This window comes from Narcine bancroftii, chromosome 4, assembly GCF_036971445.1.
Source record: "Narcine bancroftii isolate sNarBan1 chromosome 4, sNarBan1.hap1, whole genome shotgun sequence".
NCBI classification, from domain to species: Eukaryota; Metazoa; Chordata; class Chondrichthyes; order Torpediniformes; family Narcinidae; genus Narcine; species Narcine bancroftii.
This window is the reverse complement of record NC_091472.1, coordinates 85,252,196-85,374,091: the sequence shown is the minus strand read 5'-3', so window position 1 is coordinate 85,374,091 and position 121,896 is coordinate 85,252,196. Positions and strand designations below refer to the sequence as shown.

Below are 121,896 nucleotides of genomic sequence, written 5' to 3'. Positions count from 1 at the left end.
GCAATCCCAAAATAAATCTTTTGAGGTTAAATCCAGGAGGTTATTATTGTATTGTATTTACAAATATTCAAAAGAAATTTACAGTCAAATATGGTTACATTTAGTGAGTTACATAAATAATAAGGCAGTGAGTTTCCTGTATCCAGTCAGGCCTAAGTTAATAGAGTTATAAACATGGCTAGGTAAATTGACCTGGTCAGATTGGTCCCTTGAATAGAGTTCAACTTAAAGTTCCTGGATCAGGGTGATTGAGTAGCTTCCCATCTGTCCACAGATATCTAAATGTTTCTGTATTTGTTCACCTGCTAGCACAAATCTGTCAGCCCTGGCTCAATCTTGTAGCATTTCTGTCTCTGGGTCAGAAGGTTATGGGTTCAAGGCTTTGTTTGGGAAGTCAAACGCAGATAAGATGTATACAGTAAGGTATTGGGCAATAAGGAATGTTGTTGAATGGAGAGACACAGGTTTCTGTCCACAGTTCATTGAAAGTGGTCACACAGGTGGAGAGGGTATTGAAGAAGATACATGGGATGATTTCCTTCATGGGTCAGGGCATTGAAGCGAAGAGTTGGGATGAAAAGTTGCAACTTTATAAAACACTGGTTAGACTGCTGTTGGGAGTAATGCTGGCTGTCACAATGTAGGCATGATGTGATTGTGCTGGAGAGACTGCAGAGTAGATTCAGTAAGATGTTGCTTAGTTTGGAGGACTTTCATCATGAGGAATTATTAGATAAACTCGTCTTGTTTTCCCAAGAACAAAGGAGGCAGACGAGGAGCATGACAGAAGTATATAAGATTTTGAGAAGCATAGATAATATAGATAATCAAAATCTCTTTTCCATAGCCAGAGTATCAAACATAAAGAGGGCATAGGGTTATGAGGAGAGGAAGAGATCCAAGGTGTACATTTCTTTACACAGTATTTGAAGAGGATATCTGAAGTAGTGGTGGTGAAATCAGTTACAATCACTATGTTTAAGAGGCTCTTAGATGGATTATTAAATGTGTACGGTTCTCAACTTTTTTCTTTCCACTCACATACCACTTTAAGTGTTCCCTATGCCATCGGTGCTCTATGATTAGTAAGGGATTGCTTAAGGTGGTATGTGGATGGAAAGAAAAAGTTTGAAAGCCACTGTTTTAATCATAACTAATTGACTTGTTATGTGCCCACCAAGTCCACAGCAACATCAAGATTACTAACACACTAGCCCCATTTTATTCTTCCCACATTCCTTTTAATACCTTCAGTCCCCTGACCACACACCAGAGGCAATTTACAGTAGCCAATTAGCCTATGAATCCACATGTCTTTGAGATGTGGGAGGAAACTGGTGATCCCAGAGGAGACTTATACAGGTTGAAGGAGGAGGAGCAAACCCCACATAGATAGCATCCAACCACAGGACTAAACCTGGGTCACTGGAGTGGTGAGGCAACAGCTCTACTCTCTGCTCTGTTGTAGCCAGCAATTATCGCAAACATCACGTGAACAAATTATCCGCTCATTGTCACCTGTGTACAAATGAGCTGCCCCATTTCCTTCAACCAACACTTCAAATTTACACTTCAAATTTATTTCAATTACTAAAAAATTCTTTTGTGATGCTATAAAAGGTGCTGTATAGATGCAGGTCCACATCAAAATTTTCTTCTGCTCTTTAACTGTATTTTCATTGCCAGCTCTATAGCTTTGAATTGTTGATTGTTGACCCTGCTTTTCACGGGCTAAGGATGGAGCATTGGCGAAGGTACAGCAGAGATCTACCAGAGTAAGATCCGTTGTCTAATGTCTCTGGAGAAATAGGGGCTATTCTGATGAAGGATTAAGGGGTTATTTAATAAACTTGATTAAGTAAATAAGGAGTAACAAATTCCTCCACCAGGGAGGTGGTTGACCAGAGGGCACAGATTAACACTAATTGAGGAAATCCAGGAGGTATTTTTTGTACAGTGAGTTCTTGTGATTTTGAATGCACTGCATGAAACAGTGGTGGACGCAAATTTAACAGTGGCCCCAAAAGGGAATTGGATTTGCAGTTGAAAAGAAACAAAAATACTGCGAGTCCACGGGGAAAGAGCAAGGGAGTGGAAATAATTCAATTGCTCTATCAAAGAGCCAGCACAGGGACAAATGGGCAAATGGCTGGATGATGTCATGGGCCCACAGGAATGTGAGTAAAGTTTGAAAACCACTGAGGGAGGTACTTAATGGAGCTGGCTGACTTTTTTTCCCCCTTGCATGCAGGATACAGATGGAAGTAGCAAGAGATTTCAGTTTTTAAACGCGTTGACTGCATCTGGAGAGAGGAAGCATTTGTGGCGCACGGAACAGGGAAAGGAATTCAGAATCGTTTACTCTAGCATCCACTGTCCTCCAGGGAAGGCTAGTTTACACCAGCCCTGTTTCTCTGGCCAAGACACAATGTTTCAGAGAATGGATTGCATGAGTAATAGAAATATGAGCCTGCTTTTACATTTAGATATCAGGCTGGTTCTGCTCAATTAGTCATCACATTTCTTTGTTGTTTCCACTCCACTTCCATCCAGTTCCCCAGCACTCCTTTGTTTGCACAAAGTGGTGGTGGGAATATGGAATTCTCTCCCCAAGTGGATGTAGTCACTAATTTAATTTGAATCTTCATCACTAGGGATCACAGAATCTTTTTTTATTTAGGAATGAGTATCAAGACATGTAGATCACTGAAGGACAAGTTAAGTTGAGGTCCAGATCAGCCATGATCTAATCGAAGAAAATGGCCTCCTTTTATTCTCAAGAGTTTCCACCCTTAGTTCCATTTGGTCCAATTGGAGCTCTGTCCAGTGACAGACAGTTGGGTGTGTGTTGGACAGAAACAGGACTCCATTCAACAGAAGTTTAATGCAGAACAATGTGAGATGTATTTTGGTTGCAAGAAAGAGAAGCAACAATAAAGATAAAGGTTACTGTCCCGAAAAGGATGCAGAGGTAAAAGAGCCTGGGTATATGCACAAATCATTGAGGGTGCTGGGACAGATGGAGAAATCTGTAAACAAAGCATTGTAGCGGGCGCACAGCACGGTATTGCGAACTGCCACTTCACAGACTTACCTGACACTTAGCAGGCTAGCAGTGCTGGGTGCCAAAGTACAGCGAGTGGATCAGATGAAGGCCCTGTCTAAAGGTGCGGGGCGCTAATGGCTCATAGCTTTAACCTGCTGGTCCACGCTGTTCACTAACGGGCTCATTAACAGGCAGGGAATAAAAGGTCTGTGTATGTCTGCAATAAACCAATCTTGAGTTGACTACTTTGTGTGTTTGCCTTTATTTAGTAGCATCTACTGTAGTAGCAGCTACAACATAGACAATTCAATGGGCTTTTATCAGTAGAGCCAAAGAGTTTAAAAGGATCAAAGTTACATGAAATCTTTGTAAAATATTGATCTGGTCTACACATCCTTCCTATAAAGTTGCACTTTTTTATGAAACTTTGAGTGAGTGTAGAGCAGAGTTGTTTTGCCTTAGCACCCACAATAGATTCCACACTTTATATTGATTATGTGTATGATTAGTTCAAAGCTTGCTTATTCAAGCAGAGTAGCCAAGTGGTCCTTGAAATGAAGAATGTGTGTGCTCGTGCATGTGTTTTTGCTCAGCTAAACTTTCTGCATGGATTGCTTGCCTGAGCTTTGTCGCCCAACCCTAAGCTCCACAATGGACCACAGCTCCCACAAGTTTTCAGATGACTGTCAAACTACAACTTTAATGAGCTTCAGTGCTTCAACATTGAAAAATCAAGGGATTTCAATGAAGGCCCTGTCCTTCATCTGCCTGCGGATGCTCATCCCACCCTGATCCACATTTGCGGGTCTAGCTTGGTGCAGCTCCAACTTTTGACAGCACTGAGTGTTGAAACATCAGCGCACTGCCAAAACCATCAAGAAAACCATTGTTCAGGTTGTGCAATTCCCAAGGGATAAGAGCACAGGAGGATGGAGATGTGGGATGAGGCATAGGTCCATACTGCTTACCATACAATGAATTGTTCTAAACATCTCACATATGTAATTTAGCTGAATCAAACTATATTTGTGCACAACATGCCATGTTTAAATGTAATGTTGCAAGAACCACAGTGTTAGGGTTAATATGGAGGCAAGAGTCAGCTCAATAAGATAACTTTTAGTAAAAGTCAACTAACTAAAGGGAGGTCAAAAGCTCCTGGAGAGTATGAGTGGGTCGAGCAGCACCAGTGGGAGGAAAAGAATGGTCAATGTTTCGGGCCGGAACCCTTCATTGAGATTGATTCCAGCATCAACCGTTTCTTCTATCCCAGATTCCAGCATCTTGTGTCACTGATGTTGCTTAACCCAATGAATTCCTCCAGATTCTAGCATCTGCAGCCTCTGATATATCTGCAGGTCCATAGCTACTCACCAAATAAAGGTGATGGACAACCAAGCAACTAATCCAGGACCACCCTTAAGTACTCCACCTTCAATCTGGTTGGAAGATTTGGATATTTTAAATCAAGTTCTAGGTTTCCTCTGTCTGAAGTACTCTCTATGATAGGTACTGCAAATTGGAGGAACAATATCTTATATACACCATCTCAGCAGTCACCAAATAGAAGACGTCTATATCGACCTCCAATTTCCAGTAACTCCCTCCCCATTCTCTTTTTTCTCTTCCCCTCCCCTTTCCTTCATCCCTCTGATGCCTTTCCCTTCCTTTTTTCCCCTGCCCATCACCCACATCTTCCTTCCTCCAGCTCTACCCTTGTTTCTTTCCTATCAGAGGGCCTTTCTCAGCCCCCTCCCCATCACCTCTCAGCTCCTTTATCTTCTTCCCCATTCCACCCGTATCCACCTTTCACCTGCACGTCTGTGAACCTCCCTGTTTTCCATCACCTCCCCCCCCCCCCCCCACCCTGACCTTTGTATTTGGGCATTTGCCCAATCCTGGCATCCTTCATGAGGGACTCAGGCCTGAATCATCAACTGCCAATTGCTTTCCATGGATGCTGTAGATCTGCTGAGTTCTTCAAGCACTTTTGTGCTTTGTGATAGGTCTGTCTCAATTAATTCAATCCACATGCCATTAAGGAGTAGCTGCATTATGCACAGGATACAGAAAGACTACATGCTCAAAAGACAAGGCTGTATAATGTTAAAGTCCTGCCACTTCTCCAGCCGATCTGCTCAGCTGTTTGAACTTGTACAACACTTTTCAGAGCCCTAATATATCATTAGTAAAAACACAAAGCTGGAGAAATTCAGAAGGTCCTTTATATAGCAATGATAAAAATACATAACCGACGTTTCGGGCTTGAGCCCTTCATCAAGGTATGGAAAAATGTCAGCAGGTGTCCGACAAAGGCAGGAGGTAATAGGTGAAGGGAGGGAGGGGACAGCAGCAATCAAATGGAGAAGGACATCAGTCCTTGAATTTCTCAGGAAGTCTTTATTCATTTTAACATTTTATTAATTTAGAAAGTCAACTCATCCGGTAACAGGCCCATCCGGCCCATGAGCATGCACTGCCCAAATACAATTAACTTGCTCACCCCGTATGTCTTTGCGATGAGGAAGGAAACCAGATCACCCAGAGGAAATCCACGCAGTCAGGGGGAGAAAAAAAAAACTCCTTTTAGAAAGCACCAGATTCAATCCTGGGTCACTGATACTGTAATAGCATTGCACTAACTAGTTTTAACACAAAACTCATTACAGAAAGCACCAGATTCAATCCTGGGTCACTGATACTGTAATAGCACTAACTGTTAAACTAGTTTTAAAGAACAGTACCTCACATTCAACCTGGGTAGTTTGCAACCCGTGGCATGGACATTGAGTTCCCATTTTCAAGTAGCCTGCTTCCCCTTTGCCTCTCCCTTCTTATCCACCTGGGTCCTTTCTCTCTCTCTCGCGCTCTCTCTCTCTCTCTCTCACGCACACACACACACACACACACACTTCTTTCCAAAACCCACACCCAGCCCCCGTTGCCCAGTTCCTTTCCCCTTCACCACATCTTCACATACCCACCACCCACACATCCTTCTTCCCACTGTATCCCCTCCCCACCACTCCCATCTGCCCATGATTGCTCCCTCCCTTGGCTCTACCTATTTCCCTTTGTGGTAATAGAGCCTGTCCCGCATCGGACTTGTCAGCCACAAACGAGCCTGCAGCTGACGTGGACATTTACCCCTCCATAAATCTTCGTCCGCGAAGCCAAGCCAAAGAAGAAGAAGAATAGAGCCACTACACTGGCCATACTTCTACAGGCCTACTGCAGGTAGGTGTCAAATCCTGAAATCAAATAAATTCAACACTCTGAGGTGGAGTTCAAATATGCTCAGTCTTTATTCCACCATTAATGCTTCTTACTCCCTTGTGATCCTGTGCAACATGCCAGCCATTACAATTGATAACAATCTGTGTCATCCTGCAAGGTATTATAGTTGATAACCAAACTATATTATTTATCACTACTGCAGTAGGCACCTGGGAGGCTGGTCCCACCTCCCTGCTGTCAATCACCAGCCCGTATAAAGACTCAAGCCGCCCCTTTGGGAGCAATTGGGAACGTGGAGCCAGGAGTGTAGTAAGACCTGTTGTGTACAAGTTTAAGCTGATTAAAACCTGTTGAACAGTCTGTGGACTTTGTGTCCGAATTCTTAACACAGCAGTGCTCACACCTTTCTCAGCAGGTCAGCTCCACCCTCACCCACATAACCGCTCCTGAAGAGATGGTTTACTGTCTTGACAATGGGACCCATATCCTGTTGAAGAAATTTAAATTTCTGTGGAAAAACAGCCAGAATGTCTGCACATTGCAATTAGTAATAACACCACATCATTTTCTAAGACAAAATCACAGTGCAATGATAATTTTACAGAGGATGTTCCATAATTTCACAAAAGTTGACTAATGTGAAAATGCAGGTTTGTTGAAACCTTTTTATTTAATGTGGTGTCTAATTAGAATCCTGAACTTGTTGTCCTCCCAAACACCCAAAGGTTCTTGCCATTGACTGATGTTTAAATGATGATACATCACAGGAGAAGTACGCAAGGTCTCAGTTCATCCCCAGCAGCAGTGTGACAGAGGACTCTGTAATTAGTAGACTTCCAAATCTGCTGGAAGACCATCCTCTCTGTGAAAGATGCATTTTGGACAGCCTGAAACCTGTTGCTTTTTCAGTGGTTGCAGGAATGCTGCAGACTGGGGCCTGGTGCAGCCAACATCAGGGTGTCGTAGGAAAGGACTGCATTTTAGAGTCCTTCTATTAGCAGGCATTGAAGGGCTGAAACCAAGGGGAAGCCCTCAAACAACAGAGGGGGGAGAGTAGTGACAAAATGCCACAGTGGTGGTAATGGTGTAAATATAAATTAATGTAACAATATACAGTGATAGAAATGCCTGGATACTAAACTAAGAGTGGGAAGAGACCATTTGTAAATAATTTCTTGTGAATAAAGTCCATTTTTAGTTTAAAAAAATCACAAATCTTCACACGTCTGTCAGAACAGAGTGACATTTGAAGCAGAAATGAGTCGAGACTTCCAGTTTTAATGCCAGTGAAGAAATTCATAAATATGATCAAGTTTATATCTTTCAATTGTTTATTACAAAGGACAAAAGAAGCACAAGAACTGCAGGTATTGGAAGAGACTCAGTGGAAAAGGTTGCCTCTGGCAGCATCAGGAAAGCCATCTCGGAAACATTGTCTCGAAAAACACCTCAATGCAAAACGTTGACTGTTTAGTTCTCTCCATGGATGCTACCTGATTTGCTGAGTCCCTTCAGCTTCTCACTCTTTCCCAATTAATCTCCTTCATATGGAGAGGGATAAGGCAATTCTTGCCCAGACCCAGCGAGGATGGTCCCCAACTCCAGCCGCGTCTGTGTGTCCGGGAGCCGGGCGGGCTGAGTGCGGCACTCCGATCCCTGGGATTCGGGACTCTGAGATCCCTCCACACCTCCGGCGTCTTCATTTTCACCTTCAGTGTGCATGCGCTATACTGGCGCGGCGGCCAGCGGGCCAACTCTAATATATATTTAATATGATCTTGCGGGCCAAATATAATTATATCGCGGGCCAAATTTGGCCCGCAGGCCAGAGTTTGACATGTGTGCTCTATATTCTGCCTTTATAAACTGTCCTTTATCTATAATTTCTGGAACATTGTCAATAACCTGACACTGCAATACAAATATACTGGTTGAAAAGTCTCCTTCAGAAATGGAATATTTCAGGGTCATTGTCATTTTATTCAAAAATAACTTTTAAAATTCTCAACCTACTATGATACTAAATCATAGAATCATTATGGTGTTGAAAGAGATCAGTCAACTGATTAAGTCCATGTTGGGTTCTTGCGCAGGGATTGACAGAATAGGTGCAACAAGTACATTTCTTTGCTCTGCAACTTTTACCCTAATTTATCATTCCATTCTCATCCTTTCTTTGAGGTTGTTCCCAATCAGGTTGGTTGTTATCATGTCTCTAACTGCATTGGGAACCCAAGATAAGATGTTTATTTTTCAAACCCCAAAAGATAGAGAATACACTGGTTTGTTGCAGTCACATACAATCTGCCAGAGGTATTCAACATGACAAGCAGCACCAGTAGGAGAAACTGAACAGTCGGTGCTTTGAGCCAAAACCCTTCACCAGGATGAAGAGCTCTGATGAAGAATTTCAACTCAAAATGTCAGCCGTTTCTTTTCTCCCACTTATTCTGCTCGACCTACTGAGTTCCACCTGCAGATTTTGTTTGGCTTCAGATTACAGTGTCTCCTGTCTCTGGTTTCTTTATTGAGCATTTGCAAAGCACAGCTATAATATTGGGCATGTAGAAAAATTTAAGTCTTTTTATGTCTTGTGAAGTAGGTGATGATTGTAGCATATTCGTGTTTATTTCTCTCTCAAGCCATTGATCTCCATCGTCCTGTGTCCTCCATCTCACTGCCTTGACCATCACCTAAAGATTGTTTTCCTGCTTATTACCTCATTGTCATTGGTGGAAGCTTATGGTGCACAAAAGGGGGCGCTCCATCTGCCATATCAGAGCAGTAACGTCACCTTAATCTATCGCAATAACTTTAAAATGTTTTCAGACATCCTCGGGTTTTCAACATTATATAAATGCAAATTCTTTCTTCCTCATCTTTAACCCTTGGACCACGCTACATGTTATTTAATACCATGAAAAGATTAGTTGTTACTCAGTATTGGAAGGTGGTTAGCACATTGACCTAAACTCTAATACTTTCTTCTGGTCACAGCACAGTTTTTCTACTTCAGCAACTAGCTTAGAAAAGGAAACTATGATCTAATATGTTTTGTTTACATTGTTTTAACCACTTCTAACTTCGTTCTGCACCAGAAACAATGATCCAAATCAAAATCTTTCCCAAATTGTCCATTAGGATATCGACAGTGCCAAGGACATGAGAACAGAGTTTTTTTATATTTTAAATTTAATTGAAATGCATTTCAATTTAGAGATATATCACAGTAATAGGCCCTTCCTTCCACAAGACCGCTGTCCAATTGCATTCACGTGATCAATTAACCTGCTAACCCATACATCTTTGAAGCATGGGAGGAAACCAGAGCACTCAGAGGAAACCCATGTGAAACTGGGGGGAACGGGCAACTCCTTACAAACAGCAGCAGATTTCAACCAGGTCTCTGGTGCTATAACAGGGTTGTGTTAACCACTACACTATCCATACCACCCTAATGATGAAGTGGAAGTTTTATTTTTTTATATTTGGTTCCATTTAGGGCTTTCTTTTTAGACACATGGGCAAAATCAAGTAATTTCAGAAATTTTTTTTAAATCCAATCAAGCGAAGCATTGACTTTTTGACTCTGGAGAGTTTGACTAAATTGAAATTGATGATAATTACTGCAGCCTTATTCTTTTGGATAATTTAACCTTGTTTAATGGTCACTGAACACCACAGATGAATATAATTTCTCAATTGTCATTGAGCATTTATTGCTGATGTCAGTTTTATCAATGGAAGAAGTAAATCACAAAATTCTGTAGATACCGAGTTGAAGTAAAAACACAAAATGCTGGAGAAGCTCGGCATGTTAAACAGTGTCCTTTATGGAGCAAAGGCAAAGATACAAAGGCTCCCTCCAGCCACATGGCATGTCAGCTGAGCACCCTCAAGCCACATGGCATGAACATTGACTTTGCTGCTTTCCACTAAACCTGCTTGCCTTTTCTTTCCCTTCCCCTCTTTACCTGACTTTCTAGTTCTTTCACTCACACGGCCCTGCCATCCCCTCTCCCCGTCACTGTTGCTATCTCCTCCCTCCTGCCTTGCCACCCTCCCTCCCCTCCCCTCCCCCCCCCCACTCTTTTGTTCAGATGCATTCTCTCATACTTTGATGAAGGGCTCAAGCCCGAAACATCAGTTATGTATCTTGTCCTTTGCTACATAAAGGACACTTTAACCTGCTGAGCTTTTCCACCATTTTGTGTTTTTATGAGTGGAAGAAATTATTTTTAAAAATCCAAAAAGACTTTATGTTGTACCTCCTAGAGAATATTAAGGGCATCAGTTATGATTGTGGGTCACTGAAGCCAGCTGGCACAGTCCTTCTTTCAAAAAAGCAATAGCCTACCTGGAAATTTATGTACTGTAGCAAATTATACTATTACCATACATCAATGTCCATGAACAATGTCCTGTGCTAGGGTTGTGTGAAAAGGATTTGTGTTTAGTAGGATGGAAAATAATGTGCACCTGCTCCTTTTTATTAATGTAGATTGAGAAATTGGAGCACAAGGCCACTCAGTTCTTGATTCATCATCTATCGTTCAAGGAGATCATGGCTGATCTGGGCTCATCATTGGATTTTTAAGAGTTAAAAGGAAAGGAGTTATATCCTTCTTTGATCATATATGCATTTATTTTTCTTAACATCTTTATTAACAAAAACATCATCAGTCTCCGATTTTAGTAAGGTCAGCACCAGAATGAGTGTTAGAAGGGGGCATTAGGGTAACAGGTGGGATACAGTCCGATGGACATAAACTCGCTCAGCGGTGGTGGAGTGGGGTGCTGGTGGTGGCAGCCGAGATTCAATAACGTGCGTCAAGCTAGACACTAGTGACACTTGACTCACACTAGTGGTGGGGTGGGGGTGGGTCTGAAAGCAAGTGATGGCCACGAGTGTATGGGGCACAGCACCTCACAAGGGGGGGTGGGACTAGAAAGGGGTGTTTGGTTCGGTGCGGACTAGAAGGGCCTAATGGCCTGTTTCCGTGCTGTAATTGTTATGTTATGTTATATGTTATGTTATGTTATAATCCCCCCCCTTGGCTCCGACCATAAACATTTGGCTAAGCCCCCAACCTCAACTGTCCTTTGTGAAGAGATTTCCAACTTCTTCAACCTTTTGTGTGTAGTATTTTTCCTGCCATACACTTTGAAAGCCCTGGTTCTAATGTTTAGACTAAATGAAACACGCCTTGAGTACCCAATCAAACTAATCCCATTTTATTCTCCCCATATTCCAAGTTTACTCTCCCAAGATTCCAGCACTTGGCTCAATTTACAGGGACTGATTTAGGCTCTGATCAATGAGGTGTTGGAAGAACCTGGAGAAGGGAGGGGAATCCCATGCTGTCACAGGGAGACAATTCAAAGTCCACAGACAGCACTGGGCAGCAGGATTAAATCCATTTTGTGAGGTTTCCGATTCAGTAGAAATCCAGGCTGCTTCCCCTCTCTATTCTTTGATATCACCACTGCACATCAAACTCCCAAAAAGATACTCATCTTAACAATCACTTTAAATTTCTATTGCCCTGCCACATTGGCACAGTAAACTGAAAAGCATTTCTTAATTGGCAGTTTAGAAGAGCTCTGAAGCAGGAAAGGTTTTTGCTGAAAGTGGTTGGAATACTGATAAAATTTATCTATAACCTGGCTCAAGAAGGAAAATAAGACATGAAATATTATGAAGATTTTTGCAATTCCTTTTTGAAATACATTGACAAGAATTGCAGAATAATATTCTGGCGAAGATCTTTCCACTCAGCACTGAAAGGTTCTCACCTACAAGAACTTATTTAATTTCCATTTGACAGTTATTATTGCATCCAAAACAGGTCATGTTTTTCAGCTCCATTTACTGGGATGGGAAAGCACCTATGTTGTTTAACTGTCAGTCTGCTGTGATCTGGATAATTGTGAGCAAGAGGTTATGTGAGGGGGGAGAGGATGCAGAAGGTATAGACTTTTAGTTTGTAGGTGTTGGGGTTAGGTATGTAGGATAGATGTATGGGGTCAAACATGTGGGTTGATTGGGAGTGGGTATGTGCACTGAGGGTACGGGGAAGAGTATAGAGAAGAACATGGGAATGGGATTAGTCTAATCGGTGGTTCTCAACGTTTTTCTTTCCACTCACATACCACTTTAAGTATTCCCTATACCATAGGTGCTCTGTAAGGGATTGCTTAAGGTGGTATGTGAGTGGAAAGAAAAGGTTGAGAGCATTGGTCTAATTTGTTTGTGAATGGATATAGATCAATCAGTTGCAATCAATGTGGCTTTGGGCCTGCTATTTGGGGTGGATGGGTGTCCATGTGTATTGATGGAATGGGTGCATGATATGGGGTGTATGTGGCAATGACGTGATTGGGGTGGGTGTGACATTTGTATGTAGAGGTGTGTGTAATGGAATATTTGCATGATATGTCTATGGGGCTGCTTGTGTGAGGAGTTCATGTGAAGATTTGGTCATGTATATGAGTGGGTTTTTTCACTGGCGTCACGAGGGGAGTGGAGGGGCGTGGACCGCACCGGTTGACACCATCAGAGGGGGTGACCCCAAAATGACCACCTTTAAATTTTTTGTGCTTTTATTGTGTGGAGAATCAATAATGTGCATCAAGCTAAAATTTAATTATATTCTATAAAAAATATCCCTGTAGTTAGCTATATCAACAAAATCATTTTTTATAAGCCCAGCTTACATGTATCAAAATACTTTCAAGACTAAAACTCTACACTAGTTTACTTTTTGAACCTTCTAATGCACTTTGGTCAGAGTTATTACCCAATTACAATCATATGTTTTTGTCTGCATGCACTATAAGCACCTACTGTTGTTTTTGTTGCTGCCCTGCACATGATATTGTAAGTTAAAGGTGTAATTTTAATTTTGCGAGTTGTTTAGCTCACTACCATTGCCATTACATTCAGTGATATATGAGAATTATGGTTTACAAGTAACTTTAGTTACTAAAGATTCTGTATGGTATGGTATGGGAGGAGTCCATGGGAGGGGGAGAGGGAGGGTGACACCATGAGTTATTATGGGTGACACCAAACCTAATAGGTTTTTTTGTGTGGGAATGGGTGTGTAGGATGAGTGTACAATGTGTGTTTGTGGAGTGACAAAATGATGTATAGGATGTCTGGGTGTGGGTGTGTGCGTGTGCAGATGCTGTGTGGATAGGTGTGTGTGTGGGAGGGGTGCTTGGATAGATATGTGAAGTGGATTTGGTGAATGTGTGTATAGTGTGTGGTGTGCCTGAACAAGGTGTGTGTGTGTGTGTGTGTGTGTGTGTGTGTGTGTGTGTGTGTGTGTGTGTGTGTGTGTGTGTGCAGATGAGTGTGTCAGGCAGCAGTGCTGTGGGTAGGGAAGATGGGGAAGGTGCACATGGTAGTGACAGGTACTGAGATGGATGCTGTGCTCTGTGAGTCAGAGGAGGAAGACCTGACCAGGAGACAAGGCATCCCATTGGAAAAGGACACGAGGACGGGAAGTGGAGCTCTCTGAGGAAAGCTGGAACTGTCAGCACCCTACTGAAAGAGCTGGAATGCCCCAGTAACCAGTGTGAGCACCCATTGGGGTGGGCAAGCTGTACTGCGCCCCACAGGAGCGTGAAGGAAGACCACACCAGGGAAGTAAGTGAAGCCTCACCATGGGATGGAAGGGTCCACAGAAGAAAGGTTTAGGAAATACAAGTTGAAAATAGGCAACACCAACTCAGAACAAACTCCCAGAGAAAGCCCCCAGGGAAAGACTGGGAGCAGCTGGGGTGTGAACATCAAAGAGAAAACACCAAGGGACTGTACGGAAGCACCCATGGGTGACCAGCAGGGAGAGAGGCTGCACCCAAGAGTGGGCAGTAAGGGAGCCAGGGCTCACCCAGGGAAGAATATGGAAGTACCCAGTGTTGAGCAGCAAAAGGAGAGGGGCACCACCCAAGGGAGATAGGGATGCAGCAAAGAACAGCAGGTGCAGTCTGTTATCAGAGAGAAAGAGAGAACGAACAGAACAGACACGGCAAGAGGACGAACCCGCCTCCCGAGTGACAGCAGGGGGCAGAAAGGGCAGGCTGAACCGGGTCTGGGGGCGGGGGGCTCGGCCGGGCAAGCAGTGTGTCAGCTCCACAACTGGGCAGGAGGCTGGTGCTGCGGGAATCCTGGGGAGAGAGGGGATGTGAGTGGCAGCCGAGGAACCCAGGAGGGAGGGGGGGGGGGGGGGGGGAAGATCTGGCTGCAACATTTTAACCAGAGTGAGTGATAAACGAGGGCGAGAATAAATGAGCATGAAATAGCCGGAGGAAGAGGTTGCGACTACACGGCTGCGCTCAGACATCTCGCCGTCTCAGCCCACGAGTCTCAACTTTTTATTTTGCAGAAGAGGATCAAATCCTTTTTTGTAACCTGATGTTGAAGGCAGAGAATGAGTTGCTTTGATGCAGTAGTTGTCTGTTAACCTCTTTCTCTCTGCTTTATTATCTTTAAGATATTATTCCCCCCCCCACCCCCCCCCCCCCCTTCTCCGGAACGGTGCAGTTTTCTCATTTGCAAACCTCCCACCTTGTTCTTCAAAAATTTACGAAGTGGAGACGCGACCGAGTCCCGACCCCTCGAGCCCGGCTGAGCCCGACAGCAGCTCAACTCGGCCGGGTGCGAGCGAGAGCCGCGGGCGCCTCTCGTCGCCCAAGGGGCGGCGGGTCTGGAGAATGGCTCGCCTGGCCGCCGAGCTGCTTCTCCTACTGGGGCTCCTCGTCCTCACCATCCACATCACGGTGCTCAGGAGCATGCCCCTGGGGCCACAGGGAGGCAACAGCACGGCCGAAGACGGCATCGGGCAGGTAAGGAGGGGCGAGAAGGGAGCCTGATGAAGAGGGACGAAATCGACGCGGAGAAAGATCAAGGATTGGGGAGGGACTCGGGGACAGGGCGAGGAAGGAGCAGTGAGCTGGAATGAGGATATTTTCAACAAGAACTTCAGTCATCCTAAATTTAAAGCATGTTATGTCAATATTCATAGATGAACGGATCAGTATCATTTAATCTGTCCATTCAGTTCTGCGGATGGTCGGTCGTGCCCCCACTTCCCTTTGGTACATCGTGGTCACTCACGGAGCTTCCTCGCTGTGACTTGAGTTGACACTTCACCGGGCTCGGACCCGCACTGTTCAGTAGCAGAACGATCCGAGACTCCGGACAGGGGGGAGGGAAATGAGAAGCAGACACAGAGAGAGAGAGCTGGAATGAGAAGGGCAATGAAGATTGATTCAAGATTCCTTTATGGTCATTGTAATGGTGCAGGACCATCAGGTGGAGAGAAAGGAGACAAATAGAAAAGGTCGAGGGGCGTGTGGAGAGAGATGGACAAAGAGGGAAAAGACGGGAGAGAGAAACTGTTCAGACAAGAGTGGTGAGTGGCATAGAGAGGAGACGATGCAACCACGGACAGGGATTATTAGGAAATGATTCTGAGAGGGAAGAGGATAAATTAAGAAGGGGGAAAGACAGAATGATATAGACCAAATTTGAGGAATGGTGAGACTTGCGCACCAGAAGAGTCTGGAGAGAAGTATTGAGTAAATCTGTCAGTGCTTTGAAGAGGAATAGGATGTCATTTATGGTAATCCGAGCTCAATATTGAAATAGATATGCAGAACCTTCCTCAAACAAATCAACTCAAACTAACCCATGCTTGAAAGTGGCTGTGATCAGGATGAAAGTGTATGGAAACATGGTGGTGGCGAATATGCTTTAAGGGAGTTCTCAGATACTTGAAGAGCATTAATCATAAGGTAAAAATGATTCCATTTGGTAGTTATTAGCTAGTTATATTCACAGTTACATCATAGTGGGGTGAATATCAGAGTATTCTTCTCAGCTTTGAGTGAAATAAATTTATTTCAACACCCCTCCCCCTCTTCCATGCCACACTCAAATTCAAGCTTTGTGCTACCCAAACCTAAACTGGAACAGTCTGGGTATTGCCATGTCTAAGATTGTCATTCCACTGAAGATCCAACAGAATCCAAACGTTGAACTTGGCACTTGTTTGCTCCCAAGATCTGTCCACACATTTTGTACTGATGCAGTGAAAATACAATCAGGCTATGAGTTTGGAAGATGAGTGCTCATGAGGTTATTTACCCGTATAAGGCATCTAGTTTCATTGTAAATGTCATCCAATACAATTCAGAAAAAGGAATTTGACAACTGGTAAAATATCTCACTTAGCACAGTAGCAAATTTCCTACAAGCATGGGATAATGATACCTGAAACAACTAGCAGATCACATCAGATTTTGATCATTCAAGGTATAATTATAACAACAAACAAACTGGAACAGTGAAAAAATAGAATTGCCCTGCAGCAATCATTAAAAACACTGGGTATTTCAGAACAGTGCTTGGATTTCAAAAGTAATAAATATGCATGTAAGTATTTCAATCAAATAGTATAGGGACTAACGGTCATGCTCTTTTGTGGATGTTCTTAATTTTAGGTTTTAATTTAAATTCTGCATGGTGAATAAGGCCAAAAATCACAGTAATTGGAGCAGAAGATGTAGGAGTCACACAAACATCACGATAACATATATTGCCAAGAGGATTTCTATACGTTCAAGTAGAATATTTTATCATTGTGTGTTAATATTTGAAAGATTATGACTTGCATTTACCCCAAGGAAGTAAATGAAACAAAAACAGAACAAAGAAGTTTTACTTTCTCAATAACTTTATGCATTAAAAGTGGATTTTGTAGTGTGGCATTGTGCTGTTTAGAACCAGAAAGTGGCCAGGTTTATTTCCTGGGCTTTAAAATATTTGCCATTTGGAATACAAATAGGATCTCATGGATCTTAGATGGAGAATCTAACCACCTCCCTCTGCAAATGGATTCTCAACATCCTGACAGGGAGATTTCAGGCAGTCCAGATTGGAAACATCACCTCCAAGACCATTACACTGATAATGGGGGACTCCTCCAGGGCTGAATGCTCAGTTCAGTGCTATTCACTCTGCTGAACCACATTATGCAGCCAAACACAGCTCGAACCACATCATCAAGTTTGCTGACAACACAAAGTGGTGGGCTTATCAGTAAGAACAAGGAGGCAGCATACAGAGACCAAGTGCAGATACTAATGAACTTCTTTTCTTTGGCTTGGCTTCGCGGACGAAGATTTATGGAGGGGGTAAAAGTCCACGTCAGCTGCAGGCTCGTTTGTGGCTGACAAGTCCGATGCGGGACAGGCAGACACGGTTGCAGCGGCTGCAGGGGAAAATTGGTTGGTTGGGGTTGGGTGTTGGGTTTTTCCTCCTTTGCCTTTTGTCAGTGAGGCTAATGCAGAGCAAACAAACTGTATCTGAACATTAAAAAACAAAAGAGATGGATGTTGACTTCAGGAGGGCCCAGCGAGATCATGCTCCCCTGACCATTGACGGCTCCACTATTGAGGTCATCAAGAATATCAAGTTCCTCAGCATGCACCTGGCAGTGAATCCCACCTGGTCCCTTAACACCAGCTCCATAGCCAAGAAAGCCCAGCAGTGCCTCTATTTCCTGCAAAGGCTGAGGAAAGTCCATCTCCCATCCTTCCCCCGCCCCCCCCCCCCCCCCATCCTCAATACATTCTACAGAGGATGTATTGAGAGCATCCTGTGCAACTGTATCACTGCCTGGTTTGGAAGCTGTACCACCTCGGACCGCAAGACCCTGCAGAGGATAGTGAAGTCAATGGAAAAGACCTTTGGGGAACCTCTTCCTAGCATGAAGAACATATATAACATTCAATGCAGGTGGAAAGCAATGAACATTGTGAAAGACTCCACACATCCTGCATGTAAACTGTTCTCCCTTCTGCCATCTGGCAGGGGATACCACTCAGGCCCTTGCGTCCAGAGTAGGAAACAGATCTTCCTCCCAAACCATCAGGCACCTGAACTCCCAGCACAGATGTTGATAGTGTTCCGTGGACTTTCATTGAATATGTCTTAGTACTTTAATATGTAAAGTGTTAACAACTTTCCTAACTTATCTATGTAACTATGCGCATGGTCCTGGAGAAACACGATCTCATTCTACCATGCGAGCATGGTATGAACGATAATAAAGTTGACTTGACTTGACTTTATGGATGGTGGCAGTAATGAGGGGTGCAGAAAAAAAATTATTATCTTCTCACTCCTGAGTTCTGTCCAGTGACCTCTGCTGGTAAATGCATGTGTGAGTACTTCAGTGAAAGTATACAATGTTCTGCCCTCCATATTCCAACGAGTAATAAAAAGTCTGTTGGGCTTGCACATGAAGAATGCTCTGTGTAGCAAGATCTATGAAAATGTGTATTGGTTATACAGTACAGGGAAAAAATAAAGTGATGTTCTAGGATAAATGCAGTACTGAACCTTTATTTTAGATAAAAATGTTGCAATAGGACATCAATTCCAAGGGCATAATTCATATAGTATGATAATATCCTTGGTAAATCCCTACCAACATTCTTTGCATGCTATTGGGTGAGTTGTGTTGCGCTGCACACTTCAAGGGCACCCATAAATAATTGTGGGAAAGAAATCAAAAACACATAATTTAAAACAGAATTTTCTGTACTTTTATGAAAAGTATCTGATAGCAGACAATTCATTTGAAAAAGCAAATAACATTTCTATTTCTGTTTGTAAACTGATCTTAAAAATAAGGCAGGGTGAGCTTATCTTACTTATTCCGTATTCTTAACTTTCCCTTATGAAGTACGTCAGTGGTTTTATGCATGCATCTTATGGAGGTCCAAATACTTACTTGTGAAAATAACAGCAACATGCTCTTATTATTTTGTTCTTTTGTTTTCCTTTGTCACTATCTAATATCTGCGATCACGTTTTTAATTAAAACCATAGTTTTTAAGCATACAAATGATATTTAAAACAAGATGTAGCCTTAATTAACTGGTAAAAGAATCAGACTTTTCTTTGAGAATAAATACAACGTGGTTTATGAAAAAGGCTGATTTCTTCTGTTTGGTGTTCTTTTTACAAAAACTTGGAAAATTAGATAATAACATTTTCCATTTTGACACATTATATGCCCATTCAACTAGAGACAGCCCATTTAAGAGCATAAGATTTGAAATGCTTTAAATACTTCCTTTTAAATACTGTTTTTTAAAAGAAAAGCATGTCAGTATATTATGTATATAATGATCAGATGCATATTTTCGGCGAGGGATGCAAAAACCCAAATTAAAGTGACTGTGATTAATAGTTTTACACTGGCATTATCTCACGAATGCTTGTGGGAGTTTGATGATCAATTTGTGCACAGCATGTTTCCTGCAGTACAACGGAAACTACACCACAGAATGCTTCATTGGCTCTGGAGGACGTTGAGGTGGCCTCGGGACATGAATGTCGCCACAGAACTACCCTGTTTATTTTAACCTTAAGACATATATCTACTTTTTTCACTCTTCTCATCTATTTTTTTTTTCTCAATGTGTTTTGCTAAAGTTAGGTTACATTTTTGAACCATGAACATTTCTTCCTCACCTCCGCCCTCCCCCCGCCACCTCCTAACCCATCCACATTAATTTACCCACATTAAATTTTAATTTACTCCTCCCAGGATTTGAAGCTAGGGCAGTAATGTGACGTTGAGTTAAAATATCTTCTTGAATGCATGTTCAGGGATTGAGCAGGCTGCTCTTGTTATCTCTTAAGGTGTAAACTCTGTGCAAGGGCGAGATTTTTCACATTTGCGGGTGATCTTCCTGAAATGAATTCAATTGTTTATTATAACATGTAGAGAGGTACAATATAAAAAGTTTCATTTTGTGTGCATCCAGACAAATTAAGTCACAGCAGTGCAATAATGACAAATAAACAAGAATAATGTCCTAAGGAATAGTGTTACAGTCAATCAAAAGCATCATGTAAATATATGGGAAAATTACATTAAAAACACGTAAAGATGTAAAGAAAAACATGCAAAGGCGTCATCTTTTGCCATTTAAGTGTCCAATAACAGTAGGGTAGAAGCCGTCCTTGAATCCAGAGGTTCATGTATTCAACCACATATCCTAATGGAAGAGTGGAGGAGAGAGCATGATCAAGGTGGGATGAGTCCTTGAATATGGTGGTAACTCTCATGAGACAATGACTCATGGAATGCAATGACCTGAGCTGTGTGTACAACTCTGTGGATTTTGAGGTACCTCTCCAACAATATGTTATCACTAAAAATGTATAATTTGCTCAGCTCTTGATGAATTGAACACTTTGCAGCAAAAGCTATTCAGTGATGATGAGTAAAGCACATTTTACACTTTTAGTTGGAACAATTTGTGATAAAAGTAATTGCACTTATATTACATCTTCCATGATCCACAGCCCAAATTACTTTCAAATGAAATACTTCTGAAATGCAGGATTTTGTCATTTTGCAATTTTTCCTCTACTTTCACTGTGATTGTTTCAAAAGTTCTGCTAATGAGAGTTTTTTGGTACCTCAAGTTCTCAAAAGTTGCAATATAAATTCAAACCTTAAGATAAAGTTACTTTCTTGTTACTTAAGTATTAGTGGCACCAAAATAAATGAGCAGGCTTGAGGACAGACGATCTAAAGCTTGTTCAAAGAGGTGGTTTTTAAAGATAATGCAGGAGATATAACATTTCAATTGCTGCTTTGATTTAGTTCATTCCAGACCAGAGCCCTGGGACTTCAGTGAAGCTCATTATCATGCCACATAGAGAATTTAATCTTCTGGCCATAGGGAGCACTGTAAATGAATCTGATATTCTCTTGAGAAATAATAATATACCGTCAACATTATTCTGTAATTTGGTGTAGATTTACATAACATTTGTGAATTAGAACTGCATCCTGTGATATTAATTAGCATATCTCACAAGTATCTGCACCAAGTAGAGAGTTAAGGAACAGGGAAATCAGGTTACAAGATGGTGAGACTAGCACTTGGAATATTAAGCACATTTATGGTCACCCAGCAAAAGGAAAGGGAGAGCAGAAAGATTCACAAGAACATTTCTGGGACTGGGAGGCTTGAATTATAATGAGAGGCTAGAACTTTTCTCCCTGGAGTGCAAGAGGCTCAAGAGGCTGGGAAACCTTTTATAAAATCATTGATAAGGTCATAAACAGTTTCCCTGGGGTAAGGGAATCTAAAATAAGAGGGTATTGATTGAAGACAAGGAAGGGAAAGTTTGAAAATAGATCTGAGAGGCAGCACTTCATGGGTATATAGAACAAGTTGTCAGAAGGAGCTGGGCTGAAGAACCTGCTTGTTTCCTTCTGTAGTACTCTATGACATAAGATAAATCTGGAGATGCATGCTTTGGGTAATACAGGTATGCACTCTTCCAAAATCACCTTGTGCATGCAACCCAACTAAACCATCAACCTGAAATACCAAGGCTTCATTGAGCTTTTGTGATGCTGGCCAGAGACCAGGGATTATTCACTGTCCACAATACAGATAATACAGTTCTGCAATTGATATCAGAATTGTACATTTCCTGGAATGATTGCTTTAGATTAATAATCTCGCAGTTTGGAAAAATAAATCCAAATCCAATGTGTTCAGTTTTAATTCTGGTCACCTCACTACAGGAAGGATGTGGATGCTATAGAGATGGTGAAGAGGAGATTTACAAGGATGCTGCCTGGATTGAAGAGCATGCCTTATGAAGATAATTTGAGTGAACTTGGTCTTTTCTCCACAGAGGAAAAGGGGAAAACTGATAGAAGTCTATAAAATGATGAAATACATTAATAAAATGGATAGCCAGAGGCGATCCCCAGTGCTGAAATGGCTAACATAAGGGGGCATAGTTTTCAGGTGCTTGGGAGTAAGTACAAGGGAGATACAGGAGGCAAGTTTTTCACATAGAGAGTGGTGGGTGTATGGAACATGCTGCCGGCAAAGGTGATGGAGGTAAGTACAGTAGAATATTTTAAGAAACTATTAGATAGGAATAGGAGACTGAGAAAAATAGAGGGTTAAGCAGGAGAGAAATTCTAGACAAAATAGGTTATTAAGTTGGCACAACACTGGGCCAAGGGCCTGTACTGTGCTGTAGATTTCTATGTTCAAAAATATCTTATAAATCAATGCAATCCTCTCTCTGCTCAATCCTTATGCTTAGAAGACATCTAGAGCAAAGGGAAAATAGCGGAAAAAAGACATATTTAACGTGTGTTGAAATGATCTCTTGTGGAAATGATGTCACGTCACATTCTAATTAGTGGATCTGGTCTTTTCTTCTTTGAAGGTTTATTTTGACAAAATGTTCAAAGTTTAAACTCACATCAGGGAACAATAATATAATTAATAAAGCAGAAAATTCTGGATGAATCTCAGACTGTGGAATGATAATTCCTATGTGGCTATTTAGAAGTTGAGAGCTATTTTCCTGAGTTACCAAGTCAGGAGTGAGCTGAGAGAAAATGCCAAGAAATCATTTACATCGTCACAGAGATATGTGGCAGAGCAACATCTCCTTCAGCCTGCTGAGTGTGCTGGCCAAACCACCCATTATTCCATTAATCCTATCCTAATCTATGTTACTCTCCTTACACTGGCCACCAAATTCCACCACCCTCCTAAACACCAGGGTGTAGTGGCTGCCAACGGCAGCACTAATGAAATGAAGCACGCCCACACAACAGGAGGGTGAACCAGTAAATGAACTTTATTTGAATCTCTCACGCTGCTTTAAGGGGATAACCCACTTCCTGTCTGGGGCGCACTGGTCTAAGGGAGTGACGTCGGCGTGTTGTGGAGTCACTGCCTGCCCAGTGATGCACAACCAGGAAATGGTGGCATACCTTAGGCAGCGTGTGTCGCCAAACGCAGGCCTCTCCTGAGAAGGGAAGGGGGGGCCCACGCCATCTTGTACCAACTGACTGGGGCAGCGATTCGGCCCATCTAGCTGAGCGGTCGCTCATTCCACTACAAGGGGCAATTTATACTGGCCAATTAACTGACCAATCCACCCCTTTTTTTTTGGGTGGTGGTGTGGGTGGAAATCAGAGCACCCAAGGGAAATCCCATCCCATCATAGACATCATAGAGAGAAGGTACAAACATTGTAGTGGAGATCAGGACTGAGCCAGTTTACTACAGCTGAATTCTGCCACTTGCATCTTGCAACCCACAAATGCTTATGTAGAATCTTCAAAAATTATGGGAAGAAATCCATTCTGCCCATTGAGAATGTGCTGCAATTTTCTTCAATTTTTTAGTAATTTTAAGCAGATATTAACAGTTAATTTTGTTAAAAACCATGAACAATAATGATCTTCCTCTTCCGATCTGAGCCTGCACATCCAATACTCCAACTATTGTTAAAAAAAAATGTAATAGCAATTTATTTGTGGAAAAAACTTTGGATATCCCACTCTGGACCATTGCCTGCATAGTGAAGAATGGAAAAGCCAATCCAACCACCCCCCCCCCCCACACTCCCACCACGCCCCTCCCCTCCCATACTCCTTCACCTACACACAGCCCACTTCAGTGAACCTGACAGATTTTCCTTGCATTTATTTCAATGCTGAGCAGACACAAACATCCGCTCAGTGATCTCTGTGTGCTGGAGAACCTCAGCAGGTCACGCAGCATCTATAGGAAGCAAAGGAATATAGCCAGTGTTTTGTGCCTGAGCTCTTCATCAAGCTATAAGCAGAAAGCAGGCAGGTGCCTGAATAAAAAGTTGGGGGGAGGAGGGAAGGAGCATGGACGGGAGCACAGGCCAACAGGCAAGAGGTCATGTGCAGCTAAAAGTGGGAGGGTAGAAGAGAAAAAAGGTGAGGTGACGAGGGGTAGCTCTCTGAATGGAGAGGGAAGGGGATGGGGAGCTGGAGGAAAGGAGACCAGAGATGATAGATAGATAGATAGAGAGAGACAGGGAGAGGCCTAATGGAAAATGGAGGTCAATGTTTGGAGAGTGCCCAAGTGGGATATTGGGTGTTATTCCTCCAGTTTGCGGGTGGCCTTGGTTTGGCAGTGCATGAGGCCATGGACAGACATGTCATTGTGGGAATGGGGTGCGGAGTTGAAATGGTTGGCCACTGGGAGGTCCCTGTTATTGCAGCGGACAAAGTAAAGTTGCTTAATAAAACAATCTCCCAGTCTGCCTCCAGTCTCTCCGATATAGAGGAGGCCACCATGGGAGGAGTGAATGCCATAGATGACCCCTACAGACTCACAAACAAAGTGTGGTTTCGCTTGGAAGACTGTTTGGATACTCAAACGGTGGCGTGGCTCAAATGTACCATTTCCTATGGACACAGGGATTGGTGCTGAGGGGGTGATTAGTGAGTGGTCAAGGGAGTCACACAGGGAGTAGTCCTTGCAGGGAGGGGCAAGATGTGACTGATGGTGGGATCATATTGTAGGTGGCAGAAATTGCAGAGGGCATATGCTATTGCCATTAGTTTGTTGTGTTGAATGAGTTACACAGTATCAACTATCCATTTTCACTCTCCTCTTTAAAATTTGTCTCATTGTGCACAAGAGGCAGCTGAATTGTTGGTGACATCTACTGTTAGTGACCAAAGAGTTCTACTTACCCAAGATCAGGATAAGGCAATAGCCCAAACCTTCATGAATGTATCTTGATATAATTCTTTAAATGCATGTTCACCATGTTACCTTTCTCATTCAGTCGTACAACATTCTTATTAGACACACATTGACTTTCCATGCAGTAACTATTACTTTATGTCCCATAACACAGGGACACTATAGCCGATCTCTAGGATCTAAGCATTTTGCTTTATTTTGACAAGGCAAGATAATTTCCTGTGGTGTTCAGGAGTAAGCAATTAAAACTGTCATGAAGCAAGCACGTGTCCTTCAAGCAAATTAGGTTTAAAATTGTAAATAGACTTGACATCGCAAAAGTGATAGTGTTTCTGGTGACAGGAATCTGCAGAAGTAGTAAATATACCAAAGACTCTGAGGGAAGAATTGCAATTAAGTGTTCAGGAATGTTAGAAGATGGAACAGTGCAACCCTCAATGTTGTGCCAACTTGTATAAACCAACTCCATGTTCAATCGAACCCTTCCCAATCTCACAGTACATAACTTGAAAAGTTGATCTGGACAACACCTGAAAGTCCAATGTTTATTGCCCTATCTTTACTAAGAATACCACCACATGATGTTTCTCCCACAGGTCATATGACTTGTGGGGGAAACATCAGGTGGGGGTATTCCCTTTGTCTTTCTTGGTGGTAGATGCTATGAGTGCATAAGTGCTGGTGAGGCAACTGAAGGAAGTAACTGCATTGAGTTTCGTAGAAACTGCAAATCGTATGCTGGCAGTAGAGGAAATGAATGTTTAGAGTGGTGGATAGCGTATCATTCATGCAGGCTGCCTTGTTCTGGCAGGTAAAACACATGCAAAAAATGCTGGAGGAACTCAGCTGGTCTTGCAGCATCCATAGGAACTGAAGATATATGACTTACCTTTTGGGCCTGAGCCTTTCTTCACAGCAAGTTGTTCTGGCCGGTGTCAAGTTGTTTGAAATTGGAACTGCACTCATCCAAGGAAGTATCAAGCCCCAGGCTTAAAACTTGTAGAAAGCAGAAAGCCTTGGGACATGTGGAGGCTCAGGAAGAATTTTGAATGCATTGTGGAAAGACCAGGGGAGGTCAGACTCTACTGAAGAACCAAGATGATTGGTTTCCATGTGTTGTACCATTCTATGATTCTGAGATTAATTTTTTCAAAGTAATTCAGGTACTGGCTTTATAAAGAGAAAACAAATAAGAATTTGAAACTTGTTTGTTTATGGAGATTTTTAAGGAAGAAACAGTAGGGGTGGTTTTTGGGGAATAACACACAAAAGTGCTGGAGTAAGTCAGCAGGCCCTGTGGCATCCCTGGAAATCAGTCGGGCAGCCAGTGTTTCGTGCCTTAGCCCTTCATTAGAAATGGACTATTCTTGGACTGATTCCATGAAAAATTGCATCAACTCAGGCGACAATCTAGCCTTGTTCTGTACTGCAGTTATTGTAAATACGGGTACTGTACTTCTGTTGAGAGAAGTGATCATAGAAATTCAATGTTATCATTCTTGTTCCCCAATGTGAAATGTTAGTCCTCTTTAAGCTAAACGCTAACTTTAACCTATTCCTGCTCCAGGCATTGACAAATGAGAAATCTTTTCTTCTAACAACAACTCCAAAGCTTGAATTTATGTTTTTTTTTTAAATTTCGGAACTTTAAAAACATTTTTTAAATCCTACTATTTGCACTCTGGTAATAATTATCTAATTTGCTTTCATATATTTTTTCAGGTTTCCCTGCAAACTGAATGGTACGTGTTTTGTTTCAGGTCGTTCTGAACCTATCATTAATAATGTGCCTGTATATGGCCTCGATATGCATGCCCCAAGATCTTTACAGCTATTAAAGTAACAATCACTGTGGTCAGGCAATTTGCAGAAACAAAATCAGAATTTATTATCATGAAATTTGTTGATGTTCGGCAGCATCACCAGTGCAAACACTCCCACACAGCAATGTGATAATTATATGATCTGTTTAAAGTCATGGAGCCATACAGTATGGAAAGGTTCGTATAGACAGGGGAATTAAGGGTTATGGGGAGAAGGCAGGGGCAGGGTACTGATAGTGGAAGATCAGCCATGATCTAAATGAATGGCAGTGCTGGCTCGATGGGCTGAATGGCCTACTCCAGCACATATTGTCAATTGAAAGATCAATTGAAACAGAATCTTCAGCTTCCATGCTGATGAGATTGTCCATAGAAACATTTGGTTTATATCCCTACAAGCCTTTCCTATTCTAAATATCTATTGAAATGTTTCTTTATATGTACTAATTGGATCTGTCTCTGGAAGCTCATTTCATGTACCCAGCACCCTCTGTGCGGAAAAAGTTTCCCCTCAGATCATTTTTTAATATGGTGAAAATTATTAATGTTAGGTACAGATTAGTTCAATATAACTTATTGCATCAATTATACTTAACTCCTAAAAAAAATTTAAAAATTGAATCCAATATTATCAGATCTATGTTTTAGATGTGGCCAGGAAGTTGGTTTGATTTGGCGTTCTACTTGGATGTGTCCTAGAGTAAAATCTTTTTGTTCAGAGTAAGAATTTTTTTGGAGAAAATGTTAGGTGTTAAACTCCCACAGGACCCGATGTTATTTTTGTTGGGTAATATTAATGTGGTTAGACCAAAATTAAGGTTAATTATGTATCAAATTGAATTTGCTTTAGCTCTTTCTAGGAAGTGCATAGCTATTACTTGGAAACCAGATACAGATTTAGGGATGGAGACATGGCATGCTGAATTGCATACTTCCACTTGAGAAAATAACATAATTTACGTAATAAGTATTTTTTTTTTCAAAAATATGGACCCCATACATACAACACAATGGTTTGAAAATTTGACGGACTCTCTAAAAGGCCATCCTGTTGGTAACCCCCAGTTCCATTATATTAGTATTGAGATTCTTGTTTGCTTTCTCCCAACTCTTTTTTTCTTTCTTTGATATATTTTGTGGGGGTGGATGGAAGGGAGGGATGGGGGGGTGTTTTATATATGTATACCATGTGTATTTCTTTTTCTCTTTAGCTTTATTGAATATGTATACATGGATGTGGTTTTAAAATTCTTAAATTAAATATTTTTAAATATCCTCTTTTAAAAATCTTTCCCCTCTCACTTTAAACCTATGCCCCCTAGTTTTGTACTCTGCTCCCTCATCTACTCCCCTCATGATTTTACAAACTCCTATAAGGACACCCCTATACTGCAGGGAAAAAGGTTCCAGCCTATCCAACTTCTCCTTATAACTCAAGCCTTCAAGTCCTGGTAATATCCTCTTGAATCTTTTCTGTGCTTTTTACAGTTTAATGACATCCTTCCAATAGATGGGTGACCAGAACTGCCCCAAAATACTCCAAATGTGACCTTATCTTGATAAGGGACATTGATCATGTGAATTGTTAGAGGCTTTTTAACAGGACTTGTTCAGTTGTTACATGATGTCCTCTTTTTACTCAATGCCCTTACTGAGTTCCAAGTGTCTTCTTCACTGCCCTGTTTATCCATGTCACCACTATCAAAGAACTATATACCTATACCCTTCATTTTCACTGTTCTACAACACTCTCCAGGGCTCTGCCATTTACTTTGTAAGTCCTTCCCTGCTTTGACTTGCCATAAAGCATTTCCTCAAACTTGACTAAGTTAAATTCCATCTGCCATTCTGCAACCCATTTTTTCAGTTGAGCAAGCTCCCATTGTTATCCCAGATAGTCTTCTTTTCTGTCCACTATTAAACATCAACTTTGGTGTCATCTGCAAACTTATTAGCCATGTTTACTACATTGTCAAGAGGACAAACTACATTAGGCCCATCACTGATCCTGTGGAACATCACTAATCGCAGGCCTGAAATCCAAGAAGCAACCCTCAACAATTACCTTCTGCCTCCTACTACCACCAATTGAATTTTGAATGCAATTTGGCTGGTTCATCCTGGATCCCACATGATCTGTCCTTCTGAACTAGCCTACCATGCAGGATCTTGCCAAAGGCCCTGCTAAAACACATCTAGAGAATGTCCTGACCTCATTTAGTGATGTCCATTGGAAGATCCATATTGGCCAGGCCATTTGGATCATTTCCCTGTTCTTATGGTGGAAATCTCATCATTAAGTGGCAATCAAAGTGAGATGTTATTGGCGATTAAGCAATGGTGGAGAAATGTATTAGATTCAATAATATCAGATTCAACTGATTATCGCCTACTAGAAAGTGTGCGTGTGAATGTACATTGCATGAGAACAATGGGATGAAAAAATAGGTGGGGTTTAGTAAGTTTTCAGATGATACAAAAATTGGTGGAGTTGTAAACAGTATAGAGGCTATCAAAAATACAGGCAGAATTTAATGTGGACAATTCCATGTGGATTATTGTGTTCAATTCTGGTCACCTCATTACAGGAAAGATGTGGCTGGTGTAGAGAGGGGGCAGAGGAGATTTACAAGTATGTTGTTTGGATTTGAGTCCATGGCATATGAAGATAGGTGGAGTGAACTTGGTCTTTTCTCTTTGGAGGAATGGAGGATGAGACTGACCTGATAAAGATGTTCAAAATGACAAGTGACATTGATCATGTGGATTGCTAGAGACTTAACAGGGCGAAAATGGCTAATAGCAGTGGGCATAGTTTTAAGGTGTTTGGGATTAACTACTAAGGGGATGTAAGAGATAGGTTCTTCATACAGAGGGCGGTGGGTGCATGGAAAGCACTGCTGGCAATGATAGTGGAGGCAAACACAATAGGGTCTTTTAAGAGAAATAGAGGGTTATAGGGTAGGGAAACTTCAGGCAGTAGGTAGAGAACGTTATTATGTCGGCACAGTACTGTGGCCCAAAGGCTCTCTACAGTGCTGTAGATTTCTATGAAAATTAGAAGAAAATTAATGACAGGCATCTTAATGCGCTTTTATGAAATAAAGAGGATGTTTCAGATGTCCTGGAATGGAAGGCCTCATTGCTGGGAACAGATATGGTAGAGGAACTCAGAGAAAGGGATTGTGTCCTTCCAAGAGACAGAATCAGAAATTCATTGTCATGAACAAGTCGTGAAATTTGTTGTTGGCACCAGCGTCATAGAGCAAACATTCATATTATAACCATCTTACATCACTATAAAAAATAAAAATAACAATAATAATGCACGAAAAGTAAGGCCGTGTTTTTGGTTCATTGATTATTCAGGAATCTGATGGCAGCGGGAAAGAAGCTGGCCTTGTGCCGCTGAGTACTCGGCTTTGGGTTCCTGTATCTTTCTCCCGATGGTAGCAGAGAGAAGAGGGCATGGCCTGGGTGGTGGGGGTCTGAGGCTAGAAGTTGCATTTTTAAGACAACACCTCATGTAGATGTTCTCGATGGAGTGAACTCTGGTGCCTGTGATGTCGCAGGCCGAGTTAACAATCCTCTGGCGTTTAATCTTGTCCTGAGAGATGGCAACTCCATACCAGGCAGTGATGCAACCAGCCAGAATGCTCTCCATGGTACACCTGGAGAAGTTTTTGAGTTTTCAGTGACATACCGAATCTCCTCAGACACCTCACAAAATATAGCTGCTGGTGAGCCTTCTTTGTGATTGCATCAACATGAAGGCTCCAGGACAGATCATTGGGCATGTTGACAGCCACTGGGCCCTCAATGAGGAAAGGTTCATGTTCCTCTGACTTCCTTCTGAAGTCCAGGATCATCTCCTTGGTTTTGCTGATGTTGAGTGCAAGGTTATTATCATTACACCATTCAATGAGCTGATCTATATCCCTCCTGTATGCTTACTTATTGGCATTTGTGATTCTGCCAACAACTGTGGTGTAATCGGTAAACTTGTTGATAGCACTGGAATTGTGCCTGGCCACACAGTCATGGGTGTATAATGAGTAGAGCAGTGGGTGCTACTCAGTCGAGAAGGATGGAAAGAGATGTAATTCAGGTAGCTGTGTTACCATTTACTTGCTGATTTCCCATTTAGCTTTATGCTGCATAGTGAAGCTTTGCAACTCTGATTTCTCAATGCACCATCATTAATTCTGTGCCCTCTTTTTCTGATGACAGGCTGCCAGTTAGTGACTTGCACGTCAATTCTCAAACTAAATCTGGTTTGTGCTAAGTCATTGGGAAGTCCATGTTTCATGGGGTCATTGAGGACTTCCTCAGGAGTGGGACAGATCACATAGCAGCCTCTACAAGCACAGCAGTCTCTCATACACATGGCTAGCAGATTTAAAATGGAAACCTAATGATACATTTACTTGTAGACATGGGGGTGGAAAGCTTATTAACTCTCAGTTTACAAGTCTACAATTCCATTCCAAAAGATATCAATAAGTACTTTCCCCTCACTTCCTGCATCCTGCATTATGATACTTGAAAATACCTTACATCTTGATGCCCTGAAACTCATTCACATACAAATTTCTAAAGACCGGTTTGCAACAACCTCTTCCATTAATTTCACATTATTGCTACACTGATAAAAAAGGTATTCTGGTTTTAAAGGATGTGTAGATAGGGTAAAACAAAAATGGGTAAGAGGAAGTTCATATAAGAGATGTATAGGCAATTTCTGCCAGTAGTGAATCTGTCTGCCTTGCAGCAGACAAAAAGGAATTTCATGCAATAGGACACTGTTTTATTACTATATCAACGAATTGAATATTGAATGCAAAGCATAAATGCCAGCAAGGAGTAATTGAATGGCATAGCCTGATTCTGTGCTGAATTTAAGTATCCAGTGTGTGTGTGGTTTTGCTTATCATGTGTGTGGATCCCATACTCTTCAATTCAAAGTAATATTGTTTAGTACAAGCAACTTGAAGTCGGAATATAGCCCCTATGGACGATTGCCACAAATGTTAGAATGTTTGCCTGCCAGTGAAAGTAAGAATAAGGGGTTGGAGCACATGAGCACGTGGCTGAGCAGTTGGTACAGGAGGGATGGTTTCACAGTTATAAACAATTGGGAACTCTTCTGGGGCAGAGATTAGCAGGACAAGAGAGACAAGTTACACCTGAATGCAAGGTACACCCAATGTGAAGAGATGTAGTTGAGGAGGGGATGGTATTGCAATTTTAGGCAAAGAAGTTATCGCTGTAGTCTTTAGAGAGGAATATTGCTGAAGAACTGTCATGTGAAGCAGTGTGGGTGGAAATCAGGAACTGAAAAGAAGTTGTCACCTTAATGAGTGCACATGAAAGGCCACCAGTCACCGGAGTGAGAGGATCAGTTGTGTAGAGGGATTGCAGAGGTCGGTAAAAATAGCAAAACTGGTAATGTGGGTGTTGTCAGTCACATCAAATGTGTGGTAGCTGGAAGAATATCAGTTTCAGATTTCAGATTTATTGTAAGAGTCACATCAGACCCTGAAATTCTTTTTCCTGTGAGGGAGACAGAATTGCTATTTATTGGAAGTGCAAAAAAAATTGTACACAACGTACACACATAAACATTTTTTTAAATGTAAGCAAACTGTGTAATACAGAAAGGAAAACAAAATCAAAGTGCAAAAGTAAAAGTCCTTAAATGAGTCCTTGATTGAGTTTATTGTTGAGGAGTCTGATGGTGAAGGGGTAGCAGCTGTTCCTGAACCTGGTAGTGCGAGTCTTGTGCCACCAGTACCTCTTTCCTGATGGCAGCAATGAGAACAGAGTGTGTGCTGGGTGGCATGGATCCTTGATGGTTGCTGCTGCTCTCTGACGGCAGCGTTCCCTGTAGATTTTCTCGATGGCGGGGAAGGTTTTGCCTGTGATATCTTGGGTTATATCCACTACCTTTTGCAGTGTTTATGCTCAGGGGTATGGGTGTCCTTATACCAAACCATGGTGCAGCCAGTCAGCACACTTTACGCCACACATCTGTTGAAGATTGCCAAGGTTTCTGATGTCATACAAAAATCTCTGCAGACTCCTGAGGAAGTAGAGGTGCTGACATCCTTTCTTCACAATGCTATTGTTATGTTGCGTCTAGGAAAGATCCTCTGAGATAGTGTCTCCCAAGAACTCAAATTTGCTCACCCTTTTCATGACTGATCCCCAATGAGCACTGGATCATATACCTCTGGTTTTCCCATCCTGAAGTCAACTTTCAGTGACATTAAGTAAGGTTGTTGTTGATGTACCATTCAACCTAATTTTCAATCTCCCTCCTATATGGTGACTCATTGCCTCCATTGTATACAACCCACTATCGTGGTATCTTCAGCGAATTTGTTGACGGTGTTGTCATACCAAGCCACACAGTCATAGGTTTAAAGTGAGTAGAGCAGGGGGCTAAAAATGAGAATAAGGTTTGGTTGTGGGGTGAGGAAGTCTGGGATGATCATGTGACCAAAAATGGGGAAAACTGAAATCTGAGTTTCATAGCATAAGAATATAAAGCATTGGAACTGAAGTGGGCCTTATGTCCTGTCAAATCCATGGTTAATCTGGCCTGTTCCCCATATGCCCCAAGTTCTCCTATTCTTGACAAATCTATCCGTGCATCTTAAACAAATACAATGACACAGCCTCCTATTGCTTCCATAGGCAGAGAATTGCAGAGATTCACTACCCTCTGAAAAAAACCATTTCTCCTCATCTCTGATTTGCATCCACTCCCCCAAATCATGAGGCTATATGTCTTAGTTTTCGTGATACCGTCAGTGGAAACAACCTCCCTGCTTCTATTTCTGATATTATTTTATTTATCTCTGTAAGATAACCCCTCATCCTTCTGAATTCCTTTGAATATAGTCACAGACCACCCAATCTCTCCTCATAAACTAACACCTAATTTCTGGAATCAATCTGGTGAACCTCTGTGCAGCATCTCCAAAGTCAATATATCTCCTCTCAAGTAAGGAGACTAGAACTGCACACAATACTCCAGGTTCAGCCTCACCAGTACCCTGGACAATTAGAACAGAACCTCCCTCCTCTTAAAATCAATCCCTCTAGCAATCTCATTTCCTTTCCTGATTACCTTCTGTACCTTTAAACTAACTTTTTGTAATACATGTACCAGAACTCCCAGATCCCTCTGCAAGTTGCAATTTCTCACAATTTATGATCTATTATTTCTCTTTTCAAAGTAGATGATTTCACATTTACTGATGTCGTACTCCATCCATATCTTTCTGCAGATTCTCTGTCCTCTACACATTTTGTTTTTCCACTTAGTTTAGTGTCATAAGCAAACTTGGATACACGACTCTTGGTCCCCTCCTCCAAATTATTTATGTATATGGTGAACAAATGTCTGCCCAGCTCCGATCCCTGCCACATTCCACCCACCACCAATTGTCCACCAGAGAAAAGCCCATTTATTCCAACACATTGCCTTCTATTTGTTAATCAATCCTCTGATCATGCGAATACAATACCCCCAATTCCCTGCATCATTATTTTATGCAGTAGTCTTTTAGGAGGCATCTTATCAAATACTTTCTGGAAATCTGTATATCATACCCATTTGTTCCCCTCTATCCACTGCACTCTTTCTATCCCTAAAGAACATGTCCTGCTAAATCTTCCTTAATGAAAGCTTCAAACATTTTCCCAAATAGGAATGTTGAGGTAATGGACTGAGAGTTACCTGCTTTTTGTCCACTTCTTTATTTTTGAACTGTTGAGTTACATTTGTTATCTTCCAATCAGTCAGGATGTGAACAGAGTCCAGAGAATTTTGGTGTATTACTTCAAATGCATCTGCTATAATTTCTCCATTTCTTTCAGAACCCTGGATGCATTCCATCAGGACCAGGGGACTTATCTGCTTTTCAGCCCATTAGTTTGCGTAACTACCACCTCTTTAGTGATGGTGATTGTTTCGCAATCCTCACCAACCATCACTTGCTTAACATCAATTATTAGCATATTACTTGGGCCTTCCACTGTAGAGACTGATACAAAAGATTCATTTTGGGTCTCGGCCATTTCCACATTGCTCATTATTAATTCCACTTTCTCAGTTTACTTTAGAGACCTTTTTCTGTCTATATTTTATTAAAACTTTTGCTGTCCACTTTTATATTCTGTGCTAAATTACTTATAATTTTCTTTCCCTCCTTTGTTGCTTTATTTTTTCTTTGTTTATTTTTCATTTTTCTAAGTCTCTCAGTTTCCCAATACTCTTCGCCACTTTATAAGCACAAACTTTTAATTTGGTGCCTTCCTGTATTTCCTTATTTATCCATTGATGGCTATTCCTACCCACACTCTCTTTCTCTTTAACTGGAATATATTTTTATCTTCTATGAAAATCCACTGTCCAACCAGATAGTCTTGCTCCCAATCTACGTTTGCCAACTCCTTCCTCATCCCATTGTGATCTCATTTGTTTTGGCATAAAACATTTGTTTAGGATCTTGCATTCTCACCCTTTATCTATTAGAAATTCAACCATACAGTGGTCTCTCTGGGAAGATCCCCAATTCTGATCAGTAATTCTATGGCTCTCATTACATAGGACCAGATCTAAGATAGAACACACCCCTTGTAGGTTTTGTTACATGCTCTGCTGGCATCAAGGAAAGCTGCCTCAGGACCTTCGTGATGCCATCATCATCATCCTGTACAAAAACAAAGGCGAGAAATCAGACTGCTCAAACTACAGGGGAATCACGCTGCTCTCCATTGCAAGCAAAATCTTTGCTAGGATTCTCCTAAATAGAATAATACCTAGTGTCGCCGAAAATGTTCTCCCAGAATCATAGTGCGGCTTTCGTGCAAACAGAGGAACTACTGACATGGTCTTTGCCCTCAGACAGCTCCAAGAAAAGTGCAGAGAACAAAACAAAGGACTCTACATTACCTTTGTTGACCTCACCAAAGCCTTCGACACCTTGAGTAGGAAAGGGCTTTGGCAAATACTAGAGTGCCTCGGATGCCCCCCAAAGTTCCTCAACATGGTTATCCAACTGCACGAAAAACAACATGGTCGGGTCAGATACAGCAATGAGCTCTCTGAACCCTTCTCCATTAACAATGGCGTGAAGCAAGGCTGCGTTCTCGCACCAACCCTCTTTTCAATCTTCTTCAGCATGATGCTGAAACAAGCCATGAAAGACCTCAACAATGAAGACGTTGTTTACATCCGGTACCGCACGGATGGCAGTCTCTTCAATCTGAGGCGCCTGCAAGCTCACACCAAAACACAAGAGCAACTTGTCCATGAACTACTCTTTGCAGATGATGCTGCTTTAGTTGCCCATTTAGAGCCAGCTCTTCAGCGCTTGACGTCCTGTTTTGCGGAAACTGCCAAAATGTTTGGCCTGGAAGTCAGCCTGAAGAAAACTGAGGTCCTCCATCAGCCAGCTCCCCACCATGACTACCAGCCCCCCCCCACATCTCCATCGGGCACACAAAACTCAAAACGGTCAACCAGTTTACCTATCTCGGCTGCCCCATTTCATCGGATGCAAGGATTGACAACGAGATAGACAACAGACTCGCCAAGGCAAATAGCGCCTTTGGAAGACTACACAAAAGAGTCTGGAAAAACAACCAACAGAAAAATCTCACAAAGATTAGCGTATACAGAGCCATTGTCATACCCACACTCCTGTTCAGCTCCGAATCATGGGTCCTTTACCGGCATCACCTACGGCTCCTAGAACGCTTCCACCAGCGTTGTCTCCGCTCCATCCTCAACATTCATTGGAGCGACTTCATCTCCAACATCGAAGTACTCGAGATGGCAGAGGCCGACAGCATCGAATCCATACTGCTGAAGATCAAACTGCGCTGGGTAGGTCACGTCTCCAGAATGGAGGACCATCGCCTTCCCAAGATCGTGTTATATGGTGAGCTCTCCACTGGCCACCGAGACAGAGGCGCACCAAAGAAGAGGTACAAGCACTGCCTAAAAAAAGCTCTTGGTGCCTGCCACATTGACCATCGCCAGTGGGCTGATATCGCCTCAAACCGTGCATCTTGGCACCTCACAGTTCGGCGGGCAACAACCTCCTTTGAAGAAGACCGCAGAGCCCACCTCACTGTCAAAATACAAAGGAGGAAAAACCCAACACCCAACCCCAACCAACCAATTTTCCCTTGCAACCGCTGCAACCATGTCTGCCTGTCCCGCATCGGACTTGTCAGCCACAAACGAGCCTGCAGCTGACGTGGACATTACCCCTCCATAAATCTTTGTCTGCGAAGCCAAGCCAAAGAAAAAATTCAAGAAATTTATCATGCATTCTATGAATATTTACCCAAGGTTGCCTCAACTGATTTGACCAAGCAGTAGGTAAGTTAAAATATCCCTATGCCAGCTGCTGTTCTCTTGTTGTATTGCTGTCAATGCTTTCATCAGTAAGTGTGTAGAAGATTGCATGACCAGAAAGATGATGAAGGTATTCCCTGTCAGAAACCATAGATGAACCAGGAAGTGGATTCACTACTGAGGGCCAAGTCAGTGGTATTCAAGTCAGAAGACCTGGCCTTTGAAAAAGAATTAAGATCTTTGCAATGCAATCACTGAAGCAAAGAGAGTCACGCGATATTACAGATATTTCTAATGTCTCCCTACAACAGGCTACAGTTCCCATTTGTTTCAAGAAGGCTTCCATCAATGGGCTGAAATGACTGTTGACCAGGGGCTCTGACATCCACCATCATGAAGTGCTTTAAGAGGCTGCTTCGGTTCAACTTGCCTTCTGGCCAAAGAGATCCATGGTAGATGCCAACCCTTTTGCTTGCAACTCAGCCCTAGAACACCTAGATGCCAAGTACACCTATGCCAGACTACTGTTCTATAGACTATAGCTCTTGCTTCATTAACATAGATCCTTCAAACTCATTCCCAAACTTCAGCACCTCCCTCTACAGCTGGATTCTTGATTTCTTGTCCAAATGAACACAACCTCCTCCACAACCACACTCAACACTAATGCTCCTCAAGGATGTATCTTCAGTTCCCTCTGTGCCACCTCTATACCCATGAATGTACAACTAAATATTGTTCCAATTCCATCTTCAAATTTGTCGACGACCCCACAGTAGTGGGCCGGGTATCCAAAAATGATGAGGCAGAATACTGGAAAGAGGTTGAAAGTCTAGTAGCACAGAGACAGATAATAACCTCTCTCCCTCAACGTGAATAAGATGAAAGAGATGATCAATGAGTTCAGGAGAGGGGGCGGAGACCACACCCTGTCCACTTTTATAGTGCTGAAGTCAAATGAGAAGAAGAACTCCAGTGACTTGATCTAGGACCAACATGCTGACACAAGGGTCAATAAAGAGTTACAGCACCTTGACTGAGGTAGTTCAGCATGTAACCCCATCCCCCATCCCCTGTCTCTCAATAGCTTCTACAGGTGCACCATCAAAAGCAGACTTGTTGATGTAGTCAAAGACATGGGGAGAGGAGAGATCCTTGAAAGGGTTTGAAATTGATGAAGACAATTTTATTAGCAGGACGTTACTAAACCATGAGCCAGTGATGATCAGAAATGTGATGAGGCTCGGGCAGGGACGTTTTGAGTGATCACAAGTTTGCCAGGCGTGCAATGAGGATGCTCACCAGGTGTAAATTAATGTATCTTCTAAATGAGCAAAAGGTGTGGTAACACTGAGGGAGGAACCAAATCATATCCATTTAATAAATGTTGAATACTTATTGCAGGACTATGAACTAGTAGCACTTACATCAACAGTGAAGAAGTGTCTTGAAAGGCTGGTGATGAAGCAGATCAGCTCCTGTCTGAGCAGTGACATGGATCCATTCTAGTTCACCATCATAGAAACAGGTCTACAGCAGATGCCATCTCATTGGCTCTACGCAAAGCCCTGGAACACCTAGACAGTAAAGATGTATACATCGGGATGCTCTTTATCAACTACAGTTCAGCATTTAACACCATCACCCTCTCAAAGCTGATCAGCAAACTCCAAGGCCTGAGAGTTAACATTCGACTGTATAACTAGATCATAGATTTCCTCATCTCCAGACCACAGCCAGTGAGGATTGGTAAGAACCTCTCCACAATCTCCATCAATACCAGATCACCACAGGTCTTGTTCTTGGTCCCCCGCTCTACTCACTTTACACCTGTGTCTCTAGCTCAGTATGGCAATAACACCTTCGATAAATTTGCTGACAATACCACGGAAGTGGGTTGTATTAAGGATGGAGATTGAAAACTTGGCTGAATGGTGCACCAACAACAACCTTGCACACAATGTCACCAAAACTAAGGAACTGATGGTTGACTTCAGGAAAAGGAAGTCAGATGTATACAATCCAGTGATCATTGGGGGATCAGAGGTGGAGAGAGTGAGCAAATTTAGGTTCTTGTGAGTCACAATCTCAGAGGATCTTCCTGCACCCAACACACCAATGGCCTCATGAAGAAAGCACGTCAGGGGCTCAACTTCCTTGTGATTTTGTGGAGGTTTGGTATGACACCAGAAACACTAGCAAATTTCTACCGAAGTGTGGTGGAAAGTGTGCATCATGGTCTGGTATGGGGACACCAATACCCTTATGCTTAAAGCCCTCCAAAAGATGGTGGACACAGCCAAGGACATCACAGGCAAAACCCTCCCACTAATGAGCACATCTACAGGGAACACTGCCATTGGAGGGCAGCAGCAATCATCAAAGCCCCAAACCACCCAGCATATGCTCTGTTCTCACTGCTGCCATCAGGAAAGAGGTACAGATGCCACAAGACTCGCATCACCAGGTTCAGGAACAGCTGTTACCTCTCCACCATCAGACTCCTCAATGACAAACTCAATCAGAGACTCATTTAAGGACTCTTACTTATGCACTTTATTGATTTTCTTTTTGTTCTCTCAGTATTGTACAGTCAGTTTGTTTACATTCATTATCTGTTTTCAGTTACAGGTATTATTTGTTTACATTTATGGTGTGTACAGTTTAGTTTTTGCACTACCAATTAGTGGTAATTCTGCCGTGCCCACAGGAATAAGGATTCTCAGGGTTGTATGTACTCTGACAATAAATCTGAAATCTGGTAATTCAATTGCCATATTTTAGCATGGCACTGCTTTGAATGTAATAAAGTATAGTGTAGCATTTTTTTAAATTCTTGTAACATAGAAGGAGACCATTTGATCCAACAATTCTTTGCCAGCTCTCCATGATCTCATTCACCCTCATTCAGCTGTAATCTAGTCTCTCATTCTCATGTCCATGAACTCCCATTTGAATCTCCTCCCATTTCCCTGTTCTCAGGGCAATTTATAGCGACCAAGTAACCTGCCAACGAGTATGTTGTGGGGATGTGGGAAGGAAACCATGGCATGGGGGGGGAGGGGGGGGACATGCATGGTGACATGGAGAACATGAAAACCATACATCAGCACTAGAAGTAAGGATCGAACTGAGGCAGAAGCTCCACTGTGTCTTCATTTATGTGGTTCGTTGTTCAGTAATGCACTGCTTTTCACCATAACTTTTTCGATATTATCCAGTTGAAAGAGTATCAAGCAGGCTTAGAATAAAATGAATGTAAGCCTTTAAGGTTACATGGTTCAATCCACCAAGCACTCACAATGCTACATACTTAAATACTCAATGTGCATATAGTATTACCTAATGACATGTAAGGAATGCACCTTATTGCATACTTTGTCATGTCTGTATCATTGCTTAATCTCAAGAGTGTGCTCAATATATGATGCTAATTTGTAGTTCATGTATTTGCAGTTTCTGTGTACTAAAACAAATATCCTGGAATGTAGAAATGAAAGAAGTTGAGTCTCTTGAGCATGAAGGAATGATTGTAGTGCCAGTATATTTAAGATATATAATGCTGCTGAGACCATATTGCTTCATGACAAAATCATATTTATATTATTGTCTGTGGATTGGTTTGGTAATGCTGTGGGGGAAGGAGGAACTCTTCAGTGCTTTTGAAAGCACATATAAAGTTGAGCTGTACTTTTTTTAAAAATTTGCTACTTGGAATGTCTTGAAGTGAGAAGAGTCCCATGAGATTTCGAGTCCATGCGAAATGTTATTGCATTCATTGCAAAATTTCTTGGGGGAGTTTGCAGAATTGTGAAAAATGTACAGCACTAATTCTGATAGATGCTTTTAATGGTCTGCCAGTGTTTGAATAATTATTCCTTGTTGTTTTATTTGGCATTACCTAACCTTTGAGGAGTCCATTATGGGAATTGTACAAAAACAATGTACTGAATACAGGAAATTAGTTGTATATTTTTCATTCCAGTTTGCAATGATGAGATGAGCACATCAGCGGCATCACCAATGCCCACAGTTTCATCTACAAGAATCATTCACCTCCCGCCCCTGCCTCAGTCCATTTGCTGAATGCCTCATCTGCTCTTGAATTGGCCACTCCAGGTCATTGCCAGCTGGATTTCTTTTTACTGACCAAAAATTTGTTTCATATCCCTCAAGTTTAAATATTTACAGTGTTCCCTGTCCTTCCACTGATGTGGAAGGATGCGGAAGCTATGGAGAGAGTGCAGAGGAGATTGAACAGGATGTTGCCTGAATTGGAAAATAAGTCATGAGAGGCAATATTAGTAGAGCTGGGAATTTTCTCTTTGGATCGAAGAAGAATGAGAAGTGACTCAATAGAGGTCTACAAGAGTCTGAGAGGCATTGATAAGGTAGACATCCTTTTTCCCAGGGTTGGAGTAGCAAACACCAAAGGACATCTGTACAAAGTGAAGGGAGGAAAGTTTAGGGGAGACATTAAGGGTCAGGTTTTTACACAGAAAGTTGTGGGTGCCTGGAATCTTTGCCAGGGGTGGTGGTGGAGGCTGAAACATTTTATTATGGGCATTTTCAAAACGATTATTTATTTTAGTAGGAATATATAGGTCAGCACATCATCGAGGGCTGAAGGGCCTCTATTGTGCTGTAGTGTTCTATGTTCTAATTCTACTCCTCCAGCCACTCATCGCACCAAGACTTTTGTTCTCCAAGATATTTCCCTGAATTCTGGCCTCATGGTCATCCCAGAAAATCATCTACTGTGGATGGCCATGCTTTAAGATCATGGAAATCATGGAATGTTTATAACAGGGTTAAGATATATCGAGATGAACACTTGAAATGGTAAGTCATAGAAGATGAAAGGCTGAATGCTGGAAGATGGGATTAGAATAAATAGGTGCTCGATGGCTAGCATAGATACAGGGGGCTGAATGGACTGTTTTCAAGCTGTATTCATGTCTAACAAACCTAGTAGTGTTTTTGGAGATGTGACCAAGAAGGTTGATGAGGCAGAGTGGGTGGACATTGTATATATGGATTTTAGCAAGGTATTCAATAAGGTTTCACATAGCAGGCTGCTCTGAAAGGTTAGATCACGTGGGATTCAAGGCAAGATAACAGATTGGATAGAAAATTGGCTCCATGGAAGAAAACAAGGTGATGATGGAAGGTTGGTTTTTTGGATTGAAGGCCTGTAACTAGTGGTATGCCACAGGGTTCAGTGTTGGTCCCATTGCTGTTTGTCAGCTATATCAATGACTTAGATGAAAACATACATGGCATGATTGAGCAAGTTTGCAGATGATACTAATGAGTCTGGTATTGGAGAGAGTAAAAACGGTTGCCAGAGTTTGCAGCAGAATCTTGATCGGTTGTGCAGGTGGGCAGAGGAATGGTTGTTGGAATTCAATACAGAGAAATGTGAGGTGATGTATTTTGAAGGGATCTGGAGAGTGTTGTAGAGCAGAGGAATCTGGGAGTACTGAAACCTAGTCCCATGAAAGTGGCATCACAAGTAGATAAGATAGTCAAAAAAAGCTTTCAGCGTATTGACCTTCAGTCTGAGTCTTAAGTACAGAAGTTGGGTCATCATGCTACAGTTGTATAAGACATTGCTGGGGCCCCATTTGGTAAATTGTTTTCAGTTTTGATCTCCATGCCACAGGAAAGATGTTGTCAAGTTGGATAGGGTGCAAAGAAGATTTATGAGCATGTTACCAGGGCTCAGGGAAGAGATTGAGCATGCTAGGCCATTTATTCCTCGGAGCACAGGAGGGTGGGGAGTGATCTTATAGAGGTATACAAAATCATGAGATGAATAGATTGGATGAATGAAGAGAACCTTTTGCCCAGAGAAGGTGAATCAGTAACCAGATAACACAAGTTTAAGGCGAGGGGGTTGAGGTGGTGGAGAGATGTAATAGGAACTGAGGGATAACTTTTTTATTACACAGAGGATGGTGGGTTTATGGAATGGGCTACTGGAGGAGGCAGTTGAGGCAGGCACTATTGCAATGTTAAAGAACAATTCCGACAGATACATGAACAGGATAGATAGATGGATATGGGCGAAATACAGGCAAGTAGAACCAGTGTGAGTGGGACATTTTTGTCGGTGTGGGAAAGTTGGGTCGAAAGGCCTGTTTCCATGCTGTATGTCTCCAAGACTATTCCAAGACTTTCTGAATCTGGTCCCAGATGAAAGCTATTCAACCCACTAGGTTTAAAGAGAGATGCTCAATCTAATCTCATCTTCCGCTTCTAGGTCCATCATCCAGTGAGTCATTGTACTTGCAAGTAAAAATCAACATTTGGTTAAATCCCCATTATCTGACACATACGGGGATCATGGATGTCAGAAATGTGGATTTTCCAGTTGACTGAGGCTCACATTTACAATGCCTAACTCATTCACCTGCATTAAGAATACACTGTTTAAAAGACGAAAGACAGTGCAAAATGCAAAGTAATTTGAAAAAAAAATCAGATTTGTAGTCTTTAATTATGTAATTAATCAAATAATTCCCATAACTTACAGAATTTAACTTTGTAATTGGCGCTGTAATAGCGTTGTGCTAGGCGCTACATTAACCATAATTAACAAACTTATCCAACTTTACAGATAAAGCCTTGTTAATATACTAAATATAAATAAAAGTAAAGACTAGGCAGGGACAGGGAAATGCTTTGGGAGAGTCGCCCTACTGGTGAGCAACATCGGCCAGCTCTTCATCCTGGGCGCCGCCATTTCACTCCAACACAACTTTTTTGAAACTTTATTCAAGCAGCTGCTGCAGCCAGGGCACAACCTCCCTGGCTGAATGTTTGCTCCCATCATCATGAAGGCAACCCACTCACCTCCACGCAAGTGGTGACAGCGAAAAGAACGAGCTTGTATTAAGGGGCATTGCTAATTTAATGGGGCAAACCTGTATATATCCAACGAAGTCTCGGTGCTCCCCATAGGGTCCATTCGCTCAGTCTTATTCAATTGGATTTATTTATTTCCTCTTTAAAATGTTTGCCAGTTGTTTGAGTTTCCAGTTGATTGAATTCCAGATTATGGTGAACTTACAGTATTTAAAAATGTCATGAGGGTTCTTGCCATCTCTACTGTTTCAGGCAGTGAGTTCAAAACCCATCGACCTCTTCATAAAACATTTTTTCTTCATCCCCACTCTAAAATTTATATCAATCATTTTAAATTTATTTTCTTTTTTTTAACCCATTCTCTAAGGGAAACAGTCCTCCCTTTCATCTATCGATGCCTCATAATTGTATACTCCTCAGTTCATTCTCCTCTCAGCCTCCCCTGTTCTAAAGGGAACAATCATTGATTATCCACCTTTCCCTGTAGCTGAAATTTTCCAGTAGTGGCAGCATCCAGTGTAATATGTTTCTTGTAATGTGATGACAAGGAATGTATACAGTGCTCAAACTGTGTAGCACAGCCTTCCTGCTTTTATGCACCATGTCTTGGCTAATAAAGCATCTTTTTTTTAATAAACTTATCGACTGTCTTGTTGCATTAAGGATCTCTGGGTGTCACTCCGTACCAATCAATGTGTATTCCCTTGCCTCTGGCACCTGCCCACATGCATTATCTCACACATCTCTGGATTAAATTTGTCACTTTTCTCTCCAACTGACCAGGAAGTTTATCTCTTCCTGCTTTTTGCCTCACAGCCAATTTTTTGTATCATCTGCAGACTTTGTTGTCATTATCCTCCACATTTCGGTCTAAGTCAACGATATATTGCAGAAAGCTAGTGACTGTGCATGGAGGCTAGTGGAATTCATTTATAACCAGCCTTCTAGTCATAGAAACACCCATCAACATTACCCTCTGCTTCCTGCCACTGAGTTGCTTTTAGATCCAGTTTGCCACTCTGGCTTGGCCCCATGAGTTTTTACTTTATTGATCAACCTGCAATGTGAGACCTTGTCAAAAGCCTTGCTAAAATCTAAGTAGACCAATCAAATAGACTGCCCGCTTCAACCCTCCAGGTAACCTCCTCAAAAAATTGAATCAAGTTAGATTTGCTTTCCCTTAATTGTCATCTCATGGGGTGGAGATTTCATTCTCTCATCCTTTTTCTTCAGCAGCCTAGGTCTGAAGTTTGGAATTCTTTCCCCAAATCTCTCCCCATACCTATCACTCTTTCCATCTTGAAAGATTTAGGTCATCTGGCCTGATGTCTCCTCGTATGGCTCAGTGTTAAATCTGATTGCAGCACCTTGTGCTGCACCAGTTCTTGTGTTTCTTTGTTGGATAACTCCTCTATACCACACCTCATGATATTTTTGCTAGTGAATAAATATATTGCTATTTCATTGTTTCAAGCATTGAGAATTAGTAGATATTTCATGTGAGGAGCCCTTGAAATTAATGCAAATTCAGAGATCCAAAGGTAACAAATTGTAAAATGTCAGGGTTAGCTACAAGTATTACCTGCATCACAGCTGCTATAATATTTAATATAAATTTAGCAATAATGTGAAACTTAATCCAATGCATGTTCAGTTACTATAGTATGTGTAAAACATGGAAATTGTTGCCTATAAGCTAAAAGCTTCTTGCTTTACTGACTCTTATATTTCATTGGTCTGGAGATTTGAAAGAGGCTTCTCTTCGCAATGTCAACTAATTCTTAAATAAATTTGAACTCAAAACACCACAAACCTTTAGCATAGAGAGGCATACACAAATTAATGGGGAAACTTTATATATATTCAAGTTAATATGTCCCTTGGTCAGGCTTAGAAAGAGATCTTGGTTACAAAAAGAAAAATTGGCGTATGACCTATTTTGTATTAGTACTGAAGGATTTTTTTCTAAAATTCCTCCTTATTCATAAAATTTTCAAATACATAAAACATGACATTCATTCATTGCCATTGTCCTGTTTGCATACAAGATTTTTTTTTATCAGCAAGACTGCAATTTTTTACATTTTAAATTTTCTTTAAAACTTGTTTGCGACATGGTAGAAGGCTATGAAACCCGTGCCACCCAATTACACACAATTAACCAACCAAACCCTTGTGTTTTTGGAGGGTGGAAGGAACCTGATAAAACCCACAGACAAGGGAGAATGTACAAATCCTTATGGACAGTGCTGGATTCAAACCCGGGTCACTGGGGCTGTAAAAGCGTTGCTGTTATGTCTATGGAGTTACTTGGGAGGTTTCTTAAATAACTTAGAGACGAAAGATTCAAACCACAGAAGAGGTTTTCCTTACTGATGTCTTCCACCATTACAAGAAACTGCTCACAGACACATACATATACATATGCCTCACAGAGGTACACTACAATTACTACAGTGAGAAGGGTGTATTCTTACGCGGTTACAAAATAGTCCACATTACCCTGACTATATAACATCCCTCCTTCTCAAAATAAAGAAAAAATTGTGTTCTTTATCACTTTCTTTCCAGGTCAACGTAAGTGACTGAACTTGCACACTAATTTATTAACAAAACTATTTTTAAATAGTTCTTATCGATATCACACTGGCGGCAGGATGTTGCTTCTGCGTCTTGCGGATTTAGCTGTGACCGTTAGGCTCTGTGTTGCTGGTACATGTGTAGGTGATGTAGGTTGTTGCGTTTCACTTGACAATTGCTGTGTTGATGTTTCGGTATTAGTGGTTGTGGTCTCTTCACTTGATACCTTGTTGCAGGATTTGCTGGTATTAAAGTTTTCTGCTTCATCACATCTTTGTCACCCAGATGTGAATTCTGTTCCTCCTCATCTGATTGCCAGAGTCTGTCTTGACAATGGATGATCTTGGTGTCTCAGGTTCTCTAATAACCTTTGCTGGGGTCCATGTTTTCAACATCAGCTCTTGAATATGCACATGCTGCCGTTTGAAGGGTTCTGGTGATGTTTGTGCATGTTTGTTCTAATGCTGGCATCCTTCTTCTTGTGTGTCAGCCAGTCTTCTGATTTCCTCCTGGTCTTCTGGAGGCTGTATTTTGCTTGGCAGAATTGTTTTATATCTCTTGCCATTTAGAATTTCTGCCGGGGACTTCATGTCAGCCCTTAAAGGTGTTGCTCATAATGATAGAAAAACCAGGTATGGGTTTTCTTTCTTCACTGGTATTACTGTTTTATTCATACCAGACTTCCACATCTTCGCCCAGTGGTTTGCTTTACCACAGGCTCTACATTCAGAACCGTATGCGGGAGCATTTGATTCAGTCATCGAAGGGGTGTTGTCTGTCGCACTTCCTGCAGGTCTTGGGGGGTTTGCACTTCTCTGATTGTGTTCTTTATAGCATCAACCCTTCCTTCTCTTTGCCATGGGTGGGTCTGCATTGGTGTCCTCATGGCTTTGAAGGCTCTGGCATTGTTTATAGCTTCGGCCAGCTTCAAGCTATCCTTTTGCACTTCGGGATGGGCACATCCCCACATTAGTTGATCAACTAATCTTTCTTCTAAATTCTTAAATCTACATTTTGCAGCAACAAATTTTAGTCTAGTGAGGAAGTTATCAACAATTTCATCAGTCACTTGCATTAAGTCTTGAAATTCATAGCGTTAATTCTATGATTAGACCTGGGTTCAAGGTGAGAAGCAAACATTACAAATATCTGCTTTGGATCATTTTTCTCCACCTCTGTAAGCTCCTAGCTATTAAATAAGTCAAGGCCTCGCTCCCCTGTCCAGCGAAGTATATAAGTGACCTTCTCCTCTGTTGTTGCATTTTTAAAATAGCTTTTGAATGATAAATTGCACTTCTGCTGAAACTTTTTTACTGATTCCATAATGTCTTCAGTCTCCCGTCCATCTCTGAGTGAACTACTGTTGCTCCAGCCTTTTTTTTCAGTAATGTTTTTTCTCTTCTTCCCTTTCATATTTCAGTGACTTACTGAAATGGCTTTATTTTTGTTCTCTTATACTGCTGCCACCATGTTATGTCTCTGGTGTTACTTGGGAGGCTTCTTAAATAACTTAGAGATGCAAGATTCAAATAACAGAAGAGATTTTACTTACTGATGTCTTCCACCATCACAGGAAACTGCTCACAGACACACATGCATATGCCTCACAGTGGTACACTACAGTGAGAAGGGTGTATTCTTATGCAGTTACAAAATAGTTCACATTCTCCTGACTATATAACAGTTGCACTAACCACTATACTGGCCATGTCACCCATTTTCTCTTGTATGCATTCCATGAGTGAAGCCCAAAGGTTTTTTATATGGGTTGCAACTAACCTTGAAACATACAGTCTGCAAAACAGTGAAAGAAATAGAATTTTGTAAATGCCTCAAGGCAGGGCTGGTGAGGGAATGGAAGGAAAATAAAGTTTATATTTGGCTCTGTAGGTTCCTGTAAGTCCTCGGGCTTTCAAAGGCGGAGGACTTAGAATTCCCAAATTATTCAAATTCAGAACTCTGGTTCCACTGTTAACACTTTTCACCCTTGTGGAATCTTCCAACAAACTCCACCAGAAACGGAAGAAATCCATTGCACTTCATCAAGCTAATGCACCCAAACTATCATTGAAGTGTAGCTTTCTCTAGAAGAATAAATCCATCAAGGAAGGGGTCTTAAATTCTTTGGGTTCAGCGTCGCCATGCAATCATCCCATTAATGTGAATGGATTGCCAGGAAAGAGATTCTGAACCAAATCCTGTTTGTGTCCCACTAATCAGAGCACAAGAATAAAGTTATTGTTTATTGTCACATGTACTGAGATACAATGAACTGCTAAATTCACAGAAAATCTCATGGTTAAAAGCAAAGTAACAAAATTAATGATGTCAGTGTTCAGAATGGGTTTCTCACATATAAACATGACAGGCAAATCAGATTCATTCCCAGTGGTTTCTTCCGTTCAAGGAGCTGCTTGGTCCTCAGCAGGTCGATGGGAATCTAACACAAACCCATCAGTCAGGGTCCCGGTAGAATCAGCTTGGCAAAAGTGGATTGTCAATTGCACTCTCGCTCATTCTTCCGACAACCGCCACGAGGCAGTGGTAGGAGTAAGAAATCATCCCCTTCATCTGCTCCTTCAGAGTGGCATGATTAGTGTAGCAGTTAATGCAGTGCTATGACAGCACCAGAAACCTGGGTTCAAATCAGGCGCTGTCTGTAAGGAATTTGCATATTCTCCCCATCCCCTGCGTGGATTTTCTCTGGGTGCACTGGTTTCCTCCCACCTCCCAAATCATTTGGTGTTGGTAGGTGTAATTGGGTGGCATGGGTTTAATTGGCCAAACAGACTTCTACCAAGCTGCATTCTTAAAATTAAAAAAAAACATTAATTAAAATAAATGCATTTCTGATCTTAGCCTCACATCACATTTTTGCATTTTCCCAATATTCCTTCAAAATCCAAAAATCTGTGTATTTCAGCATTCATCGTATGCAGTTATCAGCCTTCTCATCTTTCTGGGTATTAAGGCAGTCAAGAGATATAAATCTAGGGTAGAGCATTTCAAATATTTACTGCCCTTTGAGAGGAGTAATTCCAGCTCTCCTCCATCTTAAAGGAGCAATTCCTTTCTCAGAAACTATGCCTCTTAGTTCTTGCCTTCTCAGTATTGTCCAGTCATTGAAATGACTTGTCCAGTCCCCTCAGGATTTTATTTCAGTAAGATTACCTTTTATTCTACTCTTTATCAACTACAGCTTGGCCTTTGGCACCATTATTCCATCAGTGCTGATCAAGAAGCTACAAACTCTGGGCCTCTGTACCCCACTCTGCAACTGGATCCTTGACTTTCTCATTGGAAGACCACAGTCAGTACAAATTGGAAACAACGTCTTCTCTTCACTGATCATCAACACAGGTGCAACCCAAGGATGCGTGCTTAGCCCACTGCTCTACTCATTATACGCCTGGCGTCTGGCCAGGCACAATTCCAGTGCCATCTACAAGTTTGCCGATGACACCACAGTTGTCACCAGAATCACAAACGGGAATGAGGAAGCGTACAGAAGGGAGATAGATCAGCTTGTTGAATGGTGTAACGACAACAACCTTGCCCTCAACGTCAGCAAAACCAGGAGGAAGTCAGGGGAACATGACCCAATCCTCATCAAGGGCTCAGTAGTGCAGAGGTTCAAGCACTTCAAATTCCTGGGTGTCAAGTGTCAACATCTCCAAGGATCTGTCCTGGAGCCTCCACGTGGATACAATCACAATGGCTGTACTTTGTGATGTGTCTGAGGCAGTTTGGTATGTCATTGAAGACTCTTTAAACTTCTACAGGTGTACAGTGGAGAGCATTCTGGCTGGTTGCATCACTGCCTGGTATGGAGACGCCAGCTCTCAGGACAAGAATAAATTCCAGAGGGATGTTAACTAAAACACTAGACCACTCCATCCAGGACATCTACACAAATTGGTGTCTTAAAAAAACAGCCTCTATCCTCAAAGATCTCCACCTCCCAGGCCATGCCCTCTTCAGTCTGCTACCATCAGGGAAAAGGTACAGGAGCCTAAAGACGATCACTCCGCGGCACAAGGGCAGCTTCTTCCCCGCTGCCATCAGATTCCTGAATAATCAATGAAACAAAGGCACTGCCTTATTTTCATGCATTATTATTTTATTTTTTATAGTAATGTCATAAGATGGTTATAATTTGAATGTTTACACTTTGATGCTGCCATAAAACACCAAATTTCATGACTTGTTCATGATAATAAATCTTGATTCTGATTTTGCACTCCTGTACTACATTGTGATGCATCCATCAAGTACGCTTTGCATAGGGCACCCGTAGAAGTTGTTGTGGGACAAGGGGGAAAATGCCAAACTTTCTCAATCTTTAGAAAGTAGAGGGAGTTTCTATTCTTTGTTGACCAATGCCACGGTTTGCTTTCCCCATGTCAGGTCATTAGAGATTTTATTCCCAAGAACTTGTTCTGAAGAACTCTTTTGACTTCAAGAACATTGATATGTACAGGGGTCCAGTTGTGCCCTTGTCCCTGAAGTCAAGGATCATCTCCTTTGTCTATTGACATTCAGATAGAGGTTGCTACCTTGGCACCAGACCACTAAACTTTCAATCTTCGATGAGTGTAGACCTCATCTGTTCATTTCTTTCTTGTACAACAATCATTCCTGGAATCAACTTCATGATCTGTATCTTGACCATTTGTGATACATGTTAGGTTGAATAGGATGACAAAAACTGTACACAGCATTCAGGTGTGATCTCATTGATGATCTGAACAGCTCCAGCAAGACTTCTCTACATTATTCTCCACCCATTTTAAAATAACCACCAATATTCCATTTGGCTACATAGTTATCTGCATGCTTATTTCCTGGACGTCATGTGCAAGATTCCTCTCTATGGATGTTTTCTGTTCTCCCACTTCATTTAAACAATAGTTTACTACGTAGTTTGATTATTCTCTCCCTGCTATTGTTTTGCCTACTTATTTAACCTCTCTATGAACTTACACAAACACTTCTGTGTCCCGCTCACGATTCTCTTCCTCACTAACTCCTAACATGCCATCAGATTCAGATTTCAAATTTATTGTCAGATTACATATTTTACATCACATACAACCCTGAGATTCTTCCTTTCTTCAGGCCAGGAAGAATCACCACCAATTGTTAGTGCAAAAAAAAAACTGTACTCAGTGTAAACATGTAAACAAACAACTGTAAGCAAACTGCAATACAGAGAACAAAAAAAAAAATCAATAAATTGCACAAGTAAGAGTTCTTAAATTAGTCTCTGATTAAGTTTGTCATTGGGAACTAAAAATCAGGGAATTCGTAGATCCAGACAGTTGGGAAATGTCAGTATTGGGGAGAAATATTGTTCAGAATTATGTCATGATAGTATAACAAATACAATAAATATTAGATTGTAGTGGCTGCTACACACAGAAAACACCACTAGACTCGGTGGGATTTCCAGTAGAACTGTTTATTTGAATTTCACGTGCACCCCTTTAAGGCCAACGAGAGTTCCACCCTGCACAGCGGTGATGTTATCACATGGCCCGGGGCACGAGCAGTGGCCTAAGCCATGAGGCAGTGAGCAAGCCCTGATGGTGCCACCTTCTACAGCTGCTCCTCCAATGCTGCGGTACAAATGGGGCCGGTTCGCTCACAGAGATCTGCGCTGCCACACAACCTCCCCCACTCCAGAACCGGCTTGGACAGTCAGCCCCTCCGTTTGGGTTGTGCCATCTGCACGGGCTGGCTCAAATCCACGTGTGCCGGCTTTAGCCAGTCAACTGTGAAAAGTTCCTCCCTGGCCCCAATGTCAAGAGCAAATGCTTTTCTCGATCACTGGAGGACTTTGTACGGGCACTCATACGGATGCTGTAGGGGGGCCAGGTGCAGGCCTTGCCGGACAAACATCATGAATTCTGTCGAGTCCAGCTCTTTGGGGATGTTCGCTGGGCGCTTGCCGTGGTGGGTTGGAGGAGGGGGTGTTAACGAGGCGAGCTTACTGCAGAAGTCTGCGAGTAGCTTCGGGGTCTCACATCGTGGCTCGGCGTCTGCTCCAAGAAACTCCCCTGGTAGTGACAGCGGTGCACTGTAGATGAGCTCTGCGGACAAGACTTGGAGGTCTTCCTTTGGAACCGTTCGAATGCCAAGCAGGATCAGGCCTCGTGATCTCGTGCGGGTCTCAAGTGTGGTCGGGGGCGGTATGCTCAACTCTGCTCTGGTGTTTACTAGGAAACGCCAGCTGCTGATCTTGTCCACCACGTGTAGGAGGCTGTTCGTGTGGCCAGCCATCACAGCCATCAGCGACAGCTGGCCCGGTTGTTTCCCTGGTGTGAGCAGGGTTGGTGGCATTTGTGGGCTTGTGCTCCCCAGCGTTGTGATAGAAGCACCAGGTTGACTGGTGCTCTTCTGTCTTCTGTCTTTTTCACGCACAGCCCTTTAAGGTCAACGTGGCCCAGGGAGTGAGCAAGTCCTGACGGCGCCATCTTCTGCAGCTGCCCCGCCAGTGCGGCGGTACAAAGGGGGCCGGTTCGCTCACAGAGATGTGCGCCGCCACAAAATATAGATTGGTGCAGTATAACTTTTTACATCAACTATATCTTACCCCACAAAAAATAAATAGAATGAAGTCAGATCTATCAGATCAATGTTTTAGATGTAGTCAAGAGATAGGTACTTTTTTGTATTCCACATGGTCATGTCCAAAATTTAGACCATTTTAGATAGAATTAGGAACATTTTTGAAACAAGTCACGGGAGTTAAATTTCCACAAGATCCAATGTTCTTTCTACTGGGTAATATTTCAGCGGTAAGAGCAACATTGAAATTGAATTTTTATCAAAAGGAATTTATGAAAATTGCATTAGTAGTTGCAAGAAAGATTCACATTTAGGTTTGGAAAGATAGCATGTGGAAATACATCATTGTATACCTCTTGAGAAGATTACATATAATTTAAGGAATAAATGTGATATATTTTTTGAAAATTTGGCACCCATATTTACATATTGTAGGTATAAATTTATAAAGGGTTTTCCCTAAACCTTGTAAAACCTCATTAACTCCTTGAAATAAACAAAATAAATAATTGAAAAGGCTAAAATTCAGTGAATGGTGGTGACGCTTTGGTTACAAGGTATCTTTCTTTCTTTCTTCTTGTCTTCTTTATAACTATTTTTTCTTTCATTCTTTTTCTTTTTTCCTTCTTTTCTGCTTTTCATGAGTTATTATTGGAGAGAGCGGGTTGATGAGATTTTTGGGGATATATAATACATCACATATAATGAATTTGATATGGTTATATGACTATTATATCTTGAATCTTGATATTAATACATGGATGGAAACTTAAATAAAAATTCCAAAAAAAATTGTCATTGAGGAGACTGATGGTGGAGGGGTAGCATCTGTTCCTGAACCTGGTAGTGAGAGTCTTGTGGCACCTATACCTCTTTCCTGATGGCAGCAGCGAGAACAGGGCCTGTGCTGAGTGGTGAGGGTCTTTGATGATTGCTGCTGCTCTCCAACAGTGGCATTCCTTGTTGATGTTCTCGGCTGGGGAGGGTTTGCCTGTGATGTCCTAGGCTGTGTCCACTACCTTTTGGAGGGCTTTACGCTCAGACCATGATGCAGCTGCTCAGTACACTTTCCACCACACCTCTGTAGAAATTTGCCTGGGTTTCTGATGTCATACCAAACCTCCGCACACTCCTGAGGAAGAAACAACAACTTTATTCAAAACTCCAGGTCCAAGTCAATAAAGCAGACTGTAAAATGTTGAAGAATTGGTGATGATTTGTGATCACCTTGCTGTTACAGCTTATCAACTGGAAAACCATCTACTTTTTTGCAATTCTGTTCTCTTAGTTATCCAGTCTTCGATCCATGTTAATATATCACAGCTAATACTCTTATTTTGTGTGTATAATCCAAATTTCATTGAGGACATGGACAAGTTATTCACTATCCCCTCCATTTCTGCAATGGAGGTAAGGGGCTTACTTAAGTTGTCTGAGGAATTCTGTCCATTACATTAAACCCATTGGCAGTTATACCCTGTTGTGGGAAATGTTGGATTCTATATTGGGCCTTTCCAGGACTTTGTGTAATTCAAAGACCAAAGCTAACTGAGCACTTTGGGCTTATTGAAAAGGAAATGCCTGAAACAATTCTACATAATCCTTCTGCCTCTACCAATTGAATTTTCAGGTGAAACAGTTTTATACCTCACACTTCATAGGGTAGGTGTAGAATGCCTGTCTTGATCACTAATTCTTAGAATTTGAAATTTAAAATAAGAAAATCTTACTTTGATATAACATTTCATTATGGGAAACATAGGAGGGAATTTGTGCCGTGTTATCACTCACAAATGGAAATATTAATAAAAAACAGATTTTCTTTTTGTTCCAGAGATGTTGATTGAGGAATAATCCTGCCGGCTGCCCTTTCTTGAGAGGACACGCAGGACTCAGTTGGACATTTGATCCAACAGCTGACACCTCCAGCAGCACAAAGCACAACAGTTATTCCAACGACTGTACTTTCCTAAACTTCTGCATTCAGTTCTTGAGACTTGTACGAATATAGTTCTGACTCAGAGATGACCATTGAGCCAGTGATCTCTTCAGCAGGTGGCTGACACACTCAGTCACAGTTGTGGCAGAGAATTTTGGATCCCACGTTTCCGACTTGTTAGATGATTCTCAGGAACAAAGAGTATTTATTGTTTCAGTTGTATTTTTGTTCAGCTTTTGTAATTTTCAAAGGGAGCAGTGCCAGTGCAGGACAGTGGGAAATCTTTCATTCTTCATAGTCACACATGGTGCCATCGACCCATGGTAAAAGTTGTGAAATTGAACCTCCTTGTACACTGCTTCAAAAATGTGTCTTTCTCTGAGCTCACATCAGTGTGAATAATCCTAATTTTCATCCTGAGTTTAAAAAAAACTAATTTGTGCCAAATTGTTTGTAGTTTTGTTTCAGCCGTAACAATTGGCACCAGCTGACACTGTTTAAACTTAACCTTGCCAGTTAACAGAGAGAGGAGATATTCATTCCCAGCCATCTGTTACTCACTTGCAGAGATCTGCTATTCAGTGCACCTCTTAGGGATGAGAATGAGACTTCATTGTCATTAACCTACATACAGGTGCACTGCAATTCCTTCTTTCTGCCGCCACACAGGTATGTAAAGACGTCCCACTAACAATGAAATTATCTAATATGCTATGAGACAGAAAAATAGATGATCTAAAAAGAGATAAATCAATATTCAGAGTGGTAGTTGGTACAAAGAAAAAGTGGTTTCAAAAATTGCAGACAGATTTTTGGTGGTCCCAGAGAAATTTATGTTTTGCAAAGATTCAAGAACCTGATAGCTAGTTGAAAAATAATTGTCCCTGAACCGAGAGGAGCTTGGTCAGGTTTCCAGCTCCTCTATCTTCTGCCTGAGGATAATAGTGCGATGTGATTGTGACCAGGGTAATGGGGAATCTTTATGATGTTGGTTGATGCCTTGAGGCGGTGTCTCATGTAGATGTTTTCAAAGGGCAAGAGGTCAGTGCCTGTGATGGTTTTGGGTGGGTTTTCTACTTTCTGAAGCCTTCTGCATTCCTGGACACTTGACGTTCCCAATCAGGTCATGATGCAACCAATCAGCGTACATCCCATAGGACATCCATAGAAGTTCAATTGCATATTTGATGACATGCCAAATCTCCTCTGAATTCTTAAGTATGACATTCACCCAGGGAAGTGTTAATCTTTAGGCCATGTTGAGCCTCCACCTTGAGACCGGCTACGGAGTAGATTGAAAAATGGGAACTTACTTTTCAGACAGCAGCCCTAAAAGGTTGCTCCAGCATCCCATTCATATCCAGAGGTGCCTCGTAACGCCCTCCAGATCCAATGGAGTTGGGGTGACTGGTGCCGTAGCGCCTCCCATCATCAACACGTGGCAGAGCAATCTTCGTCTTACCTACCCATAATCTTCCAGGCGACTAAAACTGCTCTATGGTTCCCAGAACAGTTCCAGTTGCGTGGAGGATTATGGGTAGGGAAGACGGCCATTGCTCTGCCACGTTTTGAGCCACAGAGAACAGCCCCGAAGGCTGAAGCGGCGTGATGTGGCTGTCTCAGCCCACACTGGCTGCCCCCTGATGGCCCCCCCCCCACTGCCCTGCCAGCCCCCCCTCCCCCGCTGACAGTTCCCACTACCCCACCAGTTCCCACTGTCCCTCACTTGTAGGGAGAGAGGTGAATAGGGAGATGGGTCACGGGCTGACGGCATCATCAACTCACCCTTAAACAGCCGCTTAGCATGGCTGTACATTCAGATTGATCGGCGGAGGGCTACACTGTAGAGATTATCCCTCTTGGAGAGGGGTTGGAATATGCAGCTCGGAAACTGCCTCCGCACAGTCAGAAAGGTAGGTAATTATGCATTTTGGCAGAGTTTCTTCACCTTTACATCTCAACTTTTGGGCTATCTGAAATGACCTTGTTTGTATGTATTTCTGCAGATGGCTCATTTTGGGGGAAATGCTATACCATATTTTTACACAAATAATGCATGCATTATATGTGTATTTTACAAACCAGACGCCACCCTCCCCCCCCCCCCCTCCATGTTATATGCTTGTGCGTGCTATATGAGGATTGTTTACATGTTGAGAGAATCCACACAATTTACAGTGGGCATGGGAAAAACGTACCAGCAATTTATAGCAAGCATGTGAATGTAATAGCCTGCATGATGATGTAATAGCAGCAATGAAAGAATGGGCACAAGACATGGGAAATTTTGATCTTGGGAATATTTCTTTTGTACTGAATGCCATCGTATTCATATAGACAGGACATTCTGCCTAGGGCACTGCACCTTATCAATATTAATTGCACAGACCTGACCCCTGAGGGAGGAGATTAACATATCATCCTCTGAGACAACATTAGAACTAAAAATCCTGCTTAACTCAGAGCCTGTCTTCAGATCTATTTAATTGATTCCTCTTCAAAGCTTGTTAATGTGTTGCAGGAGGATATAATCTATATAATGATCGATTGACACCTCTGGGGTAAATTTATTGTGTTTTAATTGCGGGAGATTAACTGTGGCAGATACTGGGTATGTGTTTTGTCTGGAGTCCCATTTAAATGCAAATTGCTTTTGTCAGTGGGAATTTAGAATACTAGACCCACACAGAAAATATGTGTGATATGAAAATAATTTTACACAATTTATGATTTTCTGTGTGTTATATGTGTGTGCACGTTATATGAGTGAAAATATGATATACCATGTTACTCTCTTCAACAGAAATTATATTGTATGTTCTGACTCCCAGAGAATATGTACAGCTTGCATTCTAAAACTTGTTATCTTGAACATGACTCATTTCCAGGGTAGTGAAATACTTTTGAATTTTGGTTAGTTTTATTTTTATTTGAGGTAACTTTAAGCAGAGGTGTTGAAAGGATGGGATTCAAACAATTTTCTTGTTTGAAGGAGCAAATCTAATCCAAACACCATACACATCAAGCATACTGACAGATCAGGCATACTGTCTTTGACATTTTTCAAAGCATGCTTTTGATATAGCAAACTGTAGCCAAAGTAACCTGAAATAAATACACTTGCGTGCTTTGCTCCTGTTACATGATGAGAATAATGGGTGAAAGGACATTGATCAGCTGTATTGCTGGATTCCCATAAATAAATATGGGCTATGGAAAGTTGTGTATTTTTTTAAATGTTCAGAGATAAATAAGTATGAAAAATAAAAGTTGAACTAAACCTCCAGGTGTGGTGTGCTTTAAACTACTGAAATCAACTTCAGAGCAATCTCTTCAAATGATAACCTCAATACAAGACTGCTGGGTTCAAATGAAAAATATAAAGGATACTAGAGATATGGAAAAGTTATAGTGACAAAATATAACTTTTTAAAGCTTCAAACAGTTATCTGTTACATAAGTCATCTAAAACCATGGCTGGAATGTGTTTAAGATATTTCACACTGGGTAATATGTGACTGAGGGTATTCTTAAAAGTCAGTGTCCTCGGGTGATATTTAACTTAATTTTGGTTCTTTTTTCAAATTCCAATGTACCGTCAGTTCAAATGAATGGTGTTCATTGAAAACTATTTCACATTTTAACACCTTGCACACAAAAAGAACCTTCAGGATATTCAACAGAGGAGAACAAGCAATGATCTGGTCAGTAACACAGTATCAGGTCCAAAGTAACACAAATTGGGCTGTAGCCCAACTGATTTAATGGATACACAGCTGTCTCAGTGCTTTCTGCAACTTTCCTAACCAACTCTTTGTAACTTAATTGTGGTTTTCATTAAAGAAGAATATCCACATGCTGCTCTTCTAAATGTTCAGATAATTTACCAAACTAATCAGCAGATCAAGAATGAAACCTGCCTTGCACATTTGGGGGAAAAAAATGTGTTTTTCCTTCTCTGTCCATCTGCTGCTTTAAACTCACTGTGATTCCATTTAAACTGAAGAGCTGGGGAATGTGTGGGCATGTGATGCTTCTCAGCTCCCACCTTCAACAGTAATTCAATCCTTGATGGAGAGAGTGATGGTGTCTGATCCAAATCTCCTGCATACAGTGCATCACTGAATAACAGTAGCAGCATTCAGAATAGGAGCTAAGGCAGGGCTTATTGTTTTATGTTAACATTAGATCACACAATGGAAAGTTCATTGCCAACTGAGGCAAATAGAAGCCTTCAGAGACGTTTCTAGCCTCTCCTGGCTAACATGCCCAGCACTGAGACAATGGAGTTACATCCAGTTGGCGATAATAGGTAGAGTCTAGACTTCTGGAACAAGCTCTCTGTTCTATGCTCTGCCTTTGGAAGAGCTCACTAGGCAGACAGAGGAACATTCATGCTCAAAGCCGCTTTGGAAAACTGAAACATCTCAATTGATTTCTTCAGGGAATAATATCTGGTTTGGGAGAAGGAGTTTAGAAGGGAGTTGGAGCATTTGGAATGCTATGGATTTGAGTTCTTCACACATGATTCAGATAAGTGCAAGGTGGATCCTGGGGAGTGTAATAGGGAAAAGAGACTGGTGGGGGGGGGGGGGCGGGGAATGGGTATAGATACATGATGATGAAGGTGAACTAGGTGGTGAAGATGTTTGCCTTCATTGCCTGGGTATTGGACACAGGAGCAAGGAGTAGCTACAATCGCATCCATGTTTGGTGTATTGGTGTATTGTGAGCAGTTTTGGTCACCAAGAAAAGATATTGATAAGATAGAAGGTGCAGAAAAGATTCACAAGAATATTGCCAGGACTTGTAGGCTTGAATTATAAGGTGAGACAGGATAGAACTTTTCTCCTGGGAGTGGAGAATGCTGAGGGAAGCATAAAAGTGGTTTATAAAATCATGATGGGTATAGACAAAGTACCATATTCCTTATCCCCAGAGTTTGTGACTCTAAGTTGAGAAGGCTTAGGTTGAAGATGAGTGAGAAAAGTTTCAAAAGGGGTTTAAGTGGTACATTCTTCACACAGAGGGTATATGGAACAAGTTACCTGTGTCTGAAAAGTGTTTAGATAAGGATAGGAAAAAATTTAGAGGGAAATGGGCCAAATTCATGAAAATACTCCTAACTTAGTCAACACTGTCAAGATGGCCTGGAAGTCCTGTTTCTATACTGTAGAACCCTGTGACTCCATGACTCAGAGGAGCACAAAGAAGTTCCATTGAACTTGGAAGGAAGAGACCCACCCCCACCCCCCCTCTCAAATTACTCACTTGTATCATCAGGCATTCCTTGCCCACCTGTGGACATCTGTGGTGCCCACATTAGTCTCATTCCCCACCTCAAAACCACAACACTTGAGTGGAATCAAGTCACCCTTCAGCTCAATGGGCTGCCTGACAAGAAGATGCAATGGAGGTGGTAAATGGTGAAGAAATATGGTAAACAAGATGGGAGGAAGTACATGTAGAACATAAGAATTGATGTGGATGAATTGGACTGAGTGATTTTCTGTGGTGAACACTGTGTAACTTTATGAAAAATAGTCTCCACTCCCAAAAGATGCACTTTCTTCATTGACAAAGGGCTTCTGGTATTTCAACCTTTTGATCAAAGTCAGGATTTAGTTTGCATGCTGTGTTATCCAAGAAAAATCATTTTTCTTTAGTATTTGGATCAAGGCAACGCAACAAAGATCCACAGGCAGAACAACAAACCTTCAGTTTCCCAGCACCCATTGTTGGTAGAATACACATGGCATTGATTTCCTACCTGTCTGCCATGCAATGTAATAATTCAGAAATAGAGCCATCATGCTCATTTAATGAACCTGGGAGACTAAGTAAAGATTTTACTATATTTTAAGGTTATTCATTAAAAAAAGACCTTGCACCTTGTATTGGTGAGGTGTATTTAGTTAATCTTTATTGTGAACTTTTAAATAAAAGAAAGTGGATTCTGTTATGCCATTTTATCACTACACAGGCATATATTGTAGTCAAGGTAATTGAAGACTTCTACACTATTTATGACTTTAAGGTGCATTTTTATAATTGCTACCTGAAGGAACATGGCCAATACTGACATGAAGTTTCCAATCTCCATCTATTTGTTGGCTGAGTTGACCTCATCCAGACAAATATGATCACCTTGGAGAAATTTTCTAGCTTTTGAGTACCATGTAACATCTGTCTTTGGAGACTGTAAAGGCAGTCTTCTCATATCTTTTCTCAATAAGTAACCAGAAGACTGTCTGCTCCACCCCCATATCCAAGTCAAAATAGTCCGTAACAAGTCATGAGAATTATAAGAATCAGTAGATCTATACTTGTTAAAGAATGGAGAAACAGAATAACCATTAAAACAAATGTGTGTTGCACTCACCCCCAGCACCTGCATATTTTCTTTTTTTAAAATCATTAAAACAAATGAATTAATATACCTGTACATTGTTGTTAATCTCATTTGGGCTCCCACTTGCATGTGAAGACCTTGCTCCTTATGCACTCTTTCCCATTAATCTGAACAGCTGGCCATTGTCTTAAGGGATTTACAGTTGGTGGCTCTTCTACAATTTATATTGTTTAAACCCAATGATCAGAATTTCTCCCCCTTAGCATTCCTTACTCCACAAAGTGCGATTCGTGTAGTCATGGGGCACCTCTGCTAAGGAACTTAATCATGAAATAAACAGCCATGCTCAGCATTGGAATTCTCCAGTACAGACATGTAAGGCCGTATCTGTTGTGCTGTATTGGCCCAATGAAATCTATCTTGTGCATTTTCAGGTGAGAGATGTCATTTTGGGACCTCACCACAGTGAACGTTAACGAATCCCAGACTGGCATATGTGCACATTTGAGTTTTTTGTGGTGTGTGTGTTTCACTTGTGACTGTGTGAACCTTTAACTTTGTACAAAACTTAATTAAATTTTATGAGGTGACTAGTTTTAGGGTAGTTTGTCCGGAACAATGGGTAATTTTGTGCGAACTGAAAACTGAATGGCCTTGGAGATTAAGCCGTCATCTGCTAACCTATTTGGTTAAGTTTCCCCCTTTACCCCTTGCCCACCATCCACCCCCACTTTTTACCATCACCAATACCTCCTGTCCCACCACTAATTGTATTGAGTTAAATTATAGGTGTGTTTTATGAGTTGAGAATGTAACAATCCACCCTTTCTCTTACACTGAGTCAAGCGAAAGCCTACCGGGGACAATCATTACCTAAGTTGATGGAAGGAGAAGGAAATGAAAAGAATGGACTCAGTAGAATTTCTGGTGTATTTTTGTTGAGTGACAACATTGTCTGACTGGTTAAATGTATCCTAGATTGTATACCTTAAATGGATGGGGGGGGGGGTGGGGAGGGTGGGTTGGGAGGAGGGGGGGTGGGGAAATGGCACTGTATATGTGTGAAAAGGAAAAAGTGTGTACCATGTGATTTATAAAAATAAAAAATAAAAAATTTAAAAAAGAAATGATGATTGTGCCAATGGAGGACCAAGAAAAACTTTTAATGGGAATTGCTGAACCGCTGGTGAAATTCTGCTGCTGCCACTCCTCGTGTTCTGTGCAGTTATTGAGGGAGTACAGTCTCCTTGTGAACACAAGACTACCCAGAATGAAGGGGAAATTGTGCTGAAAAAGAGTTGTTTTTTCCCTGCAGATCTGATCACACCATTAATTTCTATAGTGGATTTTCCCTTCTTTATTTTAATGTATCAGCAAAATACTTGAAGAATAGAGAAATGGGGGTAGGGAGGGGGATTGCAATAAATTTATTTCAGTGGAGGAGAGCATGGTGAGAGTATGTGAATGTTATTTGTATTTCCATACTTGCATCATTTTTTTCATTTGTCTTATCTCAAAGATACTGATCAAATAAATTAATTAATGATCATGGGCCCCAGTAGGAAAAAGGTTGTTTCGTCCATTGTGCTGGTACTCTCTTAGCCCTGCATACCCACAATTTTGGGTATCCCTTTGAGCTTTTCATCCTCCAGTACCTGTGCAAATTCCTTTTGAAACTTCTTTGAAATCTTTTCAGATGGGGCATTCCCAAATCTGACAACTTGTCAATTGAAGATTAAAATCTCTTTATTTCCTCCCCAGATCCTTTGGCATGGTTTTAGTTACATCTTACTAATTCTGGAGTTGATAGAATAAACAAAAGAACATTGCAATTAAGAACACTGTCCAGAGGAATATGAAGTTGAGATATAGCTCTAAATATTTCAGATGAACAGTTCACCCTGGACCTCGTGCTAAGTTGCATTATATAGTATCGAGATTAACTGTCAGTTGGTCCAACATTTCACGTGAGCTTACTATGCTATAACTAACTCCAGCATCATAACCTTCAACTTATTCCTCAGGTAACTAAAATTGTGTTGATTTAGTTTGATCTGTTGGTATGGCTGTGGCTCCACATTCTAACCACTTACTGATAAAAGATGAATCTCCTATTTTTTTCCCGTTCCGTCCTATTCTGGTGTCACCAGCAAGAAGTATTCAGAAATAGAGTTAGATTAGGCATTCATTCTAAAAGAAAATCTAATGACATAAGCTTGAAAAGACCTTGCTGATCAAATACTTTGGAATGAGTTTCGTGACAAGTTGAGGTTGTAGCATCTAATGAATGAGCACAAGAGCTCGAGTATCCAAGCCCCTTCTATGATCTTCAGCAGTGCAGTTGCTGAGAGCTTTGGAGAATGCTCCACCGCAGCAAATAGAAACTCCGTGTGTCTTTCAATTCTGCTCTCTATTTTAAAATCTTTAAATACGATAGAATCTCTTGGAATTGTGTGTTTCATTTTATATTGCTTTTCAAAGGCTGGCAGGAAGAATGTTCAGACTCCTTTGATCTCTCCAATTTTCAAGATTTTGCTTTAGACATGGTTGGAACATTTTAGTGAATAGCGCAAATTTAAAGTACCTGTGGGAGTTATCTTGGTTAAAAGACCTTGCTTGAGCTATAGTTTAGAGAGAAGTCTAAAGCAGCAAGGGACTCTGAAAGAGTTCCCGAATTTACAGGCAGATCCTTGGCCCCAAAATCGTAAGAGGAATGTTTCCTGTTTCCAAGTGAATCCAGCTTCATCAACAGCTTTGTGGAAGTGGACATGGATAGATTTGCATTGTCTTAAGGACAGGAATATGTATAGAGCTCAGAAATGTACTAAAATATACCTTAAGTAACTCAGAGTATAATTGTACTATATCAGAAGAGGAGCTCATTCTATATTTGCACAAATGTTCCTTTGGTCAAAAGATATGTGGCTGAGGAAATGTGCATTCTCAACACATCCACCCTCCATTTTCCATTACAATTCTCCATTTCTTATTGTTTGTCTCAGTTTCAACCCCCACCTACCCACCCATTGGCCTCTCCCTCAGCCTGTTTACATCAGTGGTAATATTGTACATGGCTTGCAAATATATACCTTCCCTGGGGTTAAAGAGCCTACCTCTGGAGAAGGAGGACATGTGCCTGGTGAGGAGGTCTGTGTGTTAATCTGTGTCCTGCCTGTACTTTGATACTACCCTCCTATCATTTTTTTTTAACAGGCAAACATTGATAGACATAGGTTCCTGACCAGGGAATCACCTATTGTAATTCTACCATGTGTTGCCATACATATTTTCCTCCATGTAGAAAGTTGATGGATATCCAATTCTCTAAAAACCAATGACTCTTCACTAACAGGTTTCTTTCTAATTTTATACTTCAGTAAAAACAAACCACTCATTTTGAAACACCAAATAGTATCTATGATCTTGAGATGCAGAAGCTCCTACTGATTTTGTACTGATTGCAAACCAAAAATATCCCATTTATTACATAATTTTTAAGCATAATTGTGGTTTTACTTGAATAAGAGGACTGGGATTGTATTAATCTATTCAAAACTGCTGTGAAGGGAAACATGCATACGCAGGGAGGGCGGGTAAGGAATGTAGCACATCATTATTTGTCTTGAGCAGATGGATATCCCAGCAGCTGTTCAGTGGGAACAGATCCATGAAGGATGCCAAAAGTTCTGTTGCCTTCCTCCAGTCGGTTCACAGGCTAATCTGAGAGTGGAGTTGTGAAGTTTGACTCCAGGCAGGTAGGGAAAGCAGTCAATACACTTTAACAAGGAATGGAGATCAGGCACATCACTCAGCACTGAGCTGTCCTGGGGAAAGGCCATATTCAAAACATTTATGTATGTTTGCCCTCTTAAGAGGAACTTATTGTCCTACTTCATCATTCAAATTTTCACTCAATGCGAATCTATGTTCTTATTAATGATTTTTCCCTTGGGAATAAACATTACAATTTCCCAGACCAGATGTAGCACACACACACACACACACACACACACACACACACACACACACACACACACACACACACACACACACACACACACACACACACACACACACACACACACACACACACACTTTAAGAATAAAGTTTACTTTATCATGATCAAATTGTGTGCTTAATACAGTCCACAAATAAGAAGATGTCTCATGGAGTCAGCACATTAGGGCAACTGTGAAGAAGACATAGCAACATGTCTATTTTCTGAGAAGATGTGGCATGACATTGGGAAAATCTATTGTCGTATTGTGGAAAGTGTACTGACTGGTTGAATCACAGTCTGGTTTGGTAAATCTAGAGCCCAAGATAGCTGAAGAAAGTGGCAAACCTAACCAAGTCCATCATGAGGACCAACCTCCCATCCATTGAAGATGTCTATCAAGACACTGCCTCAAGAAGGCAGCCATAATCCTGTAACAATCTCACCACTACCTTCAGGCAGAAGGCACAAAAGCCTACATCCAGTTCCTCTAAGTTCAAGAACAGTTTTTATCCAACAGTTATCAGGCTCTAGAACCTCTTCTTACTGCCCTAACCCTAAATATTAACTAGACCTAGACCCTGTCATTTTAAACATCAATTTTTGTTCTTGCGCAAAGGGCAACTGTGAATATTTACCTATCTGTCCTTTATCATTTACTATTTTTTTTAATGTCTTGGCATACTGTATTAATTTAATGTAAACCATTGTATCTGGTGTATCATAAGTACCCGTTTAGCTGCAAGAAAGTAAGAATTTTGTTGCAACTCTACATTGTACTTCTGTATATATCAATAAATGCTCATTACGTGCTCTTCCCCTCACACACTAATAACTTATTGTTCCTCTCAGTGAGATTGCCAGTCCGTCCTAGATTTATGCAATTGACCTATAACCATGATGAACTAGTTTGAGATAGCTGGTTTTGATCATAATCTAGCCGGCCTCTCTCCTATCATTCTGGTCCAGGTTTCACACTGAGGCCCCAACATTAAGAAAGAGCAAGGAAGGTACAGGGGAGCCTGGAATTGGTTTTTTAAAAAAAAGCACATCAAGACCGAACCCTGGAAGTTCCACTGACCATAACAGAAGAGTTTAATTAGAATATTGTTTCTGGCAGCAGGCCAATTGATAGCTTAAAAGTTCAAAGGTCAACATTCAGATTTATTGTCAAAGTACATACAACCCTGAGATTCTTTTTCCTGAGGGCCAGGCAGAATTTCTACTTATTGTTAGTGCAAAATCTGTACTCAAGAAAAGATATGTATATAGAGAGAACAAAGAAAGAAATGTAAACAAACTGTGTGCGATACAGAAGAATAAAGGTAAAGATTCCATTATTGTCATGTAATATTACATATAGAATGAAACATACATGAAATTATTTAATTTTTTTCTACCAAAAGGCAGACAGAGAGTCGCCACTTTGTCCAGCGCCCCTCACAGAATCCTGCAACATCTGGTGTTCATAGGCGGTCTCGTCTCCAAATATTGACCAGGCCTGAGCCTGCTTAGCTTCCGAGATCAGACAATCTCAGGCACATTTTGGCTATCAGGCTTCTATTGCTGAATAAATATTCAGTAATAAATGATGTGCAAAATTAGAGTCCTTTAATGAGGCTTAGAATTTGTTGTTTACGAGTCTGATGGGATAGTGACTGTTCCTGAACCTGGTGGGATGAGTCTTGTAGCCACTATACCTCTTTCCTGAAGATGGCAGCAAGAACAGAGCATGTCCTGGGTGGTGTGGATCCTTCATGATTGCTGCTCCTCTCTGACAGCAGCGTTCCATGTGGATGTTCTCAATAGTGAGGAAAGGTTTGTTCCATGTGGATGTTCTCGATAGTGAGGAAAGGTTTGCCTGTGATGTACTGGGCTGTGTCCACTACCTTTCTGCTCAGATATTTTGCTGCCCCCGTACCAGGCCATGATGCAACCAGTCAGCACATTTTCCACTGCACATCTATCGAAATTTGCCAGGGTTTTTGCTGTTTGCTCCGCAAACTCCTGAGAAAGTAGAGTCACCGATATGCTTTCTTCACGATGTTGGATCCAGGAAAGATCCCTTGAGGTAGTGATCCCCTCCCCCAGGAATTTAAATTTGCTCACCCTCTAATTCCCCCAATGATCACTGGATCATAGAATTCTGTTTTTTTTTCCTTCCTGAAGTCCACAATCAGCTCCTTGTTTTTGGTGACATTGAGTGCAAGGTTGTTGTTGGTGCACCATTCACCAATTTTCATTCTCCCTCCTGTAAGCTGACTTTTTTATTCAACCCACTATTGTGGTATTGTCAGCGAATTTGTAGATTGTGTTGTACGGAGTCACACAGTCATAGGAGTAAAGTGAGGGGTCTAGGAATGCAGCCCTGTGGTGCTCCAGTACTGATGGAGATTGTGGAGAAGATGTTCTTACCAATCTTTGATTGTGATCTGGAGCAGACAAAATCCAGTATCCAATTACGCAGTGGGGTGTTAACTCCCAGATCTTGGAGTTGACAACCCTAGACTTATGGGTTAGTGAGGAAACTCATGGCAGGAAAGCTAGAGCTCAGAATTCACACTGAGCAATTCCTGTTTCCATTTCTTACTGTGGTGTGCTGTTAGCCAGAATCAGACACATACAAGGTAAAGACTGTATAACAGGCTTTAATCCACAAAGACTTCCACAGAGCCAGGCTGGCTGTGGCTGAAGCAACTCTGAGTGAGGCCTCGGGAGGCCGGCGCAGGCTTATATCCCGGAGGGTGATTGACACCTGACCAGGTGGGACTTGATCCATTCAGGCTGACTGATTGACAGCCGGCCAGGTGTTGTCCTGTCCCCTTACACTTCTGCAGGTACAGAGGATGCCACCTGCAGTAGTCCAGCCGTACACTCCTGCAGGTACAGAGGTTGCCCCCTGCAGTAGGCCGGCGGTATACTCCTGCAGGTACAGAGGTTGCCCCCTGCAGTAGGCCGGCGGTGTACCACCACACTTACTTTTAGTTGGCTAATGACATGGTGAAAGTAAGGAGGATTCTGACACAGTAAACATAAGCAGAGAAGAGAAAGGTTCACATGTCCAACTGCTTTAGGGAGAAGCATACAGGTTAAACTGTGATTAGGATGTGACAAAACAAATTACTCTCTGATCATTTAATAGAGGAATCCATCTCTAGTTAATGCCTAATGCCACAATAAAGATTAAAAGTACATATTCCACAAATGGAATAAGCATTCACCTTGGTGGTGTGCTACAGAGTTAATGCAATGAGTCTCTTGAAAGGTACATCCCAAAATGGAAGGTGTGCACGTATGCATATAGTGTGTATGTAGAGCTCGTCGAAAGAACCAAAGACTTGTTGATCCAAACCAAGGCTTTTATTAGCAAAAGACCGGAGCTCTTCACAGGTGGCCGACCAGTCCGGAATGATCCGACCTGGCTAGGGACACAACCCTTTAAGGCCCAGACAATAGGTGTGGCTTAGCTCTCAGCCAATCGCTGTAAGCACAGTCTAGATACAGTAACTATATACACTATGTACATTGGTGATAGATCTGTCCTATCACAGTGTATCTGTACAAGTTTATCTAAGTCTCTTCTCCCTCTTCATAACAGGAAGATAAAGTTGGTTGTTTTCCATAAACATAAAAGTCACTTGCTGTTTTGTGATTAACAATGGCTGAATAAGTTGTTGGCAAAAAAACTTCCTGTGTATTATTTAAGTGTGTGCATTCAAGATGACTGAATTACCACAGGCTGTTGCCAGTGTTTGAGGTGGTGGTAATGCTCCTAATGGGTACAGGGAACGGTTGTAATCTATATTACAAACACCAGAACTTGCAAAAGAGTAACAAAAGCTTGAACCGCTGACCCACGTCTGTTGGAAATTCAGCTAATGCTTAGTAACACATGAAAATTATATCCCTGAGGAACATACTTAAGGTGTGTTTAACAAAAATAACTGGTGTTAGGCTAAGAAAATGCAGAAAACTTAAGTTTTAAAGTCCCTAACACTAAAAAAGAAAATTGAACAGAGAATAGTACAGCACAGTTTTGGTCCTTAGGCTGCTAGCCTTATAAATGTCCTAAGCCTTGTACCCGTCCTAAGCCTTGTACCCGTCCTAAGCCTTGTACCCGTCCTAAGCCTTGTACCCGTCCTAAGCCTTGTACCCGTCCTAAGCCTTGTACCCGTCCTAAGCCTTGTACCCGTCCTAAGCCTTGTACCCGTCCTAAGCCTTGTACCCGTCCTAAGCCTTGTACCCGTCCTAAGCCTTGTACCCGTCCTAAGCCTTGTACCCGTCCTAAGCCTTGTACCCGTCCTAAGCCTTGTACCCGTCCTAAGCCTTGTACCCGTCCTAAGCCTTACCTCCCTCACAGCCCTATCAATTGGCAAATAGCATTTAATACTTTTTTTAAAAACACTTATAACAGTTTTGCAATCCAGTTATATACCAGAGACCTTCCCTGATGCAGATTATAACATACTAACTAGAAGCAACAGAGCACCACAAATATTTAAAATCAAGGCTACGTAACTTCTAAGAGCTGGAAGCCTACCTATTAATTAAGAAGCTGTTCATCTTCAGAAGTCTCAATGGTTCCATTTATATTGTCATTGATGACACCGTTTGCCTGGAATTCAAGATCTGTGTTCAGTAAACATGTTGGTTGAAGTAAACTATGGAGAATCCCATTCTTTTTGTAATTGTATATTTATAAGTTGCGGGGATCACTGCAAAGCAGGCAACTGTTATCAATTGCTCACTGTCCTTGAAAGATGGTGGCGAGATGTCACCTTGGTCTGCTGCTGTAGCTCTTTATAAGGATTTTGGTACAATTAATTTAACATTTTACAGAGAGTAGTTAAACAGCGTGGAAACAGGCCCTTCTCTATGGAATCTGTGTCAACCTTTGGGGACCATTTACATTAATCTTAAACTGATCCATTTTATTCTTATCATATTCCCATTAACTCCCCCAAATTTAGCCACTTACCTATACACAAGGGCCAATTTACAGTGGCCAGTGATCAACCTGCAGGTTTCTGGAAGGTGGGAGGAAACAAGCATCCATGCAGTCATGGGAAGACTATGCCAACCCTACACTTCACAGACAATAATGAACCTGTGTCCCTCGAGCTGTGAGACAAGAGTTCAACTCTTTGTGCTACTGCTGAGTCACTGGTCTGATACTTACCTGGAATAGTTCAGGATGTAGACTTCATTCCCGATAGAGCCTTGGTGAACGTTATAATAACAATCTGATAACTTCTTGGTCACTATTATTGTTTTGTAGCTTTTGAAGCCCAGATTTATTAATTTTTAGCCTTGGTGATGGGATTTGAACTAATTTGTTTAGATCATTACTGGACAATATGTCCAGTAACTCAATTATTAGAGGTGCTCTACGGAAGCTTTGGTACTCTAGGGGCTAGGGAGGAAGGAATAAAGAAATGGTTCCTATTCATTAGAATCAGAATTTATTGTCATAAACAAGTCATGAATTTTGTGGCAGCATCAATAGTGCAAACATTCATATTATAACCATCTTATGTCTGGGATGATGGCAGTGAACTCCCTTGGCAGGTAGAATGGGTGAGCGATTGCCAGGTGCTCCAGGTCGGGGAGCAGGACTGGGACATGACCATCACATCTGTGCACCACAGTAAATTAATGATGACACAAATGTCGCCTCCACTGGTTTTTCCAGACGCCAGTGTTCGGCCAGCACGATGGAGGGTGTAACCCTTGGACTGCAGCGCTGTGTCAAAGATGTCCGTGTTTAGCCATGTTACTGTAAAGCACATCACACAGCACTCTCTGATGTTTCTGATGTTGAAGTCTGGCTTGGAGGTCATCAAGGTTGTTCTCCAAGGATTGTACAATAGACTGTACATAAGGTGATAACTTCAGAAAATTGGTGGATGTTGGTCACCTGGTGGGAAGGGTCATATTGGTTGATGAAACTTTACCGACATTCAATCAGCAAATTAACACACAGCCACAGTTGTCTTGAGGTGCTAGTTTGGGAAATTTGGTAACCTGCAGGTAATTGATTGGATCCGTTGTTCACCATTTCTTACCTGAACCTACTTTCTTTATAAGTTGGTAAAAATTTCAATCAGTCTGTGTTGATGCAACCACCGGACTGTCTGTGACTGCCTGCACCTGTCTGCATTCCTGCCTGCCACTGTATCTGCAGGGAGGTAACCTGGGAGGCTGGCTCCACCTACTCCCTGCCAATCACTGGCCTCATATAAAGGCTCACGCCAACCCTTGTGTAGGCAGTAGAGCACATGGAGCCAGAAGGGATACTGAACCTTGTCTGTAAGTTTTAAGATAATGAAAGCCTGTAATACAGCCTTCGTAGTTTGAGCTTGTTTGTTTGCACTGCAGTGCATCACACAGACAGAGTGACAGCTGAGCATGTTCTGTTAAGTATTTACTGGGTAGTTTGCATTGAATTTACCAGTCCCACCAGCACCCCACCATGTATCCAAACAGGAATCTACACCTTCAGAAAAGAGAGAAAGATCCATAATCTTTAGTTAAACACCCCTCCCCCACTTATTTGTCTTAATAATAAAAAGGAAAAAATAGAAAATAATTATCCCTACTAATCTACCCCCTCCCTCTAAACAAGGTTATCTATATATATAGTAAATATGAATCGAGTAACAGCCCCCATTGTGTCAGAGAAGTATAAAATATCTTGTATAAGGGAGTTTATGTGTATGATTTTGTATAATTTTGTATTCAATATTATTTTTGTACATAGTACGGTTATTATTTAATTGTTTAATTATTATAATTATAGAATTTGATGTCCTGAATGAAATAAGTTGTGTAATAATTATGGTCAAACTTCTAATTTACAATATGATATGTGATATGATTTGATTTATGTTATCATTAGTTCACCTTGTTTTAATGGTTTTTGGTAAACTCAATAAAAATATTTTAAAAAGAAAAGGAGAAAAGAGAGAAAGAAGTTCTGCCTCATGGTCCATCACCTGCCATGTCTCACATACTTTGCGAAACATGAAATTACCTTCCAAATTTATCGATCAAATATTGATCATCATTCCCCAGGGCATCCTCTGACACTGTGTGTCTGTGAGTGGGGCTGAGTGCACTAGAAATGTGCTGCCTGGGACCCAGGCCAAATCCAGGAGTTCAGGGGAGAGACACCCAGTTGGTCAGATCAGCAAGGAATCTTGGGAGGTTCTGGGTGGGAGGCAGATCCAGTAGTGTGCTGCCTTCAGAAAGGATTGGCAGCCTGAGTTTAAAAGTAAGTGAGTCTGTGGGTGGAATGGTGAAGGCTGGCCTTGCTTCAAAGTGAGCCGGTGGGGGAGTGAGCCGGTGGGGGAGTGAGCCGGTGGGGGAGTGAGCCGGTGGGGGAGTGAGCCGGTGGGGGAGTGAGCCGGTGGGGGAGTGAGCCGGTGGGGGAGTGAGCCGGTGGGGGAGTGAGCCGGTGGGGGAGTGAGCCGGTGGGGGAGTGAGCCGGTGGGGGAGTGAGCCGGTGGGGGAGTGAGCCGGTGGGGGAGTGAGCCGGTGGGGGAGTGAGCCGGTGGATGGAGTGGTGAAGGTTCACTCCAAATCCTCGGGGTTTTCAGAATCCGGATTTAAAACACATTTTCAATTGCATAGCACTGAAACAGAGAGCACCCAGACTGCACCTTCCTAGCCAATATTTTTCAGATTATGAGAAGCTGATAAATATTGGTACATGGCGGGATCCAGATGTGGTGGTTCATGAGAAAGCTAACGTACAGGCACACCAAATAATTAGGGAGCCAGATAATACAGTGTTTTTGTTTTGTCAGGGGTAGGAATACTAAAGGAAAGGAAACCATGTTGTGATGGTTCAGGGCTTTAGTGATGTCTCATTGGAATACTGTGTGCACTGTCTGTTTCTGAACTAGAGAAAGATGTCCTGGCCTTGTAGTCAGTGCAGGATAGATTTACTGGGCTGAGGGTGTTGTAATAAAAGGCAAAGATTGGCCCAAGTAGAAGAGAAATTTGAAGAAGGAGAGATGATTTCATTGAACTGTACAAGACTTTGAGTGGATTTAAGTGGTGGATGCTGTTTTCTCAGGTTGGAAAACCCAGAACCAGTCAAAAAGTCAGCCATTTAAGGATTGTGATGAAAAGAATAAACCTTACTCCAAGGCTGATGTGCCTTTGGAATTATGCACCCTGGAGGTCCATGAATGTTCAGTTATTATGTTCAAATCTGAGGATTTTTTTTGATAGTGAAGCAATAAAGGTCTATGGGAATGGGATGATAAAATGGAGAGGATGCAGTATCACCTTGGATTGACTGTGGGAGCAGGCTTCAGGGACTGTTGCCTTCTCCTGTTTCCAGTTATCATGCTCTCACATTAACAATCAGTTTGATATGCTAGTGGATTTGTGATTACTTGACTAACAAATTCAACATAATACTTAATCCTCTAACAGAAGGGATATAATTTGTTCCCTTGTATCTTACCAATCAATCCTGTTCCTTCAGGTATCATGTCACTGTCTTTCAATAGCAGCAGGTGTCACTAGGGGTTTTACTGTTTGATGTAAAGTGGACAAAGCAAAAAATATTATTAAAAGAAGTGAGACAATACATCAGAAAAGATCATGACTTTCTGGCGGTGAGTTCAAGGCAGTAATTTGTTTGTGATTTTAGAACAGCTTTGATCAGATACGTTATGTCATGAACATTGAGATTGAACATAACGTTGCCAGGCATCTATTAATAACACATTCATGGAGTGCCAACTTCAGCATTTTTATATGTGTACATTTCTTCTCTTACAGCTAAGACCAGATAGGAAGCTAATTATCTGTATGACCACGCATTGCCCATCAATGGCATTTCTCAACTAGCAACGTAGCTCTGTGTCCCATTGTCTTGGCTAAATATTGGAAGGCACAGTATATATGGACACGCGCCATCCATCCTTACTACTGCAGCACCAAATGCATCACTGCAGTCCTAAGCTCTATTGTACGGTTCACAAAAAAATCTCTCCAGCTGCATCACTTGCCTCACATTATCTGTAAGCAGAATCATACAACAGGGTAGCACCAAAGGAGCCTATTTGAATCTTTGCCAGGTGCTTTGAAAAGCTATCAATGAGTCTCTTTCCCCCATCCTTGATCCACATCTTTTCATTTTCCCCTAAGTATTTGAAGTGTACTATGAAGTCTGTTTACTCTGCAAGGCAGTGGATACTTTTACAAACAAGCAATGGATCAAAGTTAATATACCTTTTTTGGTTTATATTAATAGCTCTGCTATTATTCAATTTGCAGAACGTCAACAATGGAAAGTCTTCACTTTCCACTTCTGCACGGACTGCTGAAACAGTGAGGGAGTCTGATGGAAGGGGTGATTCTCCTCGTTACCAGAATGATGGCAGAACTTTTGTAAAGGCCCAGGCACGGCAGGAGGAAGCACACCAACCCCTTCAGAGAGATGGCCCCCGAACATTCCTCTTGGATTTGGAAAACTTTCCTGACCTGTCCAAAGCAGATATTAATGGGCAAAATCCCAATATACAGGTACAGTACCAAATGAGTTGAATTTTTTGATACTAAATGAATGCAGCAGATTAATCCAGTGGTGAACAAAATAAGTGCTTCTCAGAACTTTGCCTTTCATCAATATTCACACAGAAGTGAGTATGGCCTATATTGATCAAGTTATTGCATGATTCAAAGTGGAACTCATTTCTCTTTATCTCCTTAGGGAAAGGGCTAATGAATCATTGCTGTCTTGAATATTATTGCAAGTTTTTTTTCTCAGTTTGTCCAGCTAAATTTCAAAATACTGGGCTATGTCTCTGAATCCAATCCCCATTTCAATACAATGCAAAGCACAAATATAAAACAGAACATTGCCATTGTAAGTCCTCTTTGCACTCATTTTCTTGACAAAGAAAGGGCGTATGGTTTCTGAGGGAATGATCATTGTTTCTATTTTCGGTGTGCTGTTGAAATTCAAATTCCAATATGCACAGATTTAACAAAGTGGTCAACTTTAAAATAAACCAGCTTGGTCAACAAACACGCAAAACAGTGAGCAAAAATAGCACAGAGCAAAACAGTAACCAAACCTATACTTAAACGTAAAAAATAATTGCAGAAGTGTTTGAAGTCTGTCTGGTGAAGTACCACACTTTAAAACCAATGGACAATGGGGCGTCTTTGCATTTCTTCATTAAAAATGGAGCCTTTCATTGCTTAGAGACCATCCAGTGATACAAATTTATATTTACTTTATATAAAGAATTAATATGTTGTAAATGATAAATAGTGTCGTCAAAATGAGGTGTAAGGTGCTCCTTCCATCCAATACCCTACAGGTCACCCTTGGGCAAGGTGTAGTCCCAATCAGGGTCACCTGAAGCCATGGATTGCAGATGGTGGATGGTTTTTACATGTGGATTCTACAAATTGGAAATTATGGTTGTAAAACTAAAAATGCTGGGCAGATGAAGCTGCTGATCAGTGGCCAGGGAAACCCTACAACTGAAGAAGGCAATAGGAAACCACTTCAGTATTTTTCCCTTGTATAATCATGAACTCGACGTCGACTATGGTCTCAGCTCAAAGATGGAGCCTTCACTGAAGAAGAACAAGGGAGGCAACAACTACAATTCAGAGGGTCAGAGATTGTAATGGATGGAGAGACACGATCACCCATGCCGAATGGCAAGGCACCTGAATGATGATGAAATGATAAACAGTGGCTTCCACTATGCTTGGTGGTCAGCCAAGTGTAGAATGAATTGTTGCTACAAGGGATCCAATAGAATGCATGACTACACGTGATTAATCTCCTCTTCAAATCTTGCACCATTTACTGGACCAACATTAGTTTAGAATGCTGCTGTTCGAACTTCACAACCATTAATTTCCACTAAAACAGAACACACAAAAATTGCAAAGCAAGAGCAAGTACATTGTCTCAACTAAGTATTGATGCTGTACTACATTGTCATGTGATCAAGAGGCCAGAACATTCATAGAGCACTGAATGTTCAACTCTAGAGGTTTGGGCTAACACGCTGGTGTAATGGTGAGAGTGTGCTGCATTGTCAGAGGGTTAAATATTTGCTGAAACTAACGAATATGGACCAAACTGACTTTGTGCAAAAAAGGCAAGCCTCAGACAACATCAATAGATTACTGACTATAATACATGTAAAGTAGTCAAGAGATGACAAAAGTACAGCGATATCCCTAGATGCATAGAAAACATTTGACAGGTAAGAGTGGGACTTTATTCAAAATGCTGGAAAAACTGGAGCTAGGACCAACTTTTATAAATTAGATAAGGATGCTATTTCAAGCACCCAAGGCTAAAGTTGTGGCCAATGGACAAATTTCTCCAGCTTTCCCACTATCTAGATCTAGTAAGCAGGGATGTCCACTATCACCAGCTCTATTATTCATTTTAGCTATTGAACTGTTGGCTGAGGCCATTTTGCAGGATCCAGATGGGCCAGAAAGAGCACAAAATCAATTTATATGCAGATGACATGCTGGTATATCTGACAGACCCAGCAAGCTCGCTAGCTCAACTACACTCTATTCTGAAAGATTATGGGGAGGTTTCTGGGTATAAGATCAATTTGGATAAAAGTTAGATTATTCCACTTACTAAAGGGAATTACAGCTTATACCAACAAAATAGTCAACTGAAGTGGCCACAAGAAGGGATCAAATACCTAGGAGTTAGAGTGGACAACAACCTGAATAATTTGTATAAGTTGAACTATACCCCCTTAGAAAGATTGAGGAAGGCTTGAATAGATGGATGGCCTTGCCTATCACACTGGTAGACAGGGTCAAATGAACATGTTGTTGAAATATCAATACCTCTTCTGGACCTTGCCTGTGGCATTGACCCAAGGATTCTTTCAAAACCTACACACTCAAATTTTAGAGGATTTCTTTGGAAGGGTAAGGTAGACAGGGTCTCCATGGAGAAATTAACACGAGACTACAGTTTGGATGGTTTAAAATGACCAGTCTTTAAAAAAAAATACTATTGGGACACCCAGTCAAGGTACATCACCTCTCTATTTAAGGGTGAAGGTGTATCATCCAAGACACAAATTGGTCTGCACATGGTGGGCGAGAAGGTATCAGGGGATTGTATTTATAAATGGAATACTAAATTGTTTTCTGGTAAAAACATGCTAAAAACATCTCATGATTGTTTAGAATAAAATTAACCAGTGTATAGGAGAAAAAGTGGGACTGTCTCCAAAAACACCCAGATTCCGAATAGGTCGATCACATCGACAGTAGATAATAAGATCTGGACACGTAGTGCTGGAAGGGGATCAGGTGTATCGAGGACCGTTACGAGCAGGAGCAACTAATGTCACTTGAACAGCTTAGGAATTTATCAAATAAGACATTCCTCTGCTACCTTCAGGTAAGATCTTTCTTGAAGGACAAATTAGGTCCATTGATGTCCTTACCGATGTGCAGTGACATGGAGACCCTGATTCAAAAGGGGAACACAGGAAAATTTATTTTGGAAATGTATTTCCTGCTCCAAACGGAAAGTCCAAAACCAGGCCTCCAGAAATCAAAGCAAAGATGGGAGTCGGATTTAGGAATAACAATTAATAAGCAGTGTTTGTCAGACCTGTGTTGGATCAGCATGACGGCAATTGTAATGCAAGATATAGGCTGGTACAGTACAATTTCCTTCCCCATTTATATTTGACACAGCAGAAACTGAACAAAGCTAAGTCAGAAATTTCCAACCAATGCTTTAGGTGCGGTATGACAATGTGCATGTGACCTGGACATGTACCAAAGTTAGGCCCTTTTGGGTAGATCCAGGCCAAGTCCTGGAAAGCATTAAAGGGTTCCTACAGGATCCAGAGTTGTTCCTGCTGGGGAAGATGCGATGAAGAGCTGTCCCAATTTCAAATACAATTCATAATGATCGCATTGGCAGTGGCCAGGAAATGTACAGCAGTTACCTGAAATCCAACTCCCATCTAGGCAATGCGTGTTGGAACATGGAAATGTGGAGCTGTGTTCCCCTGAAGAGAATTACCTACAATCTCAGGAAAAAAAAATTGCATTCCTTAAAATTTGGTGACCATATTTACATTACATTGGCGTGCAGATATAGTGTGGGCCTACGAGCCTCCATCCCCTACTCCATCTATTGGGGGGGACTAGGGAGGTTGTTCCATCCTACCACAATGAAGAACAGCCAAACAGTGACAAACTGGGTGCTGGCTGCTGAGATGGGACAAATCCTCAAACCTTATTTATTGGTTAATTTATTTTCCATTTTCTCCTTTGTTCCTGTTGGTCTGGGTGTGGTGTGTGAATGTGGGTGTCCAACAGAGTCTTGATGTATGTATAGAAAGAGCCCTGGAGCTAAGAAGCAACTTGAAAGGAATAATTGGCAGGGATGATTCCAATGTTGATTGCCTTAACTATGTTGTAGATGTCCTGTATGCAATGTATGAGTGTAAGGGGTGGGGGGGGAATGGAATTACTTGAACTTGATAGTTGATTTTGTGCATGGCTATAATTATATTTGTAAATATTTGAATATGGAAACTGAGTTTGAAATTTTATAAATAAAATATTCAAGAAAAAATTTTAGATATACAGCACAGTAACAGGCCATTTTGGCCCACAACTCTGTGCCACTCAATTATTCCCAATTAACCTACACCCCGGTTCGTTTCCAGGGGGAGGCAACCGGAACCCCTGGAGGAAACCCACACAAACAGGGGGAGAATGTACAAACTCTCAGCACTGAACTTGAACCCTTGTCCCAATCACAGGCGCTGTAACGGTGTTTTCTAACCTCTACGCCAACCGTTCCACCCTGAATCAACAAATCTGAAATAGATCATCTGGTCATTATTACATCGCAGTTTTAAGAATGGCTGTATGCAAATGAGTAGCCTTATTACCAACAATGAAAATTTACCAAAAGAAACACACAAAATATTGGAGGAGCTCAGCAGGTCAGGCAGCATCAATGGAATGCCATAGATAGTCGACCCTTCAACCCAAAACCCTTCATCAGGAAAAGCAAGAAACAGACAGACACCTAATAAAAAGGTTAAAGGAGAATGATGAGGAGAACAGGTTGGCAGGTGATAGGTGAATACAGGTTGGAGGGAGAAGGAATGGGGGGGTCAAAAGAATAAGAAGCTGGTAGGTGATAGGGGGAAGAGACAGAGAGCTAAGAAATATGCAGTCTGATAGGTGGAAAGGGGAGCTGGAGGATGGAAGGTGTAGGTGACAGGTATGGAAGGGGAGGGAAAAGGAAAGGAGAAGGAATAGGGGAGGGTGGTAGTCCAAGAAATACAAGGAGGGAAATTGGAGAGGTCAGTCTTGATGCTGTCTGGTTGGAGACAACTAAGACAGAATACAAAGTGCTGTACCACTAATTTGCAAGTGGCCGCAAGCTGGCATTACCAGAGGGCATGGACAGACATGTCGGTGTGGGAATGGAAGTGGAATGACAGTAGCTGCCTATGGGCGATCCTGGATGTTGTGGTGGACTGATACAAGAAGAGTATTCAAAGAAGCATAATAAAATGAAGCAGGTGAATGCCATTAATAAGATTACATCAATCTTTTACCTCAGCTCTTACATGAATCCAGGTTTCTTAATTCCCACAATTTCCAAACGTATATTAATCTTCCTTCATCATGACCATTGAAGATTACTCAAATTTTTCTGTGACTGGGAGATCTCATTCGAAAGTATTTTTGCTTGATCAACAATTCATCAGTGATTTTGCTGAATCAAGTGATAACTATAAAGTGATGGTTAATGGTATTGTTAGATTCAGGTACTCACGGAAATTAATGTTACAGAAATCAGGCTTTTCTTTGGCTTGGCTTCGCGGACGAAGATTTATGGAGGGGGTAAAAAAGTCCACGTCAGCTGCAGGCTCGTTTGTGGCTGACAAGTCCGATGCGGGACAGGCAGACACGATTGCAGCGGTTGCAGGGGAAAATTGGTTGGTTGGGGTTGGGTGTTGGGTTTTTCCTCCTTTGCCTTTTGTCAGTGAGGTGGGCTCTGCGGTCTTCTTCAAAGGAGGTTGCTGCCCGCCAAACTGTGAGGTGCCAAGATGCACGGTTTGAGGCGTTATCAGCCCACTGGCGGTGGTCAATGTGGCAGGCACCAAGAGATTTCTTTAGGCAGTCCTTGTACCTTTTCTTTGGTGCACCTCTGTCACGGTGGCCAGTGGAGAGCTCGCCATATAACACGATCTTGGGAAGGCGATGGTCCTCCATTCTGGAGACGTGACCCATCCAGCGCAGCTGGATCTTCAGCAGCGTGGACTCGATGCTGTCGACCTCTGCCATCTCGAGTACTTCGACGTTAGGGATGTAAGCGCTCCAATGGATGTTGAGGATGGAGCGGAGACAACGCTGGTGGAAGCGTTCTAGGAGCCGTAGGTGGTGCCGGTAGAGGACCCATGATTCGGAGCCGAACAGGAGTGTGGGTATGACAACGGCTCTGTATACGCTAATCTTTGTGAGGTTTTTCAGTTGGTTGTTTTTCCAGACTCTTTTGTGTAGTCTTCCAAAGGCGCTATTTGCCTTGGCGAGTCTGTTGTCTATCTCATTGTCGATCTTTGCATCTGATGAAATCAGGCTATTCTACCCCTTACCTGCATGAAGCCAAAGTCTGCATTGATTTATTGTAATCTCTTAAATATTAATCATCAAGGAGGTGAGCCACTTGGACATTTCGAATGATCAGAGTTGATAGCCAGAGATATCTGTTTCATAATGCTCCAATGAAATGCCAGGCTAGCTTTTGCTACATTATGGACTCCAATTCAAGATTAAAGTAGAAGGCAAAAGTAACTTTAACACAATTTGATTGTTCAGATGTCATGAGAAATTTTACTTCACAAAAATGAATCCCCCTCTCCATCCCCCTCTCCCTCCCCCTCCCTCCCCCTCCCTCCCCCTCCCTCCCTCCCTCCCTCTCTCCCCCCTCTCCCCTCTCTCTCCCCTCTCTCCCCTCTCTCTCCCCTCTCTCTCCCCTCTCTCCCCTCTCTCTCCCCTCTCTCCCCCCCCTCTCTCCCCCCCCTCTCCGCCCTCCCTCCCCTCTCTCACCCCCTCCCTCTCCCCCCCTCTCTCTCTCCCCCATTCCTCTTACTGACACACAAGGCTCGAGAAATTAATTGGTTACTTCATGCTCATTTAAAGTCAATAAATTTAAGATGTTCTCTGGATTCCTCTGTTTTTTGAAGCCTAAACAACATTTGATGTTAATGCCAAGAAAAATGGATAGTTCACTGGAGGAGGTTGGACTAATTGAACCTAGAGACAATATAAAAGCACTGTAGTCCATGATACAATACTATTTCAGTTTCAGTAATTTGTCTGAGTTTATATGTCTTGGAAGAAATAAAAATTACATTTGTTGCTTGTTTAAAGTACTTAAATAGCTTTGACGCTGATGTTTCTTTGTTAAGTAATTCTGATGGATACAAAGATTAGAATTTCCTTTGATGTGCTTTTGTTTATTGGTGGACATGTAATGTTTGCGAACATCACTCCCAATGAGGCCAAGGTTAAGCTGATCCAAGATCTGGGGGCGGGGATAGGACGGCTGATTCCAAAGTGTTTCAAGGCTGCGAATATGTGTTTTTTTTGTTGCTGAGAGACAACCTGATAGATTGTGTTTTCCTTATAGGCGACTTTAACTTTGGCTTGGCTTCGCGGACGAAGATTTATGGAGGGGGTAAAAAGTCCACGTCAGCTGCAGGCTCGTTTGTGGCTGACCAGTCCGATGCGGGACAGGCAGACACGATTGCAGCGGTTGCAAGGGAAAATTGGTTGGTTGGGGTTGGGTGTTGGGTTTTTCCTCCTTTGCCTTTTGTCAGTGAGGTGGGCTCTGCGGTCTTCTTCAAAGGAGGCTGCTGCCCGCCAAACTGTGAGGCGCCAAGATGCACGGTTTGAGGCGTTATCAGCCCACTGGCGGTGGTCAATGTGGCAGGCACCAAGAGATTTCTTTAGGCAGTCCTTGTACCTTTTCTTTGGTGCACCTCTGTCACGGTGGCCAGTGGAGAGCTCGCCATATAATACGATCTTGGGAAGGCGATGGTCCTCCATTCTGGAGACGTGACCCATCCAGCGCAGCTGGATCTTCAGCAGCGTGGACTCGATGCTGTCGACCTCTGCCATCTCGAGTACCTCGACGTTAGGGGTGTGAGCGCTCCAATGGATGTTGAGGATGGAGCGGAGACAACGCTGGTGGAAGCGTTCTAGGAGCCGTAGGTGGTGCCGGTAGAGGACCCATGATTCGGAGCCGAACAGGAGTGTGGGTATGACAACGGCTCTGTATACGCTTATCTTTGTGAGGTTTTTCAGTTGGTTGTTTTTCCAGACTCTTTTGTGTAGTCTTCCAAAGGCGCTATTTGCCTTGGCGAGTCTGTTGTCTATCTCATTGTCGATCCTTGCATCTGATGAAATGGTGCAGCCGAGATAGATAAAGTGGTTGACCGTTTTGAGTTTTGTGTGCCCGATGGAGATGTGGGGGGGCTGGTAGTCATGGTGGGGAGCTGGCTGATGGAGGACCTCAGTTTTCTTCAGGCTGACTTCCAGGCCAAACATTTTGGCAGTTTCCGCAAAGCAGGACGTCAAGCGCTGAAGAGCTGGCTCTGAATGGGCAACTAAAGCGGCATCATCTGCAAAGAGTAGTTCACGGACAAGTTTCTCTTGTGTCTTGGTGTGAGCTTGCAGGCGCCTCAGATATAGGCGACTAGTGAATAAATAAATCTCTGCTGGTTACCTGACTGAAGTGTAGTTAGAGGCTCAATCCTGACTGAAGTGTAGTTAGAGGCTCAATCCCTGGCTGAAGTGTAGTTAGAGGCTCAATCCCTGAGTGAAGTGTAGTTAGAGGCTCCATCCCTGACTGAAATGCTGCATTGTTTAGGTCCATGAACTGTAGTTGTTGGGTGTGGGGAGAAATACAGCTGAGGAAGGGAGAGGTTCAGCTTATGGTAGGGTTGTCACTTGAAGCAGTGGTTCATGAAGTTTGGAACAGGCAGTGGGCATTGGAGAACTCAGAGTAGAGGCTGGAGGGAACATTGAAGCTAAGGATGTGGGTGTGAGGGTTGGTTGTGTTCAGGGATGGAGTATGGGAAGTATGGGTGGTGATGGGTCTCAGAATGAAGGCTGAGCATGGGAGTGGGTCAAAGTAAGGGTGGGGAGTGTTGAAGCTCAGGGATTATGGTGTGGGCGGTGCTGCAGTTTGGAGCGGTGGAGCATGCATTAGAGATAGGGTGTGAGGGTTCGTGGGGTTCTCTGTGAGAGCTGAAGATCGGGGTGAAGATCTGGGGAATTGTGCATTACAAGGTAAGGTTTGGTACAGTTTGGGGAGAAGGGAGTGGGAAAAGTGCAGCTCAGGATGTAGTGCAGTGGGTGCAGTGTGGGATATAGGGAAATCTAGGACTGCGGATGAGCATTGTGTACTTATCAAGTCCAAACAAAACCCAAATCTGAACTTGGGGACAACTGCAATTCCTTTTTGTGGACAGTGTCTGAGCAGTAGATGGGATTTGCCTCTGCAACAATAAATATATGCATCATTGCTTTAATCAAAGAACTAACTATATGCAGTCATCATATATTTTCAATGTTAGAATTATGTCTTTATATACAAATGTTTGGACATGTCATTATTTTCATTGATTTATTCCAAAACACAGCATATTTATATATGGGTATGATAGTTCCTTGTCTTTATGTTGCTGTTAGCTAGTATTTCTTCATCACAGGACATTGGAAGCACAGGATGTCAGAACTTCATTTCCATAGCGCCTTTCACAAAACAGTTTAGAGATCACGAGGCAGTTTGGAAACATACTCACTATTTTAGGAAGTATGGGAATTAAGTCATACCCAGGAAAATAAAGTACAGGGACCCAGATTTTAGAGATGGTGATTGAAGAATGAACATTGACTAGTTCCCCCTTCAAATAAGGCATGGGGCCTTGTACATCCATCTAAAGCAGGCCCATCATCTCATCACAAAGGCATTGCTGAACCCGTGCAAGATTTTCTCAATGTCTTCAAAGCTCTGGAATGTAACTTGAAGCCACAATTATCTAACTTGGAAGATAGTGTTGAAGCCATTCCAGATATTCCCTCATGAATGAGACAAATATTTGTAAATGAAATTAGTTTGTCTTCTTTATTTGCTACAACAGAGTGAAAATGAACTGATTGACATTTTTTTTGACAGAACATTCATCCTGGATGCCTTAAATTTTGTAAAAAAAAATCTTTTCAGAAAAATGTTGCTTGGCAATTGCTTTATCAACAAAAGCAGTAACCGAAATTTGTCTCATAGAGTCACACAGCTTGGAAATCTCCTAACCTGCCAATGCCAACTAAAATGTCCACCCACAATAACTCCAGCTGCCGACATTTGGCCCACATCCCCTTTAATTCTAACCAATCCAGACATCTGTCTAAAATGTTTCTCATTTCTCAATCATTATTATCGTACCTTTCTCAACAACCTCCTCCAACAGCCCATTCTGTGTTTTTAAAAAAAAAGTTACCCCTCAGGTAACTACTGTTCAATCTCTCCCCTCAACTTAAACTTAAATCTGGTTACCCATTCTCCTACTCTGGGTGAATAGATTTCACCCAATCTATTCATCTCATGATTTGTACACCGCCATGAGATCACCCCTCAATCTCCTACGCTCTAAGGAATAAAGCCTTAGTTTTAATTGAGGCATGTAAAGCAGAATGGGTAGATGTGCTCCTGAAGTGAACCGCTGTATATCTGTGACAAAGAGGAGGAAGTTTCCTCCATGGATGCCGGTGATACAAAAGAAAAAGCTGAAAACACCCAGTGGGTGAGGCACCCACCACACTAATGGCATCGTGAAGAAAGCAGGTCAGTGCCTATATTTCCTCAGGGATTTGCAAAGGTTTGGTTTGGCACCAGTAACCCTGGCAAATTTCGACAGATGTGTTGTGGAAAGTGAGCAGACCAGCAATACCCCTGAGCGCAAACCCCTCCAAAAGGTAATGAACATAATCCAAAACATCACAGGCAAAACCCTCCCCACTATCAAGAACTTCCACAAGGAACGCCGCTGCTGGAGAACAGCAGCAATCATCAAAGACCCTCACCATCCAGCACAGGCTCTGGTCTCGCTGCTACCATCAGGAAAGAGGTATTGGTGCCACAAGATTTACACCACCAGGTTCAGGAACAGTTCCTGCCCCTCCACCATCAGATACAACAATAAACTCAATCAGACACTCATTTAAGGACTCTTGTGCTCTTTATTTGTTTTTTTTTATTCTCTCTGTATTGCAGTCAGGTTGTTTACAGTTCTTTGTTTACATGTATATGTTGTGTGCAGTTTTTTGCCTTACTAATAAGAGGTAATTCTACCTCACCCACATAAAAAAAGAATCTCAGGGTTGTATGTGAAGTCATGAATGTACTCTGACAATAAATCTGAAATCTGCACATCTCTGAAATGTTATCATTTCAGGTCAATGACCTTTCACACCCATGTTCCTTGCAGTGAAGTTGTCTTTTATGTATAAGTAAAGAACTTGGCATAAAGATCTACCAGACATTATGCTATACCATTGTTTTCATTTGGGTAGATACAAGGAGTGCTGGAAACATTCAGCAGGTCACAAGCTTCTAATGGTAAGAAACACAGATGGTCTTTCATCATAAGGAAGAATTTAGAGATACAAACATGTTTTAAGAATCAAAGAAATTGATGGTAAGGGAAGGGCAGAGGGGATATACTTAGGATTCAGAGAAGGAGAGATGGATGGTGGTCTGCAGACTTTGGTGTTTTGCACATTAGGATGGTGGTGTTTGGCAAAAGGGACATGATAACCAGGCAAGTCATTGAAACAAAAGTGAATCTGTGTTGTGGATGAAACAGCAGAACCAATCCTAATAACTACTGTTCATAATTCTAGAGATTGTGGTTGTGATCTAATATTGTCAGACACACTGAGTACAAAAGCCTAAATGAAGGAGAAGGTTTGGTTCCTCCATTTCTATAGAGTTTTACTGCAACCATATTGAAGACCAAAGTCAGAGGGACCTTTGTCACTCTACCAGCTGCCATAGGACCCCACTAGTAGTCACATCTTCTCCTTTCTGTGTTCTCAGGGATTACTCTCATTAGTTTCCTTATCCCTCGCACTCATCTGAAACTATTGGAGGTGCAATACTTGTCCCTGCACCGCCACTAGCCAGAGACCCCTGCGAGTCAGACAAAGATCCCGTTGCACCTCCACCAATCTTGCTTGCTGCACTTGGTGCTCTTGAGTTGGCCTGCTCTAAGCTGGACAGACCAATTGTAGACTGTAACCGTTAGGTAGAACACCTACACTCTGTCCACAGTGTCCACCCTGACTGAAGGAGAGTTGGCCACTTTGGCTCCCCCCTTCCCATTTTCACATAGATCTGCCAGGCTAAATGCAAATTTCAACAGTGCCTGATTTTCCACCTGGGTGTCAGGATTGAATTTTCCACCTTCCTTATGATCATTTCTCTCCCCTTGGGGTTCTTACTTCCCCCCCACAATCCCCCCACAAAGATCCAGTGTCATTCCGTTCCCCCTCCTGATTTCATCTACAACACACCATACCTCCTGGTTCTCCTATCCCTTCCCCCAACTGTCCCATTTGCCCATCATTCCTCCCTAGCATGGTTTCACATATTTCCCTCCTTGTTGAATTCTGCATGCTCTCATTTCCACTTACTACTTCCAGCCTCTGTCTCTGCAACCACACCCCTCCCCCCCAAAAAAAAATCTGGTATTATCTGTTCTCTTTCTTTCTCTTTTCTTATCTGTCCTTGCCTATCACCACCAACCACTGCATCCTGGCTCTATCTGCTTATCATCTCCTTCCTTACCCATTTCCACTTATTTTCTGTCAGCTCATGCCTCACTTCACTCTCTCTCCCCTTTATATGAACCTATCTGGCCCTCTGCACTCTCAGTCCTGATGCAGAGTCTCTACTGTTCCTTTCCCTCTGCAGACGCTAACTTTGCCTCCACTGAGTCCCTCCAGTGGTTTATTTTATTTCTCAGGGAGGCAGAAATCAAAGTGGGGAAGAATTTAAAAAGCAAGCAACCATATGTTCAGGATCACACTTGCGGACTGTACAAAGAGGATCTTCAAAGCTCTCTCCCAATCAGCTCTCTATGAGATTGGATCATTACAGCTCACCAAGGGTAAAGTTGCAACACTATACTTCACCATTTGAAGGATCACTAGTTTTCAACATCGTAAGGCTGAGAACAACTTTTTTGCTAACTAGAATCGTGCTAATTTCTAACAAAATTTCCAACTTTTCCTGCACCATTTCTCATACCTCCGACTCTTGCATCATTCATTCCTCATTTTACCTGCTGCACATTTGCAAATCCCCTCCCCAGGTTAAAACTGATGTTCCATCACTAATTAATTTTAAATCTGAGGTTGACAGATTGCCATAAAGCTGTGGAGCAAAGGCCAAATATGATGTTGCATCCACCATGGAATCATGAAAATTTAAAGCTTTGAAAGAGATTATTGTATCCAAGACAAAAATAGAAACATTTAGACTAATGTTTTTGGGCTTTAGATCCATGGTGTAGGGCATTTCAATACCTCCTCCAGGTATATTTTAAAAATAATAGGTATCTGCCTTCATTGCCCTTTCAGTCAGTGAGTACTGCATCTATTGGTGAAAGAATCTCATTAATGGGGAAAATAGGCATGAGGAGGTAAATAGCAAATTCCTTCATGTGCATGAATGTCTCAAAGCCACCATTTCTATTATATTTCTACATTACTATTTGGTTTTGGTAGTTTTTGTCAGACTCCTTTTCCACTTCAAACAGTTCCTCTTTCTAATGATGCAGCAGCATACCTCTCGATGAAGACAAGTTGCAAGCCAACGTTAATGTTTGTCTACTTGGTTGAGTTGTGGTACTTCCCAACATTAGAGATGTGCTGCTTTGAACCAAGTCCAAGTAAAGGTATTGCCTTTTGAGCGGTAACCAGAGTGACAATAAGAAGTTGGAAAGGTGAGTCTGCGCCTGCTCCATTTGGCTCCACCTTCTGGCAAAATCACATAGACGTGTTTGTTTTAAATGATAGTCGCACGAATGTAAGAAGAATGGAGGGATATGGACTGCGAGGGAGGGAAGGGTTAGATTGATTGTGGAGTAGGTTTATATGGGTCAATGCAACTTATGAGCCGAAGGGCCTGTACTGTACATTCTCTTTTCACAATCTTTGTTAAATATGTTTCGTTGACATACCTTGATCAAGCTGGGTTTGCTCACCTAGGCTTCTGCTAGCTGCTCTCTGTGATGTCCAATTGGAAATTTGCAAGAATGAATGCTAGATTTCTGATGTATCTTTATGAGGCAAAGTTTCTGGCATAACAACCAGTTTTAGACTAAACCCAGGATCCTGCCATCTTGGAGTGAAAAGTAGCCTAATTCTAACCAGATCCTATTAAAACATCATTTTCTGCAGTACATTGACCATTAATGTCTATTATTAGATAAATTAGTTTTTGCACATTTAAATTATAATATTTTAATTTTGAGATGCAGCATGGCAACAGGCCTTTCCAGCCTATGACCCCATACCATCCAAATAAACCTATTTGACCATTAACTTTCTAACGTTGTAAGCCTTCAGCATGTGAGAGGAAACCGGAGCACCTGACGGAAACCCATGTGGATGCATGGAGTACATACAAACTCCTTATGAACAGCGACAGATTCAAACCCAGGTTGCTGGTTCTGTAATTGTACTAACCTCTGCACTAACTATGAAGCGCTTTACATGGGATTAATTAGGTGAGAAAAATAGGGCGACTAGGTCCTCAATGTGGTAATTCTTCAACCAATCCGACTGAATGATTGTGAATTAAGTAATTCATTTGAATTTCTGTAGCACCCTTTCAGAATTTTGAAATATCACAAATACTTTACAGCCCATGAAATAGTTCATTAGGGTATGGGTGTATGGATGTAATGTAGGGAATGTGACAGCCATTTTGTTCAACACCAATCCCCTTAGAAGTGTGAAGGAGGAAAAAGACTGAAAAACTAGTGTGAATTACAGTGGTTGTATGTTGTATTCAATATCAAATTATGTCCAGATGAAACAAAAAAAGGAAGGAGAGATTGGATTGAGAGAGAGAGCAGGAAAGGAAAATTTGTGGTGCAAACTTGACAGAACAAAATTGGAAGCCAGGCTTCTCTGAGCAGAGGGGAGATGATTAGATGATCATGTCAATGGTGCCTGTTGATTCAACTTAAGGAAAAAATACAACACTTTCTTGAAAATTTGGCAACCATACCTAAATTCCATGCAAGCACAATTATAGTGTGGACCATTGTGCCTTGTCACCCTACCTTCCCCAGCTCCCCCTCAATCAGTGGCAGCGGCGGCGGGGGGGAGGATCCCATCCCATTCCCAACCAGGAAAAGTCAAGAAAAAGAAAACAACCAGAGCTCTTGGTCGCAGTGATGTAACAAACCCATAAACCCCTGATATATGTTTCATACCATTGTTGTGAAGGTCCTGAATGTTGTATGTCACTGTGGTTGGTTCAGTGTTAAATGTGGAAGGGGGAGGGGGGAGAGGGAAGGGGATAGAAAAAGCTTGAACTCTACAGAAAACCTTGTATAGAATTGATAATTGTAAACTGTAATCAATGTTGATGTCAATATTAATATCGATAAGGTTGATAACTGAGTTTAAGTTTGGAAAATAAAATATTTTTTTTTAATGGTGCCTAGATATTGAGGTACATTTTATGCACATAATTTGTCCACAGCTGCCCTCCACTTTATTCATGAGATGTGGATGTCACCACAACACCAGCATTTATTGTCCATCCCTAATTACCCCAAGCTGAGAGGGCAGATAAGAGGCATCAAAAAGTCTTCAATCACACATTAAGGATGGCAGGTTTAGAGCCATGGAATTATCCAGCAAGAAAAATGGCCATTTGGCCCAACTAATCCATGCTGACCAACAGGCATCCTTCTTTATTTAATTTCCTTCCATTTCCTAGCTCCTGCCCCATAACCTTCTAAGCCTGGGCAATTCAAATATTCGCCTAACTTTGCCTACGCTCTCAGGTAGTGCACTCCATTCTATGAGAGAGGAAGGTCCCCCTTGTGCCACCTTTCAATTGCTTCCCCTTTAGTTTGTCCCCTAGTTTACATCCTGGGCAAAAGAGTCCTGCAGCCTATCCTACCTATGCCCCTAATTTCTTTCCCTGAATAACATCCGTGAACCAGCTGTGAATTTTACAAGAGGACAATTGTTTTGCACCTACCATTACTGGGACTAGATTTCTTTTCAATTCCTGACTTATTTAATTACTTATTTACATTCACAGAATGGCAAGGTGGGATTCAAACTCATATCTATGAATCAGTGGTTCAGCGACTTAACCACTGATTGACAATGTACTCTACCTTAACCAAGATTGACTTTAGGTGCTATGAGCCAGTGATATGTCCCAATCTGCCTTCAATTAATGGGAAGAAACTGTGGTGGCAATGGTCACCTTGCATTTTTAATTTTCAGCTCCAGAGAGGTTAGTCGTGTAATTAAATACTAAATGGATTATTTAAAGAGATTTGATCATTCCTTTCGATGGTGAATTCAGTTTGTTTACACTATGTACTGCATTGGCTTCACCTCATTGTCAGAATTCTGTATTTTTGTTATTTTTATATGTCCATATGCATTAAGATGTTGGTTGTTTTGCATTGTTCGTTCAGGTCACTATTGAGGTTGTTGATGGAAGTGAAATAGAAACAGAAAGAGACTTGCGCAAAGTGACCAAACCCAGCTGGCCAGTGCCTTCATCTGACTGGAGGAACTGGTGGCAAAAGTCATCGGCAACAGCTTCCTTGGGTGACGGTGATCAGGAAAATAGCCGTGCAAGTGAAGACAGCAACTTCTTGAATCCTGTGAACAGCTGGGATAGAAGCACAGTTACACAACGGAGATGGGAAACCAAGGGGCAGCCTGAATATGGTAAGTCTGCATTCCTCACTCGTTCTGCACAACTGAGAATTCAACAAGAGATATTGGAAATAGGCCAAGTGAAATCAAATAGGTATGGACTACAGTGGGAATAAACTCTCTAGTATTGATTGATGTAAAGCAAGTTGTGCAGGAAAACATCTGCGTCTATATGGCAAGATCCCAATGATTCATATTTAATCTTTTTTTATTCCCTTGATGACTAAGTGAGCAAACTTGGCAATATCCCTCCACTCCCACCACCTGCCTGTGTATTCTGCAAGCAAAGGAAAACGAACTGCTGGTGGAACTCAGTGAGTCAGGCAACATCAGTGGCAAGAAGGAGACAGTTGGCATTTTGAGCTGAGACCCTGCTTCGGGGTCTCGTCTCGAAACACTGTCTACTCTTTCCCTCTGCAGATGCTGCCTGATCCACTGAATTCCTCCGGCAGTTTGTTTTATGCTCTAGATTCCAGCGTCCACAATCTCTTATGTCTGCCTGTGTCTTCCCTTAGTCTTGCCAAAAGCTGTGATAAAAACAGGGTTCTTGAATCTAGCTGCGAAATGTGATTTTAATTTCTTGTTTACCTACTGTCTATCTGGTGGTGTGGTGAGCGTTCAGCAATGAAGGCTGCTCACTCCATAATCAAGATTTACAGCTGAAACATTCCAGCTGTTTTGGCTTAGAAGGAAAAAACATATGCGAGCAATGCTTTGTACGACTATGTGTGTGAAAGTTATTTGAATGGTATGCGAACGGCAAGATCTGGGCCTAAGCTCCAAATCAAGCATGTGGTCCCAATTAGGCAACTCATCATGATGGCAGCTAACTGCAGATATGTTTGCTTTCTTCATCCAGATTACGCAGATGGAGAGGGTGACTGGAGCCCGTGGTCACTCTGCAGTGTAACCTGTGGAAGTGGGAACCAAAAGCGTACCAGGTCCTGTGGGTATGCCTGCACGGCCACTGAATCAAGGACATGTGATATGCCAAACTGTCCTGGTTAGTAACTTATTATTTGAAGCTTATTAATGTCAGATGGATGGTCATAAGTGAACCCTCAGTTAAGTCGCTCTTTGTTACATGAACAAAACAAAAATTAAATTTTAAAAACTGCAATATACACAAGTGGTGGAGAAGCTCAGCAGGTCAGACTACAGAATTCTTGATGAAGGGCTCAGGCCCAAAACATCGACTGCCTTTCACTTCTGATGGATGCTGCATGACCTGCTGAGTTTCTCCACACCTTTGTGCATGTAACTCAGCCCCACCATCTGCACATTTTCTTGTTTAACTTCACAATGAAATCTCTGCTGCCTGGCTTTAACTTGCACCAAGTCTTAGTTTACCCTTCACTCCTGTGTTAATAAACTCCTGAATTTTAAAGCCTTTCAGATTGAGGAGATCCAGAGATTTCTGGACATCTCAGAGAATTGAAGGAAATGAGACAGACAGTGGGCCATGTTCTTATTGGATAATGCAGCATGCTCAAGCAGCTGTGAGACCTACTGATATCTTGGTTTCTATTAATCTTATTTGAGGCTGTTTAATTTGGGGAAGGGTTTGAATTGAAGTGCCCCATAGATTTGGGTGACATAGTTAACGTAGCTGTTAGCACAACACCATTACGTTGCCAGTGATCTGGGTTCTAATCTAAGTTTGGGAAAAGTTTGGTTTATTCTGGATTAGGTTAAGGGTGAATGAGGAAAAGTTTAGGGGGAACATCTTCACACAGAAAGTGGTGGGAGTGTGAAACAGTTGCCAGCTGAAGTGGTGAATGCAGGCTCAATTTTAACATTTAAGAAAAATTTGGAGAGGTACATGGATGGGAGGGGTATGGACGGTATGGATTGGGTGCAGGTCAATGAGACTCAACAGAATAATAGTTCAGTACAGACTAGAAGGACCAAAGGGCCTATTTTCTGTGCTGTAATGTTCTATGGTTCTATGGATGGTCCGAATTCCTCCTATTTTTCAAGAATGTGTGGATTTTTGGGCCCACTTACATTGTTGGCACTTTTGTGTTTTCTTACAATAACACCCTGCAGACTTTCGAGTTTCACTCAAATAGGCCATATGGGTCTGTTTGGGCAGTGTTGGCTCATGTGCTGGAAATAAAGTTTGAGTATTCATCAAACAATGAGGAAGGTCAATTGAAAAGTGTGGTTTGAGGGAGATAAAACAATGATCCAATTCAATATAGAGGAGTGCGACTAACTCATTTTGCACACTCAATGTAAGTTTTTACTGAAAAAAAACTACTTAATACCCTGTAAGTGGACAGAGGCTAATTTTAGTTTTTAAAATAGCAGAACAGGATCCAGATCAAAACAGTAAAATTGATTTGAAATTCACTAATGGTTAGTTCTACACCTACATCCATCATAAGGAAAGCAGAAAGTAATTTCTGTTACTAGATACCGTGTCTCAAAGAGCAAGACAAAATGAACAGACAAAAATTGCTTTTATGTTGAATTCTTAACCAAGTGAAACATTTTGAATATAATTATTTGAGAAACTGGATTTGACTGTCATATAACCGATTAAAAATAATTGACAGAAAGGAGCATATTAAAGAGCTCCTTTAAGGGAATGGTGGAGAAGCAAACAAGTAAGGATAGAATAGTAGATCTTCAGGAGTTGGCTGCTGAAGGCATGGCTACCAAAGCTAGAACAATTATCACGATGTGTAGTGACACTGTCTAAGCACCAGAGAACCAATTACAATCATGACCTCCAAAGCTGTCTGAGTCAAGTTGGTATATTCTCCATGTGACCAAGTGGGTTTCCTCCCACATTGAACAAAGCATCAGAATCAAAATTTATTGCCTTGAATATTTATTGACAAGAACATGTCACAAAACTCATTGTTTTGTGGCAGTATCACTGTGCAAACATTTATATAAACCACATGACAAAATAAATAAAAATAGTGCAAGGAAAAGAAAAATACAAAGTAAGGTAGTGTCTATGGTTCACTGTTCATTCAGAAATCTGATGGCAGAGGGGGAAAAAGCTGTCCATATGCCACTTCAGGCTCCTGTACCTTTTCCCCAATGATAGCAGAGTGAAGGGGTCATGGCTTGGGAGGTGGGGGTCGTTGAGGTTAAAGGCTGATTTCTTAAGACACTGCTTCTTGTAGATGTCCTCAATGGAGTGAAGACTGGTGCACATCAAGTGATGTCGCAAGTCGAGTTAACAACCCTCTAGAGTTTTTTCTTTTCCTGAGCGTTGGCACCTCCATATCAGACACTGATGGAACCGGTCAGAATACTCTCCACAGTACACCTGTAGAAGTTTTCAAGAGTCTTTGGTGACATCCCGAATCTCCTCAAACCCCTCACAATATGCAAGTAGGTTAATTGGCCACTGTAAATAGCCCTAGAATGTGGATTTGTGAAGGAATATGGGGAAAGTAGATGGGAAAAGAAGAGGATTAATGTATTATTGTAAGATTATAGGTCTGTGGTTAGTTTATTCTCAGTGGGCCAAAAGATCTATTCTGTACTGTAGCTCTCCATGACTAAAATCAGTTCTGCTAAACTGGAGGTTATAGAGATTAAACATATGTCCGATATTATAGAAAGACTTACCGAATGAGCCCTTAACACTTTCTGGAATGAAACATGAAAGTCTGCAGATGCTTTAGTTAAAGTACAGAAATGCAGGAGGAACTCAGCCAGTCTCGCACCATCCATAGGAGGTAAAGATATATTGCTGACGTTTCAGGCCTGAGCCCATCCTCATAGAAGGCAAATATATGGAACTGCATCAGGGCAAAATTCAATGGCAAGGTCTGAGGAGAAGGAAGTGTGACTTCTAAGTTCAGCCCATAATTGGAATCCTAAAGTGGTCAAATGAGATATTTCAGTCTACTATGTACCGTGGAACTCTGCCTGTGATGGGATGAATCCATGGAATCAGATTGCATCAAGTAGAAGACAAATCTGTCCATGACTCCAAAGATTTGACTGCATAAGTCAAAGGACCAAATTTTAATTTTCTGCTTTAGTACAGAATAGTCACCTCCACATGTGCTCAGATTTTTGCCAAATAAAGCATTAACTTAAATGGTTCTAACTGTACATGAAGAATGTTATAATTAATATCTTAATAGCTCTCATACCAAAGAACTGTCAGAGCAGATAACCATGTGAGTCTATGAATGGTTAGCAACTTTCCCATTGCTGCACAGGTGCGGTCAGTCTTTTGCCCTTGTGTATCTCTGTAGCTCATGTACGTGGTGGATGCCTTCTGCTTTCTAACCATGCGAAAAGAGGAGGTGAGGTGCGTGGCTTATTGCAGACGTATTTTTCCTTGGGATAAAGGGAAGTGCACTTACATTGCATCATATTGCCAACAACATAAAATTGAGCCAAAAATTCACAATCAGTGTTGTTCTGTTGTAAAACTCTGCTGCTTCCCAACCTAACACCACAGATAAGTAATTCTTCCTTCCATCTGCTCCTTCCACTTGCTTATTGTTTGCATGTGGACTTAAACCTTTTAAAAAAAAACACACTGCTCTGCAGAAATCCAAATCAGCATTTCCTTCCTGTTTGACACCAGCCATATTTACCTGTTTGTCAAGGTTGGACATACCATAAGTGACCCACAGCACAGTAACATGTCTGTTATTGTCGAATACAGTTTAGAATTGATTTGAACAGAAAAGTTACAAAGAGTGAAAAAGGAATAATTGGTGTTTCCATGGGAAACTGAGGCTGGAGGGTATTGTTTGCAAGATATCATTGTCACATGACACCTTATAACCATATATCAATTACAGTACGGAAACAGGCCATCTCGGCCCCTCTAGTCCATACCAATTTGTGATCTCCTCTAGTCCCACTTGCCTGCACCCTGTCCATAACCCTCCAATCCCCTCACATCCATGCACCTATCCAACTATTTCTTAAATGTCAAAATTGACCCTGCTGCCACCACCTCCCCAACACACACCTCAGTCACCTCCCCATCTCATTCCCCAACAGTAGATCTAACACTGCCCCTTCTCTAGTGGGTACCTCAATGTATTGCTGCAAAAAACTATCCTGCACACATTTTACTAATTCTAATCCATCCAGCCCCTTCACAGAATATGTTTCCCAATCTATATTAGGAAAATTAAAATCCCCCACTAACTCAGCTCTGTACTTATTACAAATCTCTGCTATTTCCTTACACATTTGCTCCTCTATTTCTCACTCCCTACCAGGTGGTCTATAATACACCCCTATAATTGTAACTTCTCCTTTTCCATTTTTTAATTCCACCCATACCGCCTCCCTTGACAAGCCCTCCAACCTATCTTGCATCTGCACTGCTGTAATATTTTCCATGACAAGCAATGCCACACCACCCCCTCTTACCCCTCCAATTCTATCACACCTGAAGGAGCAAAATCCCAGAATATTTAGCTGCCAATCACAACCCTCTTGCAACCGCATCTCACTAATCACCACCATGTCATACTGCCAAGTGTCTATCCACACCTTCAGCTCCTCCATCTTCCTTACTATACTCCAAGCATTACAGTAAATGCATTTCAGAGATTTCCCACATCTTTCCCTCTGTTTGTCCCCATCTTTACGGACAACTCTATTATTTATACCATTATCCATCACAGCACTGATCCTTTTCCTTCTCGATCACCTGTCTTTCCACCCCCCAAATTTTGTCTACAAGCCTTTTCTCTTTGCTGTTCTCCTCTATGTGGACCCCTTCCCCCAACCATACTAGTTTAAAGCCCCCTTAGTAGCCCTAGCAAATGCCCCCGCCAGGATCCTGGTCCCTCTGGATTCAGGTGCAACCCATCCATTTGGTACAGGTCCCACCTTCCCCAAAAAAGGCCCCAGTGGTGCAAGAACTTGAATCCCTGCTCCTTAAGCCATGCATTCATCCTCCACCTGATACTATTCTTGCCCTCACTATCATGTGGTACAGGAAGTAATTCAGAGATTACCCCCTTTGCGATCCTTCTTTTTGGCTCCCATCCTAACTACCTATATTCATTTTTTAGGACCACTTCACACTTCCTCCCTATATCCTTGGTACCAACATGTACCCCGACCTCTGGCTCATTACCCTCCCCCTTAGGATGTCTTGGACATGAGAAGCTACATCCCAGACTTTTATTGATGATCTTTGCACAATGTGCTCCTGGATAGCAAAACTCCTATGACAGCCATGCAGAAAGTCACGAGGTGCACAAATCGCACCAAGGTGAAATGCACACAGAAATCTCTTTCTCACTGAGCAGAGATTCAGGTGGAAATAATGAATTGCCAATAACCTGAAGATCACTTTTAACACAATTTGCACCTGAAAAGTGTGCGCAAATATTTCCAGTTTCCAATCCAGCAACTTAAATTGATACACAAGTATTGCACTGGTGTTCACAGCATTGCTACCGGACAAACAAAAATTGCTGACTGTCAAAGGCTTTTGTTGATTTTAAATGTCTCTGAATGATTAAAAATTGAAAATACTACACTATTCAAATTGCTTAACAAGGCTAACCAACAATAGTACTTAGTGCGTAAAAGCAAAAAAAAAAGCAAATAATGAAATAAAAAGCATACCTATTGCTTTCCCTGCTATCCTGCAGCTCTCACAGATCCTGAGGGAAATCTAACTTAAGCATAGTGCTTTGAAGTCTCAACAAGCTCCTCTTATTCCATTGGGCTCTGTAGGACTTTGGCACTACTGGAGTTGGAGCACAGCTGGGAGACAGTAGAGCTCAGCCAGTAAGTCTGGGGCTTGGGGCTTCCAAAACATCTGGCAACTGTGCCAAGAAATGTCAGCAATTCCCTGTGCCTATAATACCCTGAAAAGTTCAACCAAGGTGATAGGGCAGATGCTTGAACCAGAGTTAACTTTTAAGGAACATCTTAAAGAAGAAAAAGCAAGTAAAAGAAATCGAAAGGTTTGGGGAGAAATTTTCTGAGTTCAAGTCTTTAGTAGTTGAACACCAGCGGTCTTGTGTTGTAAAATTTGGTATTTGAAAGAGGTTAGAAGAGGAAGGAGGCAGCTATCTTGGAAGTTGTAGGGATGGGAGAGATTACCAAGGCAGAATGGAGTGAGTTTATGAACCCATTTGAAATGAGTACTCAAACCAAACTAAAGGGGATTGCATCTTAACATGGGCTGAAGGTTAGTGACTCTACCATTGCATGGGAGCAGGGATCCTCAGGAATCAGTTTGACTTTAATAATCTTAAAGTCTCCTTTGGCAAAGGCCATTTTGCTATTAACCATGGAATTTTCTGCTTTTCTCTTCCCATGGGGATAAAGATTAAAACAGAATGCTGGAAATAGTCAACAACTCTGACTCCACATATGAAGGGAAAAGCATAGACTTCACATCTCACGTCAATGATATTTTATCAGAATCTGGCGTGACTTGTTGAGCATTTCCAGCATTTTCCGTTTTTATTTCAGATTTCCAGCATCTGCAGTATTGTATTCTGGGAAACAACAGATTTGACCCTCACTTCTTGCTTGCCCCCCCCCCCCCACCTGAGTGGACATTCTCAGAATGGATCTCGCAGCGTCTCATTGTCTTAGTTTCTTCAATGTTTAAAAGTTCCATGATGAAGCAAGTCAAGTGCATAGGATAGAAAGAAGAATGCTATCTTATATAGGGCTTTCTGTGACCCAGGTTACTTCGAGACTTCATGACTGCTATGCAAGATTTTAAATTGGCCAACATTTGGAGGGGTAAACCTATGCATATTCAATAGAGTGAAGCAAGTGTATGTACTCATGACCCCAATCCTTGCACTATAAATGTTATTGCATTGATGTTAGGGGATACGTGTCTCCATTCTCCCCATCTACACCGCATCACCTGTGCACAATACTGTTTCAAGTCATTGAGTAATTATTGTCGTGTTGGTGTTGTCATAATGTAGGATAGCCAATTTCACACAGCAAGGTTCTACAAAGAACAGGTAGGTTAATGGCATGTCAATAGTTTCATAGATGAAAGTTAAGGGTTAAATATTGGATGGGACATGAGATAACCCCACTGCTGTTCCTCAACTAATATATTTGAATCAGTTAGGTTATTTGAGAGGCCATATTGAGGCTGAAAATTCAATCACATAATTCTGAGAAAAAAAAGTTGCAATGCCATTGAAAATCAGTTCAACGTGGAGTAGTTATTTCTGAGTCCCTTAGCACCCATTGGGAAATTTGTCTCCTCACTTCTCATCAAAATGTTTACACTCTCTTTAACCTTTTTTCCGCATAATAGTCTCCCAAATGACATGTAATATGTAACATGTGCTTGCACTAGCCTGAAAAATGACAGATCGTACTGCATTTACTTAGAAAGTGGTATTTCAGAAGCATTCTGCATCTACAACCACCCAAACCACAGGTTTAAAGTCAGTCAAAGGATCGTAGATGTGCACAGCACATAAACTGACCCATTCAGGCACCTCATTCCTCTCACCTGTGATACCTGGACACGTTAATATCACTTTCCTTATAAGGCCCTCATCCCTTCGAGCCTTTCCTATCTAAGAATGTCTCGAAAAGTCTTTTCAATATTGTAATTGTATCTCACTCCTTTACCTCATCTGGAAGTTTATTTCAGAAAATAGGTCCTTTGACCTAACTCGTATGTGTCGACCAAGATGCTAGTCCCGTTTTCCTGAATTTGCTCCATATCCCTCTAGACATTTACTGTTCTTGTACCTATCCAACTGTCTTTCAACCATTGTAATTGAACTTGTTATTGTGAATAGTTGTGGAGGATGGGCAAAGAAATTGCAAATTAAATTCAGTCCTCAAAATTATGAGAGGGCTGCATCTTGGGAGAATTAATAAGGAAAGATATACACAACGAATGATGGAAATACTAAGGATCTTAGAGTTCATATCCAAGGACCCCCTACGGCAGCAAAGAAGCATCTACAGGATACGTGCCTTCATTAGTCTTTGCATAGAATATAGGATCACTGTACAACTCTATTTAAAATTAGTTAAATCAGAGGGTGTATTTCTGATTGCTACACATATGAAGAATATGGAGAAGGTGAAAAGAGATTCACCAGAACATTGCCTGGCATGGTGAGTTTCAATTCTGAGCAGTGACAGAACAGACTTGGCTTACCCGAGCACAGAGAAGGTTCAGGGGGACCTGATTGAGGTACATAGAAAGAAACATTTCCATTCAGCATAGGTGTCTATAACCACAGGGCATTGCTTTAAGGTGAATAATACTTTGTGTGAAGAAACATACCCCCAATTTGCCTTTAAATTTCTTCCCTTCACCTTAAACCTGTGTCCTCAAGTTCTGGACTCCCATGCCCTGGGCAATCAATTCTAACTACCAATACCCATCATAAATTTACTCTATGTACCTCCATTTGGTTGTTTATCTGTCTCTTTTGTTCAGTGAGAATAAATCCAACCAATCTAATTGCTCCTTCTGATCCCAGGGCTCCATTCCAGGTAACATGCCGGTGAATCCCTTCTGTACTCTCTACTGCTACCATGTTATTCCTGTAGTGCGATGACCAGAACTATACACGATAGTCCAAGTGTGCCATAACCAAGGTTTTGTGCATGCCACAATATGATATCCCAACTCTTATGCTCAAAGCTCCAGCCAGTGAAAGCAGTCGTGCAAAATACTTTTTTCACTGTTCTATTCAACTATGTCACTACCATCAGGGATTGACACCACAAGGTCACTCTATACATTGATGCTACTAAAGTCTCTGCCCTCTATATCTCCTGCCTGAATATGATCACTCATTGCCTTAAAGTTGTGTGTATTAAATTCCATCTGCCATGACTTTATCTTTCCACCTGAGTTTTATCCCACTGTGTTCTGAGACAACCTTCTTTGAAATCCACAACTCTGCCAGTTTTTGTATCTTGAGCAATCTTTCTTATCATGGACATAACATGCCCTTCCACCACCACCCTCTGCCTCCTATCACCCGACAATTTTGGTTGCAGTTGGCCACATCCCTCCTATCCCTTGTGCCTCAACCTTCTGGACCAGTCACAGCTTCTAGACCTCAGGATCATTCCAAGCTGTTGTTGCTGATCCGTGACTTCCGGAGAGAGCCAAGAAAGCAACATGGATCAACAATCTAGGGTTTCTGATTGATGTCTTATTAACAGACTTCCAACAGTGCTGTGCTTGGCTAAATTATATCCTGGACTGGGATTAAAGCCATAACTTTCTGATTCCATGACAAGAGTACTACCCTTCCACCAAGCCAAGTTTGATATCTTCCATCTGTAAAGTTTTGGTATAAAGGAAAATTGTTTTGACCAGCTTCCACAGCTGGTATTGATCTTTCAAAGTAAAATCACAACATTAATGTCAATTCCTTTGTGAAAGTTGCTTTCTAAAAAGTTCCATTGAGCCACTCTCTGAGGAAAAGGAGAACATAAAAGGATCTTCACAGCAAAGCCAGGTTTGGTAAAAGACTTATCTTTCTGACGCTCCGGCCAAGGCATCAGAGCAATGCACGTTCAACGGGAAGGTTTGCAGATGCTGTGATTGTAGAGCACTGCGCAGAAGTACTGGAGAAACTCAGCAGGTCAGGCAATATCATTAGGAAGCAGAGAGAGATAACCAATGGTTCCAGCCTGAGCCCTTCATCAAAGTAGAGTAAAAAGCCTGTGTTGGCCTGTGTACCTCTCTCGACCCCTTCTTCTCTCCTCTCCTCCCCCCACCTTTATATTCAGGCACCTGAGTCAATAATGAACCAACCAATCTCATGTCTTTAGGGTGTGTGAGGAAACAGGAGCACTTGGAGGAAATGCATGTGAGCATGGGGAGAACATGCAAACTCTACATTGTATCTGACGTCAGTATTGAATCTGGCTGCAAGAGCTATGAAGTAGCAGCCCAACCACATCTGCCACTGTGCCACCCAAATATCTTAACACTTAATGAATTATGCAAGTCGAGGAAAACCTCATGTGGATCTTCAGAAACTGACCTTTAACTTAAGCTGGTGGTCCACCTGAAGCTTAACTAATATCTCAGCTAGAGAAGTAAATTTGGCACAACCGTTCCCTTCTGACACCTTGGGCCATGAAAGTGTATTATTGCGATGGAGAGCTCCCCCTCACATTGTTAATGCAACAGATGCAGTTGGAGTAAAAAATACCCATTAGGTCAGGCAGCATCAATGGCAAGAGGAACAACATTAATGTATCAAACCTATCAGGATTCCACCAAGAGGAGTTGGATTTTGATAACCTCTCGAGTGATTTGAATAGTCTAGACCAGTGGTTCTCAACCTTTTTCTTTCCACTCACATACCACTTTAAGTAATCCTTATGCCATAGGTGCTCTGTGATTAGTAAGGGATTGTTTACGGAGGTATGTGGGTGGAAAGAAAAAGGTTTGTAAACCACTATTTTAATCATACCTAATTGACTCATTATTTGCACTGTTTCATAACTCCAAAGGAAATGGGCCAATGACAATTTTTCTCAAGCAAAATATTTCAGTAACAATTGGGTCTAGAGCAGAGATTCTTAACCTTCCCTTCCCACTCACATACCACCTTAAGCAATCCCTTACTAATCGCAGAGCACTGATGGTATAGGGATTACTTAAAGTGGTATGTGAGTGGAAAGAAAAAGGTTGAGAACCATTGGTCTAGACTGTCATTCAGTGAAGTGTTGGTGAATGCAGCACTGCAAAAAAGTCTAATAGAATCATAGGGTTATACAAAACGGAACTCAATGGCCATGCCTTCTCTTTCTCCATCTCCATTCACCCCATTTGCCCACATTAGCACTGAATCTTCGATGAGTAGGGTTTCTGTCTAGGTGTAGAGCCAGAGGAGAAAGGGAAGATTTTAACCGAATATTTTGTGTGTTTAGTGTGGAGCAGGATAAGCAGGAGTGGGAGGTAACTAAAGATGGTCTAAGGAATGGCTGCTTCAGAATTGTTAACAGTCTAAACAAGGTGGACAGTCTAAACCAGGTGCATCCCAGAACATTGTGGGAAGGCAAGAAGGAAATTGTTGAGGCCTTGACTGACATGTTTAACTAAACAGTGAGGACAGGAGAATTTTTGGATAGCAGGAACATGGCAAATGTGATGCTATTATTTAAAAAGGACTGAAAAGGTTACCTGGATAAATACAGGCCTGCCAATCCAGGCAAAAAACTCTACTTCTCAGATCCTTCTTAAAACTCCTCCCCATTTTCTTAAATCTATGTCGTCTGGTTTTTGATATCCTTACCATAGGAGGAAGATTTTAGCCTCCTACCTTATCCATGTCTCTCATATTCTTTTATAGTCTCAGCCTCCTTAGTTTCAGGAAAAACAAACCCAGCCTAACCAATCTGTCCCCATAACTAAAGTCTTCCTGGTAAATCTCCTCTCCTGTGCAACTGTATCCTTCCTCTGGTATGAAAATGAATAACTGTTAAGTGATCAGAAGGATCCTGTGGAAGAATTATGTGGCTGTGGGCAAATTGGTTTCCTTGTACCTAAATTACTGTAGAGACTGTTGTTCAGAGTGCTTCATTGGCTGCAAGATGCCTTGAGACATTCTTGAATGTACTTTACAGATGAAAATTGTCATTTGTTTACTAGGTTGGAATTTCCACAGGAGTTTCCTTAAAAAATGTGGACACGGACTTCTTTTGACAATGGTATTTCATTGTCCTTTTATATGAAGGATATATGATGGTCCAAAATCAGGAACCTCACCATTCAATTGTTTGAAGGAATGAGTTTTCATATAATAATTGGCATCATTTTTAGCAAAGGTTTTGTACTAATTGACAGAGGAAAATCAACGTCTTAATCACCTCTCCCCAACCCGAAGTATTTTCCAGCCGGTGATTTGCATTTGAAGTGTTCCAGGTGTGCTACAGGATGTGGACATCTTATTTTTGAGGAATGTGTCTAAGCAAACAGCAACGGCCAACTGATATCTTTCCTCAGTGGTAATGGCTGCATTTGGCTTAGGAGACTGAACAAAGGATAGTGATCTTCTTCAAAATGGGTCAATGAAATGGGAAGCAAATGGAATGGCAGCTGCTGGAATCTGAAACGAAAACAGAAATGCTGGAGGAACTCAGCAGGACGGGAAGCGTCTGTGGAAAGAGGAACTAGTTAATGTTTCGGTTCAGAACGGTGGGGGTGTGAGGGGAGGGGGAGCGGAAGCATGACATGAAACATTAACTAGTCCCTTTCTACAGAGGTTGCTTGACTTGCAGGGCTCTTCCACCATTTCTGTTTTTGGTCCAATGAAAGTCATTGGGCCCCTACATGAATGTTAAGGTTTGTGCACGGACCTCTGGTATGGGCCTGAACTCACAACGTTCTGACTCAGAGGCAAGAGTCCACAACATTAAGGTTTTCATTTGAGTGCTTTTGGGATAAGCTCACTTGCACATTCTTTAGAGCATCAATTTGTGGAAATTCAGTGAAAAATGGGCATAATTTCAGGGAAATTCAACAGTATATTTAGTGGATAGCTCTGGGCATCTTTCACATGATAAACATAAGGCCAGATACAAATCACAAGCTGTTGTGTCCCCGAATCAAAACTGACTTCAGACCCAGGCTTCTAACAATTAAATGTGACCATTGGAGCTTCACTGATAAAAGCTAGTGGCACAATGTCCCTGAAATTAAAAATCTTCCCAAGGAATGCTCAATGTAATCTTGTAGCAGCGCAATCAGTGCCTCTCTCTTGCACTATAGGTGAAATGATGACACTTGCGGGATTGCGGATGCTGGAACCTGAAGCAACACACAATCTGCTGAAGGAACTCAGTGGGGCGAACAGTGCCAGTGGGAGAAAAAAAATGGTTGACGTTTTGAACTGGAGCCCTTCCTGATGAAGGGTTCCGCCCCTGCACATTGACAATATTTCCCCCATTGATGCTTCTCAACTTATTGAGTTCCTCCAGCAGATTGTGTGTTGATGTAAATGGTAATCAAAAAGAAAACTTCAGGTAATATAAATGGTGCCTGGAGGACTCAATGATGCTGGAAGTAACTTCATAGAGGAATAAAAACATCTGCATCTGGAATAATCCTTTCCACTGTTAAGAGATGCAGTGATTTGAAGCTGCATGGTCTGATTAGGGGTGGGCAGCTGGCCCCCTCCACTCTTGAGGGATTTCCCTCTTCACAATCATTTCCTAAGGCTATTTTAAGCAATCGTGTGGATCATCAGTATTTGCCACTTGCTCAATTTCCTTCTGTTAGTGCAGGAATGCTTTTCTAACCACTACAAGGTATACACACACCACACACGACAGAGTACTGCAAGCATTGACATACTACTGTTAATGAAATGCTGATTTCAAGAATGCCTGAAGCACTGACTCAGGGTGAGGCAGGGAGCAGTAGAGTGTGAGTCCATAGATTAAACTTGTACAGTAAATAGGTGCACCACTGTAGTAAAACTTTATTGAAATAAAGCATTCCTGCAGTACCTATCTTGGCTTCAGGATGTCCTTGGACACTTTGCACCACTGAGTTGTTGTCATTGTTTAAAGTGGAAAGTGCAGCAGCCAAATTGCACTTCTTAGTGTGATAATGGGTAGATGATCTCTTTGGTGTTGTTGATTCTTCTTTCTTTCTTTGGCTTGGCTTCGCGGACGAAGATTTATGGAGGGGGTAAAAAGTCCACGTCAGCTGCAGGCTCGTTTGTGGCTGACAAGTCCGATGCGGGACAGGCAGACACGATTGCAGTGGTTGCAGGGGAAAATTGGTTGGTTGGGGTTGGGTGTTGGGTTTTTCCTCCTTTGCCTTTTGTCAGTGAGGTGGGCTCTGCGGTCTTCTTCAAAGGAGGTTGCTGCCCGCCGAACTGTGAGGCGCCAAGATGCACGGTTTGAGGCGTTATCAGCCCACTGGCGGTGGTCAATGTGGCAGGCACCAAGAGATTTCTTTAGGCAGTCCTTGTACCTTTTCTTTGGTGCACCTCTGTCACGGTGGCCAGTGGAGAGCTCACCATATAACACGATCTTGGGAAGGCGATGGTCCTCCATTCTGGAGACGTGACCCATCCAGCGCAGCTGGATCTTCAGCAGCGTGGACTCGATGCTGTCGACCTCTGCCATCTCGAGTACTTCGACGTTAGGGATGTAAGCGCTCCAATGGATGTTGAGGATGGAGCGGAGACAACGCTGGTGGAAGCGTTCTAGGAGCCGTAGGTGGTGCCGGTAGAGGACCCATGATTCGGAGCCGAACAGGAGTGTGGGTATGACAACGGCTCTGTATACGCTTATCTTTGTGAGGTTTTTCAGTTGGTTGTTTTTCCAGACTCTTTTGTGTAGTCTTCCAAAGGCGCTATTTGCCTTGGCGAGTCTGTTGTCTATCTCATTGTCGATCCTTGCATTGATTAATGGATTACTATTGGCAATGGAGTTCTATGTCTGGGCCAGTGTTAATCCATCAACCAAGGGACAATCACAAATATCCCTGCTCATCTCAGGAATACGCCCCTGAAATCTTCCGCAGCCCTGGAAAAAAGACAGGGCTGCGTTTTTTAACATATGTCATATCTGATGATGCACCAGGCCCTCTATATTATACTGCGATAATTGTCCAGATTTCTGTGCTTGGAATGGGGCTGATCATACCTGTCTGATTTGGCACTGCCCACTGACATCACTGGAGCTCAAACAACAAGGCCCTCGTTTTTCCAGTGGCACCAGAATTAAACAAATTACTCTCATTGATGAAAATTGCAAAATTTATTTCTGCTGATGGGATTGCCTTGTGTTGATTTGTCCAGTATTTCATTGGGTCAGGATAGACCATTGGGTCAGGATAAATTGTCCTGCCGAAAGACTGGAGAACTCAGAGAATTGTGTGTGTTGTCTATCAACCTCAGTCCTTTGAAATCAGCAAAGCAAAATGAAAATCTGCACTCTCATGATCTATCAATATAAAAGGGCTGCAGATTTTTCCAATAGCTCCCAGCATTGAAATATTTACTCTTTATATTGCAGGTTGAAGAAAACATACGCTCAATGTCACGCCTTACTTTCCCTGTTTTAAAAAAAAAATCAGAATGTTATTCTTACTTGAGAAAACCAAAACAGGTCCAGTTTTTGTACTTTCCATCACTAGATTTGCAGCAGAGATTGCACACCTCAGACCCAGCAATTTCACTCTCCTTCCTCATAAGGACTTTCTAACTAATTATTAGGTAACTTTGTTTATACTCTTACTAATAAAGATTTTTGCAAAAGGTTCAAAGGGGATCTGTGGGGGCTAAGGCATTTTTTTACAACTTTGAATATATATACGGGTTACTAATTTTCTTCTCATAGAATGCAAGAGAACACAAGCTTTTCATGGTTTGAATGCTAAATTACAGATAGTTGATGTAATTTTTACATCCCACATTAGCTTTCCTTTTGAATGCAGCTGTTCTGCTCCAGAGCCTTGAGCACAAAAATCAGGCCGAATGGTCCATTAAAGGTTTTGGTTGCCACGTCAGGATATGTAAAAGGTCTCATCACTTTACTGCAGAGGCAGTTACTCATTTTTAACTGTGGCGCTTTTATTTGTGTTCTTGCCACTGAGTCTGACGTTTATTGGCTTAAGGCCTACTCCAGACTCTTGAGCACAAAATCCATCCGATGGAGCAAAGCATCATGTCCTCCCTGGGGTCCTGAAGAAAATTTATCTTTCAGTCAACCCCGCAAGAACTGAGCATCTGGCTGTTTATCTCCCTGTAGGGTGTAGGAGGATGCTGTGGTCAAATTGGCTGTAACATTTTTTCAGTAACTACATTCAAAAGTCCTTTATTGATTGCATAAAATTTAGTGCTGTTCTGAAAGATGTTCCAAAACATGCAAATACTTTTGTATTTCAGATTAATGTAATTAATGAGAAAAAGAAATCTTTTAGCAAATGCATCACAAAATTCCATACGGGCCTTCTTCTGTCTATTGAAAAAACAATTGGTTCAATCCTAACATATAAAGACTGCACAACAATCTACATATCAATTGCTAAAATAATTCAAGACACTTTAATTAACATAACTTTCTTGATAATTTTTTTTTCTTGAAGTGCGTTTTTAGCCAGTTAATTGTACCGGAATGTGTGAGTGAAAATAGATGGAAAATTTCCCTCCTGACGGTTTAGAAAAGCAGAAGACTGCACTGTCATCAAATCTACTAATTAGCAATCAGCAAGCAAACTGGGGAAACCCCCCCAACTGATGCTAAACATGCTCTGCTGGAGGAGGAACTCGGTTGGTCAAGCTGCAGCAGTGGGAGAATGAGAACATTTGAGCCGACTCCCCTCATTGAGACTGAGGAAGCCAGAAGCCAGAGTAAAGGGTGGGAGGAGTGGGACAGGACCCCAAGTTGGATTGGTGAACTAAGTGTAAGTGAAACATGGTGGGCAGAAGCAGGAGATTGCTAAATTCTAGTGAGGGGGGGGGGGGCAAGAAAAACTGGAGATGTGTCTAACAGTATGGCATGGATGATTAGAAGACAATCTGAAAAGAAGAGCAACTGTGAATGGTGGAGATCAGATGGAACTAGGATGGAAGGTGGAAGAAGAGTGGGAAGAAGGGGGTGAAAGGAGATGGACCAAAGAGGAGGGGGAGGAGAAAAAGTGGGGATGCATAAGAAAGAAGGTGAGAATGGGAAGAGTAAAAGTGGTACAGAAGAAGCAAGCTGGGTCACTACCTGAAATAAGAACATTCTACATTCATATCATTTGGCTGTGGATTGCCCAGGCAGAATGTGGTTTTGTTCCCCAAGTTTTTACTAGGCTTCACTCTGGCAGTGGAGAAGGCCCAGGACAGACTGGGCAATGTGGGAAGGGGAAGGAGATTTGAAATGGCATGCAACCTAGATCATCAGGATGGTCACTGTGGGCAGCACAGATGCTCTGTGAAGCAATCCCCAAGTCTGTGTTTGGACTCACTGATGTAACGCGGGCCCCATCAGGAACACTGAATGCAGTAGATGAGTTTGGAGGAGGGTTTATGTGAATTTTTGCCTCATGTGGAAGGGCTGTTTTTGTCTCTGGATGGCGTGAGGGAGGAGGGGTATGAATTGGTGATATATTTCCTGCAGTTGCAGGAGAAAGTACCAGTGGTCATAGAGAGGTGGTTGTGAAGGATGAGTTGTTAAGGGAATCATGGAGGAAATGATCCCCATAGAAAGCAGAAAGGGGTGAGGAGTGGGAAATGTGTCTAGTGGTGGGTTTAGTGGCAGCTGGCAAAAATTATGATGATGTGTTGAATTTGGAGCCTGATGGAGTGAAAGGTGTGGACCAAGATTTATCCCCTGCCCAATATTTGATGATGAATCTCTATCACGAGAAAGCAAATTATCTGGTCATTTATCACATTACTGATTGTGGGAGCTTGCCATATGCAAATTCTTTACTAAATTTCCTGTTGCACAGTCCGTGACTCCCTTGTCCACATCCCTTCCCCGTTAATTGCCCCCTTGGTGCCTTCCCCTGTGGCTGCAGGAAGTGCCACACTTGCGCCCACTCCTCCTCCCTCACCACCATTCAGTCGTTGCAAGTGAAGCAACACTTCACTTACATATCCACGGGAGTCATCTGCTGCATCTGATGGTCCTGTTGTGATCTTCTCTATGTTGGAGAGCCTGAACGCAGGCTGGTAGATTGCTTTGCTCTGTCCGCATCAGTGACAGGGATCTCCCAGTGGACAACCATTTCAATTCTGCGTGCCACTCCCATGCAGACAGGTCTATCCTTGACCTCAGTTGCTGTAAAACCAGGGCCATCTGTAAATTGGGGGAGCAACACCTAATTTTTCATCTCAGCTCTTTCCAACTGGATGGCATTAATATCGATTTCTCTGATTTCTGCTAACCTATTTCCCATTCTTCCTCCCTCCTCTCCATCTCTCTGCCTTCTTTCCTCCAGCTCTCCATCCCCTTCCTCTCTGTTCACAAAGCCATCCCCCTCCCCTTGGCTGCTGTGCCTTCCCTCCCTTCTCCACCTATTACCTCCTGCCTTTGGGACTGTGGTCCTCTCCCTACACCCCCCCCCCACCCCCAAACCCACTATTTTGTTTGGTCACCTGCCCAAAATTTGTCCACACCTTGATGTTAGTTTTGTGTCTTCTTCTTTGCAATAAAAGTACACCGTTTGACCTGCTGAGTTTCTCCAGAATTCTTCAGAGGTGCTTTGTTGGATGTGAAATGTTTCAATAGAGCAGACCACAGAAGTCTTGTTTCTTTTCTCCTTTCAAGGAATTGAAGACACCTTCAAGACAGCTGCTACAGAAATGAGCCTCATGGCTGGCGGTGAAGACATAAATGCCACAGAATTATTTGGAATAGGTAAGGCACTAGTTTTGCCCAATGAAAAATAAAACGTAAAGCAAAGTACATAGTGATGTAAATAGATTGGGCAAATAGGTCAAATTGTGGTAGAATAATTATATTATAGACAAGTGTGAGGCCATCCAAGTCAGACACAAAACAGACAGATGCACATATTTTCTTGAAGCCGTGAATATTCAATAAGATTGAAGCATCCTTGTTTGTTGATCACTGAGAAGTTAAAAAAAATAATTAAAAGCAAATAGAACATTGGCCCTTATATTTCAAGGACAGGATGATAATGGGAGAGACATTATGCCTGAGCTATAGAAAGGCCTGGGTAGACTATTTCAGTTTCTGGAATATGGTGTAAAACACAGACTGCTGGATGAACTCATGATGTTTCTGGTCTGAGAGTGAAGAGGGAAAGTAACCAGCTTGAAGAGGAGAGAGTGAGCAATGAGACAGGGGCCAGTAAATGATAAGTAGGCCAAGGAGGGATAAACATGATGAGTGGGTAGAGCCAGTGGATGGAGGAGAGGGTGCAGGTCAAGACCGAGGGCTATAAGTAGGGAATCACTGACTTCCAGTGCTAGAATCTGATGAGTATAATTCTCCTCTCACTCCTACAGGGCTCCATCTGCCCTCTTTTTCTTTGGTTCTATCTTTCGTCCATCTGCTCCCAACTCTAACCCTCCCTGTCCTACACCTGACTCCATCTGTTCATCATCCTTCACCCTCCTCAGTCCACCAATCATCTACTTGCCTCTAACTCACCAACTTCCTCTCCAATTTATACAGAGTGCCTTCCTTCCTTCCTTACTCTCAGTCCTCAACCCAAAATATTAACAATTTCTTCCCCATCCACCTCCCCAAACCCACCCCCGCACAGATGTGCTGAGTTTCTCTGGCAAATTGTTCTTGGCATGGAATACTAAGAGAAATCCAAGGGATCACACCTCGGAAAGGGTAATCTCTCACTGGCAAATGTGCAGAATCCTATGAGATAGCAAAGGATTAATATCAAGAAATAACTACGGAAACATGAGTATTTGCTGGAATTTAGAAGGATGAGTGATTTGATCAAAAATGTTCAAAGAATTAAGAACTGAAAGGGTAGATAGAAAGAAATTATGTCTACAGATTAAGGAATCTTGAACTAGGAAACATTGTCTAAAAATTAGAAATAGGCCTTTCATAAGTGAATTTAGGAAAGTCTTCCACAAACAACATGTATTGCTTGATGTTTGGAACTCTTCCATATGTGTCAGTGGATGGAAAGTCATTTACTGAATTCAAATTAGACAGACTTCTATAAACCAAATATATTAAAGGATATTGGGAAAAGGCTGGTTTGCACTGTTGGTACATAGGAGCTGTGATCTAATCAAATGGCAGAATATTCTTGAGAGAAATGGCCTTCTCACATTCCAGCATAATTTTCTTGGGTTATAAAGCTGGTGATGTGGCAGAAAACTATGTAATTGATTTTCTAGTTATTTATTAAAGAATCATTGAGAGTCGAATAGCTTTAGAATGGCTTTATCTTCATACATTAAAATGAAGTAGGACACTTTTTCTTTAATCTTTCACACTGTATTGTTACAAATTACCCAAAATAAAACTGAAATCATTTGCCAGATGCATGCTAAGTCACAGCCAAATTAAAGTCATAGAATTCTTCAACATGGAAGCTAGTCCTATTTTCCACATTCAGACCATATTCCTCTAAATATTTCATATCCATTAACCTGTCTAAATGTCTTTTGAATGTTACAATTGTCCCTTCTTTGACCACTTCCTAATCTTTGCCCCTATGATTTTATAAGCCTCAGTAAGATTCACTCTTACCCTTTTATGCTCCAGGGAAAAATGTCTCAGTCGATTCAGCCTCTCCTTATTATCTAAGCCAATAAGTCTGTTAACATTCTCATGAAACTACAGCTGCCCACAATACTCCAAGAGCAATCCCACCATTGACATATACTGTTGTAACATGACCTCTGCTCCTGTTCTCAAGGTCCTGACCAATGAAACCAAGAACCTTCTTCACCATCCTGCTTACCTATGTCACCATTTTTGAGGAAAAATTTACATGTACCCCAATTCTCTTTGTTTTCTAATACTGCCGAAGACCAACCATTCACCATGTAAGCCCTGTCTGAATTTAACCCACCAAACTGCAACACTCATCTGTGTTAAATTCTACGTGTCATTCCTTGCCCCACTTTCCTAGTTCATCAAGATCCTCTTGTGATCTTAGAATCCTTCCTCATTTTCCTCTTTTGTTGACATGCACGAACTTACTAACCATGCTAACTACATTGTCATCCACACAAAATCAACAGTGGACTTAGCACCAACCATGCAGCTCACCACTAGTCACAGGCCTCCAATCTGAGTAACAACCCCCTCACCCTCTCACCCCTACCAACAAGCCAATTTTGTGTCCAGTTGGCCAGCTCTCCTTGGATTCCATGTGATCTAATCTTCCATTGGCAATCTTATCACATGCTTTACTAAAGACCATGTCGTCTATCTGCCTGCCCTCATCAATCTTATTGGAACCTTCTTCTAAAAACAGTCAAATTCATGAGACACAATTTCCCACATATAAGTCCATGTTAGCTATCTATAATACCTTTCCATATGCAAGTAGATCCTGCCTCTCAGAATCATCTCCAGTAACTTGCCCATGACTATTATTAAGTTCATTGGTCTGCAGCTTCTTGGCTTTTTAAAATGAAGGCACAACATCAACCATTCTCCAAAGCTCAACTGTGCTTAATGTTGATATAAATGTCTCTGCCATTTCTTTCTGAGATTCCCATAACATCATTAGATTCACTTGATCGGACCCTGGGGATTTATTTACTTTTATGCATTTTTAATGTCCAGCACTACCTCCTCTGTAGCATGAACTCTCTTCAAGACATTGCTATTTACTTCCTTAAGTTCCCTAGACTCCATCTCTTTCTCCTCACTAAATTCAGTTGAGAACTACTTGTTAAAGATCTCACCCATCTCCTGTATCTCCAAACATAGACAATCTTGTCGATCCTTAAGAGCCTATATTCTTTGGCCTTTAGTATACTGCAGAATCTCTTATTTTTTTTAACCTTATCTACCAGAGCCATCTCATACCCCCTCCTTATTTCTCTCTCAAATGAACTCCCATATCCTTTATATTGCTCAAAGAAATCACCTGATTTAACAGAAATACACTTCCTCTTTTTTTCTTGACCAGGGTTCCCAAATATTGCCAGTTTTGTCCTTCATTCTACCAGGAACATAGTTTCCATAAACTTCTCTTACCTCTCTTTTAAAGTCCATTTTATCTGCCCACAGTCTCCCCCAACCAATATTTACAGGTTCCTATCCAATGCCATTAACATTGACAAATATCATTTGTTCCTTGTGGATCTTGCCCCTCAAAATATGTTTCCCTTATGCAAGAACTGGTTATGAATCTAAAACTAAGTGGTCTATTTGTAAGGCTTTAATTAACAGAGTGACATGGGAATGAAGGCACAACCTGGTGATTCAAATGGGGTGAATCAATATTACATCAATTTACATCGTAAATTGATATCAGAGTGGGAGCTACAGACTTCTCCAAATGGAAAACTTGAGAATCAAAATCTGAAGCAGAGACTTTTGCAGCAATCTTTGAGGATTTACAGACACCTGGTGGCAAATGATCATTGTTCTTTTAATTTTGAATATGGGCTTCTAAGAATAAGGTCATTACCCATCCCTATTTGGTCTTGAGAAAGCCATGCTGGCATTCTGATATCTATGTAATGCAGCTAATCTCACAGGGGATTCCAAGATTTGATCCTTTGGCTTTGAATAAAACATGAAGGAGTGAAGCTTGGACATTAATCTGCAGCTGGTGAATTTGCAAATGTCCGTTGCCCTTGTCCTTCTCAGTGACAAATCTCGCCCAGCACTGTTGAAGACAACTTCTTGAGATACTATTTTCAAAAGGTATATAACATAACCACTGTTAGTAATGGGGTGCCCTCCAGGTGGATTGTATTGTCCTGGTTGGTAATGAATCACCCCACAGGCATATTTCTAAATGGGGAGAAAATTGGAAATTCTCAGATGCAAAGGTACCTGGGAATCCACGTGCAGGATACTCTGAAGGTAAATTTTCAGGTTGGGTTGGTGGTGAAGAAAGAAAATGCAATGGTATCATTCATTTCAAGAGGAATAGAATATAAGAGCAGGGATGTGATGTTGAGGATTTATAGGGCACTGGTGAGACTTCTCTTGGAGTATTATGAGCAGTTTTGGGATCATCATTTAAGAAAGAATGTGCTCATATTTGAGAGGGTTCAGAGGATGATTCTGGAAAATAAAGAGTTATCATATGAGGAATGTTTGACAGATTTTGGCCGCACTCATTAGAATTTAGTTGAATGAGGGGTGGCGTCATTGAAACATCTTGAATGTTGAAAGGGGTGGAAGAGTAGATATGGAAAGGTTGGGAGAGTCAAGGACAAGAGGGCACAACTTCAGGATAGAAGGATGGCCTCTCAGAGCAGAGATGAGGAGGAATTTCTTTCGCCAGATGTTGGTGAATCTGTGGAATTGGGCATATTTGAGGCCAAGTCATTGGGTGAATTTAAGGCAGAGATTAATAGATTCTTGATTAGCCAGGACATCAAAGGTTATGGGGAGAAGGCCAGGGAGTGGGGCTGAATGGAAAAATGGACTAGATGGCTGAATAGCCTATTTCCTCTTCTCTGTCTTATCCCCTTAAATGCATTGTTAATTAAGGAAAAATTTGGAGGTGAGACATCTGCTGCAAAATACACAGTCATGCTATGCTCTGGGACCCTCAGTACATAAGCAGTTGATCCAGTTAAGTTTTTTTGTCAGTAGTGACGTTCCTCAATCTAGATGGTATTCTTTTTGAATATCAAAAGTTGATAGGAATTCTCAGCAATCTGGAAAAGCTCCAGTATTGCCCATCTCTCTGTGCTTTGCAAGAGAGCATTTAGTTCATCAACTAAAAATATTTTTATGGACTCTCTGTGGATAAAACAAGAAATTACTGAATCCTCCATATTGTGAATGGAATCAAATTAGTTGGATATTTTGAAAAGGCTGGGGCATTTCCCATACAGGGTTCAGGATCAGAGTGGTAGAAGGCAGTTTTTCAATTCCTCACGGGATCAGAGAGTGGAAGTCACTTCAATAAAATGCAAGTTTTACCTAAATTTATCATTAATCGGGCTTCTACAGTTTTCTTTGGTTGCAAAGCAAATATGTTGAATGATGTGAAGCCAGAATGGGTGGATGGGGTTAGGACGCAGATCAGCTGTGATCTCCTTTAAAAAAACTCTAGCAATCGTATGTTTGGAGCAGAGTTGTTCAGTGTCATTCCTCTGCTATACAATAAAACTGTTCAATCTGCAAACATTTCTGGGGATGATTATAGTGGGTCAGGAGTCACAGGGGTTATACTGGCCTCTCATGAACGAATACTCTGCAATGGTGAAAGTGGCTCTTTAAATTGATTGCTAACACAATATTCCCCCTTTCCCTACCAATCAATGATTGGGTGATCAGATACAGACAGCTGCGAAAGATGGATGAACTGTAAAAGTGAATTCCTAAAGAAATACATGCACAAAGTTGTGAACGATCTTCCCAGCTGCCCTTGTTCCTATCCAACTGAAATTGCCTACAGCACGACTGACATCTACGATCGAGCCAAACGCAAGGTCTTTCGCTGGAAAGATGCAAGCGGCCCGAAAGAGCGCCTGGAAATCTACAAGCCAACCGCCCGCTACTGCATTCGCTCTATGCTCTCCCTGGAAAGCACAACGCTGGCTGCCCAGCATTGCTGCTATGATGAGAACATGCAACTCATCACGCGGGGTAAAGGCGGGGGAACACCAAACCTTATCAGCATTGAGTTCTCAGCAGAGCTGCATTATAAAGTGGACATTCTGCCATGGATCATTTGCAAAGGGGACTGGAGCAGGTACAACGAGGTCAGACCTCCAAATAACGGTCTAAAATGTACAGACAACCCTTCGGATGAAGTATACAAAAGACAGTTCGAGGAGGCCAGGGAGTATTAAAAACAAGTTCTCCCCGGGCAGAGATTAGTAGACTGTCGCTTTTTGGAGAAGTAATTTTTTTTCCCATTTGAGGACAGCTCACTGAATAATGGGCGCCCAACGCATAAAAAAATACCATGCAACAGAGTTCAGTCACTTGGCACCTTTTCGATGCTTTCCTGCTCCAAACTTTTGAGGACCTTTTTAATTTTGGCAGCACTAGGCTTGTAGTTCAAAGGGAAAGAACGTGCCCCTCTCTGAATAAGGGGAATCAAAGGGAAGCACATTTGTTTAATCTAATTCTGTAAGAGAGACTGGAGGGGGTGGGGCGGAGAGTTGTTGGTGGAGACAACCCACAGCATTCAAAACATTCTCTGGATTGGAGTCATTTTCAGTGAATCAAACTATAAACAAAGAAAGAGGCACTCCCCCCCCCCCCCCCCGACATTGGGTTTAATTTGGTCACAAGCGCCTTCTAATTTGTTTATAAATTTTAGCTTGCGTTGAATACAAAAAAAAGAATTGTTACAGAAGTATTCGCTTTGTAAAGTTTTGTCAGAGAGATTTTCTTATTGAAACTTTTAAACAATGCCCTTTAAGATTTGTAAAGTCTGCATTATTTCTGGACAGTATTGAGCCGGGGGGACACGCACACTCTCACACGCAGTGCTTCATGTGGTTTGCCTATTTTAGATACCATCTGGACCGTGGGCCAGCTGAGCAAAGGAAATAATCACGGGGAGACTTTTATTCGGATAAACCTTTATGAAAAGCAAACTTTAAAATAAATTGGGTCTGAATTTCAAATAGATCCTGGAGGTCATCCCCCCTTCCCCTCCCCGCCTCGGCTCCCCAACCATTATTCTGTGTGTGTGTGTGAAATGTTTCAACCTGCACCTTTTAGCGCGCTGCCCTTGCGATGGCGGAGGCTCCTTCCCACCCACGGGCATTTGATCCGTGGCAGCCTGCAGGACCCCCTTCCTGAGCACAAACACCATGATCAGCTTCAGATGCCGCTGGATTGTCAGCCCGACGATCTAACCCATCATCTCACCCATCGGGTCTATGTTTAATTTCTATCCCAAAGCTACCGGTTTGTTTTGCCCCCCTGAAACATTCCTGTTTCGTCCTTCCCCGTTTAACGCGGAAGAGCGCAAAAAAAATGCCAGTCCCGTCAGTACACGAGCGAATTACATTTTCTAACGGGATCAAGGCAGCTCATCACCCAGTCTGCCCAGGAAGTCCTGAAGATCAAAGCAAGGTGCATTTATTTACCATTGTGTCAAGTCAAAAACCCCACATTTCAGTGCCTGACATACGATCTTCCCAAATCCGAATCCTTTCGGAATAACATCGCCTGTCTTAGTATCTGAGTTCTTCCAACAATCCCTTCTCAGCAGCTCGGTTATAAAACGAACGTCCTTTAATACCACGCAGAATCCCCACCTGAAATTCACTGCCAGTTCCCTTGAATAAAGTGTGTATTCACTTTCAAATAAATAATTGCATGGAACAATTATGGGTTTAATAGTTTGGAGATTTAAACTGGCACCTCTCTATACATTCATGCCAAAAGCAGGAACACGAGACGCGATGATTCCAACCCTAAAAGTTGTGGAGCATTTTGTGATCACGGGGAGACTTTTATTCGGATAAAGTTTGAACTGTACTTTTGTTTTAATTTCACATGAAGTTCCCGATCCAGGTACTGGAAACACTCCGTTCATTGCTTCAACGGGAGACAGGGAAGTAGGTGTCACCAGCAATGGGTGGGCTTGGGTAGAGGGGAGGTGAAACTGGCACGATACACCTCCTACAAAATCTTTTTTCCTTGCTGCGAAGTCCGATGGTAATTGTCATAAACATTGTACGATGTATATCTGCAACTACATTCGTACTTGCTCCAGCCAAACAGGTACTCAAAGAAAAGGTGTAATAATAAACTAACTGGATTAAAAGAGACTATAAATGCATAAAGTAGATATTAAATGTTCACTGTAATCCTGGTGCAAAGAAATGACTTGCAATTGGACAGACTGTCCTTTTTTGTGCTGCAGTAGTGGTCCATGATTAATGAAACAAGAATCTGATATCTGTTGGAAAGAACAGTTTCCTGAACCTCAGAGATGCTGGTTTTCAGGCTTCTGTACCAAAGGAAGCAGTGAGAAAAGGTTAGGAGGGTAGGGGTGGGGGGGGGGGGGGTGGGTGGGGGGGGGGAGGGTCCTTTGTAATGCAGCGCTTCACATAGATGTCTGCAATAGATGGGAGGTCGGAATCCATGATGAGCCTGATTATGTTTACTCCCTTTAGTGTTCCTTGGCCCTGAAATTGCCAAATCAGGCTGTGGTGCTACCTGCTTGTACACTTTCCACAGTGCTCATTTGATAGAAAATATCACAACCCGTCAAATTTTTTCAGACTCCTCAGAAAGTAGAGGTGATGGTGTCTGCCAGATGAAAGTAAGACTGGGATTAAATATAACCCTAGCCTGCTCAGCGGTATCCAGGTTCACTGTAAATTTAAGGCATGTAAAATGTAGGCCAAGTAGGTTCCTTCTATGTGTTATCTAGCTTTGCTGATTCCTAAGTAACCAGGATTGATTCTGCCCGTCCCTGTTGGTTTATATCTTGATTTGTTTTCTGTCTTCAATACTATTACAATTTCCTTTTAAATTTACTCATTTTTCATAATCTTTTCAGGTGGAGTGCTTGAATCTTGATAGTTTCTGAAGAAATTCCTCTTCACTTTCACTCTAATTTTTTTTTGCTGTTGCTTTTAAACCTTTGTTTTTTGATCCATTTGCCAGAGCATATAGTTTTCTAAATGATCCACCAACACCTCATTAACTTGAAAATTTCTACAGTATTAGGTCATCTCTTAACATTCCAAGATCACATCTAACTGACGACTCCTGATAATTGAAATTCCTCCTCCTCATTTTGCATGCTTCCTCACTGAAAATATGGCGGTGGTGTCAACTCACAGCTTAGCCAGGGATAAGAATGTTCTGTGATATCTCATCAATTTCTTTTCCTTCCTTCTTGTGAACTAGTTTATTTGCACTCTGCCCTGCATATCTCAGCAGAAAGTAAGTATGAACTTGCAAAATATTATGCATTTATATGGTGGTTCAAATAAAAGGGGGATGCACAAAAGACCAAAATTAGAAGAGTCCAGTTTGTTTGCAGGTTAGTTCGACTGATAGGACCAGTGAGAAATGTAAAAGAAATAAATATTCCATCAGTGTTGTAACGGGTGTGTGAGTGCACATGTAGAAATGTAGATGTAGAATGCCAACAATCACATCACCAATTGTACTCTGAACCAGTCCATAAAACCATCTTAGGAATAGAAGAGGCTATTTGACCCATTCGAATGCACTGCCATGTATTTTCTTCTCAACCTTTCTCCCCATAAAGATTGACACTCTCATTTTCTCTCATACCTTCTCATTCTCTCATACCTTGATGAAGGGCTCAAGCCCAAAATGTTGGATGCATATTTTTACCTTTGCTACATAAAAGACACTGTTTGTCTTGCTGAGCTTCTCCAGCATTTTGTGTTTTTACTTGACAGTCTTAATAATCAAGAACCTACTAAACTCTGCTTATAAATATTACCAATGCCCTTATAAAGCCTCAGCATTACTTTCTTGCTTTTATATTATCGTCCTCTTGAAATGAATGCTAACATTACAGTGGCATTCCTTACTATTGACTCAAGCTTCAAGTTAACCTTTAGGGAATCCTTGCCAAGGACTCCCTTTGGATCTCTGCTTTCTGAATTCTCTTCCTATACAGGATACATGGAGGGATAGTTGAAAAACAGTTGAAGACTTTCAAAATGATTTTCACAGTGCTCAACAAAAGTATATTCCAGTTAAAAGCAAGGACTAAGGGTGGGGACAGCTAGCCCAAAATATAAAAACAGACATTAAAAGTTTTTATTATTATATAAAGCAGAAAAGGGTGGAGAGGGGGGGATTAATATTGGGTAATGAAGAAAGGGCTAAGGCTTTTAATGATTATTTTGTATTGGTCTTCACGGTGGAGGACATGTCAAACATGCCGAAGTCGGATGTTATGGATGTGATGGGAGGTGAGGACCTAAATGTATAAGCTATCACTAGAAAAATAGTACATATTGTACCTTTCTTATCTGGTGCTCTGTGGTCCAGCAACTCCCATGGTCTGGCATGTTTGAATTTGCCATTATTAGTACAAACTCCTTACAGACGGTGCCAGACTTGAACCTCGTCCTGATCGCTGTAATGTGCTAACCGCACATTATTTCCTGTTTTAAGCGTAGCTCTACCTTTGATATGTTTACATAGGGAGTTCCCTGAGGGGTCAATTTCATTTTTCCGCCATTTTTTATTGTCTGACAATGGCCAGGTCTCAATGTCTCTGGATTAAAGAGGTATAACCAGTACTGAGCAAACATGTGGGTCTAAAGGTAGATAAATCCCCTGATCCTCCTGATGCAATTCATTCCAGGGTACTGAAAGAAATGGCAGAAGTTATAGTAGAAACTTTACCAAAATTCTCTGGTCTCTGGGCATGTCCTGATGGATTGGAAGAAGGCAAATGGCTCGTTATTATTTAAAAAAGGATGTAGGCAAAATTCAGGGAACTATAGGCGACTTGGTTTAACATCTGTGGTTGAGAAAATGCTTCAAGCTATCATTACGGAAGAAATAATAAGGCATCTGGAGCAAATGGATCCATCAGGGAGACACACCGTGGATTCAGCAAAGACAGGTCCTGTTTGACAAAATTGCTGGAGTTCTTTGAGAATATAATGAGTACAGTAGATAATAGGGAGCAGATGGACGCTGTTTACGTGGATATCAAGAAGGCGCTCGATAAGGTGCCACATAAAAGTCTGATACATAAGAATGCATAGAGTGAGGGGTGATGTATTAACATGGATGGAGGATGGGTTAACCAATAGAAAGCAGAGAGTTCGGATAGATGGCTGTTTTTCTGGTTGGCAATCCAAGATGAACAGGGTGCCGCAAAGATTGGTACTGGGCCACAACTGTTCATGATATACATTGA

The 121,896-nt window shown here is 41.8% G+C and overlaps 1 protein-coding gene and 1 long non-coding RNA gene across 2 annotated transcripts; one reads left to right on the top strand and one right to left on the bottom strand.

The window, feature by feature from the left end:
* The first annotated feature begins 14,906 nt into the window (after positions 1–14,906).
* On the top strand, positions 14,907–118,116 carry ism1 (isthmin 1). The gene is made up of 6 exons (XM_069931841.1): positions 14,907–15,136; positions 74,700–74,948; positions 91,220–91,478; positions 92,326–92,469; positions 110,685–110,774; positions 116,340–118,116. Exons 1-6 carry the CDS (start codon positions 15,005–15,007, stop codon positions 116,855–116,857), a joined length of 1,392 nt encoding a protein of 463 aa, XP_069787942.1. The 5' UTR covers positions 14,907–15,004; the 3' UTR covers positions 116,858–118,116.
* Positions 69,946–78,472, bottom strand: LOC138760773 (uncharacterized). The gene is made up of 3 exons (XR_011355859.1): positions 78,395–78,472; positions 73,882–73,951; positions 69,946–70,020 (listed from the first exon to the last, which is right to left on the bottom strand). It is a non-coding gene; the product is annotated as an uncharacterized lncRNA (long non-coding RNA).
* Positions 118,117–121,896: the final 3,780 nt, after the last annotated feature.

Coding starts and splice junctions, on each gene's coding strand:
- ism1 (XM_069931841.1), top strand. CDS start 15,005: ATGGCTCGCCTGGCCGCCGAGCTGCTTCTCCTACTGGGGCTCCTCGTC. Junction 15,137..74,699: donor CCGAAGACGGCATCGGGCAG/GTAAGGAGGGGC, acceptor TTCAATTTGCAG/AACGTCAACAATGGAAAGTC. Junction 74,949..91,219: donor GGCAAAATCCCAATATACAG/GTACAGTACCAA, acceptor TTGTTCGTTCAG/GTCACTATTGAGGTTGTTGA.